The sequence below is a fragment of the Triturus cristatus genome, chromosome 3_2, assembly GCF_964204655.1.
Source record: "Triturus cristatus chromosome 3_2, aTriCri1.1, whole genome shotgun sequence".
NCBI lineage: Eukaryota > Metazoa > Chordata > Amphibia > Caudata > Salamandridae > Triturus > Triturus cristatus.
In genome coordinates this window covers 330460950-330605128 of record NC_140584.1, presented here as the reverse complement: position 1 = coordinate 330605128, position 144179 = coordinate 330460950, and the positions used below count along the sequence as shown (strand labels likewise).

Sequence of the window (144179 nt, the reverse complement as noted above, 5' to 3'; positions counted from 1 at the left end):
CGCCGCTGCGGAGGGAAGGCCGGCTTGGGCTGGGCTGGGCTGGGCTGGACTTGGTCGCTGGTCGCGCGGACTGCGGGCGGATGCCCACTGCGCAACAATTAGTCATGGGTCGGCTGCGCAATGCCCAGAGGGATGGCCAGCCGCCGGCAGCCGGCCCAGGCCGGGTCACGGCGCCTGGGGACCCTGGCCCGCCTCCACAAACTGAGCTACTGGCAGCTAAGCTGGACTCTGTGCTGGCCGCGGTGGAGCGGATCGGATCCTCGCTCGAGCAAACCAGATCTTCCTTGGAGACCCGCATTGATAAGGTCACGGTTGACTTCACGTTGCTCCACGCGGATCATCGTAAACTCGCGGACAAGGTGACGCTGCAGGGGCAGGCTCTACAAGACGTGCGGCCGGTCGTGGCCACCCACACGGCCACCCTCCAGGACCTAATTGACCGCGTCCATGCCTTGGAGGATCGCGTGGACGATGCCGAAGGACGTTCACGGCGCAGCAATGTGCGCGTGGTGGGCCTGCCGGAGGGGGAGGAGGGGCGGCAGCCGGAGCACTACGTGGAGGAATGGCTGCGCGGCCTGATCGGCCCGAGAAGCTTTCGCCGCACTTTGTAGCGGAGCGGGCCCACAGGGTTCCAACACAGAGGCCCAGCCCCGGGTCTCGACCTCGGCCCTTCCTGTTTAAGCTCCTTAACTACCGGGACAGAGATGTGGTGCTCCGGGAGACCCGGCGGATTGGTAACATCGCCGTTGGCAGTGGACAGGTACAATTCTTCCCGGACTATACCGCCCTGGTGCAGAAGCGCCGCAGCAACTATCTGGCGGTCAAGTGTCGCCTGCGTGAGCTGGAGATATCATATGCCCTTTTGTTTCCTTCCCGTCTGCGGGTGGTTACCGCCGACGGCACCCGCTTCTTCGATACACCATCTGAGGTCTGGGACTGGCTGGAGGACACTGGGCGCAGTGATGGCCGGCGGCCGCCGGACATGGAAGCGGCTCCGCGGCGCAATAGGAGGTCTCGGCAACGCAGGGGGAGAGGACACCGGCGAGAGGAGGGACGGAGCCTGGGAGTGGCCCCCAGCCCGGAGAGGAGCAGAATGGAACGGCGAGAGGCACTGGAGGCGGTGGCCACTCTCGGGTCCCCGGACAGCAGGAGTGGGGAAGCTGCCCGGGAGCAGTAATATCGGATGACCAGCTGCTGCCGCTGGTCACCCCACAGACATCGGACCACGTAATGTAGGGCATGGGTGGTGAGGAGGTTGGGGTAATCGCCAAAGGTACTCCCCAGAGATGGGCCCTGACTCTAGTGAGCTGACGCTGCTTGGCCCGGGCCTGTGAGGTGGATGGGGTGGTGGGAGGTGGACGGGGGGAGGCCTGTTGTCGGATTTCTGGAGGGGTTGGCGGGGAGGATGGGATGAGGAAGAGGCGGCCGGGCTCGTGCTTCTCTGTAGTGGGGTGCGCGCCTGTGGTGCTCGGCGTTCACGGCCGCGGGAACATGTTGTGGGGGGCGCGCGGTCCTCAGGCTCACACTGCGCCCTGGGCAAGGGAGTCCCTTGCACCGCAAATACACAGGCACCTTTACAGGGGAACACACACACGCAGCGACCGCCACTTGCCCGCCCCATTAGCCACAATTAGTCTCAGTTCAATATTGTGAGCGTTGCCTCATGGTTTGGACGAACACCCGTAGAGGGGTTTGCCCTGATGGTTACTTTGGCCTGTTTGGTCTGGTTTTGTGTTTGATTGTACGTTTATACGATGTTGTTCTGATGGGTTATCAATGCAGCTCCCTACATAGTCTAGTTACGGCCCTCTGCCTCCCGCTCTGTGGCGGTGTCCCTGGCCCCTGCCGCAGATCTACACTTCGGATCTACACATGGCTGTTACCAACGTAGTCACATGGAATGTCCGGGGTATGCACACGCCGGCGCGCAGGTACTCGGTCTATGCATACATGCAGCGACACGCAGTGGCCATAGCTCTCCTGCAGGAAACGCACATGACACCGAGGGAACTGGACAGGCTGTGCATGCGCTGGAGGGGGCAGGTGTATGGCACTACATGCTCGGCGCACGCTAGAGGCACGCTGATATGGGTGAGGGCGGGTACCCCATTTGTTTGCTTGGAGGTGTTGGTGGACCCGGAGGGGAGGTATACCCTGGTGCACGGGAAGATTGATGGGCAACAGGTACTTCTGGGGTCCCTTTATGCGCCAAATGCAGAACAGTCCTCCTATTTGGCCGGTCTGTCGGCGGTACTGGCGCCATACGCTGGCCTTCCCTGGCTCTTGGGAGGAGATTTTAATTCCGTCCTAGATGTGCACTTAGACCGGTCCTTCCCACCCCTGCGGAGCACACAGGTGGGGTCGAACGCTAGGGCCCTGGCCGCCTGGTTATCGCAGTGGACCCTGATTGACCTGTGGCGGAGCATCCACCCCGGCGACCGCGTCTACTCATTCTATTCCGCGGTTCACGGCCTCCATGTTCGGTTGGACAGGGTGGTGGGTACCCATTCAGTGCTTCCGTGGGTGGTTTGGGCGGAATATATGGGCCGGACGCACTCGGACCACAATTCCCTCATCCTGGGACTTCGGTGGCGACCGGATAGACCTCCGGTTCCGACCTGGCGCCTTCAGACGGTGGCCTTGGAGGACTCGGAGTTTCGCGCCTCCCTGGGTACAGCGATCGAACAATACTTTGATCTAAATGAGGGCACCACGGATAGTGAGTTGTTGGAGTGGGACGCCCATAAGGTGTATATTAGGGGGCACTGCTTGGGTGCGACATGGAATATTCGTAGGCAGTTGGCGCGAACTCTCGCCGACCTGGAATCCCGCCTCCTCGCATGTGAATTACTCGGAGAGGGTGGCGGTGCAGACTCAAGTGGCTTAATGGAGCTCAGGGCGCGCCATGCCGAACTTCTAGACCGACTACGCTGCCTTAATTATGCGGCTCACTCGGCTAGGGTGCACGCTACGTCGGATAGGGCCGGGCGGCTCCTGGCCTGGCTGATTCGGCAGGAGACCGCTCGAGCTCCAATAGGCGCCATTGCTGGTCCTGATGGTACGCTTGTCCACACCCAATGGGAAATTCACCAAGCATTCACGGCGTACTATACCTCTCTGTACCGGTCAACTGGAAGGAGAAGAGAGTGTGACTTGGATGAATTTTTGGGCAGTGTAATACTGCCCGTGGTGCCGGAGGAGCATCATGCGTTCCTGGAGGGCCCCCCCACAGTGGAGGAGATAGGGGATGCTGTCTCCTCGCTGGCGACCGGGAGGGCGCCGGGGCCGGATGGGCTCCCGGCGGATTACTATAAGTCCTACCGAGAATCCCTGATACCAAAACTCCACAGCCTCTACTTAACAGCTCTGGAGAAAGGCACGCTACCGGAGTCGATGAAGGAGGCCTATCTGATTTCCCTACTTAAGCCGGGTCGCGATGCCACCCAGCTGGGGTCTTACCGCCCGCTCGCCCTGCTCAATACAGACTATAAAATCCTGGCGAAGATACTGGCGGAGAGGTTGGCGCCGGTGGTGCCTGCGCTGGTACACAGTGATCAAAACGGCTTCGTGCCCAAGCGCAGCACATCTCTCAATTTGCGGCGGTTCTTTCGAGTCATGGCGGAGAGCACCCGCCTCTGGCCCCGGGCAGGCTGTCTGATTGTAGACCTGGAGAAGGCCTTCGATAGCCTGGAATGGGGGTACCTGGTGACTACACTGTCGCGATTCGGGCTGGGTCTCGGCTTTCTCCAGCTGGCGGCTCTTCTGTATAAGGGCCCGACGGTGAGAGTGCGTACTGGCCCGTATGTTTCGGGACCCATTAAGGTCGGACGCGGCACCAGGCAAGGCTGCCCGTTGTCGCCCCTCCTGTTTGCGCTCGCAATGGAGCCGTTGGCGGTGACGCTTCGTAGAGACTTGGCAGACGGCATTCCGCTGGGAGATGCGATACACCAGGTATCCCTTTATGCGGATGACCTCCTAGTATTTGTTAGAGATGTGTCTTCTATCCCTGCGGTCTTGGAGCGAGTCTTGTCTACTTTTGAACAGCTCTCGGGACTCCGGGTGAATGCGGCCAAATCCTGCCTCTATGCATTCAGAGACGACACTCAGGATCACGCTTACCAGCTTGGTGGGGTACGAGTGCAGTGGCAACCGGACACCTTTCGTTACTTGGGAGTCCAGATCTATCGCCGGCCAGAGGACCTGGTGGAGGGCAACCTGGGACGAGCCGTGACGGCGCTTCGGACTCAGATGGCGTTCTGGAGTACGCTTGCCCTGTCTGTCACTGGCCGAATAGCGCTAGTCAAGATGGTAGTGCTGCCTCGGTTGTTGTACTACTTTGCCAATCTGCCGTTGTACTTACCGGCGTCTTTCTTCGCAGGCCTCATGCGCTCCCTCCGGGATTTTGTATGGGGAGCGGCACGCCACAGGGTTGCGCTGCCCAAACTATGCCTTCCCGTTGGCCAGAGCGGGCTCGCAATGCCCTGTCTTGAACACTACTATTTGGCGGCGCAGTTGCAATGGGTGGCCCGGTGGCTGGCGGACAGGTGTCGGGAGGATACTGCAACGGCGGAGGGTCCTCCGATGGCAGTGGCGGAGCTTCTGCGGATCTTTCACCCGACGACAGGTGCTTCACGACCAGCACCGGTGCTGTTAGCGGTGGCGTGCAAATGCTACGTAGAAGTCTCCGGCTCACCAGTACCAGGATCCCTTATGCCCCAGCTATGCCCCTGGAGGGTTCCCCTTGTGGCCGGGACACACTTGGGGCCGCGGAACTGAGGGACTGGCATGCGGTGGATATCCACACTTTAGAGGATCTCTACCGTGAGGGAGAACTGTTGTCGTTCGCGACCCTTGCGGAGGAGACGGGGCTGGCGCAGGGCCAGTTCCTCCGCCATCGGGCCCTGGTGGAGACGCTCACAGGGCACTGGGGAGACATACGGGAGGAGCCGGAACAACACTTGGTGATGCAATATCTCCACGTCTTGGGCCGAGGGGGGCACCTAATCAGGTGGTTTGCCGCGGCCTTACGCACACATGCTGTGCCAAGTCTGGGGGCACTGCGCGAGAAATGGGAGGGAGACCTTGCCCGCCCCATGGCGGACAAAGAATGGGAAAAGGTGTTACAAGGGCCGAGGAGGGTACCCAGAAATATGAGATTCCGCCAAATACAGTTCTTCGTCTTGCATAGGGCCTACCTGACGCCTGCTGCCATTAATAGATATTTCCACCGTGTGGATGCCAGCTCTCCCCGTTGTGCGGAGGTTGATGCTGATCTGCTTCACATGCTGTGGGGCTGCCCGGAACTGAGCACATACTGGCAAGCGATACACGGGATGCTCTGTAGGTGTATGGGACGGGAGATCCCCCCTGAGTGGCCTACTTACCTGTTGCACCTCTTTCATAGGTCGCCCCCGGTCAAGGTAGCATCTCGTTTTATAGATCTGGGGATCATAGTGGCAAAGCGACTCATCACTAAACGCTGGAAGGCAGACACTGCACCACACGTGCGGGCGTGGCGCGGCTCTTTACTAGTCTGGGCCAAGGCGGAGGAGGTGGCACTTCGGAGGGAGGAAACACTGGGCCTCCGGATAACACCGATCGCATCCCAATGGGGAGAGATGCTGCAGGTCCTGCTACAGTCTGATGGGGTGACTCTGGCTGGAGACGAGGGCGAGCTGCAGGAACCGCGTTAGCTGCAGGGAGGTAGTCTGATCTGACGGGGTGCCGCAGTGCTGGGGTTGGTTTGCTTGGATTCTGGCGTCCCTGCATGTCGCAGCCCGGATGATTGTACACATGACATTCCTGGGGGTGGGGGCCGGGGGAGGGACTCGACAGGAGGGGGGTTTGAGGGGGAAGGACGCCTAGAATTAAAACAGGGGAGCTGCTGTTGGATGTTGTTTTCGTTGTTCTGTGGCCGGAAGGACAGTTCCCAGTTGCAGTATGGAAGTACAGAGATGTTTGATTATTGATCAGGGGTACACTGGGCAGCATACGTCTATGGCGAACGAGACTGCGACTTGCTACTTTCAGCTAGCACAGAGACTGCAACATCACGCGTGATGATAGTTATCCTTACAGACTCACGGGTTACAACTTTAGTCAATACTGACCGCCCCTCAACTGGTGTAAAGTGTTATGATTATATGTGATATGCTCTGAGACCTTACTGTGCATTAGTTGTAATTATGCTCTTTGCCATTCTGAACTACTTTGTATTATTTTTTGCTGCAAAACTTAATAAACAGATTTCTAAATAAAAATAAGGGTGGGCATACATTCTAGTGGTGGGAAAAGCACTTGCCTCCTTTATCTTTGATAAAATCAGAAGTCTCCTTCAAAACTGGCTTGGAGAATATGCAATTTTATTACTAGAGAGAAGGCTCATAATTTGGGGCCCCCAGTCTACCCTCAGCCAACGGGACATATAATTTGGGGATGGCCACTCTACTTCATACTGTGCTCCATATCAGATTTATCAATTGAGATTGCAGCTCCTTCTAGAAACCCCTTCCCAGTGTCACAGGGATCGCTGAGAAGAAGTATAGCAAGCAAAGGAGTATCAACGTTTTATAAATTGCAACTCGCCCCATGATAGACAGCAGCAGTGCACACCAGAAGGGAATTGGGGCCCTTGTGACAGACAGAGACTGTCCCAAATTTACAGCTATCAAATCACTTTTGGAGTGATAGAAGCGGATGATATTCAAGGGAAGAGGGTATTTGGAAACGCCATGCCTTGTGCATCATTCAGTGGGGTAAGGGAGAAGAGGCACCACTTCATCCAACTGATCTTGAAGCCGGAATCCATGTTGAAGACCTCCAACATGGCGATCGTTGAGCTAAAGTGTCTCCATCCTCATGGTGGTAAATCAAAGAATCATGAGCATAGAGGGAGGCTATGTGCCACTTCCTGTCCACCCATATTCCCCAGTCAGGTTCTTTGGCTCGCAACCCACACACTAGGGGCTCCATAGTGAGTGCAAATATAATAGCCTCTCTGAACTTTTCCCGTTTTTACTTTGACCGTTGGGGCAGAGCAAAGAAGCTTAATCCAGGGCAAAAACTCTGCACCCAGACCCAGCCTGCGGAGCACTGCGAAAAGATATGGGCCCCCTAAGGTGTGGAAGGCCTTTTCAATGTTGAAGGATGCCACCCATGGGAAGGTCCCAGAGGATATCGCCCAGTCCATGACCATAAAACAGATGGCAGGTATTTGAGAAGGTGTTCCTCCCTAGGATGAAACTGTTCTGGTCAGTGTTCACCAATGTCTGTGCTATAGCAATAAGTCGATTAGACAAGATTTTACCTAGTATCTTGTAGTCTGAATTCCCGAGGAATAACAGACGATATGACACCATCAGCAGCAGGTGCCTGTCTGGTTTGGAAGGACCGTGTGTATCACCGCTTTCATGGTGTCCGGGAGTCGTACTGTCTTGTACAACTGAAGCAGTCTCTGGGCTGATTGTTGGGCAAAAGTAACTTAAAATTCCACAGGAAGCCCATCCATGCTGGGGGTCTTTACCCTCTCCATTTGTTTGATAGCTCAGTGGACCTCCTCCACTGTTAGTGGCGCGTCCAGCTCTGTGCGCTGGAGGGGGACACCGTCTGCAACTTCAGAGCATCTACTTGTCCCTCGATGCAAGAGACCTCCACCTCTGCCGAGGCAGCATATAACCTAGTGTAGTATGAGTAAAAAGTCTTGTTGATTTTAGTTTGAGTGTTCACTGTCTCTCCACGCAGTGCAACTATAGCTGCTATTGGGTTTCTGGGGGTCACCTTATCGCCGTTTAAGTGTTCCCGGGTCAACTATTCTCTAAAGTCAAGGGTGCATAGCCGATTCAAGGCAGTCTTATGGTCTAGCTTTGCCTGTGCTAATTGGGTAAAGGTGCTAGCATCTTGCACAGGAGTGATCTCTGTTGCACGTATGTCAGCTTCCAGCTGCGTTAGCTCCCTGCAGAGCACCACTGTTCCTGCAGATAGTTTTGATACACAGTCCCTTTAGGACCAATTTGAAGGCCTTCCATTGTAGGAGGTCATCTGAAGCGGTGCCTACGTTGTCATGAAAGTAATAGGTCACCTCCTCAGCCAGTGAAGCTCAAAATGCTTCATCGCAGTGTCTCCATAGGAAGGCGCCATCAGGGTAACACCGCGGTAACGCTATACATATGGATTCATCCAGGGACCTTACCTGCATACCTCGAATCTTGGATATTATCATGTTTCCTTGAAGATACATGATATGTATACAACTTTCTCCAGGCTGTATGACCCTTGAACATAATGACTAGCCTTGAGAAAGCCCTGGCTCAATTAGCCACTTAGGGCAAAACACTTGTCGGCTGTTCCCTTCTCTCAAAAACCTTTTCAGAAAATAAGCCAAAAAAAGAGTGAAATATATTCATAAAGCGGTGTATGAAAATAAAAATTACTATCTTCACTCAAACCAACTTGGACTACTGTGCTGTGTCAAAAAAAAAAAGGAATCATCCTTTTGGCTAAAACAGATTGACTGAAGGGGAGGAACATATGCTTACACCCTTATCTCCACTTGTTAATACGAGGCTGGAATAGTCCAGAGCCTCAAGCTTAGTTCTTCCAGAAGTTTAAGAATTCATATCCAGAACCAGGATCTCTGGCCCGTCCGTTTTCCCTAGTACCAGGGTATGGCCTTGTCGCTGCTCCCCCGATCTAGGGTCAACTTAAGGTGATTGTGGTCAGATAACATGCGACCTAAATATTTGTCTGACCCCACCATGGTGGAAGCTTCCGGGCTACAATAAAATAGGTCAATTTTTGTGTGCAGGTTGTGCACCTGAGTAGTAATAGTACGCAAGCGCCTCGAAGGTATAAAAGGTGTCAAACATCCACTACCTGTGTTTGTGTTGCCCATTTTAGAAAACACGTCACTCTCGCAAGCTTGGGCACCCAAAACAAGGGGGAGGTGTAGATTTATCTCGGTTTGTGTCCAGAACAATATTGAAGTCCCCTTCCCCAATACATGGGGCAAATGTGTTTGTGAGGAGAGAGGGTGTAAGATTGTCCACAAAGGAGGCTTGGTTTGCATTAAGAGCATATGGCACAACCAGCGATAGAAGTGCCCTACCTAGGAAGACCTCAAGCACCACATATCTATCCTCTGGGTTAGTTCAGGATCATTGCACCATGGAGGGTACTCCCGAGGCGACCTATATCAGCACTCCCCTTGTGTACCTCAAGTAAGTGGTGCCCACCACTGTGCTCCTCCAGTATTTATGAAGTTTCGATAGCTCACCTATAGTGTGGTGAGTTTCTTGCAAGCAGGCACTGTGTATGTAGCGGCACTGTAAGTCTAAGTGGACCCTGCACTGTTTGATGTAACTGGCCATGCCCCTAGCATGCCACGTTGGGATGTTATAGCGAGGTATAGTAAAGGCAATGGTGTCTCCCATGAGTTGTTTCATGCAGAAGGACCGCTACCCAGTAGTTGCCTCACTCTCCCCCTGTGTCCCATGGGACCAATTATAAACAGTGGCAATAAGTGAAAAAACCAATAACTGTGCTTAGCCAAAAGGCACTGTGCTGCTTTGATCTGTGGCTCCCTTAGCCATGAGAGAAATGGTGGGGATGGTGGGGACATGCCTAGTTGAGATCTGCCTCTACATTATTTCAAATCACCCTCCCAGCAACCCGTGGGGATTGACGCTATTCATAGGCACCGATTTAGCAGAGAAGGAACTCTCTCCCCTGGCCACCCCCATGATGTGGGCTGAGGGAGTGTTAATCGGTGGAGAACACTCCATCTGCAGTCATTGGTGTGAGGTTCGGCCCGCCACTGAGGATTGAGTCTGCCCCTGCTATATCAGTCAGTCTGTGACCCCCATGGGGTCACTGAGGTGAGTTCCCCTTTCATGTGAAAGTATTATCACTGATCATTAGCAAGTACTATTATGTTGTGACTTTACGATGCATGGATGGATGTATGGATAGTGACAATATTGGGTAGGGATCCAGGTCCTGATGAATACCAAAGACCATATGTATGGGACACTTGGCAGAAACATGTTGAATACTGTGGTACAGGAGTACTGGTTCTCGTGAAGCACCGTTCATTTCCTTTTAATCAGTCCCCTGGTACTCCAAGAACAAATGAATTTCAGAAATATTCTGGCGATTTGTAATCATACTCTCTAGGATTCCTGTTTCTCGCTTATTCATTGGAGAATTAAAAAAGGCTTTATTTACTTAATCATAATAACCATTTTTGGCAAGCGAGGAAGCCCAAGGCTAAATCATGGCACTGGGTGGGTGTGTGAGAGCTTACCTGACATTTTATTAAATGCTCACTATGAACTAACAGAAAGGGCAAACAAGTACAATTCCCCAAACTAATTGATAAGTGGTCCAACTTTGGGCACAACGATGACTGGTCGGGTTTCACTTTTTGTATTTCTGGTTGTATGTTGGAGGGCGAGAAACCTGATGCCCAGAACCACTAGTTTCTCCCCTCTTATTAAGAAGGGCTTTGGTTTCTGGTGTACCATATGAGATTAGAAGGCCTACGTTTCTCTTATTCAGTTTCTAAATACAGGCATCTCTGCTCCCTCTCACTATGCAAACAAAACAACTTTCCTTCTTGTCATAACTAGCATTTTCTTCTTAATCTATCTCCCACTCTTTTGTCCCTCTTGTTTGTCCACATCTTTCCGCTCAAAGCTTGGTGCCAAGTTATGCTGCTGGGTATTTGGGCGCTGTATAACACCTCTTCTTCCTTCTCCTCCGCCTCTTCATCGATGCTTGCTATTGTTGGCAGATTGATCATTTGAATACTTTCCTCTTATTTAATAGCGTTTATAAATGAAATATTATCAAAAAATCTCTATTCAGTCGTCCTTGATGGAAAATAAAATAACGATTTTGGGATTCAAGCTAAAGTATTCAGATATTTCGAGGATGGTTGCCTGTGTTCGAGAGGTAATCGTGTACTGTGTGGTGTCTGTCTCTCTCCATGGTGCTGTCAGTGTGTCTTCCATTTGTACATGGTATCACTATAACAGGATTCATACAGTCTGAATTTCAGCCCAGCTTCTCCAGCGTTCCTTCTGCAGCTGTTTCAGACGCTACAATCTATCTTTGATTAACACACTTCACACCACATTTCGGGAATTAGACTTTAGCCTCCCACAAGAAATTAACAGAACACGACACACACAATTGCAGCTTTAACAAGCATTTGCAATGCAACAGGTCTCGCATTTGCGAGAGTTTAAGCTATTGGCATTGTAAATGACAATGCCTTTTATTAAGCCGTTTTGAAAAACAACACATAAATAAATGGCATTGTCATTTACAATGCCAATATCTCAAACTCTCGCAAATGCGAGACCTGTTGTCTGTTAACAAATATAACTCCATTATCCTGCGCTGTACGGCTAGTCGGCGGATGTAAAAGGCCCATTACCATGAAGTCAGAAGAACAAATAGACAGTTATATCTGAATCTGCACGGCAAGTAAACAATGCAGCGCAATCAGAAAAATGAAATTTTAAAATTAAAAAATAACACTACAACTGTAGAAACGAGGAGGTGAAGTTTAATTTTCTCGCCACTTAAATAAGTTAATTAGATTTCATATTTGGTAAGACAGATCTACAAAGGTAACTTAATTCTGCTGTAATTCTGCAGCATTTTCTTTCACGCTGTGCTCACTGTCAACACAGGAGGCCAATTACAGACACTTTAAATATGGTGGACGAAGAGCCAAAAAGAAGTGAAGGGAACAGGTCTTAGAATCCTTTACTCATACCCTGGTAGTACTGCAACAACAAACGGGACTTCATTTTGAATAAATCATACTAAGCACTGTAGAGGTTTATGCCAAGTGTTTCAAAGATTCGTAAACAGCGCAGAGGAGATTCTGTACAGAGCGCATGCACTTCCTGCCTCCTAGGCAACAACTCATCTCAGACGTCATCCGGTGCATATATCTAGTTTTCCTGTATAGAAGTGCTTGAACACGTCATCGTGCTTTCAGAGGCGTGATATACTGAGGGCACTCATGATAACAAAAACACTGATTGATTGGACCTTACAAAAGTATCTATTTTAAAAGCTGGCTGATAATTGCGTTCTACCTCTGTTTTTAGGTGAACACCCGCCTGTGGGTTGCAGTGGTCTTCCTGTATTAAAGGTGAAGAATATCAGACTGGTGGCACCGCTGCTTCTGAGTAGCGGGGGTGGGGACAGGGGGCGTCATGTAAGTCTGTGGACACAGCAGTATCAAAGGGCACAAGGCGCGTCTGATACAATGAAAGCAAAAGCGCTGTATGCCGCACAGAGCCCGTCCGATACAATGAAAGTAAAAGCGCTGTATGCCGCGCTGTTAAACAGCATTAAATCAATCTTTGTAAAGTTCAAAACAAAAGCTCGGCCACCACTTTAAATATTTAGCGCGGTGTGCACGCTATTGTGAAAACAATGAACAAAAGAAAAGCACGCCGCGCTCAACATAAATGTCCATTTTAAAAAATCAGTGTCAATTTTAAACAAGCTGTCGCCATTAGGCGAACAGCCACTTGTTTATATTTGCATCGCAACTTCACTTTAAGTAAAAGCTCGATGCAAATATAAACAAGTGGCCTCCCTTGCCAAAGGTGACTGAAACAAGCTGTCGCCATTACGCGAATGATAAAAAAACAGTGCTTACCCATTAGTTAAAGGAGAATGTATAACGCCACAAGTAAAACATCCAGTCCGGATGGGTCATCCGAGAAGGAGACAGGGTGGTAACAGAAAAGCTTCATTCTGAATCACGAGCCAGCGTTTACCATTAACGGTGACGCTAGCCAATCAAAATGATGGGCGGGGCTTCAACTCCACCTCTGAAATATCCAGATTACAAGAAGCCTCGCAGAGCGAGCAGCGTATGCGCGCTGCAACGCAGGTCTGCGAGACCTAAAAAGGGCTGTGGAAGACTTACAAGTGAGACTGTTCATTGCACACTGATGTGTTTAGCACCAAAGTCGCACACTGCTCACTGACCTATTTGCCTACATCTTTCTCGGTATGGACAGGAACATGCTCATCAGCAACTACTGCAAACTTGACGGTGATTCCTTACCATAGCTGTTGCCAAATAATTTAAAGGAATATTAAACTAAACGCAGACTGTATCTGAGGTCCATCTAATGGTTCAAAAAAGAATCTTAATGGTCACGAATTCCTAAGTAAAGATGGAAACAAATTTGGTTGTTTTGAAATTTATTTTATAGGCCAACACGTGTTTTATGTCACTTCTTCAGGGCCAAAATCTTGATATTACAAATCTGCTGTAGTTTTTATACAGCAACACAAGAAACATGTTTTACAATAATGTGATATTATAAAAAGTACTATATCATAGGGAAAAGAGAAAATAACCAAAGACAAAAATATGAATAAAGATAAATTATTACAAATGCTGTATATGACATAATCATAATTATAAATCAGAATAACAATTTCATTAACTAATTCTAACCCAAAAGGAGAAGAACAGCCTGAAACTTGGAAAATGTATATATTGGCATTAATCTATTGGCAGTATGGTGCAAGGCTGCCTGTGTTGCCGCTAGACAGCTAATTTTAGCGCCAGTGGTAGGGAAAACACCGGGGTGCACCATATTGTTGTAAATACGGCGCGTCCCAGCGTTTTGGAAATGTCGGAGTGCACTGATGTCAAAATTGGCGCAGTTCTGCGCTCCGACATTTCCTTGTTGATATGGTTTGTGAAGCAGGCGTCTATAGCTACTCGCCCCAGATATTTGACAACTTGTCTTAGACAGCGGGGTGGAGACCAAGCATAGGCCTACAGGGCCTGACGGAGTGTCCAGCCAGCTTGCTCCATCCAGTTCTGGTGCTGCTCTCACAGCGTGAAAGCAGAGCCAGGATTGGGTAAGGGAGTTGGCTGGGCCCATGCTGGAGTGGAGAAAAAGATGGGGAGGATCGAGGACGTGCAAGCCAGGAAAGTGATTTCTTTTTCTTTTTTCCTCCTGCCCTCTACTTCTACCCCTACCCCTCTCCACCCAGATGCCATGACACTGGCAGCAGCGGTTTGCCCGCTCCCCCAGTTCCTGTAGCTGGCAGCTACCACTGGTGGAAAGTTACAAAATGAGCCCACCCAGAGAGACGTCTGTGATAGAAACCCACAACTAGAACAACGGGTCAGGGAAACACATAGCATGTGATGAATAAGAGTGAGAGTAATGGACCACCAGCATAGCCTCAAACTATATGAGCAAGAAATACATGAGTCTTGTGCGAAATATGCCCTCAGGGTCAGAGAGTCTATTAAATGAAGGGTTTAGACATGAAATGTGTTGAGATTGAGGGTTGCGAGACTTTGCAACCCTCAGTCGTGAGTGCATCCAATCATCAGGCTGAACTGCAAGCAGTGCCAAAGAGCTGTTGAAAAAAAAAGATATTACATTACATAAAAACACGTATTTTAAGTAAACATAACAGCAGCGCCTTAAGACCCTCACGGGTGAATAGCCGCGCTTTACAAATCCTTGATTGAGCAACATATTATTAAAGTGCAGGGTGGAAAGAGCATTTGAGACTCTTCTTGCAGCCGTTGGAATGCTCTGAGCACCCAGGAAGTCTGTTCCAGAGGCACACAAGCTTACTTTCCAGCAGACACTCTGCAGCACTTGACATCATTTCCTGCTGCTTAACTGGCAAATCAGAAGTGAGATTTTCGTTTGTGTACCAATCCATTAGCAAGGTGCCTCACGTACTTAATGTAACAACCGGTTTTGGGGGGGGGAGACAGGACATTACACACAACAAAACACAAACATAAATTGCTTATCTGCCGCATCGCCGCTCTTCTGCTCCTCTCTGGCTCCAGTCTACTCCAGGCGCAGGCTCGCAGACTCCTCTGTGGCCAATCCAAATGCTGCTCCCATGCTGCTGGCAGCATGAAAGCAGCGTCATGATTGGCATGAGCGCCCTCGATTTGCGCTGCCAGAGAGACTGGGACACTGTGCCTGCTGTCTCCAACCCGGCAACGTAGCTCGGATTGGAGACAGCTCAGTGCGCATGTCGGTTTGGCCATCCTAAGATTAATAGCAGTGCCCACCACTCCCCCTCTGAGAAAGCCATCGTGATGGCCCCGCCCCCAAGACTCAGCCCTGAGAGGAATAATAAAACGATAAGAAACATGTTTTCTTTTTAATGTTTTGAAGCTGCTGAAGGGGGACAGGGCGACGCTCCTCTGCCATAGAGGTGCTGCTGCTGACTTTGAGAGACCAGGGCCATAGAGAGCAAGTGATCAGAGATGGAGAAGAGAGAGAGAAGGAGAGAATATGGATGGGAGTAAAGGAAGAGATTGTGTGAGAAGGGACCGGAGCCGGTTTGAGCATGTTTGCCAGGGTAGGTTTTGGTTTCCCAGTCTGACCTGATGGACTCACTCCTCCTACAAACACGTGCCTCAACACTTCACTGGCCTTTGGGCAGCCTTTTACTGACATTGCGGCTATACGCTGGACCCCTCTTTCACTGTCTGTCAGGAAACAACTGAGTCTTCTCAACTTCAGGAAGCTTCTGATAATGTACCAATTCCAACTCTACCTTAACTGACAGTGTCATATAATCCCTCATGGTTGCTACACCCTTTCTTTCCGTTGTTCTCCTTTTTGTTGGTGTCTCTCTTTCATGAAATCTTTCTTCTTTTGCACCACAGCTTTTTATATCCTGTGATAGTTGTAAAGCACAGTTACATACCCTTAAGTATAACAGCGCTATAGAAAATCGAAATACAATAAACAGATAAAAATTAGTTAGCATCGACCGAAGCGGTCTGATGCAGGGGCACTTGAGTTGAAACATGAAATCATGGTATTGTTACATCAGAAATTACATGTTGTAAGAAATGGGGTTGCTGGTTAAGGGGGTAAACCCCTTCTCAAGCAGCAACCACAATTTTTCTCAGGGTGAAGTCACAAGCAAAACCTAAATTAACCTGTGCTCAACCTTTGGGTAGCTTTGCGCAGAGCAGTCAGGCTTAACTCAGTGGCCATGTGTAAAATATTTGTGCAACACTTGAAGCAGTAACCCAGTGAAAACACACCACAAAAGAAGCCCACAAAAGTATTAGAAACAGAGTGATTTAAAGAAATAAAACAAGACCAAAACTACAAACATCCAATTAGTAGAACAGGAGATATTGAATTTTATATTTTTTAGAGAAAATAGAGGCAAAAGGCTATCAATCAATCAGGTGTTTGTTAAGCGCGACTACTCACCCGTAAGGGCCTCAAGGCGCTGGGGGCGCGGGGTGCAGGTTCCAGTCCATCAAGGAAGGGGTCTGTCGAAGAGCCAGGTTTTGAGGTTTCTCGCGAAGATGGGGAGCGATGTTGTCTGTCTGAGGTGGAGTGGTGCTATAAAGCACCAACTGTGGATATCTCGTTGTGCCTGACTGGGAAAATGTCACAAGTTCAGGCTGACAGGGATGGAGTGTTGGCTGGTTACAGGGGCCAGTTAGGCTCGCTCAACACAAAGTACCTTAAATCCTGGTTTAAGGGGTGTTGCGTGGATCCACTGCGAAGATGCATCGGTTCTGAGATGCTGCGAGTCTGCGAGTCTGCGGTGGGAGGTCCTATTGCATAGTTGTCAAGTATTCCACCAACGAGGGCTTGCGTTCCGAAGTATGGAGTCGGGATGCGTTGCGCAGTCGAGGTAATGCGTCAGTTCCGAGGAGCTGTGAGGCAGAGATGTGGAGTCCGGCGTCGTCACTGAGGCTGCTGCTGATGTGGAGGCCTGCACAGAGGATGCGTCGCGCTGCGGTGTTTCCAAAGGTGATGCGAGTTTTGGCAGCAATGGGAGTCTTGGCGACAAGTCCAATCCACACAGCAGTGGATGCTTCATTTCTGGTCAGAATTTATGGTGCAGCAGAGAAGATGAGTTAGTTCTGATGGATCCACAGAGGCTGGCAAAGCACCTTAAGCCCACTTTCAAGGGTCCAGGACTGCAGCACTCAACTTGGCTGTGTAGACTCACAGAGGGCAGAGTACAGGTCCATATGCAAGGTTGTTTCAAGCCTGTTATATCCCTAAGGTTTCAGATCAGGATGCCGGCCAACTAGCCATTGGAGTCACCTTGTGTTCTGGGCTCAAGAGGTGCAGGTTCAGTCCTTCTCAGCCAGGCAGGAGAGCAGCATGTAGCAGGTCAGCACAGCAAAGCAGGAGTTCAGTGGACTGTAATCCAGCAGGGTGGCAGTCCTTCAGCAGCACAGCAGCCCTTCTTCCTGGCAGACTATCCACAGGTCCAGAAGTGTAATGAAGAGTTGGTGTCTGAGGTCCAGTATTTATACCCAGTTGTGTATTTGAAGTGGGGGAGAAGCTTCTAGAAGTTTCCCTTTGAAGTCCCCCAGCATCCTGCCTTACATGTCCTGGCTCCAGACTAAATCCAGGGGACATGAAGCCCTTTTTTGTGGTGGCAGGATACCGCCTATTCAGGTGCAAGTGGGGCTGTGCCCAGCACCTCCTCCTATCCTGACGGTGATGGCCCATCCAGGCACATCTAATCTACCTTGTGTGTGCTGCTGTCTAGGAGGAATACGCAAAGCCCACCTGTCAGCTATACCCAGTCATGTGGCCAGAGACAGGCTCCAGGCACTAAATGGACGTGACATTTTCAGAAAGTAATATACAATCTGACTTCACTGTAGGTTGGGATTTTAAATTGTGATTCCAGAGACACCAAATATGAACTGGCTATCTCTTCCCATTTGGACATTATGCTTATAAAATGTAATGAGGCAACTCCAATGCTATCCCATGGGAGAGATGGGCCTTGCAGTTTTGAAAAACGAATATGAGAGTTTTTTTACTACAAGGACATGTGCACCGTAAAAAGTACATGCCCTACTCTTTAAATACATGGCACCCTGCCCTCTAGGGTGTCCAGGGCCTACCCTAGGCGTGACATATGCATTAAAAAGGAAGTTTTGGGCCTGACAAAAGGTTTATTTTGCCAGGTAAAAATGGCAGTTTAAAACTGCACACACTGACTGCAATGGCAGGCCTGAGGCATGTTTAAAGTGCTACTTAAGTGGGTGGCACAACCAGTGTTGAAGACCCGATAGTAGCATTTAATTTAAAGGCCCTAGGTACATGTAGTACACCTTTACTAGAGACTTATAAGTGAATTAAATATACCAATTGGGGATAGTGAGTATTACCCTGTTTAGAGGAGAGAGCACAAGCCCTTTAGCACCCGTTAGCAGAGGTAAAGTGCACAGAGTCCTATTGCCAGCAAAAACTAGATCAGGAAAAATGGAGAAGGAAGTCAAAAAGTTTGGGGGAAGACCACCCTAAGGCTGACAGGTCGAACACATATATTGACAGCATGCAAATGTATTTTTAGTGACATTTTCATGATTAGTTCTGGAAATTTCGGCCTATGCGAAGATCGCTAAATGTGTGGTTTACCATATACAAAGTTTATGCAAGCAGTATTTGATTTAAATTATGCAACAGTGGCAGAAAGTTGCTGTACTTTAATTACCGACATAATTTTCACACTTACAGACACGCTCCAAATAGCAGTGATTTTGTTTTTTCAGAACATTGGAAGTGTTTACCACATACCTTTTGGGTACTGGTATTTTCATGTGATATTTGCATTAGTTGAACAACTTAAATCTGATGGATGTATAATGTAAGAAATATGATTGATGTACACCATAAACCATCATTGTCTATGGGGTTTAAACACATCTAGAGATACTTAGCATATGGGGTTATACTGCCAATTATCAAATATGCAGATGTCTTCATTTCTGAGGTAGTTCAAATTCTGCAGAACTGTGAAATCACTGGCATACATGAGACTAAGGACTGGGCCTGAAAGTGTGAAGTAAAATGGAAACTGTATTCGCTCACTCGAGCCCACGGAGTATAAGCCTGGGGACTATGTTTGCCCCTCTATATGTTGCAATGAGTGCTACAGCCGCTCTTCAGGCACTTTCCAGTAAAAGTGGTCGAATTAGCACTGGTTTGGAACCAGTGAGCAGTAACGCCACGTCAAGGCTTCGACCTTGTTACTGTCCACTCATACTTCAGTCATACCTCCAGGCGGGCAGGCATTCACGCACAGCTCACTCACCGCTCTTGCAATCAACGTCACTGTCATACCTCATACCGACTCATGTCATGGGTGTTGTGTATGTACACGTGTTTGTGCTTGTTTGTATGTGTGTCTTTTGTTCACTGTCTACATGACACACATCCACTCTTGTGCAGCTGATCAACGTCACTGTATTACCTCATACCAACTCATGCCATGGGTGTTGTATATGTACACGTGTTTGTGCTTGTATTTGTTGTTTAGTTCACTGTCTACATGACACACATCCACTCTTGTGCAGCCACAAAAACACACACATATTTATTGTATATGTGGATTTCAGAAATGGAAAAATCACTTATGTACATACACATTTTGGCTTGACACACACACACACACACACACACACACATGCAAACACGGATATGCACACATAGGCATAACACAGACAAACACACTCACACTTCGCAGGCACACACACAGATACTTTTGCACAACAGTGAAGCGTTCAAACGTGTGCAGTGCTTTGTTTTTGATGTGCATGCTTGCGGGAATGTGGAGTTGCACTCTCCACTTGCACACATGAGCAATTGTGTGCATTTGTGTGAACTTCTGAAACATACGCAGTGCTTCACTTTTCATGTTCCTGCTTGGAGAAATGTAATGTTCCCTTCAGGGCACATGCTTACACACATGCCACACGTATGCGATTATTGTGAACTACAGAAATGTACGCAGTGCTTCACATTTCATGTGTATATTTGTTGGAACACGGGGTTAAGTCTACACACTAGCACCATCACACAAGCATGCACCTGTGTACCTTAGTGTGTACTTCAGATGTAATGCAGTGCATTTCATAAGTATGCTTTGAGGAACATCATGGGCCACTATGCACACTCACAAGCACATAGGAGCCGGTGCATTAAGTGTGAGCTTCGGATATATATGAATGCTTCTCATTTCATGAGTATGCTTGAAAAACACAATGTTCTACTCAAGATGCAGACAACGCATGCGCCTGTGCTTGTGCACACTAGTGTGGACTTCGGATATTCATGCAGTGGTTTGCTTTCATGTGTATTCTTCTATAAATATAGTGATTACCGCTACATAAGCATACAAAAATATAACCATGAGCTTCCGCGCTTTAGTGTTAAAATGTGTGTAACACAAGGGTGCGTGAGTATGAACTTAGGAAACGTACTCCATGCTTCATATTTTACGTGTATATCAGGTGAAATTTAGGGGAGTGTTCCCAAAGGTAAACTTACATGTGAGTACATATACATGTGTAAGTTTACTCTTACACTTTGTAGTAAATTTATTACTTTAGGCTATTCAATTTTTACGAGTGTAAATTTACTCAGGGTCGGACGGGCCTATAGGGCAACCAGGCAGTGCCTGATGGGCTGGTCTGACAGGTCAGTGTGGGGGAAATTTTTTGGGCTGTTTGTGGGCCTGTTTTATGGTCTCCTGGGATGGTATGTACTGTTGATTGCCTCGATATTAAAACACACATTGCTTGCAGTAAGCCCAAATGCATGCAGTCTTCCATACCTTGTAAAACACTTACACAGCGTGTCTTTCAAAACTGCCGCCCTGATTTCCAAATATGAGCCCCTTTTTTAGCTTTCCAATACTCTAACGGGGACCACTTTTATTTTGGTGCATGGGTCTACGTTCTGTCCCAATCCGACCCTGAAATTACTACACAGTGTAGGCTTACATCTTTCCACTTCCTGAAATGAGGGTGGAGCCTTTTTTACAGGTGTAAGTTACTGCTTGTAACGTTTCACAATTAGAGGAGATCTACACGGTCATGGCAGAGATCTCGGTATGGTAAAGTATAGGGAAAAGTTTAGAAGTGTATTAAAGTTTTTAAAAAATAAAAAAAAATTAAGATAACTAGTAATATAAATTAATTTAAAATATTTATTTTAAATATAGCACAATATACAAAAATGTTACAGCTTATTTAACCTTAATTTTGATTAAAATATACAATTATTTTGAATATGGTAAATTAAATTAAACTATATTATTAAGATTTAAATAAAACATTTCCACTTAAAGTATAACATTTATATTTATTTATTATAGTAAAATTAATAAAAGTTATGTACAGAATCAATTAAAATTAATTAATTTTATTAAAAAATAAAAGTTATAATATTTTTTACTTTAAAAAAGGTTAATATATTTACATATATGTATATATGTATGTATGTATCTATCTATGTATATATATATATATATATATAAACATTAAATAAGATTTATTTATATTTTTTAAAAGTTGTTTTGGATCCTTTTTGGCCGTATAACTATAGAAATGGAGTCTGTGAACATCAATAGGGTTACTCTTTTGTGGGTGGGTGCATGTTGTTTCATAAACCACTCCTTAACCCTCGCTAATCCCCTCCTTACTCCTCCCTTAACTCCTCCCATTTAGTAGCAAGCATTCCGCATTTTCCAGCCACGCCACCGTTCCTCCCACATTTATTACTAAACGCAGGCATATGTGTGCCGAGATCTCCACAGTCAGAGTGGATATCTCCACATAAAAAAATAGGAGAGACGGAGGCATTGACATCCGTATGCAGGTTACCGAATAGCATTTTGTAGCAGTACTATTTGGTACTACTAATGTACAGCTGCGGCCCGCCCATATGGGCGAAGGGGCCACGCCCCCTCAACTACATCCAGAGAGGAAGAGTTTCTGTCAGGCTGAGAAAAGGTCAGCCTGACAGACACTCTTCTAGTTCAAGTCAGGCAGCCAGTAGCTAGATATGCGCTAAATATGCAGGACCGGACTGGCCATAGCAGACACAGGCATTTTCCCCGGTAAGCCGCCAGGGTGGGGGTTGGTTTTGGACCAATGGGGGCCGTTCTTGTTACCCGGTGCCGGTTTTATCGGCCCCCTGTAACAAAAGCAGCTGCAGTGTTTTTCACGCGCAGCCCCCCAGCGGCCTGTCTGACTCAATTGCCAGGGCCGGTTGGCGTTTCCAGTCCAGCCCTGTAAATATATCGGCTCCTGGCTCCCTGGGCTGAACTTTCTATGGCTGAGCATTTCACTGCCCTGTGTGTGTGACCTCCTCAGCCTGGCATAAGTACCTCAAGGCCCTGCCCTCGTGACGAGGGGGAGCGTCACTGATTGCCTCGGACCTGGGCGCCTCAGTTTTAAGCCCGGACAGCCCTGGGCTGAATTTCAATCAGTGACACCTCGTCCTCATAGTGGGGTCGGGTCAGCAACTCTCACTGAACCCATCCCACACTGTGACGAGTGGGGGACTGCTGCCATCCCTCACTGGCCAATGAAGGAAAGCAGCAGTCCCAACCCTCCTAGGACCTCTGAGGCTTACCTTTCTCTGAGCTGCAGGAGAGGTAAGTTTCGTGTTTTTGAATGTTAACGGGGTGCGTGTATGTATAAACGTATGAATTTGTTGTGAGTATGTGCTATGAATGGGTGTGTGTGTGTGTGCGTGTTTGTGAATGAATAGGTGTGAGAGTGTGTGTATTTGTGGCCCGCCCGCCCACTCCCTGTCAAAAGTACCGGTCACCACTGCTAATGTACAGCAAAAGGCAGTTTGCACATACACTCCGTTGTGTTCATCTCCAGACACACATAGAACATGTGCGTAGACTTCAAAAAAATGCGCAATGCTTTGGGTTTTACGTACATGGTTGGATATCGGTGGTATTATTGTGAACTTCATAAATGAATGTGAAGTTTCGCCGGTTTGGTAGTAATATATTTTAATTTTGTTGAACACGTGAATTGCTTGCCCTGTTGCGCTGATTTGCTGTGTTTAACTTTGCACTTGCATGTGAATAGCATGTTTTACCTTCCAGCACCACAGAATTCTTTGTCCACAGCTGGTCAATTACTCGTTAGTAGTCACATTTGCCCTATTGCTGGAAAACCAAGATCTATATATATAAATGATGACGTATAAAAGATGCACACGCAGCAGAGTAACAGATTCCTTGACTATGGTCCAAACTCCTCGTTGGTTTCCCTTTAGTTTGTCTGCCTCTAACGTCCCTGAATCTCGGCACAGCGCCAAGTAACCCTGACATGGTGATCGAGTGCTTAGCAAACCCCCATAGCATACAAATACTGCGAGAGAAAACGTGCATATTACAACATTGACATAAAATGGACAATGACAGGACTGCACCTGTTTCACATAACACATGTTGTCATTCCAGTTTGTTTCAAAGAGGACTGAGCTCTAGAGAAAGCAGAAGATTTCCCAACAGGTCGGCTGGCTTGTGACTGACTCTGTCCAGTCCTAACCCTTCACGGGTCACGTGACATGGGATTTGACGTTGGCGTCGTCGCCACTTCTCTTTCGCACGCCGACTGACAGGATTTCCGCTAGGTTCCCTAGAGCTCAGGCCTCTTTCGGCTTTTCTCATCCAGTCTTCAATGACAGCTGTTACCATGAGCAGTTGGATTGCCTGGCAATGCTGAAATAACTCCTGACTTACCTCAGAGGCCGGCAACTTACCCCACCCGGTGTCCACGACACCTGACCCGAGTGCGTGAGCAGCGATGGGCGCCGAGCCAGAGCCAGAGGAACGACTGACAAACCGCGCCAGTCGACAACTGCAAAACTGAACAGAGAGAAGCTTAGACCTTGACGTTCAGGTATTCCCGCCACAGTGGCGCCATGGAAACGCCTCAGGCTCAGTGAAATAACAATTAGACTGGGAACAGTTACCACAAATAATCTTATCCTGGGGAGCATAAAAAGGGTTTGATATTTGAGAAAGCCTGGGGGGCACATGTGTGTTTTGGGGCATTAGAACACTTGCTGTAGATAGGTTTTATTTTCAGAGACGCCTGAGGTAGAAAGACAGCTCTATGCCTATAACCTCGTAGAAAGAACCGGTGATGGAGAACCGGCGTTTGAAACACAACTCGACCTGGTGAAGAAGAAGGGACTTCTCCAGTCAACCATGCCCACTGCACCCACCCAGGTCCAGGTTCACCTCATCGCTGGGACTCCCTCTGCATGGTGCCCAGACATTCCGCAAGCATCAGTGCTCTGCAGCAGGCCTGGTACCCATGTTCTGCTGGTACCTTCTGTCTCATACAGGATAGGACTGTATAGGTTAATAGAGTGAATCTGTGCACAGAGAGAAAGATACTGTACACAGACAGCATGCAGTAGAAAGATTTATACTTGCAGGAAGTAGGCCTCAGTGTGTTCCACTCCAGGAAGGTTTGTCAAACAATATACCCAATACTGCGAAAGAAGAGAGAAGAGGTTACTGCAGCCTTTCTACATCCAGACAGAGCCATTTTGTTTCAACATACAGCATCAGGCTAAAGGAACTGGTACAGATGCTTCCCGTGACCTCTTGAACTCACTCTCGTATACGAACATCCCCGAGGTCTCTGAGCTTCTGATTATTGACAAAACGGCCTTAACATGACTTTCTTCCGCTCAAACTTTCATTAGATCAGATTTTAAGGTGAGATCAGTTTGTGGAAGGGTATGGGGACATTCTTCGAAGGGTAATAATATAACTGTATCTTTGCTACCCATATTCCATGTTTTCAAGCCATCGTGTTTAGTTCTGCGATCACCCGCTTCCATGGACCGCATGCAGGTGAGCATCGAAGGGAGGTGGTAGTGAGCTGGGAGGTGGAGTGGCTGCTAAGGGTACTTTGGCTTTAGCTGTTAAGTGAAGAGTTAAGGGGAGGTAAAGGACTACAATGCTCAGCTAGGCAGGTGTCCGTTCATTAATCCATAATAGGGAATGGGCCTTGTTAGGTGGGCCATATACAACTGGGTGGTTCACAGGGTCGCCTACATGTCTTCTTGGGGAGCTTGCTAAGAGTTTTATTTGACAAGAAAGATTGCAGGCTTCAAATAAGATATTCAAATTAACAACTGCAGAGAGTATACAGAGAAATAATTTCAATTTATTAACATGCTGTAAAATCATATATATATAACAAAATGTGTGACAAATGTAATAGCATGCCATAAATTGATATGCATAAAGGGTCATGGGACTGGCAGGTAGACCACACAGGGGACTGATGCATACCCATCCAAAGGCTTCTGTTCCACTCTCTGTTGTTTTGCAAATGCGTTCACAGGCTGGCTTCTTTGTGCCTCTAATCCAGGGCCTGCTTTAGCATTGGCGGGGCCCAATGTGACAGACTTTGTTGCCGCCCCCAGTGATCTCCTTTTTCACAGATTCCCTCACTACCTCTCTCTAAAAGAGCCCTTCATCCCTCTACAGCACCTCTCTCACATTTATTTGAAGTCTCTTATAGCTCCGCTCACGTCAATGTAGGATGTCAGAGGGCTTTATGCCAAACACTCATATTATATAGCGAGTAGCCATACAAGTGTGTAAATGTTATATACTTGTGTTTGCTCTGTTCCTGTATGTATTCCTAGGTCGCATCTTTCAGCACTACTGGTTGCCTAGCACACTGGATCGTTGGTCTCTTGGAAGCTCCAGTTCAGCAGTTTGTTACTGGTGGCTGATGATGGGAGTTGCTTTGTGAGGGTCCTGGGTGCTGATCTCCTAATTCTGGAATAAACCTACCTTTCCACCCCTCAACCTGCGTGGACTCCATCATTTAAGGATACAACAGTAAATCAATGTGTTTCATCCAGAGTGTCACAAATAACCATTCCTCGGGCCTTCTCAGTGAGGCAGCTGTAGTGATGAGCTTGAAATATGTACCCGATGACATGTGTGGGAATGTTCATATGAAGAGCCATTATATAACATTTGTACATTCTATGGGTTTGAATAAGGCAGCTCGATTGGTGACTGTGCCTGCCGCTGGATGTGTCTTGGGTTATCTCTGATTAAATAAACGTCTCATCAGGAATTCGTGGGAGCAATCTTTATTTATATCACAACAGTTTTGGCGACAGTACGCCAGGGACTGGCTTTTCATCAGAGGAATCCAAGCTGCCCACAGCGTTCCATTCCTTCACATCAAGCGGCAAAAAGTTGTTATCAGCCCCACTGGCCAAGTCTAAACGCGGTCTCCCACCTTACTCTGATCACCGATCAATAGCGCCTCCTACTGCCACTAGTAACTGGGGCTTCCTGTCGCACCCTGACATGGGTCAGCCTCCAGCCTCATCAACATTAAGGTCAGGGCTTTAAGTGGGCCGGGTCTAAAAGGGTCTGAGCACCGGCAGTTTTTTTAAAGGGCCACGAAACGGGTCTCTATCGGGCTGTTTTTTGCCCAGGCACAAGAGGTCAGTTTTTTTCCTGACTGCACTGACAGCAGGCACATCATGTGCGCGTGCTCACACTCAGGGGTTTAAGTGGGATGAAAAAACTCTGGGGTCTCAAAGGGGCGTGGACAATGTAATTAAGGGCGTGGCTTACAAACACATAAGCTAGAAATCTGTGCTTAGCATAGTGTGTTGCCCGACTTGTATTTTACTGTTTCTGGCATTGCATCCAGATATATGATAAAACAAGTAACATCATACCTACAACAAGGCAGGACTATTGGCTTTGTCAATGGTTGTTAGTTGCATAAAATAGACAGCAACTATGGCTTGTTGTATATAATATTTAAAAAGCTTCCACTTAAAGCCCTGCTGACACCAGGACGATGTCTCTGCTCCCGAGTTTCAAATAGAGAAGGGAAATCCAGAGAGAAAATGACTCTCTTTAAAGGATTTCCCTTCTCCTACAACGTTCATCTGGCATGCCATCATGTCATAACTTCACCACTAGTGAGAAGAGCATTGTGAGCAGCGCACATCGATGTGCCTGCTGTCACTGCAGTCTGGAAAAAACACGGACCGCCTGTGCCAGGGCACAAAACAGCCCGATAGAGACCCGTTTCGAGGCCCCCTTAAAAAAAATGCCGGTGCTCAGACCCGGTGAGACCAGGCCCACTTGAAGCCCTGCCACACTGCTCTTCTCACTAGTGGAAAAGTTATGGTATGACGTCATGCCAGGAGGGTGTTATTAGAGAAGGGAAATCCTTTAAAGAAAGTCATTTTCTCTCTGGATTTCCCTTCTCTTTTTGAAACGCAGGAGCAGCAACATCATCATGGTGTCACCAGGTCTTTAAGTGGAAGCTTTTTCAATATTATATACAACAAGCCATAGTTGCTGCTTATTTATCTCATGCAACTAACAACCATTGACAAAGCCAATAGTCCTGCCTTGTTGTAGGTATGATGTTACCTGTTGTATCATATATCTGAATGCTATGACAGAAACAGCAAAATACAAGTTGGGCAGCACACTATGCTAAACACAGATTTTGACCTTATGTGTTTAAGCCACAACCTTAATTACAGTGGCCACGCCCCTTTGAGAGACCCCCCAGTTTTTCATCCCACTTAAAGCCCTGATTAAGGTAATGGTCGTATGGTCGAAGCGCAGGGTTCGGCACGCCTACACCACTGCTCCTGTAGTGTTCAACCCTGCCTAGATTAGTGCTGCCATAGCGTTTGCAGCAGGCCTGGACCGCTGCTCCCATAACAGTGGAAGGCTTGACAGGGCCGGCTTTAGGGCAGTGCGACCGGTGCCACCGCACCGGGTGCTGGCTTCCTGGGGGGTGCCATATTTGAAAGTTTATTATGCTTTTGAAGCACCTGCTGCAGCGTTTCTTTCCCCCCGGCAATTACCAGGCCTCACATAAATGCGATGATAACTCGTGTGATTAATTATCTTCCTGGAGAGAGATCAGCATTTTGTATAGTTGAGGTTTTGACTTAGGTGAAGTTAGTGCAGAGGGTTAATATGCCTGCTGCAAAGAACTTGTATCATGTAGATTACAGAGTGCATATGATGTAAACAGATCAGCAGATTACTGCTTTCAAAAGAGACATCCTTTTGTTACTTGCAATTTATAACAGTGAGCTATTAACTTTCATCCTAGAACTGCATAAACACTGCAAAGTATACATTATTAGAACATTGATTAATGTTGCAAAAAGGGTTAATTTGTCTAGAAATCAATTCTTCTTATTAAAGAAAACTCCCAACTATGCTGTTTCTTTTTCGACTCTGCGTTTGTGCTTCTCCACACCAAGCACTCCTAAACTATACTGCCTTCCAGTATGGATGACTTGTGACTCCTACACTTTCAGTCCTTTGGCTTATGTAACATTTCCTATACACTGATTTACACACGTATGATTGATTGTCTCTGTGTAATGTGTGTGTGATGCAAAGTGCTCGGACACCCTACACTGGTATGAGTGGCGCTATATAACTAATTCAATGCCTCTGAGAGAGTGTAGTTATGGTGACTTGGTCACTGTTAAAGGGTGCTAGTGAGAGAATCCGTGGTGGAGGTGGTCATTGGGGGGGGGCGCCAACAAACATTGTCGCACAGGGCGTCACCAGCACTAAAGCCGGTCCTGAGCCTTGAACTTCATGCGCAGGCCTAAACCAGTGTTCGCCAGACCTAAATCAGTCTTCCTGCGACATCAGAAGAATGCCCTCGCGCTGAAGCGCTAAGATCTTAAAAAGAGCCTACCTCGTGGCTCCCTTGAGACCTGTATTTCACGCACTCCCCTTGTATTTCTTGCTGTCATAGTGAGTCACAGTTTCTGATTGCTGTGTTTTCCCCGGCTACATCATTCGCTTCAGCTCATCCTGCATTGCCATCTAGTGGCCACATGTATGTATTTACGTAATTTCTTTCTAAACAGTTTTCAGTTCAGTTCACACTGCATTGCCACTTAGTGGACATTAGGTACAGAATTGTTATATAGTTAAAAAGAAAATAATTTTGTGTGTTTTCTTTAAATGAAGCTTTGGGGTGCAACATTGAAGCATGAATATTAATACTCATACTGTAACACCCCCCTCCTTCCTGATGTTACCAGGTGATCCACCAATTGGATGGGAGGACTGGATTGACAGTTTTGATTACTATATTTGGCGGTTCATGATACAGATTTCTCTGCAGTCAGGGCTCCTTAGGCAAAGAGGGCCAACATTTATTTAAATACCCTCCTACAGTGCGTGATGACCAGGGAAATGAAATAGAAGGTCTGTATAGAGACACTAGACTGCGCCTTCAAACCAGATTTGCAACGCAAGTGAATGTGGTAATGCGTAGACACAAGTTTTATACCCAGTCGCATTGACCATCTGAATCAGTTGATGATTTTGTAGCCAGATTAAGGGAATCGGCAGCCAAATGTCAAATTGGTCAGATGAGTGAACAATTAATAAGAGATCAATAAATAGTGCAGTAGCAAGAAAATGCAGAAACTGTTGTGGGCAGCCAGCAGTCGTACGCCAAAAGATGCCATCACCATAGCCAACGTGGCGGAAGAATTCGATAGGTGATTGCGACAAATGCCTAAGAATGGAACGGAAGGGAAACACACCTCTGAGGTGTTTTGTTGAAGATTCATGCGTGGTAAATGCAGTTAAAAGGAAACTTTCGACCACCAGTGGAAATACTAACAGCAGTAGTATGTCAAGAGATCCAAGAGCATCTAGCTTATTCGGGAAAGTAGCATCTTGAATGTGTCACAGGTGTGGGAGCAACTTCCATTTAGCAGATTCAAAGAACCGTTTTGCAATTGGAAACTACTATTGCAAATGTGGAAAAAAGGGACATTTTGCACACATGTGCAAGCCTCCGGCCAAAAACTATCCTCAGTAGATGATGAACAAGAACAAAGAGTACTGATGGTTGATGGTGAGGCTGGAAAGAGAGATGAAAAAAGGAAAATAGGCCTGAGAGTAAACTTTCAAGCGAATGAAAAAGTGATATCTCTGATGGTGGATTCAGGCTCTTTCTATACTATTAAACCAAAGCACTTCTTTGATACTGTTTGGCCTGCTGAAAAGATACCAAGGTGCAGATTTAGGGGTGATAGAATATATTTCTGCAGTAATCAAGTTTAAAGGTCGGGAGACCAAAGGAAAGGTATTGTGGCAATGGTGGGTTCGCCGGTCTTAGGATGGTCTTAATAGTACGGGCCACACATCGTGGTGAACCCTAGAGCTGACAACCAGATTATGGTGGTCGAAGACCAGCATGTGGAAAACATTTTGAGCTGATTTGAGAGTGTTTTTCAAAACAGAAGACAGAAGCCAAACAACACGTGCATGTGATAAAGCTCAAGAAGGGTGCCCTGCCTGTGAGACGTGGTGAGGGGTGGGGCGGGGGGTGTATCGATAGCTGTCAAATAAAAAGTGAAGGAAATTCCGCTGTAGATTATGTAGGATGGAGTTATTGATCTGGCAGAGGCCACGAAATGGCTGTTGCTGGTCGTGATCACCAATATGTTGGATGGACCTCTCAGATTCTGTGTTGACTTACATGAGAATGTTGTCATCGATAACTTAGACTTAAGAAGTGCTTATCTCCAGGTTAAGCTTCACCCCGACTCCAAGCATCTCACTTCATTCATTACCATTATTATTATTATTATTACAGTTGCTTATAAAGCGCAGCTGACACCCTGCGGGTAACCTGGCGCTATGTTAAGATGTTAACTGAGTGTAAAAAAGACTAGGCCCCTGCCAGGCGGAATTAGCAGGGGGCTAGATGGCAGGCCCAGGGAAAGAGACAGGTTCTTATCCTTTTTCGGAACTGCAGCAAATTATCTATCTGTCGAATGTCCAATGGGAGTGTATTCCAGAGACGGGGAGCTGCTGTGCAGAAAGCCCGGCCTCTTGATTTAACTTTCCTAACTCTATGCACCCTCACCAGATTTGATGAGGATGAGCGAAGCAACCGAGGGGGGGCATACCAACTAAATTTTTCCTGCAGGGATTTGGGTCCATGTAGGGCCTTAAATAACATGCACAAGGCCTTAAATTGTATTCTCTTTAGGAGTGGCAGCCAATGTAAGTCAGAGAATGCCAGAGAGGCAGAGGACCGACGTGGTCGTCCCAGTGCTATCTTTGCAGCCATGGTCTGTGTTCTCTGCAATCTCTCGATCAGATGCCGGGGGAGTCCAGGAGCAAAGCATTGCAGTAATCCAACCTGCCGAGGATAGTACTCCGGACTATCAATGTCCTAGCCTCTAATGAAAACATCGGAAAGATTTTTCAAAAGGCCCTAATCAAACTGAAACAGTCCCAACTGTCTTGTTGACGTGTTTCTCTAATGTAAACTTGTTATCAAACATGACTCCCAGATTACGCACAGCGTTACCATGGAGGGACCCTTTCAATTTAACAGGCTTCCTTTCGGTCTCTGCTCAGCAGCAAGTGTTTTTCAATGAGTAATATCCAATGTGTTGTCAGGGGTCAAAATTGTCATCTTCCTTCAGTATGACATACTTATTTTTGGAAAAGATATTGCAGGGCATTACAAGACCTTGAGTGAAGTTTAGTCTCGTATTGATATGGCTGGGTTAACAGTATGAAAGGAAAAGGGTGTTTTTCCTGTTGCAAGAGGTGGATTACTTAGGGTACCTTATTACTAGGGACAGACTTAAACCAAAAGTTAATCTAGTCAGTACAATTGTTAATAAAGAAGTACAATCTGACAGGGATAAGATCTGATTCTTTATGGGATTAGTGGAATATTATTCCAAGTTTGTGCAGGATTTTGCTTATAAAACTGAAGCTCTGAGGGTTATGTTATGAAAGGGAAGGACATTTGTCTGGTAAGAACAACAAACCGCATTCTCCCTCATTAAGAACGTTATTGCCACTGTGGGTGTCGTAGTGCCCTTTCAAACAGGTTTGATGACCATTGTTACAGTGGATGCCAGTGCGGTAGGCATTGAGGCATTACTTTCGCAGAAGCATAGGAGAGTGGAGAGGACTGTTGCCTTTGCATCTCGCTCTTTGATTAGTGCGGAAATGAATTACTCCGTCATTGAGTCAGAGGCCCTAGCTGCTGCTTGGACAGCTTGTTATTTTACAACTTTCATTTGGGGAAGTATGGTCCTGCTACGGAAAGATCATAAGCTGTTGATGAGAGTTTTGGGACCAGGAGGCACAACAAATTGTTCAGGGAGGTTGGCAAGGCTAGCAGCTAAGTTACAAGAATATGATTGCAGATTGGAGTATGTCCCAGGATAGAAGAACAAAGTTACGGACTGTTTGTCAAGGCTTCCAGACAAAACAGATGAAGTGTCTGATTTGGCCACAGAAGATGTGGTTGCTAATGTGAATAATGCTACGGACGGATTGGAGAATTGTTTCTCCAAGGAGGAGTCGGCAGGGCTATGGAGTAGGATGACACCCTTAAAAGGGTGGTGAAGTTGATGAAAGGTAAAGTGAGGGGAGAGAGTATGTTGCTGGATATGGTAAAGCCTTTTCATCAAGTACTGGATGAGCTAGCTGCCTGTTCAAGATAAATATCTGGTGATGTGAGCTGAAAAATTGTGCCACCTAGTGTGATAGGATCAAAGTTGGTGCACTTAGAGCATGAGGGTCACTTTGGTCAGACATTAACCCTCAAAAGAGTCAGTGAAAGATTTTGGTGGCCACTCCTGGATGCAAACGTGAAAAGTTGGGTGAAGCAGTGTGATATTTGCAAGGACTCTGAGAAGCAGTTGAGAGTGGGCCTGGGAGGTGTGGATGTGGCTAAAATTGTGTCAGAGGCAGGTGTAGTGTGGGAGAGAGTTTGTTTGGACTTTATTGGCTCTTTTACTCATAATCTGTAGCAGAAGAAAGGTGTGGCCATGATGGTGGATGTTAAATCTAAATACGTGGAGGTGGTCTTCATGAGGAATGTCAGCACTAGGTCTACAATAACCGTTCTGGGAGATGTTTTCAGAAGGGAAGGTATTCTGCCTGTTTTAATAGCAGATAATGGCATTCAACCTACTTCTGAAGAAATGAGGGTTTCCATGGGCAATATTGGCATAACGCATGTGTGTACTTCTTTGTACAATCCCTAGGTGAATGGTTTGGTGGAAAGTATAAACAGGTTGATGAAGGGAGCAATGCAGATGGCCTGTAGTGCAGGGTTGTCTTTTCGTGACTCCGTTAAAGGCATGCTGTGGGCATGCCGCACTATGGTCAATACCAGCACGGGAAAGTCCCCATTCGAGATGATGCATGGTAGGTAGCCAGGCACCAAGTTAGGGCCTTGATAGATGCGTCAGGATTGAGTGTGGGGAACCAGCAAAGACGTTTCATTGATATTGAGGACTGGTTCAAGGTTAAACCTGGTTGCATTGGAAAATCTCTTGTCCAAATTTAGGGGACCTTATAAAGTGAGTGCAGTTGGATGAAACTTGGTCAAGTTAGAAAATGAACAAATATGCAATCTGGCGAGAGTTGCCTTATAGCAACAACAGGGTGAGGTGGAAGTGAAAACTGATGGTGAAGAAAATTGCACAGCATGGCTTCTTATGGGAGATAAGGAGTTTGAGAACATACAAAGGAGAGGGTGTGATTTAGTTCTTGAGAGGGGTGATGGTGATACTGGTGGGGTTCAGGTCCAAAGGGACATCCTGCCTATTTTGCAGATTATGTTTTGGGATAGTGTGGGTGGAATTGATCCTTAGTTGGAATTTTTAAGTGTTGTAGTAAGTTATCTTGGGGTTTGTGTCTGGAGGGTTGTTGTTATCACTAGTGTGCAGTTATGTGGTCTTTTTGTTTATGTATTCACTTGTTTTACATTCATTCAAGGGTCTTGTATTTTGTTGGGAAGGGAGGGGGGTGTCTTGTGATGAGCTTGAAATATGTAGCCTATGAAATGTGGAGGAATGTTCATGTGTAGCACCATTATGACATATGCACATTCTATGAGGTTAACTAATGCAGTTTGGTTGATGACTGTGCCTGGCAGTGCCTTGGGTTACTTCTGATTAAATAAATGTCTCATCAGGAATTTGTGGGTGCAACCTTTATTTACATTAAAACCACAGCGTATCTTATACTGCATGCAGCCTATCTTATATTGTGTGTAATGCATTGTTTAAACTAATGATCTACATATTCACTGTGCTGTCTTTCACAGAATGGGCCCTTTTAGCACTGTAAATATGTTTATAATCCCCAGATCACCAGCCAGAAGTCAATTCAGTGGCCCTCGGACTACACACTTCGACATCTGAAGTGATGACATTAACCAACTATGATTTCATAGTAGAAGAATGCATTTCCCACTGCTGAGTTTAAGTTGTATTTATTGATATATTTTTGAGTTTTTGAATATCACGCAAACTCGACCCAAAGGCATTGGAGCTCTTTACATGAGCACCAGCTACATTTCTCACGGTCTTATATCATTTTTTTAGGCATGGGTAAATTAAGTGATTTGCTTGGAATCACCGGATGTTGAGCCAACGTTGAGGCTCAAACCTGGTTCCCCTGTTCCATAGTTGGCAACTCTAACCGTAGTGCCACATCCGCTCAATTCTCTCATTTTTCACCTGTGGGCGAAAGGCCAACAACATATTTACAGAATATGTTGTTCTTTTTGTTCTTGCTCTAAGAAAATGTGACTTAATTTTTTTTATCTGTGCAGCACTTTCCAGCGAGTCACCAAGCTGTGCTGATCACATACAACCAGACAGGCCCTGAATCCTCGTGCTCTCCCCACTGATACATTAGCCATGGTTCTGGCAATTATGGGGGTGAACCCAGACGTAACCAATTTATCGATGTTGCTGCTTTTTGCCGTAATAATCTTTTTTATATCCCCACGTCCGGTGTGAGATAAGACACAGTGAATTGCAAAGGAAACGAGGCCTTATCTGTGTCCATTAATATTTTGAGACAATATGCATTGCTTTAGTAAATGTCACATCACTTTTCTCTATTGCTCGAATATGCTCTGCGGTGCGTAATTTGAGAGAGCGCATGGTACTACCCATATATCTATTCTAGCAGTATGTTATGGTAAACAGTGTCAAAGGCAGAAGATATGTCAATCAACTGCATGTTGGTAAGAGGGTAGGTTTTGATGCTAATCCCAATCTACTGTCCCTGGTAGAAAAGGACCTGCATCTAAAAATTACACCTCCACGAAGCAGGGATAACTGTTCAGCACACATACAAATTGGTGAAGTATCAAAGCGTAGACTTTTTTTTTACGGGAAGGGCACCTTTCCAGTGACTAACCAAAGGACACCCTTCCAGTAAAGAACCCATGCTTGGCATCACATACACACTCTTGCAAAATAGTGCAAGAGTGTGTGCGTTGGCGCAAGGCAGCCTAAGGTAAGCCAGCGTTAGGGGAAAGATCAAAGGCACCATTTCTTAGTAGAGCTGGTGCTGTAGTGCTGTCTCCTTTTCACACAACACAAACAAATGTAAATGTAAAAACAAACACAGCATAGCAACTGAGCTGTAGTAAGTGAAACCGTAGTAAATCAGTCCCGTTTCTTTAGATGAAGAACTCTTAATATACAATGCCTACCAGTAGGGGTGAAATATGACTCCTAAACCTTGTTGCCCTCATTGTCTATGTAACATTTCCTATACATTGATTTACGCTTCCATTAATTGTCTCTGTTTGATAAGTGCATGTGAGACCTAAAGACATCCTTCACTGGTTTGAGGAGTGTTATAAAATAAATTAAATAAATGTGAGAGAGTGACTAAGGAGAGTAGAGGGGCACTATTGGAGGGTGGTAGTGAGGAAATCCTTGGAGAAGGATGTCATGTGGGCCTGGGGACACCAACCGAGACTGTCCTTCTTGGCGCCACCAACACTAAAGCCAGCCCTGTACACAACATATCATCAGAGGATGACACAGTCTCAGTCTGTGATGGACACCCTAAAATCGCATGCAGAGGCACCCGCAAACCACCAACAGCACTCGTGACCATATTAAAAGCAGACTGTCACCGATACAAATGCCAACAACATACCATCCTATGACCGACAAAGGAAAGGAAGGGGAGATGTTTCTCCTCTTATTAAAGTCCCACACAAAGGAAAGAAATGAGTGAGAGGGTACAGGATTTGTTCCCTTTAATCATGGTTACTAAATGATTTCAGTCCTGGAATTTTATTTAACAGCTCAATGCATTCTGGAAGTTGTAGTCCTGACTCACCTCAATTGGAACGATTAGACTAAATTTTCAGATTATGGTTTGTAGCAGAAGAAACTTGACAGGAATAAAGTGTACTTGGTGACATAGAGCCATCAGGTAACCCTACATTCAACTGGCACATGCAGAGGCAATGGCTTGGAGGTCTGGAGGCGCTCACCTTACTGTTGCAGTTTTCTGCCAGAGGGTCACAGAGTCTGGAGTTGCAGAAGATGAACAGTTGACTCTGATTCACAAATCTGAACATCCCGAGTTCAAACTTCACGAGGCTCGAATTTCCATTTTCTATCACCCTGGTGCTAACTCCCTGGTCTGCTGCATGTCTGGAAGGAATACAGCCAGGGGTCAAAATATGCCAAAGACATTGAAGGCTGAACTACAGGCACAGCATGGGAATGTGTGAGAAATGTTTCATCAGCGGCATACAGTGATCATGTGATCATGCTGGCTCTAGAATACTGTTCTTGCACATGTGAAATTCAGAGTACTTCCTGGAATTTTGCAGATGGTGAAATACCAACCTGTTTCAAAAAGCCTATTATCAAGGGGGCCACTAGTTCTTGCTTTGACCCTTTTCCCCATCTACTTTCAAAGGTACACCTTAATCCTGCTCCATCGCTCCTCGCAGGTCAGGTCAGACACGTAAATGTGGCCCCTCACCCACTAACTTTCACAAATGACTCTCTCCTATCAAACCTTTATCAATATGACCACACTACTACCATGCCTACAAAAGCAGTGGGTTTACATTGGTAAAGAAGCAAGCTAGTCTGTAAGAGGAGTTGTTCTAGCCCCCCTCTCTTCACACTCTTTTCAGAGCTTTTGGGATCTGGGCAGGGGCTAGCCAAGGTGAGCAGTTCTTCACCAGTAGGAATGCACCGGGGGAGGGGAGTGGGGGGGAAATTTGGCTATTTGAGCAATGGGACCCAGGAGATGAACTTTGTGGCTTCTAGAAGCCACCATCTTTGGGTTGCATGTCAAAATATTGAGGTCAAGAATATGGTCCTCGCACAAATACCGACTCTAGAATATCAACTACCAACGTGGTTGTCTTTAACTGTGTTATTGTAAAGAAACTGTTTTTACCTATGGAGGCGGGGGGGGATGGGTAGGATGGGAAAGTTTGGGGGCAAGGTTGCTCCTCATGCATCCAGCTGTAGACTGTGCTATCAGTTTACTCACTGTGATGAAGGTTGGTCGGGAGAAGATGATCAGTGGCAAGGGTGGGCAGCTTTCGCACCCTCCCAGATGTTTCGATATTACAGTGCAAAGCAGAACACACCTTTAAATGTTAACCTGTATTAATCATTGTTTAATGTAAATTGTGATGTTCTGAATATACTTATGTGTCAATCAAGGACAAGCTCTAACAGCCGGCAGCTGCTTGATAACTGAAGGCCATTTGGGTCCACAGCCACGGTGGACCATCACAATAAAGAAAGTCCATCATCACTACCCTAACCTACCCTCTGCCATGCACACACCTAATCCGTCACTCCCTATTCCCTCTCTGCAAAAGACACAAGGACTGGGATCAGCTTCCTGCTGCTGTTGACAAACATCCAAGATATCAGCATAGACTCCATTTTATTCAGAATTGAGTGTATTGCCCATATTTGCAGCTTTTCAATAAAATGCCATTTACCTAGGATGTACTTTAATGGATTATCTTCTGCACAGTTAACTACTCTTGTAAAGTTGATCGAGTTTATGCTATGTGATTTATACTTTTTAACTTTTTGCTTTTATGCTGCTGTTATCTTTTGGAGATATATATTGTTTTACTATGTGTGTGATTTTAATTTGTTTATTAGGTCAAAGTGTTTTTATAATGTATTTTTTTTGAACGCCGTCTTCTGCGAGGGAATTTTAGCTAGTGTTTGTCATGTTATTTATTTATTTTTCATTTTTAGACCTGGCGAAACTCAGATCTTTCTATTTCAATAAAATTATATAAATACATATAATATACTTATCGGGGCTTTCAGCCAGTCTTCTTCGTCCTTTGGTCTGCTATATTGTTATTCACATTTTTCTTCCACCCACTTCAGGATACATTGCCGGACAATGGGTCAGCCTATTTCAGCCATTGCCTAACTACACTGTAACTGATGGCATTTTGCCCTTTTACAGGGAGCACCTCCCCACACAAAACAGTCCCTTTCAGTTCCAGGGACTACTGTGGCTAAAGCCCTTATTACGAGTTTGGCAGTCCAATGGATGGTCGAACCCGTGGTGGTGGTCTGCGGACCGCCAGACTGGCAGTCTGCCCGCTGCATTAGGACTGTGGCGGTTGGACTGCTAAGGCACCACTGCTGCCCCCTGGCGGTTGTGCAGCACTCTCAGGCCCTTAATATGCTTGCAGTCCCCTTTGGTTTTGCTTTGGCAGTCTCGCTGCAGCACCGCTAAGCATATTAGAAGTTTCCTCACCGCCGCACTTTTCGTGGAGGTGCGACGGCCATGAAAGTGGGTAAACAAAGGGGGCCCTACAGGGCCCCCTTGTGCCTTGACACCATGGTGTGCATGCAGGTGGGCACATGGTGTGCGCGCCTGTCTGCATGCACTCCTATGTTCCTGCATGGAATAAAATGCACAACATTTTGCATTCCTGTTTGGGCATGAACATGCTTTCATGTTCCCATTGCAGTGCCTATTTCAAAGGAACTGCAGTCGGAACGTCAAAGAACTGCCTGCTAGCGACTTAAGTAGTCATAATCTGGCGGGCGGTCTGTTTTGGCTTTAGCGGTGTGGGAGTGGGGAGGCAGCATAGCGGCCCGCTCCCATACCGCCTAAGTTATAATAAGGCCCTAAATATGCTTTTTGAGACCAAATAAATTTTTGCTTTCAGTCAATGATTTTAAATTTTTTTTATTTGATGAGGGCCAGGCAGATATCCTAATAATAAAGTTTAGCAAAAATCATGACAAAACTGAACAGCCAACACCAGACCTTTTGGCTTTGCCAGTGCTTGTTTTCTATAGTGCTACTCTACCAGAATGGTTTCAGTGCACTTTACTGTGGAAAAAACTGTGGAGCTGGGACAATACAAACAAATAAACATACTGTCTTTTTTCGCTGTCAGCATGTAACTGACTCTGCCCAAACTCCAGTTCTTCTGGTCTTTTAAAGGCACAGAGCTGTCAGGATATGGGAAGATTTCCACTAAGACCTGGACCCTGTGTGGGTCTAAATGAGGTTTGTTGAAGTACTTTCTTCCCTGCCTTGCCAAAGTTCCGTCAGACATGCTCCTTTGCCACACGGGCTGGAATTTAGAAGTGGGTTTTTGTATTATTGGATTAATATTAATAACATGTTTTGCATATAGCGTTTTACAGCCCAGTTCGGTCGTTTCTAAACTTTATTAGTTAATAAAATTGCTTGGTAAAGCGCTGGCTTGTGCCAGAAGCTACTTTGTAAAGCCAATAACTAAGGACTGGTAGTTCAAGCTTTCGCCGAGGTTGCTTGATGGCTCAAAATGTCTCAGCAGCAAGTTCCACTTGGTCATTCAGCGATGGCTCAGTCCTTCCCTCCTGCTGACCAGTGGCACCATGGAGGTCTCACCACTGCCTGCCACCTCGCAAGTCTTAGGCCCTGTGAGCCCACCGCCTCCATTTGAAACATTTCTGTGTTAGCTATAACTTATTGACAAACCTGATTTTAAGGGATGACTACCTAACAGACTTGTCCCGGTCTACGGGCTTGAAAAACCCTGCATATGACCAACCTACGTAGAGCCATGAAGCCGCAGACCCAATACCGCAGTAAAGATTAGAGAATACTGCAGTTATTGAGCAGTGCACTGACTAAGCCAGCACTGAGAGCTCTCCTTACCATTCAAACCTTTGGACTACTCTATTCCCAGCAAACTACCCCCTTACCCATCGGTGATGAGCGGCACACTGTTGACAATGCTGGAGTCTCCGAATGGGTTAGAGAAGCACTGCTCTGTCCGTAAGGCGATTCTGCTTGTGTCGCTGTTGGTCACCTTGAGCCCCACATAGAGAGGTGGCGCATTCAGAAGCACAATTGAAGGCAGTGAGACGTCTCTGGCGAAGCGGGCACCGGGCGTCGACGAGCTGGAGGGAAAAACAGTGTGTTAGGAAGGGGAGAACACATGACTCCTCATACACTGAGCGTTCGAAAGGAACTATGCACCAGAACATCACGAGAAACAGGTGTGAGGAGATGAGATTAGATTTAAAGAGCAGAAGTAGGACTAGGACAAAGCGCAGTCAAGACCCAGTGGGGGCCGGACGTGGGGCAGCATAGACTGAACTCTGTTTATGAGTGATTGGAGGGGATGCAAGCTTGGAGGAAGACAAACCAAACTCTGAGGAGCTGAGGAGAGAATCACCCACGATAGCCAGACGAGCCCAGACAGAGATGAACAAGAATGACAGCACTTTGTGCCACGTCAGGGTAGACCAGACTACACAGACCTAGGGGACTGTAAGTCTGTGGGCCCTAGGCCCACATGCCAAAGCATATGATAACACGGAACTGATTATATGGTAATTCAACTGACCCTGGGCACGTGAGCCAGCCCCTTTTATTAGCAGGATCACCTGACTGGTGGCACCTGTGATGGATGGGTGCGGGGTGGGGGTAGACACTGCCCCTAGGGAAGGGTTGCTATATGACGTGTGCAGCAGGACACTAAAGGGACTATAAACCATACTCAGGGTAGACCAGACTGTACAGAATGTAAACCAGACTTAAGGGAGCCCACCCTAGAGGGGATAACCCAGACCAGCGATTGGCCACCTGGGTTCCCTCTAGGCTGAGCTCTGCGCGCGCACTCCATGCCGCTCACTCCTATGCCCTGAGAGCGCCCATTCAGACAAACGCGACGCTGCTCTGCCGTGACCCTGGTCAAAGACGCTCTTCCATATTGTCATCTGCATCCGGCCTGGGTTCTGCATTGTGAGAGGGCCTCTCCCTTCCCGTTCGTATTTCGGAGAAGAAAACCTGAGGAAGCAGGAAATAACGTCCAGGGCTCCGCTCACATTTACAAATTAATTGGTGGGTTCTCACACAAAAATGCCCAAGAAGCTTGGCACATACATTTCAGAACACAAACCACAAAGACTGATTCTGTGCTAAAATTCAGTTTCACAAACTGTTTTGCAATAACTGAGCAAAAAGGAACAAAAACTGTGTAACTTGTGTTTTTGCGAGTTAGAAGAGCATACCTATTTTGTATCCATGTATCTTTTTGTTTGTGGCCACATGGCGTCCTTTGAAACAAACCGCAGGAAAACTGAAATGTTTGTCATTCTCAATCCCTAAAGAAAACCCTATAATAGCGCTCTGTGCTGCGTGCCTGCCACGGAGCTACGCTTCTGTCTTTGAATCCCTGAAAGTCGGACTACAGGGCCTGAGGAATAGAAACAAACGATTCACATCAAGCGTAGGGAGTAAGTTCTACCTCCAACCTCCCCTACTAATAGGAGATCAAACTGTGTACAACGCATAAGTAAAACTCTCCCTCACAGGGGATGTTGGAGCCATGCAAAGCAAAACGGGGGGATTTGTGTTGCAAACATTGTTTTTCTTCCTCCATGTTAATACAGAGCCCCTAAAGCTCACACATGATGATAAAACTGCCACAACCAATAACAGTATTGAATGAATCCAGGCCAGTAAAAAGTAATTTGCTTGCAAAACTGTTTTGCATTTTCTTTATTTTGATGAAGCTTTGTATAATTTTGTCCATAGATTTAGCCCCTTTTATTCTGAAGCCACCTGACTTTCTCATTTTAGGAGGTTGGATCCTCCATTTAAAGCTCCCAAATAACTGACTCCTTCGCACTGATAGAAGCTCCTGACTCGCCAGGGCTCCCCGAGTTCACAGCACTCTACCCACACATCCAGTCAGACGCCTGATGCCATTTTTATTGATACTGGTTTTTCTGTCACTTTCGCCCCTCTTCCTCTTATATGCTCCGATCTTTCTATCTGCCTTTGAGTAAACCTAGAACCAGTCGGTCTCCCCGCTTTTCCAGACCTTGGCCCACACTTCCCTTCGCAATAGCCCTCACCCCACTCCGCCCTGTAGCTCCACCTCTTCTGAACCTCTTCACGGGCCCACTTGATGTGGGAGACCCTCTCAAATGCATTATTTATCACCTCTCACATCCTTCCTTTCCCTGTACTCTGACTATCTTAGAGCCACCGAGTCCTATTGCAAACTCTTAGAGCCGCGATGTCGCACATACGGTAGTCCTATGGACAAATTGACTTTTAAATCCGAAATAAAAAATACCAACGTCCGATCTGGACTGCTAGGTCTACTTACTGATAGAACAAAATCAAGTCTGCTTCTTTTTCCCATGAGCTGTATTGCATCATAAAAATCAAAAATCTAATTTTTCCTCAGGTCTGTTGCAACTCTCTATACCAGTGGTTCCCAAACTTTTTCAACCCACGGCTTCCTTGACCTATTGGCCGCTGGCCACGGCTCCACATTATGTTACTTTTTTTGGGCGGCTGGAGGGATGCAAGAGCTGCCTCAGGCCGATGAAGGTATTATAATAATGGATGTATGTCGTTACAACACATACTTTTACAACGCATGCACTTACAACGCATTTTTTACAACGCAAAATCCACTACAACGCATTCCATTACATCGCATGACACTACAACGCATTTTTAAAAACTACCTTTACAACGCATTCCATTACATTGCATACTACCTTTACAACGCATACCATTACAACGCATAATATTACATTGCATTTAAGGTAAGTATTGGATAGTATAGGGGTAAAAATTACTATTCTAACTCCAGGGGGTGCAACAGTAGGGTAAGTGTTGGATAGTATAGGGGTAAAAATTACTATTCTAACTCCAGGGGGTGCAACAGTAGGGTAAGTGTTGGATAGTATAGGGGTAAAAATTACTATTCTAACTCCAGGGGGTGCAACAGTAGGGTAAGTGTTGGATAGTATAGGGGTAAAAATTACTATTCTAACTCCAGGGGGTGCAACAGTAGGGTAAGTGTTGGATAGTATGGGGTAAAAATTACTATTGTAACTCCAGGGGGTGCAACAGTAGGGTAAGTGTTGGATAGTGTAGGGGTTTTAATGTAATATTATGCGTTGTAATGGTATGCGTTGTAAAGGTAGTATGCGATGTAATGGAATGCGTTGTAAAGGTAGTTTTTTAAAATGCGTTGTAGTGTCATGCGATGTAATGGAATGCGCTGTAGTGGATGTTGCGTTGTAAAAATTGCGTTGTAAGTGTAGTGCGTTGTAATAGTTGCGTTGTAAAGGTTGTTCCCCTCCTTAGTATGTTTGGACCTGGAAAAACAATGACCAGGATAGACTCTGCTGAGATGATTTAATCTGAGATACAGGCAGCTAGAATTTAAAATTCATGGATGGAGAAACGCTAGATAAGGATCCGGGTGGGAGTTTACACCAGGACATGACAAACTTGGCAAAGGCTAGATGTGGAACGGAAATTCCAGGGAGTGGGGATACACCACAAGGGCTCACAGTGGGAGAGTTTCTCTCACACATTTGTAACTAAGTGTATAAAATCCTTTAGCAGTTGAACAACAAAATGTCATTCTTCCATTTTAGGTGAAGGCGGGGCCTCCAGTATCCCCACAGACACAGGCTCAGTGTGGTCAGACTCAATCTCTGCAGCACAAGTCAAGGCTGAGCACAGCTTGGCAAGCCTTCAGCGTAAGAAAGAAGTGGGTTTGGATTACTGCGTGGAAAGTCAACAACGAACAATGGGGATTAGGTCAGACCACTCATCAAAGCATATACCCGAAAACCTCAGGGCGTCGCTCACTCATTTACCACTAATGCCACATTTAGCCGGCACTTTGGATAACTCTTTCCCGATCACTGCCATTGATAAACCATATTGCCCTCCAGTTGGCCAGCCCTTTCTTTGTTACTTTCAGAGTCACTGTCCCTTGGAGCACTTGTTGCTGTGCAGATGGGAAGCTCTTTCTCGATTGCTATCACTTATAACCGAGGTAGCCTGGCCTTCGGACAGCTCTTTCGAGAGCACTGTCAATGATTTTCCATACTGCCCACGAGAAGGGAAGTGTTTTCACAAACACTGTCCCTTATAAAAAATGTTGTGTGGTGTTTGGACAGCTTTTTCTGGATCATGGCCATTGATGCTCGGACAGATGAGCAAAACACGTTTTGTTGTAATGCGTGAAAATTATAACACTTTTATAGAAACCATTTCTCACCTAATCTATCCTGAACTTGCCCATGATCGTCTCTGCTCACAATTCCTAGTTGACCCTTGGGCTCAAGTTCTACTTAAATTGTATAACCCTTTCGTATTGGAGTGCAGCAAAGGCCAGCTGATCATGAGCCTGCGGTACCGCTCTATTCCTCTTGTTTGTACTGCTGCATGCATGATGAGAAGGGGTGACCCAGCTGACATGATTGTCCTCTGACCTTGTGACGCCGGACATTTGTTGAAGGCATACCCAATGATCGTACTCAAATGCTGTGATTGGAAACAGGTCTACTGATCGAGAGCAGGCTCACTGGCCAGAAGCAAGCATTGATTTGAAGCAGGTCCACTCACCAGAATTAGCCCTAATGCTCAGAAGTGGGTTCACCGAATGATTTAGGGGCACTGACTGGATGCAGGCCTACTGATTGTAAAGGGAACGCTGATCAATAGCGGGAACACTGATGGCAACCTGCATACTGATTGGGAACAGGCACATTGATTGTTACCAGGCACACTGTATGGTAGCAGGCACACTGATTGGAAGCCCACTGTTGGAAGCAGTTCCACTCATGGAAAGCAGGCACACTAATCGGCTGGTCGATACAGGGAACACGGATCGTTAGTGGACACCCTGGCAAGTAATAGGTTTGCAGGTCCACTCAATTCAGGGCAGGCATACTCAGGGCCACTGGAATTATGTGGCAGAGGAGGGTCAAATTATGCAGCAAGGTTGACTAAATTATGCGGCAAGAAAAGACAAATTATGTGGCATAATGTAGCACATTTTGTGATAGTATTCCTTCATTATTTCCTCATTTTGACACATGTTAACTTTATCAGGATATAGGTTGTATGTCATTAGCACCAGTTTAACACACAAATATAGTAAGAAATAATAGAAAGGGGGCCAGTTAACCTTTGCAAAGGGCTCTCCACAGCACAGCACAACGACACAGGACGCTACATTTTTAGTAACTTTTGAACCGTTTGAGCTTGAAACAATAATCAAAAAAAGTCTGTAAATTATGCTGCAGTTGGTGGATTATGTAGCAAATCTATAATTATGCGAAAAATGCAGCAGTCTCACAGTCGCATAATTCCTATGGCCCTCGGTAAACCGATCAAACTAGGGACACTCACTGGAACACACCGACTGATTGGACGTGGGCACATTGAAAAGGGCTGGCTGATCAGAAGCATGCCCACTCCCTTGTGGCAGGCCCACTGATTGTAAGAAGGCAAACTTGCCGACTCAGGCCCTTTTACCAGCTGCAGACACACTGATCAGCTCTGCCCACTGACCAGAAGACAGGCCCAACAATCACAAGGCGGCACCATGATGCTACCTCTGACCCCACACGCACCTGCTCAGAACCAGCTGCAGCTGGGCGGACACAGCCCGGGTGATGCTGCAGGAGAAGCTCAGGAACAGGGGGTTCACCTTTACAATCGCAGTGGACGCTGGGCGCACGTGGAGGGCGTTGGAATACCTCATGCGAGAAGCGTTCACCTACAATGGAAGGAGAGTGAAAGTAAGGCTCGAACTCCCCTGCTGTGGATCCCCTCTATGTGCACCATTCAGGGAGCAGTGTGACTTTAAGTAGGCCACTATTGAAGGGCTAACATCGGACTAAGTTTCCCAGCCAATAGGGCCAGATCGATGCTACATTTTCATGATATTTACATAAGATATATTTAAGTTCATTTCATCTAATTTAAATTAACCTGTATAATCAGTGGTAATCCTAAAAATCTGGCACATAAAAGGCTGTTTGGGACCTACGTTAGAAACCCATGGACCAACCTTAAGGTCAAATATGTGACTTGTCTTACAGATAATGCGCTGCAGTCTCCATAGAACGAGTGTTTCTTTCCTGTTTCTTCCTCTCTGCTCTCATCACCACCATTTCCTTTCCTAATCCCCTGTCCTCGCATTTTCTCTCACCACCCCCCTCAGACACGGCCCTGCTACACAAGCACATGCCACCTCAGGCACCCCAGGCTTTCTCTAATCCTGTTGCCTCTCCATGCTGCTCCTGTTGTTTGTATGTCAGACTGTCCCTTTTCTCTGCCCTATTTCTGTGGTAGGGAGTTGAAGTCACAGAGAATGAATAGCCCTCCCTCTGTCTCTTGATATTCTACCTGGAGACGTTCAGTTTAGGAGCCTAGGAGACTAGTAAGGGCTGGTCCTTACCGAAATTTCATTCCCACACCATCCCGCCTGGAGCAGAACTGGGACTGTGACCACAGACTTGTTGTCCAGGATGCCTTGGTTCAGTATGGTGCATCCGCTGGTGTCGTTCCTCAAGGAAATTGTGGAGCTGTCGAAGCCGAGGCTCTCAAGCAGGCACCTGCTGATGGAGATGTTCATCCACAAACCCCGGCACTGGACCACGGGCTGGAGGTCGTAGCGATCTAGAGCAGACAGGGGCATTAGGTCAGAAGTTCTCAAAGTAACTTTTCCCACCTTGCACTCTCTTGTCCCCAACTGTATGTAATTGCCTGTACTGGCAGTGACGACGCAAGACAGCTTCTTTAAAATGGTCAGTGTCACTTTAAAAAATGTATATATATTGAGACTTTCTTGCAAACAATATACGATACTGAACAATGCATGAAGAACCTTAAATACATAGTAGAGGGAGCACATTCGATCCATCAGCGGCACTTTAAAATAATTCTGTCGCTTTCAAAGACCTAGGGTCCCCGTGCTTGCAAGCTCACTCACTCACACATGCAACCACAACACAAAGTTCCTGTCAGGGAGAACATAGGGTTTGTCCATTTTGTTGCCCCACTTTTTGATGGCACATATTGGCATTTCACTGTCTCCACATCCTGCAAAGGGCTTGCTTTAGATTGCATTTTTAATTCGATTGGCTGGCAAAAAGTTGTCTCTGCCATGACACTTTGTCGTTGACCATCACTTTTCCGCTCACCATCACAAGGCTTGCACTTTGTGTCTGGATATGTGACTGCTTTTGACCGTCACAAGACTTGCATCTAGTGTCACAGATAAGTTCTTATGTTTTCTTCACTAAAACTCATCAAAAGTCGCTCAAAAGCCATCCTCGCTAATGCCAAAGATGATGCAAAATCCAGAAGAAAACTAGAATTATGTGGTGATGCAGAAGCGGTTACACAGAGATAGGAAGAATTTAGTACAAGGCAAAGTATTGGAATCAGCAATCCTTTGTTGGTACCTGCCTGAAAGTTTGCATCACCTTTCGAAGGGCCTTCTATTGCCTGTGATCAGTGGAACCCTTGGGTGCGAGCACTAATGAGTAACTGTTGGAGGCACCAGGTCAAAAGACTTTATACCACACTCAAAGATACATTAGAGACCTCTTTCTATCTGCTTGGCTATTTATTCAAGGTTCTTTCCTGCCTGGGTATCTTAGGGCCCTCCTTAACCTCACCTTTTCTGAGAGTCATAGGATCTTGCAAAACCCTCATCTTGGTGGGTGCCCCATGGCCCCTGGATCTGTTTTACGTTTCTTTGCTGAACCTCACCTAACTTGCCTTACCTGCCTTGTGGTCTTCTTCCTGAACCTTTAATTAGCTTGCACTGAAGTCTGCTCCCATCGTGTTCACAAAGGTCCTCTCAGTAGCCCATCTTCATGTTCAGGGTGTTCAAGAACAACCTTTTATGATGCTGTCTGGCCAAAGCACCCCTCCCACTGTTTGAAAAGAGAACCTTTGGATAGTTTGAAACATCCTCTAAGATCTAGGGGATTCAATCATACAGGGCCCGATTCACAGAACTAACTTAAGACAAAATCCTAAACTTACTACCATTTTGGTATTCACAGAAGACACTTACTCATTTGGTATTCACAGAAGGCACTTACTAATTTTGGTATTCACAGTAGGCACTTACTCATTGATGAGTAAGTACCTTCTGTGAATACCAAAATGAGTAAGTTACTCAAAATGAGTAAATTACTCAAAAAGAGTAAGTTACTCATTTTGGTATTCACAGAATGCACTTACTCAACAATGATTAAGTGCCTTCTGTGAATACCAAAATAAGTAAGTGTCTTCTATGAATACCAAAATGGTAGTAAGTTTAGGATTTTGTCTTAAATTAGTTCTGTGAATCGGGCCCATAAAAAGTGCATATTTTCTTGGCTGACAGACTGTGAAGACTCCCATGTAGTCCTTCTAATTCCACCTCATTAGGGGATAGTAAAATTGAAACAATCAGTAGAACATTTTCCCAGCAATCCTGTGGCTTCAGTGTGGTGGTTCCAGTCCCTTATCACCAATCGCATCCTCTATGCATGTGGCTCCCTTAGCTCAGCTTCACACACAGGTTTTTCAACACCATCTGGCCCAGAACTGTGCTTGCATTTCAAGTAGATTTCATTTCACAGTCAGGTACTGGAGACTCTTAAATGTTGGACTCTGCACTCCAACCTCCTACAGTATACTCCATTTCAGCATCCCACTCATAAAGATACACAGAGCACAGACTACCATTTTTATGGCTATGGACTCACTGCAGGGATCACTGGACTATCGAAGACAACATCTGCACATTAACCGTCTAAGGCCATATTCTTGGACTAAAGTCTTCTATTTAACTGCTACAGGAATTACAATTGATTCCTGTGGACATTACATGTTGGACACTGCATCATACTTAACTATGCCTTCAAAAGTATTTTCCCTGAGGTGCCATTTCATTGGTCTTCTTCACCTCTGTCCTCATATTAAGAGCACTGCCCAGTAGTGAGATCTGAATTTGACTTTGGTCTTGCTCAATTATAACCCGCAGACTTGCAACTTAGAACATAGCTTTCTTGCTAGCGATCAACTAATCTGGGAGGACCCACCATCCTTGCACTCTTTACTCTGAAAAGCCTTAAAATATATTTAACAAGAATACATTGTCAATTCATCAGCCCTTCTTTCACTCTGAAGGTACTAACCAAGTTGGTTTGAATAAAAAAATGCCTTCATGGCTGACAAAATTTGAGATGTTTTCAGAACTGTGAAGTTTTACCTGGAAAGGACAAGGCTCTTAAAACCGCCTGACCATCTGTTCCTCCCATATGATGGCATTGCTAAAGGACATGTTCAGGATCCCAAAAGAAGTGCTGCTAGTTTCATCACAGCAAAGACAGCATCTGTGGTCTTTCAAAGACACGTCCTTATTGCAAATATTTGCAAGGCAGCAGCATGAGCCATTTTGGGTGTTTTTGCATGCATTACTCTCTGAATCCATTTATCAAAAAGATGTAACTGCTAATGTTTGGTTGACACATGTTGCATTCTTCCTTCTCAGTAATAACAGATGTGAGATCAGGTTCCCAACCAATTGGCAAGGAGGACATCATAGTATGGTTACTTGCGACCGTGGTGGCTCCACTAGTCATGTTCCTTGACCTCCCTTGCTCACAACACTCTGCCAGCCATCCATTCTATCACTATATGTTGTGCTCAACCGTTGCACATCAGAAAAAACATGTAGGTGGTGGGGGTGGTGGTTGGTGATGCAGAAGTAAGGGATGGAGATAACTAGTATTCCGTGTGCCCATACAGGATGGGATCTAAAATGATTTTAAAGTCATAAGGAAACAGATAGGTTGCAAGTTGTAATGCACAGATGCTGGTTGTACCCCTCCCCGGCCTGGTTAGTTACTGTGAATTGCACTGATTCCTCTTCTTAATGTTTTAGAAAAAGTTTTAAAACAAAATCTGGCTTTTTAAATTAAATTATAATGTATGTTTTTTAAAGTTGTAAAAAGCAGAATTTAAATGTGATTAATTGTGGATTGTCCTCCGTATGTATTATCTTGAAGATTTGGCTTGTGTAATTGTATTGCATGTTGGAAATGTTTTATGTACTCTTGCTTTTATGGCTATAAAAGCCGAAATAAAGCTTAAAGAAAGAAAGAAAGATTTTAAAGTCAGACTTTTGCAAACCCTGTAACATCATACTGGCAAAGAGTACCTCATAGCAGATTATTACATGTTAACTTCACAGCAGACTCTCAGAAACTCACTTAGCATCAGCCTCAGCTAACAATTTAACATCAAATATTCACCTAATGTCAGATTGTCTCAGAATAATCCAACGTCAGAGTTTCACAGTCTGGGATTAGGTCAGAATGGCACAGGCTCATTGAAGTTAAACTTCTTTTCACATTAGTGATATCAGTTCCGGGACCAAAGACAGCTCCTCATCGCGCCCAGCACCCTTAGGTATCGTTAGGACTAGAGAGGGTTTGCGAGCCACCATCCTCAGTAGAGGAACAAGAGATCACTTCACCACCAAACCTTGTTTTTGCAATTGTGATTTCTAAGATCTGACCCCAAATGCCAGGTTTTTATTGGGTGACTCCGGAGGGGGCCCGTGCACCAACACACCAGATATTAGCAGCAGCTGACATCACAAGGTATGGGTCCGCCATCTATCAGCAGGTATTAATAGTGGATACAAAAATGGGCCTGAATCCCAACATTCCTTGCATGGATGCAGACTTACTTAAGAGTTGATATCTGGTCCGGTTGCAGCTGCACTTCGCTGTGCCGTTGAAGTCTGTACATATCTCATCATCCAAACATTCCGGGGAGCAGACTGGCTCCACTGCAAGATAGAAGAGACAGCAGATTCAATAGAAAACTTTATCCAAAGACACAAGAAACTGCAGAATCAAAAGATGGTTTTACAAAGAGAAAAGGAACAGCAGACTTAAGCGATGGCTGTACTCAGAGAAAAGAAAGCAGGAAAAACGTGTCAACATATATCTCCCCCAGAAGATTGAAAGGATGAAGCACAATGGAACAGGAACTGTATCACTGGTGAAAATAAGAAACAAAAGGTTCAGAAGACAGTTACACTCAGAAGTTGAACCCCTGGAAGGAGAAATTATGTCCACCAGAAGGAAGGAGAGACCTCAGGTTAGGATAGATACAGCTCTACTGGAAGAGAGCAGAAACAGAGGATGGAAAAACGAGGTGGCAAATACTTCTTTACGGGGCTGAAAGCAGATGTAGCACCAAGAAACAGTGGGGTTATGGCAGATGAAAGCAGGACAGATTACTGAAAAAGAACAGAGACTGTAAGCTGAAGTCCTAGGGATGCGCCACTAGATACAAAAAGCAACACCAGGAGGAAAGCCATGGAAGGCAACGTACAGTGGGCTTTGCAGATGAGGTTCAGTGACTGAGGTCTGTATAAGTAAAAGGAATGGAGCTCACAACGTTTAAATGAGAACATCCTCCAGTCAACATAAATAAGGGGTGAATGAAACTGCCATGAGTGTCTGAGAGTGTTTATACCTGTGGCCACTGAATTGGCCTCAGCTGCTTCACTACAGCTTCTGCCCGAAGAAAACAATCTGAAGATCCATAGCAGAAACTCCCTGAGATCCCATAGACACGCGGAGCTGAAAAGAAGCCTTGAGATGCAAGGTGGTCTCCTCTTCTCACTCGGTGACCAGAGGGGGATTTCTCCTGGCTATCCTGGTCTATGCATCCATATGGCAACACAACCCCAGGACTAAGTGACCAGATATTAACTTGCTTAGCGAGTTCAAAAAGTCATATGTTCACATCGTAAGAGAACAAAGATAGAGTTGGAGACAAAGCATGGGATACTGTGTGGCAGCAGGCCCGCTTTATCTGCTTTCATTAGCTATGTATCTCAAGAGTGCCTAAAACAAGAATACAAAACTGAATATCTGGCCTGGATAGGGAACACAAGCTGTTGGCATGGGAATGCCCCCTGCATGGTTTTACAGAAGTACAACTCTCCCCTGAGTAACCCAACTATAGGTTTACACAGGTAACCTGAATTTGTTGTGCCTGGCACACATAACAGACATTTGCTATGGTTAGATTCTGTGAAAAGATTCTGAGGCCAAGAGCATGTCTCTGTGGTCTGGAGAGAAGTAAGGAGCATGTCTTTAGAGAACATGGGTCTACTGTCCATGTCCAAGGACATAATGATGGAGCATTGGTGGCAGACTACCATTTTCTGATCTGTAGTACAGGACTGACTTTTTCCTTCTTGTGAAAAGTGAGATGCCTACCAACCTCATTCAGGTACATTTCTGTACCATGATAGGCCCTGACATCCCTCTGACTCTCAAGTTCAATTTTGATAATGTTTTGACACCTGTCTTTAAAACATACATTTTAAAACAAAATAAACATTGAATTAAAACCCCCGGCTCTCTCCCCACACTCCATGCCTCTGAGCCAAGCTCTAAGCCAAATACACCAACCTTTAATACATAAAATCTCCATTCCCCAACCTTTAATGCATAAACAATCCATACCCCAACACCATAATTCCAGAGTAACTAAATAATACTCTTGGCCGAGCCTCTTACATCATTAATCCAAACATATTTTTAAATATTTTTACAGAGCGCATGCAACTTCTAAAAACTCAATGTTCAACACAAGTGCAATTGTTTCATTTCGATGGTTTATGTTGTATTTTATAAAAAAAAATGCAGATATATGGTTCCTGGTTGTGCAACTTGATGTTAAATAACAGTGTGTGGCTCTGAGGCCAGTGGGATCCATTTTGGGTTGTGTCTGGTAAAATATAACTCAAGATGGAGGCTGAGGGACAGCCTTTCCACACTTGCAAATTGTATTTCGGGTTTTCCTGAGCTTGAGGTTAAGTATCAGACATTAATATGTAGGTGATGGAGACAGGACCCTTTTTAGCAGGTCTGATGATGGTCCTTCCTGAGCACTATCATTTGGCTTGATTGAAATGTATGTGGAGTTGGAAAATAAATATTTTTTGTTGTGCTGAAGGAATCATCCAGGTAGGGCCTGCCCGTCGTCCCACCCAGATGTGCTACTCTAAAAGAGCTAATGTTTGCCATGTGGAAGGTTCTCATGTGTGAGTGTGTGTGTGTTTTCATCACGCCAGTTTAAGAAGCCCTTGTCTCAACCTGCTGTGAAAACCATCCCCTGAAACAAAGCCTGCATCTGTTTTGCAGGGGAGAGATACAATAAGAGAGGAAATTACTTTGGACTGATTCTAGGATCCTGACTGTAAATCAACCTTCCCTGCCTGCAACATGACTATAAGAGTGGGACTAAAACTTCACAACTTGATTCTAGATTTTTCACTGACTGAAGAGTTGGTACTCCACAGAGAATGAGAGGAACTGCTGAGACCAAAATCTGGTGTCTAACAGCTAGTCTTTAAGAGGAGGAAGGACATCACCTGGAAGTCTACAATGCACTACTGGAGAAGCTGTGGGACTGCTTTAGTACCGGAGCCTGTCGGCCTGCTGAAAAAAGAGAGCAGAAGATACCCCTGCAGCAAGAGATTGTCCACATAGGCACAGCCACTGTGTTTGAGTGGAGGGACAGCCTGGGAGACTACTATGGGAACAATGAAGGGGCCAACCTGAGTGCTGTAGTGGATCTCCCTGTCTCTCCGACTGTTGTTGAATCACCGGTGGCACACTGAGCCTAAGAAGAAAGTGTGGAAGCAATGCGCAAGCTGACCTAAGTCCCTGCCTCCCTGATTGCTGTTTACTCCACAACCAGTGTACTGTGCCTACTATGGAAAAAGAGAGAGCGAGAGAACATGCCGCATCTGTGGCCTCCAAAGACTGTGCCGAACATCCCAATATACACATATATCTCATTCGGGAACAAAGATCGGAGTTAAGTATAGTAAATCTGTACTTATAGGGTTGGAGTGGGACAGAAATTAGGCCTGGGCACCAAAATAAAAAATGACTCCTCTAGTGATTCAGATAGTTACAAAAGTGGCACATGTTTAGAAATTGGGGCAGTTCTAAACTTGTAAAGACATGTTGAGTAAGTGTTTTGCTGGGTATGGAAGACTGCATGCATTTGTGCTTGCTGCAGACAATGTTTGTTTTAAGATCAGGGAATGCATCAGTAAAACCTGGCCCACCATACCATTAAACAGGCCCACAAACAGCCAGAAAACTGGCCCACACACTAACCTGTGAGACCAGCCCATCGGGCACTGCTTGATTGCCCTATAGGCCCGTCCAAGACTGTATATCTATATATACTTACCTTCACAATATTTTGGTAGTCGACATTCTAGCTACAATATTTAAAACTTGATATTCTGATACACTACTACATAGGCTAGATATTAAGACTTGGTTGCATATAGGGTTAGGCCAATGTTTGAGTTAACCTTGTGGTCAGTAATCATGCCAATGAAATGTATTTTGAAACTGTATCCTTTTATCTCTGCAACTTTTTGTCTGCCACAATAATGAAGTGTGCTTTTCTCTTTGTAATCAAATGGCAGGCATCCTGTTCAACGTGACATGACTTACCTGAACAGCAGGCTTGGGCTGGGTGCCAGAAGAGCCCAGTGGGACAGCAGGCACTGGAGTTAAGGACACATGCAGTGGTATTATCTGGGATGCATATAATACTGCTGTTACTACAAAAGCAACCATTGCTCAGGGTGCAGCTTCCAGCGCACCAATCATCACCACACCAGGGATACAATGCATTGCCGCCTGAGGAAAGAGAAGAATCCATGGTCAGTTGTTCTCATACCACTCGCAACAAGTTAAAAGACTTTGAGCGATCCAGTGTCAATGATGGCCGCCACAAACAAAGGGTGGTAGGGGGGTGTAGGGAACCCGGGAGGGCAGGGGAGAAGGCATGTGGGCGGGTGTTAAAAAATATATTTAAAAATAACTACTTACCTTAAGGTGCCGGCCACCTCTGTGTCACGCTTCCTCTTCTCTTCCTTGTCCCAGCAGGCACTGGGACCACATCACAGAGTTCTATCCAATCTGCGCGCTGCTTTCTTGGGATTGGCTTGAGCTGGCTGAAAAGACGCTCTGCTCAGGCCAGGGAGTCTGTGGGTGTTTCTCCAGCTCAGCTGTGCAATGCAGCCAGGCTGGAGAAACCTAAGTGCGCATGTGTGTTTTGGTCAGCCTGAGACGGAAGACCAGACACATATGTGCACTTAGGGAGAGCACATAGCACTCCTCCTCCCGTGCCCGGCCCCACCCTGCACAAGGCAAATGAAAAATAAAATGATGCTAGACCATCGATTTATTTTTCATTTGCTGGATCTGAACCAGGCAGTGGGGAGACGCTCCTCTGCCAGTGCAGAGGAGCCGCCTCTGTGACCAGTGTTTCCATGTGCTACCTTTTCTTTACATGGTCTCAAGTTTTTTAAATTTGTCCAGTAAGTATTGTGTGGGGGAATTTCGAAGAGTTGGCTTTTCGGTTGGGAGGAAGGTAGGTACTAGAATATCATGAACTAAGTATAGTCTGACAAAAATATGGTGTCCTAAATAACATTAACAAAAATACCGCCCTGTTGGAGTTAAAAATAGACAATGTACACCCAATGGGATAATAATTTGCTAAACGCTATTCAGACCACAATAGTTATGTCAGATAATATTTTTGTCAAATATATGCTTACATACAACATGGGTGAGGCATTTTTCATCTTTTATTGAAGGAAGATTGCTTCATTAATCTTGTTTTTTTTAAGTGGCTGTGTTTGTTGTATTTTTTACTAGTTATGATGATGGGGGCAGGAATGGGTTTGAAAGCATGCCACCCCTTTACAGAGGATTAGAAATGAGTATGTAATAATGGTCCAAGGGGAGCTGCCACTCAATGGCCCTGAATCATTTACACTTATAGCTCCCTGTGTCCAGGGAGGGTGAAGTTACTGATTCTATAAGGGTTTTTCTTGTTGTTAGTCATGGTTTGGGGATGTTTAGTTTTAGAGTAGTGCCCCCCTAAGGTCACTGGGTGGTAAGTACTGCCTTGGTACTACAAGTGAAGTGACCCTAGGAGAGAAAATGGCAAACTGAATCCCACATCTTGGCATTTGCTATAGTTAGTTTTACAATAGTGCACTCGTGGTGTACTGATCCTGTTTTTATATATATTGATATTGTTTTAAATGGAACATTTTGCTCCTTCATTCTTACAATGTAAACAAATGTGCTGAAATACGTCTTTAAAGCAAATTGCATTTGCGAATGTAAAATCAGAAAACATACATACAAAATCAGAAAGAGCTACTTACATTTTATTAGCCAAGCCACTGAGATGAAAGACGGGCAAAATTTGTGATAAAAGTTGAAATTTGTTACACCAGTGACAGAAGGTCAAAGTCTATGGGCTTAATTCATGGAAGGTAACTTAGACTAATGAGTACGTTTACACTTTTGAGTAAGTTGACTACTTTTCGGTATTCAAACTCCAAGTATAAGTTACTGCTAAAAAACAGTAGTAAGTCCAGCACTACACATGGCCAACCACAAGTAATGCAACACCCTCCCATAGAAAACAATGGAGGTAGGAACTTAAAATAATAACCCATAGGAAATAATGTTAAATTAAATTACATTATTTAAAGTATTTTAAAAAATAAACAAACTTAAATGAATGTTAAAAATCTATAAAGTAGCACATATATATCATTCAACTATAAAATATTTTAAGAACTATTTTAAATGTACTAATTAAAGTAAGCATACATTTTATTAAAAAATGGTTACAATATTTTTAATTAATTCTGTACATCACGTTTTAATAATTGTTAATGCACATAAAAATTATTTTTACCTTTAAACTTCAGAAAAATAATTGTAATTTACTTTAATGTATTTTATCAATTACATTTTTAATTCAAAGTTATTTAATAGTGTTGTACCATTTAAAAAAAATATTGTTCATATATATAAAATGAATTTACATTATTATTTAACAATATATATATTTTTTAATTCCAGTTTAATAATCTTTGTTATTGTTCCCTAAAGTTTACCATGCGAGGATCTCTGCCCCAATTGAGTCGCCTCTCTATGGTAAAGTACAGCATGAAGCAATGATGTGTTCTTGCTCCATTATTTCATTTATATATTGGTGATTTCGATTTTATTTTGAGATCTGTGAATAATAGTCTGTCTGGATTGGGATGGGAGTGACTGTCCAGTCTCTTCTACACCAAGGACTTCATTCGAACATTAGTCTACAGCACTCTTTGGCAGAAGTGGAGACAAGTTTTGAAAATAATGATTTAAAACTAATCAAACAGAACTAAGTATGGCTTTTGGAAAGCAATTTCTCAAGAGGAAGCTCTAGATTGAAGGAGTAAAACTAGAGCGGTTTGTTGACTATTGTTACCTTGGCTTACTGATCAATGATAAACTGAGATGGTCGCCTTTCCGGAGAGCAATATACTAGCCTTGTTAAAAGTTCCTTTGATTGTAACTGCATTTAATGCAATGGTTACTGCATAGCTGGAGCATGGTGCATCTATATGGTGACTTCAGACAAAAATAAACCTATATCCTTTGTGAAGAACTGTTCCAGAGAGATGCCCTTCTGTCAGGAAATCAGTTCCTGTTTATTCCCTGAGGCTGGACTAGTATTTGTTTCTGCCAACGTTTCCATTCGCCATGCGGTTCTGGTGTGGCTTTATGATGCGACTAATGCTGACGTTGACAGATTACTGACCTTGTTCTGTTATGAGCTTGTTTTTGACTTATCAAAAATATTTATAAGTACCTAACATGGCTCTATTGCTGTTAGCAGCAAACAAGCATTTGCATAGCCAATTTGATTAGGCCTTGACACGCCTATGTTTATTTATTTGAGCAACCATATGTAATAAACATTAAAAGTATACATATGTTTGAGGAAAAAAGTAAATGAAAAATAAACCATTGCAAAAATGAATAAAATAGCATGAAATTAAAATAGAACCGAAAGCAACAATTGGCCTACGAGCCCCAGCGTTGAAGTGCACTTCTTTTCAGGCGGTGTGCACATATGCAAGAGAAAAATGCCATGACTCACACTAAAGATCCAGTGGCGGAAGTGGGCTTCCCTACTGCCAGAAGCTTTAGGATGACATGCGCAGAATATAATTTTAAATTAAAGTTTAACAGACCAATGAACGGATGACGGGAGCGAAAGCCCCTCTACGAATTTATATATTATGTCTTTTTATTTTATGAATTCTCTGGAAAACGACGTTGACGAAACAGCAAAAGATGTGTCTAGGCTAGACCTAAAAATGTTATGAGAAATGTTTGAGAAAAGTGATTGTGATTCCCCGAGGACGATCTTCTATGTGTGTATATTATGGTTGCCCTGAGCAGTGTTGACTGTTGCCCTCGGTTCATATGAAGTTCTCTCGCTTGCTAACAGCTGATTATTTATTTTACTATTATTAGTTTCATATAGGCAAACTTCCACTAATATACATAATGGGTAACTGATCAGGACTGCCTACAGAGTCTCAGCTATTTATCTGGCTTAAGAAGAGACCATGCTCCTCTACAGTTGAGTGATGCCACATTGCATGTTACAAGAGGCAATGTTTGAGTTGTTTTAGCAGTGTTACTCACTATGTAGACGGATATATGAAAACTGAATCTAAAATGCTGCAGTAGTAAGAAAAGGTTTCTTTCGCCCCTATCATTTCTTACAAGGGTTATTTTTTTATTTTTAGTTGCACGTTTATATAGCGCGAACTCGAGCCGAAGGTATTGGAGCGCTTTACATAGCACCGTATTTACATTACACATTCAGGCTCGGGGAGGTTAAGTGATTTGCCCAGAACCACAGGATGTGGACGCGACCTCGAGGTTCGAACCCTGGAGGCCAGCACCAGAGGCGGAAGCGCAGCCGACGGACCACATCCTCTTGTGTCATATTGTCTTGGTGATGATTGTCTTAACGTAACGTGATGACGTGGTCGAATCGCCTCATTAATCGTTTTATTGTAAGGTTATGATCCATTCTACTTTACTTTGAGATGGTTAATGTTTTACTTTTCAAAATCAAATAGGAATAAGAATTGGCAAACCAGTGTGTTTGACATTGCTATGCTGGAGAAAAGATTTTTTTTTCACATTTCTTATCGCAAGCAGATGCCAAAACAGCAAAAAGAAGAAAAATGAAAATAGGCCACCACCTAAATGTGGCCATCATATGATTGCAATAAACATTTTGAATATTAAAAACATTCACTGATTCTGCTGTTTTACTCATGATTTTTTTTAACAACATGCTTTTTTGTTGTGTCTTGAATTTTACTATTATTTTTTGAAGGTGACAAGTAAAAATCCTCACCGAACCAGGCACAAAAACTACAGACAGCTATATTAATATAATGTCACTTTAACACTTTATAACAGCAACTTTATTAAGTTCATAAATAAGAGGAAAAAATCACCATCTAACTTGGCTCCTGAAGTGTAGGTAAACAGAACAGTCGTTTTTTTTCTTAAATATCATGGAGAAAATAAAATTCAGAAGCACACTTTGAAAGAGCTTTGTCACTGGAGAGACAGGAACTATTTTTAAACAGATGTAAACAATGTGCAGGAACTTTGTGCAGTCACTCAAAGTGAGACAATCAGCAGCCACAAGGATCTTGCAAGTCCACTTGCCAGAACTGACCCAAGGACATCAATCTCATCAAGTGCGTCTAGGACCAGTGGAGAATGTGGAGAGTCCGCCTCCCCCTGTCTCACTCCACCATCTCTGACTGTAAGGGAGCCCAAGCATAACTATTTCCAGCATAAGAATGAGCGAGCATTCCTTCTCAGCCCTAAGGTGAAGGCAAGCATGCTGTTCATTGCCATCACTCTGATGCCAGCACCGCTTGAACCATCCTTCGAACACTTACTGTGATATTGCCGAAAGACGTCAAACTCTAATGTTCAGTTTGAATTGATAAACTTGGGATCCTGTCTTACGGATATACCCACCAACCGAAAAATGCTGAATGTCGCTGAGCAGTGTCGAGATATAGGAGAATGTGAAGGTTGGTAGATCCTGTAGCAAGAAGTTTGTTTAGCCTTTTTTGTTGGCACTGGTGCAATAGTTTTGGCTACTTTAAAACCATTTGTCGGAATGACTGGTTTCCCTTTGAACACCATCCAGTGACCCAACCATTGAATCCTCTGTGCTCCATTAAACGGGACATTTAGGTGCCGATTCCGATCCGTTAAAAAGATTCCCCGTACGAATTGTATCTGGATTTGTTTTACGTACGAATCGTACAAGTCCTGTACAAACTGGCAAGTACGATCCGTATGTTAAAAAATCCATACGAATCGCATTGGGAAAATTCCCCGACACGTCCTCAGGTCGGAAAAAGTGTCCGACACGTCCCCGGACATTTTTACGTACGAATCGGGAAACTGAAGTCCGAGCACGCAAGTACGATCCGTCCCGTCCGTCCGAATGCACAACTGTATGTAAAAAACACCGTCCGGTGGCAAGCATGGAGACGTCCAAACATGTGCCCGCATACGCGCCGAACACCCCCCCAGCCCACCCCCACAAGTACGCGCCGTACCCCCGGCCCCCCCATGTACGCGCCGTACCCCCACCCCCCCATAGGGTAGGTACGGAGCATACCCCCACCCCCATATGTACGGTGCGTACCACCACCCCCCTGTATGTACGGTGCGTACCACCACCCCCCGTATGAACGGGGCGTAACCCGTATGTACGGGGGGTACCTCCAGTGCGTACCTCCGCCCTGTACATACGGGGGGTATGCCCCGTACATACGGGGGGTGGTGGTACGCACCGTACATACGGGGGGTGGTGGTACCTCCCGTACATACGGGGGGTGGTGGTATGCCCCGTACATACGGGGGTGGGGGTACGCTCCGTACCTACGGGGGTGGGGGTACGCTCCGTACCTACACTACGGGGGCTGGGGGTATGGCGCGTACATGGGGGGGGCTGGGGGTACGGTGCGGACATGGGGGGGATGCTGGGGTACGGTGCGGACGTGTAGGGATGGGGGTACGGTGCGTACCGGGCCCCCTTTTCATCGTGCGTTGCGGCGTACTTAGCTTTTCCGGCACTTTTTGGGTCCCGTAAAAATTTTGCCATGCAAGGTGCTTTGGGTATGAATCGTACTTGCTGATCAGTAAAGCGCTGCCTGACTCCGTGCGAATGTCGCGTACGCGGTGTCCCGGATCCGATTTGTATGTGTTTTTTGGCGGTCGGTGTTTTTTACGATTCGTACGGAAATGGTGTTTCTGTACGAATCGTACTTGCAGGTTTGTAAGGTGTTTTTCCCGGGTACGAGTCGGACGGAGAAAACGCTCCATCCGACGGTTCGTACCCGTTTTTTCCAGGATCGGAATCGGCACCTGAATTTTTAGCGCACTCATTCCCTGAGCACCCCAAACACCCAAATGAGATCTTCTGTTCATCTTAGGGTGACTGGAATTTTGTACATCTTTGCAGGTTACCAATGACTTGATTCTAACCCCTCGACAAAGATCTAAAGACAAAGTTCTGATGTATCATAGCCAACGTGATATATTGTAGCATTCTGTCCAGCAATGTTCTCCAGTTGACTGGAACTTGTCAACAAAGCCCTAAGTAAACTACTCGGAGAGCCCGAACTCAGGACGCTCAATCCTTTCTCTGTAGTTCATATGCATAGGGCCCACGGATCCTTGTATAATAACACCATACTAAGTACACCAGCGGTCTTTAAGGTATGTATCTCAGCTGAAAATCTGGCATGGATCTGGACCTCCTGGACCTGTGTTGAGCACTCCTGGGGGTACATGTGTGTTTTATTTTTACAGGCGTGCATGTTTCCCAGTACTTCATTTGTAAAAAAAAAAAACTAAGCGCCAGGGCTTTTGTCAGAAGGCCACTGCAGCTTGCACCACCAATTGTCCCAGTGCTGCCAATGACAATAACATCACACTCATACAAGTGTGACAATTCAGAATTTAAATATACAATAAAAATGACTAATGCATGCGGCCCACGCTATTCTTATAGCTTTGGGTGGCAGGTATATGTGATTTTAACGTATATTCATTTATTAAACAATTGTAGTGTTCCTCAGAAAATTATACAAACAGCGCCACCAAGTGGCAGACAGTTATAAGAGCCGGTGTTGACAATAAAGTGGGGGTGCTAAGCACCGGAAACCACCTGCTCAAATTAATCACTGATGGTTGCATATATGTGTGCACAGTAGTACTGTCCCTGTTCATTTGTGTGTGTAGCTGTGTGCGCCGGCACATATATTTGTCTGTACTCATGTGCATTTGACTGTATCTTTTAAATGTTCATTAGAATGTAAATGGTGATGCTTACTTTCTTGGCTTTTTTGAGCATATGAACATCATACAGTTCATCAAGCTGAAAATTCACTTTTGGAACTTCAACATTTATTTTTAGATAACCAAATGTCAGACTTTATTCTAATGTCACAAGACATACTCCTTATTTGCCCCATCTTCCCTAGTTTCAACTTTCTCGAAATTTATAGTGGAGGAAATTAACACAAGGTGCAGAACTTACCAAAGCAGTAGGCCGCACCTGGAGAGAAGAGAGAGAGAGAGAGAGAGAGAGGTCAGAAGTCAGAGTTCAAAGCCCAGACCACAAAACATTTTTGACTGTTGCTGGTTACTCATGTCTTTGGTGATAAGTTAAAGCATTGCTTGCTCCAGAGACCTTTCACCAATGTAGCATGGAAACAAGATTCTGGAGATAGTAATATGTGATGAGAATGTGCACATTTGTTGTTGTGATGTGTTCTGTTGTTTTGTGCATTAATGTGTTTTTGTGGGGCATTTTTGCAATGCAATTTTGTTGTGTTGGAATGCTGTTGTTGTGCCGTCTTTAGTCTTTATTATTTTCTTGTGATATGCCATGATATAATTTAATTTGTGTTCCTGACTTTATTAATATCAACAAACACTTCTATATTTCCAGTACAAGCAGCACATTCATTGAAAGATTATTTTACAAGCAACCACTTACTAATCGCTACTTTCTGAGGTGGTAAAATAGCACTGTTACAGCTCTTCAACTACTTAAGACACCAGTCAGACCATAGGTGCAGCAGACACTGTCTTAATTTAGCACTCACATTGCTTGCATTATGTGATACAGACTCAAGCCTTGTAGCTAGGTTCTCCACCGTTGGCACAACCACGGTTTGTGACAGACACACTGTGACCAGAGGGCGGGGGTGGTGCATGATAGCTTCCACTGCTCATTCCTGGGTGGGGCAGATTGTAAAGACTGACACTTTTCTCTTCCTGGAGAGTTCTCTAACAGCTCCTTTTCACAGACATGTGCAGGGTTGAAATACTTAGATCAATCTCAAAAGCCTTAATGCATGGAAAGACAGTGCAAGGAGCATGCCACACAAGGACAATGGGCAAGAGTGGGGAGCTTGAGACACATTGACAGGGTGAGGAGTTTGGAACTTTAGACACATGGACAGGGTGAGGAGCTTCTGACACATGTACAAGGTGAGGCGCTTCAGCCACATGTACAGGGTGATGAGTTGCAGACACATGGACAGGGCGAGGAGCTTCAGATGCATGGACAGACTGGGGAGCTTCACTCACATGGACAGAGTGAGGAGCTTCGAACTTTAGACTCATGGACAGGGTGAGGGACTTCTGACAAATGGACAGCGCGAGGAGCTTCTGACACATGGACAGGGTGAGGAACTTCAGACACATAGACAGAGTGAGGACCTTTAGTCACATGGACAGGGTAAGGAGCTTGGAACTTTAGACACATGGACAGGGTGAGGCGCTTCAGACTCATAGACAGAGTGAGGTCCTTCAGTCACATCGACAGGATGAGGAGCTTCAGACACATGGACAGAGTGAGGAGCATGGGACTTTAGACACATTGGCAGGGTGAGGAGATTCTCACACATTTACAGGGTTATGAGCTTCAGACACATGGACAGGGTGAGGAGCTTCAGACACATGGACAGGGTGAGGAGCTTCAGAAACATGGACAGAGCGTGGAACTTGGTACTTTAGATACATGGACAGGGTAAGGAGCTTCGAATACATGGACAGGGTGAGGAGCTTTGGTCACATGGACAGGATGAGGAGCTTCAGACACATGGACAGGGTGGGGAGCTTCGGACGCATGAACAGAGTGAGGAGCTTCAATCACATGGACAGAGTGAGGAGCTTCGAACGTTAGACACATGGACAGGGTGAGGGACTTCTGACACATGGACAGGATGAGGGACTTCTGACACATGGAACGGGTGATGAGCTTCAGACACATGGACAGGGTGAGGAGCTTCAGATGCATGGACAGAGTGGGGAGCTTCACTCACATGGACAGAGTGAGGAGCTTTGAACTTTATACTCATGGACAGGGTGAGGGACTTCTGACACATGGACAGCGTGAGGAGCTTCTGAGACATTTACAGGGTGAGGAACTTCAGACACATGGACAGAGTGAGGACCTTTGGTCACATGGACAGGGTAAGGAGCTTGGAACTTTAGACACATGGACAGGGTGAGGCGCTTCAGACTCATAGACAGAGTGAGGACCTTCAGTCACATCGACAGGATGAGGAGCTTCAGACACATGGACAGAGTGAGGAGCATGGGACGTTAGACACATTGGCAGGGTGAGGAGATTCTCACACATGTACAGGGTTATGAGCTTCAGACACATGGACAGGGTGAGGAGCTTCAGACACATGGACAGGGTGAGGAGCTTCAGAAACATGGACAGAGCGAGGAGCTTGGAACTTTAGACACATGGACAGGGTAAGGAGCTTCGGATACATGGACAGGGTGAGGAGCTTTGGTCACATGGACAGGATGAGGAGCTTCAGACACATGGACAGGATGAAGAGCTTCAGACACATGGACAGGGTGAGGAGCGCCTGACACATGGACAGAGTGAGGAGATTAAAACTTTAGACACATGGACAGGGTGAGGTGCTTCAGTCAAATGGACAGAGTGAGGGGCTTGGAACTTTAGGCACATGGACGGGTGAGAAGCGTCTGCCACAGGAACAGAGTGAGAGGCTTGGATCTTTAGACACATGGCCAGGGTGTGGAGCATCTGACACACGGTGAGGAGCTTCAGACACATGGACAGGGTGCTTCAGACACAGGGACAGGGTGAGGAGGTTTCAGACAGATGGACAGGGTGAGGAGCTAGGAACTTTAGACACATGGACAGGATGTGGAGCGTCTGTCACATGGACAGGGTGAGGAGCTTCAGACACATGGACAGGGTGAGGAGCTTGGATCTTTAGACACTTGGCCAGGGTGTGGAGCGTCTGACACAGGAGGGGGGGGACTTCAGACACCTGGACAGGGTAAGGAGCTTCAGACACATGAACAGTGTGAGGACCTTCAGACACATGGACTTGGGACCTTCAGACACATGGGCAGGGTGAGGATCTTCAGACACATGGACAGGGTGAGGAGCTTGGAACTTTAGACACATGGACAGGGTGAGGAGCTTCTAACACATGTATAAGGTGAGGCGCTTCAGCCACATGTACAGGGTGATGAGCTTCAGACACATGGACAGAGTGAGGAGCTTCAGATGCATGGACAGAGTGAGGAGCTTCACTCAGATGGACAGAGTGAGGAGATTCGAACTTTAGACACATGGAAAGGGTGAGGGACTTCTGACACATCTACAGGGTGAGGCGGTTCTGACACATGGACAGGGCGATGAGCTTCAGACACATGGACAGGGTGAGGAGCTTCAGATGTATGGACAGAGTGGGGAGCTTCACTCACATGGACAGAGTGAGGGGCTTCAAACTTTAGACATATGGACAGGATGAGGGACTTCTGACACATGGACAGTGTGAGGAGCTTCTGACACATGGACAGGGTGAGGAACTTCAGACACATGGACAGAGTAAGGACCTTTGATCACATGGACAGGGTACGGAGCTTGGAACTTTAGACACATGGACAGGGTGATGCGCTTCAGACACATAGACAGAGTGAGGACCTTCAGTCACGTCGACAGGATGAGGAGCTTCAGACACATGGACAGAGTGAGGAGCATGGGACTTTAGGCACATTGGCAGGGTGAGGAGATTCTCACACATGTACAGGGTTATGAGCTTCAGACACATGGACAGGGTGAGGAGCTTCAGACACAAGGACAGAGCAAGGAGCTTGGAACCTTAGACACATGGACTGGGTGAGGAGCTTCCGATACATGGACAGGGTGAGGAGCTTTGGTTCCATGGACAGGATGAGGAGCTTTAGACACATGGACAGGGTGAGGAGCTCCAGACGCATGGACAGAGTGAGGAGCTTGGAACTTTAGACACATGGACAGAGTGGAAGCGTCTGACACATGGACAGAGTGAGGAGCTTGAAACTTTAGACACATGGACAGGGTGAAGTGCTTCAGTCACGTGGACAGAGTGAGGGGCTTGGAACTTTAGGCACATGGACGGGGTGAGGAGCACCTGCCACAGGGACAAAGTGAGGAGCTTGGAACTTTAGACTCATGGACAGGATGAGGAGCATCTGACACATGGACAGAGTGAGGGGCTTGGAACTTTAGACACATGGACAGGGTGACAAGCTTCAGATACATAGACAGGGTGAGGAGCTTCAGACACATGGACAGAGTGAGCAGCTTGGAACTAAAGATACATGGGCAGGGTGAGGAGCGTATGGCACATGGGCAGGATGAGGAGCTTCAACACATAGACAGAGTGAGGGTCTTGAAACTTTAGACACATGGACAGGGTGAGGAGCTTCAGGTACATGGACAGGGTGAGGAGCTTCTGGCACATGCACAGAGTGAGGAGCTTGGAACTTTAGACACATGGGCAGGGTGAGGAGCTTCTGACACATGGACAGGGTGCGGACCTTCAGACTCATGGACAGGGTGAGGATCTTCAGACGCATGGAAAGGGTGAGGAGCTTAGAACTTAAGACACATGGACAGGGTGAGGAGCGTCTGACACATGGATAGGGTGAGGAACTTCAGACACATGGACAGAGTGAGGGGCTTGAAACTTTAGACACAGGGACAGGGTAAGGAGCTTCGGATACATGGACAGGGTGAGGGGCTTCAAACTTTAGACACATGGACAGGATGAGGGACTTCTGACACATGGACAGTGTGAGGAGCTTCTGACACATGGACAGGGTGAGGAACTTCAGACACATGGACAGAGTAAGGACCTTTGATCACATGGACAGGGTACACATGGACAGGGTGATGCGCTTCAGACACATAGACAGAGTGAGGACCTTCAGTCACATCGACAGGATGAGGAGCTTCAGACACATGGACAGAGTGAGGAGCATAGGGACTTTAGGCACATTGACAGGGTGAGGAGATTCTCACACATGTACAGGGTTATGAGCTTCAGACACATGGACAGGGTGAGGAGCTTCAGACACAAGGACAGAGAAAGGAGCTTGGAACCTTAGACACATGGACAGGGTGAGGAGCTTCCGATACATGGACAGGGTGAGGAGCTTTGGTTACATGGACAGGATGAGGAGCTTTAGACACATGGACAGGGTGAGGAGCTCCAGACGCATGGACAGAGTGAGGAGCTTAGAACTTTAGACACATGGACAGAGTGGAAGCGTCTGACACATGGACAGAGTGAGGAGCTTGAAACTTTAGACACATGGACAGGGTGAGGTGCTTCAGTCACGTGGACAGAGTGAGGGGCTTGGAACTTTAGGCACATGGACGGGGTGAGGAGCGTCTGCCACAGGGACAAAGTGAGGAGCTTGGAACTTTAGACTCATGGACAGGATGAGGAGCATCTGACACATGGACAGAGTGAGGGGCTTGGAACTTTAGACACATGGACAGGGTGACAAGCTTCAGATACATAGACAGGGTGAGGAGCTTCAGACTCATGGACAGAGTGAGCAGCTTGGAACTAAAGATACATAGGCAGGGTGAGGAGCGTCTGGCACATGGGCAGGATGAGGAGCTTCAACACATAGACAGAGTGAGGGTCTTGAAACTTTAGACACATGGACAGGGTGAGGAGCTTCAGGTACATGGACAGGGTGAGGAGCTTCTGGCACATGGACAGAGTGAGGAGCTTGGAACTTTAGACACATGGGCAGGGTGAGGAGCTTCTGACACATGGACAGGGTGCGGACCTTCAGACTCATGGACAGGGTGAGGATCTTCAGACGCATGGAAAGGGTGAGGAGCTTAGAACTTAAGACACATGGACAGGGTGAGGAGCGTCTGACACATGGATAGGTTGAGGAGCTTCAGACACATGGACAGAGTGAGGGGCTTGAAACTTTAGACACAGGGACAGGGTAAGGAGCTTCGGATACATGGACAGGGTGAGGAGCTTTGGTCACATGGACAGAGTGAGGAGCTTCACACACATGGACAGAGTGAGGAGCTTCGAACTTTAGACACATGGACAGGGTGAGGGACTTCTGACACATGTACAGTGTGAGGCACTTCTGACACATAGACAGGGTGATGAGCTTCAGACACATGGACAGAGTGAGGACCTTTGGTCACATGGACAGGGTAAGGAGCTTGGAACTTTAGACACATGGACAGGGTGAGGCGCTTCAGACACATAGACAGAGTGAGGACCTTCAGTCACATCGACAGGATGAGGAGCTTCAGACACATGGACAGAGTGAGGAGCATGGGACTTTAGACACATTGGCAGGTTGAGGAGATTCTCACAGATGTACAGGGTTATGAGCTTCAGACACATGGACAGGGTGAGGAGCTTCAGACACATGGACAGGGTGAGGAGCTTCAGAAACATGGACAGAGCGAGGAGCTTGGAACTTTAGACACATGGACAGGCTAAGGAGCTTCGGATACATGGACAGGGTGAGGAGCTTTGGTCACATGGAGAGGATGAGGAGCTTCAGACACATGGACAGGGTGAGGAGCTCCAGACGCATGGACAGAGTGAGGAGCTTGAAACTTTAGACACATGGACAGGGTGAGGTGCTTCAGTCAAATGGACAGAGTGAGGGGCTTGGAACTTTAGGCACATGGACAGGGTGAGAAGCATCTGCCACAGGGACAGAGTGAGGGTCTTGAAACTTTAGACACATGGACAGGGTGAGGAGCTTCAGGCACATGGACAGGGTGAGGAGCTTCTGGCACATGGACAGAGTGAGGAGCTTGGAACTTTAGACACATGGGCAGGGTGAGGAGCTTCTGACACATGGACAGGGTGCGGACCTTCAGACTCATGGACAGGGTGAGGAGCTTCAGATGCATGGAAAGGGTGAGGAGCTTAGAACTTTAGACACATGGACAGGGTGAGGAGCGTCTGACACATGGATAGGGTGAGGAGCTTCAGACACATGGACAGAGTGAGGGGTTTGAAACTTTAGACACAGGGACAGGGTAAGGAGCTTCGGATACATGGACAGGGTGAGAAGCTTTGGTCACATGGACAGGATGAGGAGCTTCAAACACATGGACAGGGTGAGGAGCTTCAGACGCATGAACAGAGTGAAGAGCTTCACTCACATGGACAGAGTGAGGAGCTTCGAACTTTAGACACATGGACAGGGTGAGGGACTTCTGACACATGTACAGGGTGAGGCACTTCTGACACATGGACAGGGTGATGAGCTTCAGACACATGGACAGGGTGCGGAGCTTCAGATGCATGGACAGGGTAAGGAGCTTCGGATACATGGACAGGGTGAGGAGCTTTGGTCACATGGACAGGATGAGGAGCTTCAGACACATTGACAGGGTGAGGAGCTTTGGACGCATGGACAGAGTGGGGAGCTTCACTCACATGGACAGAGTGAGGAGCTTCGAACTTTAGACTCATGGACAGGGTGAGGGACTTCTGACACATGGACAGTGTGAGGAGCTTCTGAGACATGGACAGGGTGAGGAACTTCAGACACATGGACAGAGTGATGACCTTTGGTCACATGGACAGGGTAAGGAGCTTGGAACTTTAGACACATGGACAGGGTGAGGCTCTTCAGACACATAGACATAGTGAGGACCTTCAGTCACATCGACAGGATGAGGAGCTTCAGACACATGGACAGAGTGAGGAGCATGGGACTTTAGACACATTGGCAGGGTGAGGAGATTCTCACACATGTACAGGGTTATGAGCTTCAGACACATGGACAGGGTGAGGAGCTTCAGACACATGGACAGGGTGAGGAGCTTCAGAAACATGGACAGAGCGAGGAGCTTGGAACTTTAGACACATGGACAGGGTAAGGAGCTTCGGATACATGGACAGGGTGAGGAGCTTTGGTCACATGGACAGGATGAGGAGCTTCAGCCACATGGACAGGGTGAGGAGCTCCAGACGTATGGACAGAGTGAGGAGCTTGGAACTTTAGACACATGGACAGAGTGGAAGCGCCTGACACATGGACAGAGTGAGGAGCTTGAAACTTTAGACACATGGACAGGGTGAGGTGCTTCAGTCAAATGGACAGAGTGAGGGGCATGGAACTTTAGGCACATGGACAGGGTGAGAAGCATCTGCCACAGGGACAGAGTGAGGGGCTTGGACACATGGCCAGGGTGTGGAGCGTATGACACACGGTGAGGAGCTTCAGACACATGGACAGGGTGAGGAGCTTCAGACACATGGACAGGGTGCTTCAGACACATGGACAGGTTTAGGAGGTTTCAGACAGATGGACAGGGTGAGGAGCTAGGAACTTTAGACACATGGACAGGGTGTGGAGCGTCTGTCACATGGACAGGGTGAGGAGCTTCAGACACATGGACAGGGTGCGGAGCTTGGAACTTTAGACACTTGGCCAGGGTGTGGAGCGTCTGACACAGGGGGGGGGGGGAACTTCAGACACATGGACAGAGTAAGGAGCTTCAGACACATGGACAGGGTGAGGACCTTCAGACACATGGACAGTCTGAGGTGCTTGGAACTTTAGACACATGGACAGGGTGAGGAGCTTCTAACACATGTATAAGGTGAGGCGCTTCAGCCACATGTACATGGTGATGAGCTTCAGACACATGGACAGAGTGAGGAGCTTCAGATGCATGGACAGAGTGAGGAGCTTCACTCAGATGGACAGAGCGAGGCGATTCGAACTGTAGACACATGGAAAGGGTGAGGGACTTCTGACACATGTACAGGGTGAGGCGCTTCTGACACAAGGACAGGGTGATGAGCTTCACTCACATGGACAGAGTGAGGGGCTTCAAACTTTAGACACATGGACAGGGTGAGGGACTTCTGACACATGGACAGTGTGAGGAGCTTCTGACACATGGACAGGGTGAGGAACTTCAGACACATGGACAGAGTAAGGACCTTTGGTCACATGGACAGGGTAAGGAGCTTGGAACTTTAGACACATGGACAGGGTGATGCGCTTCAGACACATAGACAGAGTGAGGACCTTCAGTCACATCGACAGGATGAGGAGCTTCCGACACATGGACAGAGTGAGGAGCATGGGAATTTAGGCACATTGGCAGGGTGAGGAGATTCTCACACATGTACAGGGTTACGAGCTTCAGACACATGGACAGGGTGGGGAGCTTCAGACACATGGACAGAGCAAGGAGCTTGGAACTTTAGACACGTGGACAGGATGAGGAGCTGCCGATACATGGACAGGGTGAGGAGCTTTGGTTACATGGACAGGATGAGGAGCTTCAGACACATGGACAGGGTGAGGAGCTCCAGACGCATGGACAGAGTGAGGAGCTTGGAACTTTAGACACATGGACAGAGTGGAAGCGTCTGATACATGGACAGAGTGAGGAGCTTGAAACTTTAGACACATGGACAGGGTGAGGTGCTTCAGTCACGTGGACAGAGTGAGGGGCTTGGAACTTTAGGCACATGGACAGGGTGAGAAGCTTCAGATACATATACAGGGTGAGGAGCTTCAGACCCATGGACAGAGTGAGCAGCTTGGAACTAAAGATACATGGGCAGGGTGAGGACCTTCTGGCACATGGACAGGATGAGGAGCTTCAACACATGGACAGAGTGAGGGTCTTGAAACTTTAGACACATGGACAGGGTGAGGAGCTTCAGGCACATGGACAGGGTGAGGAGCTTCTGGCACATGGACAGAGTGAGGGGATTAGAACTTTAGACACATGGGCAGGGTGAGGAGCTTCTGACACATGGACAGGGTGCGGACCTTCAGACTCATGGACAGGGTGAGAAGCTTCAGACGCATGGAAAGGGTGAGGAGCTTAGAACTTTAGACACATGGACAGGCTGAGGAGCGTCTGACACATGAATAGGGTGAGGAGCTTCAGACCCATGGACAGAGTGAGGGGCTTGAAACTTTAGACACAGGGACAGAGTGAGGAGCTTCAGGCACATGGAGAGTGAGGGGCTTGGAACTTTAGACACATGGACAGGGTGAGGAGCTTCTGACACATGGACAGGGTGAGGAGCTTCAGTCACATGGACAGGATGAGGAGCTTGGAACTTTAGACACATGGCCAGGTTGTGGAGTGTATGACACAAGGACAAAGTGAGGAGCTTCAGACACATGGACAGAGTGAGGGGCTTGGAACATTAGACACATGGCCAGGGTATGGAGCGTCTGACACAGGGTGAGGAGCTTCAGACACATGGACAGGGTGAGGAGCTAGGAACTTTAGACACATGGACAGGGTGTGGAGCGTCTGACAGATGGACAGGGTGAGGAGCTTAAGACACATGGACAGGGTGAGGAGCTTGGTACTTTGGACACTTGGCCAAGGTGTGGAGTGTCTGACACAAGGACAGAGAGAGGAGCTTCAGACACATTGACAGAGTGAGGCGCTTGGAACTTTAGACACATGGCCATGGTGTGGAGCGTCTGACACGGGACGAGCTTCAGACACATGGATAGGGTAAGGAGCTTCAGACACATGGACAAGGTGAGGACCTTCAGACACATGGACTTGGGACCTTCAGACACATGGACAGGGCGAGGACCTTCAGACGCATGGACAGGGTGAGGAGCTTGGAACTTTAGACACATAGCCGCGGTGTGGAGCGTCTGTCACATGGACAGGGTGAGGAGCTTCAGAAACATGGACAGGGTAAGGAGCTTCTACACATGGACAGGGTGAGGACCTTCAGACACATGGACAGGGTGAGGACCTTATGACACATGACCTGGTGGAGTTTTGGATTTGGGGCATATGGATAGACAGTGTTAGAATCTCAGTTAGGTACATAGTACGAGGAGCTTATTACTCAGCTTGAGGAACATGCAACACATGGAGAGAGCGTGAGGTGCTGGGGTTCATGGATACTGTGCGTGTCTTGGGCCACACGACACGAAAGGGTGAGGAGCTTAGCGCACAGAGACAGAGTGAGGAGCTTATGACACATGAAAGAGTGAGGCTCTTTGAACGTATGGACGCAGGGGCGGACTGGGATACAAAAGGAGCCCGGGCACCAAAATAACAATGTGCCCCATTAGCGAATTAGAAAGCTAAAAAAGGTCCAAGTGTGCAAATTTGGGCAGATTTGAAGACACGCTGTATAAGTGTATTAAAAGGTATGGGAGATTGCATGGATCTGAGATTGCTGCAGGCAATGTTTAGAGTGGTGGTAGCTGAGACCACATGGATAGCCAGCGTGAGGGCTTGTGACAAATTGGCAGATAGAAAGTTGGACTTGGTTGGTGTACAGGGATAATATGTGCGGAGCTTGTTGCTGCCCCAGGAAGTTTAGGTCACGTGGACTGATAGCATGAAGGTCATTGGAGGGCATGGATTAATAGCGTGCAGTGAGTTTGTTTGGGAAACATGGCTAGATGGCGCGAGACGCTGCGGGTATGTTGACAGTGCACTGTTGCTAGGAGCAGACGGAGAGAAGGTGTGAAGTATCTTTCAGAGCCATTGTAGACTTCAACCTCCAGATTTACCTATAAATAAATCCAGGATTTATAAAGCGCAGCAATTCACCCGGGAGGGACTCAATGCGCTCCATTTTGGGCCTGGGTAGATTAAGTGATGCCCAGAATCACAGGATGTTGGCGCCGAGATTCGAACCTGGTTCCTGCCGGCTCCGACGTCAGCTTCTCAGCCCGTTACTCCACATCCTGATCTCTATCTTGTAACACAGGAGCCTAGAAATATTGCTATGTCTGTGTGCAACTCCCAACTCGCCCTTCGTTGCTACTCACCCCACCTGCCTTCTCAGCTTCCTACCACACCACACCATACATGCCCCTCGCGCGCTTAAACACAATGACGCCGCTTCAGTTCTGTTGGCTTAATGTCAAAATTGATGTCAGCGCTTTGAAGCCGCCCCGGCATACATAAACACTATTCCAACAATTTATGTGAAAAACACAGTACAGCATCTCACCTGCTCCTCCGAGGAGGGCCGCCAGCAGTATTCCCAGCAGAGGAGTCATCGAGGTCTGCTCGCATCCCAAGTTCTGGAAGAGTCGCAGACACTGTCAGGAAAGAGCTGGGGTTCACCCCCGCGCGCCGCTGCCTAGAGTCCTCTCAGGCTGGCCATGGACCTCCCTGACTGAGCGTCTCCTGGTGACTGACGCCTTTAGCAGAGCGCGCACCTGTTTAGCGAGATTCCTGCACTTCACCAGTGACAGCTCCACCCACCGGTTCTACAGCTCCAGTGGCCCCCGGGGCCCTCTCATACCTGGCCCTTCCTTCCCTACAACCTGTTTTTATTACATTTAAACCTGCTCCTAATCATTCGTTTTTGCTCTCTGTATCTGTATTTGATCCTGTCTATGTTTTTTTTGTTCTTTACGAAATTGACAACGCGGCCTTTATTTTTATTCTTTTTAATAGAAAGGTAACAAATGCATCGATGTATTCCCACATAACGCTGAAAGTTGTCACAGCAGGAGGGCATTCCTCACACATTTGGCGCCCCTTCGCACTCGTTCATGGCGGCGTCACGCCCCTTCCCCAGCAGCACACCTTCTGTGACCGGACCCTCTCCCACGGAGCGCCAGGCCCTTTAGACCTCTACCTTCACATCCTGGACAAACACGTTCTCAAACCTGCCCCGCACGCAGCCACTCGAAACGCGACCTAGTGACCACACCGTCATCCGCTTCAGTCAACACGCATACACAGACATCACCCAAAGATTACACTGACACTTTATTTGTGGGTGAAGAACTGCTGCAGGTTTATTTCATACAACACAGTATGATAATAAAATTGGGTTATCTTACGGGCGATCCAGGGCAGGCAGCCCCTTGCTGCCCGCCCGCCTGGTGAGCCAGCACACACGGTGGGTCGATGCCCTGGCAGTGTGGCACATAACTATTTGCAGATCATCCACTGGGTCACGTGATCTGCCTCCTACTCCCGCCCCTTCTGACAGGGGCGGAGCGTGTTGTGGCCACCCCCGGTTGGTCAGGCCCCCCAACCGCCCGAAGGACTAACGGGGCGCCGTCGCGGTCTTCCCAGAACCCCCTTCGGCTCCTGGACCTTGGCTCGGGCACCCTTACTGTGCCGGACAGGGGTACCCTTACTGTACCGCCTGTCGCAGAGGTACCCTTACTGTACCAGTCTGCATCCAGATCACCCTGTAACTCCGCCTGCAACGCAAAAAAGAAAATTAAAACATTCCAATAACGCGCTGAGCCTGACATGCGGGGTAAGAGGAAAGGGTGGGAGAACGCGTGTCCAGGCTGGGTGCGGCGCGCAGGAGACAGAGGAGGAACTGGGCGAGAGAGCCCACTAAGTAGCGAGTAAGCCGCGCCCCCCGCCCCCCGGTCCGCCTCCAGCTCCACGCGATAGGGTTTTTTTTTTTTTTTTTTCAAGTGGGCGTAGGCCTCGCGCGCGAGGCAGCACGGGGGGAAGGCTCCGACGGGCGGCCACTAGAATGCTGCCCTGCTGATGTCCCATTGCTTGGGACGCGGGCAGCGGCATAGTGACCACACCGTCATCCGCTTCAGTCAACACGCATACACAGACATCACCCAAAGATTACACTGACACTTTATTTGTGGGTGAAGAACTGCTGCAGGTTTATTTCATACAACACAGTATGATAATAAAATTGGGTTATCTTACGGGCGATCCAGGGCAGGCAGCCCCTTGCTGCCCGCCCGCCTGGTGAGCCAGCACACACGGTGGGTCGATGCCCTGGCAGTGTGGCACATAACTATTTGCAGATCATCCACTGGGTCACGTGATCTGCCTCCTACTCCCGCCCCTTCTGACAGGGGCGGAGCGTGTTGTGGCCACCCCCGGTTGGTCAGGCCCCCCAACCGCCCGAAGGACTAACGGGGCGCCGTCGCGGTCTTCCCAGAACCCCCTTCGGCTCCTGGACCTTGGCTCGGGCACCCTTACTGTGCCGGACAGGGGTACCCTTACTGTACCGCCTGTCGCAGAGGTACCCTTACTGTACCAGTCTGCATCCAGATCACCCTGTAACTCCGCCACAGCTCTGGAGAGGCTACCGTCGCTGCCAGAGCCCCCCTCTCCTAACCAGTGCTACTGATGTCCCTTGCCAGCCAATGCCTCTTGTACGTCCAGGAGGAACATGTCCATGCCTACCCTGGACAGGTGCACCCCGTCAGCCTCATAATACCCCTCCACCTTTTCTTGGATCAAAGCATGTCTGATGAAACCCATGCCCCTGCGCTCCAAGAATTTCTGCATGGACCTATTAAGCCTCCTACGGGACCGCTCTACCGCAGCCGTGGACCTAGCCCCTCTCCAAACCCTGCGGGGGACAATTTCAGACCACCAAACCTCGCATGACCCTACGGTTTGGCTGATGGCCTGTAAGTCAGATTGCATTGACAGTAGCAGAGACCTCCTCCCCCTGGCAACCAAGTCATTACCCCCCAAGTGCAAGATGATAACATTGGGCTGGACCCCTGCAACTGCCAGGCGCTGCTCAATCATGCCACGAGCTTCACTCCATTTCATGCCCGGGGAACCCAACCACTCAAGCTGTGTAGTGGCAAAGTTCTGCGACCAGTTCCTGTGGGCTGCCCAGCGTTCCATCCTCGAGATGTAGGAATGGCCTACCAACCATACCCGGGAACCTGCCAATAAAGCGATGAAACGGCCTTTAAGTAAGCTTATCTTTATTGCACACACAAAACGATGCGTTCATGACAATGTACAGAACAAAAACTTGGAGCGGGAACAACGCTCCGGGTTGTGCCGCAGCCTTACGGACGGACATACTTCTTGAAACAGTCCGATACCCAGCGGCCTACCCCTTTTACTCCCTCAGGGCCCAAGCCGGCCTTGGCCGCGGTGGTAGCAGCACCAATCCTAAAGGAGTGCGAGGAAAACCTGCGACCGCTCCCCGCTAGACCGGCTCTCGCCAGTGAAGCTCCCAGTAGGCGCTCAAACTGAAATTTGGTGAGGGGGGACCCGTCTGCGTGAATCAGAAAGGGACCAGGGAATTCAGGACGCAAAGCAAGGTATTCCCTGACCCAGTGAACTGGGCAATACCTGTTATCCCCCAGAGTCTGTAACACCACTGTCTTCCCCTTCCCCATTTGGTCTGTTTTAGATCTGCGGATACGTAGCTCCAGTACTGTGCCGAGGGACACGTCCGCAATCCCCAGGGCGCAATTGGACAGGTCTTCCTTAGATTTGGCAACCAGCTCGCTGATCCTAAAAGCGCCAAAAAATGCCAGGCAGAAAGCTGTGGAAAACAAGCTGGCCTCAAACGGTGAGAAAGTTACCAGGGGCAAAACATCTAAGAGGAGTTGGAGGTCTCTGTACTCAATGGGTGCCCTAGTGTCCGGTTGTCTGACCTCCTCCCTGGCCCAGCCCTTCAAGGCCGCCCTGATCTTGGATGATCCCGCGGGGTCGCCTCTACCATCCAGCTTAGCTTCGTGGCGCACCGCCGCCAGGTGACCGCTGACCCAAGAGTGTGATCTGCCAGTCTCCCTGGCCTATACCACAAAGGCCTCCACCTGATCTTCCGCCCCTAATGCGGATGCACCCAGCGCCTCTCTCACAGCTCTGAAAGTTGCTAGCTGCGAGTGGTATTTTCGCCGTGTCGCCGGCGCCAGGGACCTCTCCCCCATCTTCCTCAGTCTTTCTCCCACTGAAGCAAGCGCCAGAGGTGGTCCGGGAATGGTGTCATCTCCGCCCTCGCCCGCGGCCAGGCCTCCCGGAACCGGAGCCACTGAAAGCGAGAAAGAGCGTCAGCTGCCACATTCCGCACCCCCGCGATGTGCCGTGCCCTACACTCGACATTGCTGCGCAGGCCCTCCCTGACTAATTCCCTCAGTAAGCTAAGGACCAGCGGGCACGAGGCAGTCAGGCCGTTGATGGCGTGGACAACCGCCATGTTGTCCGACCAGAAGACCACCTTCCTATTGCTCAGGGTCGCCCGCCAGAGGTGTAGTGCTACCACAATTGGGAAGAGCTCCAACACTGCCACATTCTGCGTCACCTTCTTCTTACGCCAAGCATTGGGCCATCGCATTGCGCACCATTCGTCCCCCAGAATCACACCAAAACCTTCCCTGCCAGACGCATCCGAAAACAAGCAGAGCTCCTGGCTGGCTATCCAAGGGGCCCTCCAAATCACCGTCCCGTTAAAGTCCCTCAGAAATTCAGCCCACATGGCGAGATCAGCCTTCAAACCTGCGGTCAATCTTACAAAGTGGTGCTTCCGGGTCACCTTAGCCGTGGCCCCTGCCAGTCTCCTTGAAAACACTCTGCCGGCTGGAATCACTCTCGCTGCAAAATTCAACTTGCCAATCAAGCTCTGGGCAGCCCCCAGGGTCGCTTTGTCCTTGCCCAGCAGCGCCTGGATGTCCTGTAACAAGCCCAGTACCTTCTCGGCGGGGAGCCTTGATTCGCCCTTTACCGTGTCCAGCTCCACTCCGAGGAAGGTCAGTACCTGCGCAGGGCCCTCGGTCTTACCTGGGGCAAGGGGAACACCCAGGAATTCTGCCAGCTCCTCAAACCGACTCAGCCCCACTGCACACTCATTCGTCCCACTCGCGCCAAAAAATAGGAAGTCATCCAGGTAGTGGGTAACCTGCGTGATCCCGTGTAGTTCCCCCAAGGCCCACTGCAGGAACGAGCTGAAGGCTTCGAAGTAGGCGCAGGATACGGCACAGCCCATTGGCATGCAGCGATCATAAAAGAACTGCCCTGCCCACTTGAAGCCTAGCAGATGTTGACTAGCTGGATGAACCGGCAGCAAGCGGAACGCGGATTCAATGTCCGCCTTCGCCAGCCACGCCCCCTGTCCCACTCTCCTGACCATGTCAATGGCCATGTCCAAGGAACAGTACACTACAGAACACAGACCCTCGTCCAGCCAGTGGTTCACCGAATTTCCTTCAGGATAGGACAGGTGGTGGATCAAACGGTATGCGCCAGGTTGTTTTTTCGGCACCACCCCAAGGGGGGACACTAGAAAGTTGTCCAGGGGCGGGCTGCTGAAAGGACCCGCTATCCTACCCGCTGACAACTCCTTCCCCACCTTTTGGTCCACCACCCCGGGCAGATCCCTAGCTGATTTAAGGTTCCTAGCGTCCCTGGCCTCCATCGGCCCATTGTAGGGAATCCTGAAACCATCGATGAACCCCCCCGCCAGGAGCGGTCTGTCCCTGAGCAATGGATACCTCCTAATGAGTGGAAGGATATGTCCCAGGATGATGGGTGAAGGACCTTTGACAGGGGCCATGGCGCTCTGTGGTGAGCATTGGAAAGCGGGGTGCATGACTGGTGTGGGAGGGCGGGGTGCTGGCGGTGAGGGGGTGGGTCCGGGTGTGGTCTCAGATACGGGCGTCATTCCTGGGTGCTGCTGTGGGCTGTGGGGCGTTCTGGCTGGAGGAGCAGGAAGAAGCGGGGTGCTGCGCGCCGCACTTGCTGCAGTTGTGTGTGAACTTACATGACCTGCCCCAGGTGCAATTGCCCCCATTGTAAAGGCGGCACGTCCCAGGATTGAATCTCCTGCCCTGCCGCTGGCCCCGCCCCCTGCCACCACGAAAAGGCTGCCTAAAGGAGCGCTTGGGGGAGTGGTCCTTCCTCCCGCCAAATGCCTCACCCTGCCCTTTATATCCCTGGTCCTTCTTCTCCCTGGTGGGGCGGCACATGTGTTCTACCCAAAGCTGAATTTCTTTTTGATCCCACCCCAAGTCTGGGCATATGGCCATTCTTTTCCTGAAATCTTGGTCATAGTAGAACCACCCTAACCCCCCCGAGAGCCTCGCCTCCTCTTGTATGGTGCTGGCGTACTGCATTAGGGCCTCACTCTGCTCGGGGAATTTCTGAACTATAACCGCTGCCAATATATTGAATGCAGATGTCCAGTTTTCGATGGTCTTGTCCGGCCACCGCTGGTACCTGACCCTCTCCTCCTCCTTGCGGCCCATCTTTCTCGTGTCCGCCCCAGCTGACCCATGCATAAGTAATGTCAGTATGTCTACATATTCCCTCCTCCAGATCCCTTCTTTTGCGGCCTGCGGCACCAACCACGCCAGGGAGCAGCGGCCTGATGCCAGCGGTGCCTGTGTAACTAGGGGCTTCGGGACCTGGGTTACACCCTCCCCTCCGGACGCCGCTACACCTGTAGGTGCAACTGGCGCAGGCTCCGCGGCAGCGGGGGTGGAAGGTATGGTACCCGCCTGTGCGGGCGGGGGGGTGGGGGGGGGTGCCGCAGCGGCGGCAGGGGGGGTGCTTGCAGCCATGTTTGTGGAAGGGCCGGCCTCCCCTGGTGTTAACAACCCCAACACTCCCCCACGCTCACCAATGCTTCGTTCAGTGGTTGAGCCCTGGCCAGCCCAAACTTGTGGTACGGGCGCCTGGGCCGGTGGGGGGGCCGGTGCTGGTGGTGCGGCCAGCGCGTCGAGGCGGCTCTGAAAGACAGCCATGAGGCCAAGCATCTGGTCCATGGTTTTACCCATCTGGGCCAAGTCAGTTAGTCCTGTGGCCGAATCGTGTAGTGGTGTCGGTGCGACCACCGGGGGGCCGGAGCGTGGTGCGGTTGCCTGCCGTTTCCTGGCCGGCTGGGCCTCCGGCATGTCTTTTGATGTGGGCTTGCGCACCCGGGTGGACCTCCAGGGCTCAGGCCCGGATAGGCCGGGGGCGCCCTCGGGGGGGGAGGGGGTTACGACAACGCCAGAATCCTCCGCCCTGCGACCCTCCAAAAAACCTTGGGCCCACGCCGTGCCCTTCTCCCGGGCGAAAGCCATAAAGTCCGCCCAGACCCCTTCCTGAGGTGCCCTCGACTGAGTCTCCTCAACCGACGTGTCCTGGGAGAACAGTGGACCCGGTGTCCCGATGTTCTCCATGGCGATGCTCCGACAGTACAGCTACGTGCGTCACTTTAGCGCCTTTGCCTCGATCCTAGCCCTACACGCGCGGGCGTTCCCTCACCGACCTGCAATTGGAAAAGGAACGGTGATTAGTACAATGGCAAGCATCAGGCGTAAACACAGCACGTGGCAGCTACCAGCCTTGGAAGGCGGAGAAGTAATCAACCCTGAACCCCTTTCGCATACACTCAGTGCGCCGGCTTTGCCCTGGCGGGAGCCGCCCTGCATGTGCATCCCGCCGCCCTGTGGCCACCTCTGCCAGCCAACCTGCCTCCCCGGCCTGCACCGCGTGTGACCCTGCTAGCCCGCCCCCCCCGCTAAAAGCCAATCCCCACAATCTGTCAGTTTTGGGCTGGCGGGAGGACTCGAACCCTTGAACTGGAGGGGACTGCCGCACTAAAGACACTTGACTCTGCCTCAGAGCTACAGCTTCTGGCACAACAGTGTCTGACCTTGGAACCCTCGCGTGCGCCGCGTTACCGGAAGCAGGAGACACGAGGGCAACCCTGTTTCTGAAAATAGCCCCGCTGCCCGGAAGTGCTGCTGAGTGGCTGGACGCGGTACCCGGCCCAGCACCATGCCATGTCGCAGCGCGCTTTGCACAGCACTAGTCGCGTTATTTAGACGCTAATGGTCTTAGGCGGTGCTGCGCAGTCGCGTCAGCATTCAAAACAACTAGAGCGTGGACCCCGGAAATGGCGGCCCGTTCTGGCTTGCGGGACCGTCAAGTGACAACACAACTTCAGCCTCAGTGAATATTTCAGGCTTCATTAAACATGCTCGAGTCAGCAGGAAAAAGAAGGCCACGGGAACGACGCAACCCTGAACGGAGTTAAAAGACAGACAGATATTGCAGAAAGCGCACATTTAGCAGTCAAATCGGGCAGCACCGTCGCTTCAGTTTTGAAATCCCACCTCACGGCGCAGACGGGGAAACAAAAAATGCAGACTGGGCAACTGCGTAAAATCAGTCATTTAAAAATTGACGTGAGTTTGTGTTTAGCAGTGAATACAATGCATGAGCCCGGATACTCGAGCGCTTCTCTCCGGCTATGGCCCTCGCGCGCGCATTTCCGCGGGTAGGGGTGCATGAAATCGACCCGGCTCACAGGGCCCAGCCAGCGCCGGGGGTCGCCTCGAACCCTGCCCTCCCCCGTCCAGAAGCCGCATGCAGCTGCAGGCAGGATACGCTAAACGCGCCGAGAAAGCGGCACCGGAGGGCTTCCGAATCGAACCCGTGCCCGCGTGACCCACGAGGAACCCTCTTACCCTCGCCGGCCGCAGCTGGTCATCGCCCCCAAGGCCCTCATCCTGCACCCCCACCGCGACGCTTGACCCCAATACCGCCGCACCTACGCCGTTGCGCCGCCCGCTCCCCACATTCACTCCGCTCGCAATGCTTCCACGTGGGGGGGGAGGGACTACACTTTGGCAGAATTACGGAGTCTGGTCTCATGTACCGCGAACATGCCCGGAGTGGGGTATCAGGGCACCACGGGGCACCAGTAATGCTAAATGAGGGCGCATCCCTCCGTTTTGTGAGGCACGGGGAGGTTACGTGATTTGCTAAGAAGCACAGGATGTTCAGCGCCCTTGCCGCGGCTCGAACCCGGTCCCCCAGTTTTGCGCGACCGCCCTAGCCGTTAGATCAACTACTCTCCCCAGGTGTTCGTAAACAAACCCCGTCCGCCTGCGCCCAGTAACCAACATTGCCTGCACCGCAGCGGCCCCTATTCATAGACCAGAGAAAGAGCGCGGCCCCGCCCCGCGAACCCCCAGCCGAAGGTGAGTTAGTCTGTTCGGGCAGCGCTTGTGCCGCGCGACCACCTTAAACGGCGGTCCATATTACCGCGAACCAACCCATTCGAAGGGGGTGGGGGGGGGGGGGGGCGGCGGGGGGGAGCACTCGGGGGCCTCAATCCCGACAAACCCCAACTTTACGCGCCTACGCTGTGTGCGCCCAATGCTCAGGGGGCCAATCATGCGTTTCCCGCCCAGGTATCCCGCGCATGCAAAAACAAGTCTCGTGGCACTACATGACCCGCATGGGGATCGAACCGGCAACCTTGTTATTCGAAATGCCACACTGTAACCGGTTGAACTACCTCGTACGACGAGGCGGGGAGAGGCGGCACCCGAACCATCGCCGGGCGACGCGACGACACAGGCCCCGTGTTCATCCTGGCGCGACACTCGCAATATTCCCCCCCGCGCTCTGCCATCCCGCCTTAATACACAAATCAGCCCCGTACTGCCCGCAGGGACACGGGCCACTGCTTGCGCCCCCCACACCCATGGCACCCGGGCCACAGGGCCCCGTCAACCTGGTCATGCCCAGGGACAGGGCCGGGGTGGGAGAGGTTAGCAAGACTTACCGGCGTAAAGCTCTTCCCGGAAGGCACGACGACGCGAGGCGGTGGGGGGATATCCCGATCCGAGTATCGACGAGAACGCGTGTCCAGGCTGGGTGCGGCGCGCAGGAGACAGAGGAGGAACTGGGCGAGAGAGCCCACTAAGTAGCGAGTAAGCCGCGCCCCCCGCCCCCCGGTCCGCCTCCAGCTCCACGCGATAGGGGTTTTTTTTTTTTTTTTTTTTTTTTTTTTCAAGTGGGCGTAGGCCTCGCGCGCGAGGCAGCACGGGGGGAAGGCTCCGACGGGCGGCCACTAGAATGCTGCCCTGCTGATGTCCCATTGCTTGGGACGCGGGCAGCGGCATTTCCCGAGGCCCCAGGAGACAGAGACCCAACCGACAAAAACCACAAGTCGCCTGACACCCTACTGCCCCCATCACGCTGTCAAACATGCCAAGTCACCTCCAAGCCAGTCAGCCTTAGACCCTCAGACTGTGAGATGACGCAGCAACTCCACCTGACCCCGTCCACCCACCGCTACGGGAACCCTCACCACGACCAGTACTCTGCAGAGAGTCCATCATTAACCAGAGGAACATTACTGTAACAAATACATACAAAACACAACTGCCATAGGAAATCAGCATAAATATCCACAGACCTGCTTGACCAAAGCCCTCTACATCATAAACGCTGCCTTCTTCTCACACCTAGACCACAACCCCCACCCCAGCTCTGCCCGCCCCCAACAACGAACTAATTCAGAAACAAATGCTCGCCTCACCTATTCTCCAATCAAATGTACCGCCTCTGTAATACCCACAAATCCCCACTAGGTGGGGCGCTGAAGCACATGCCTACATGGTGGGCAGCATGTCACACCGTGTACGGTGTGCGCTTGGCAGGGTCTTGTCTTTGTTTTGATCCTGTGTGGGAAGTGTTTCCATATTGTGCACGTGGACCACAGTGGGGTGGTTTCTGTGATGTGGGATGCAGCACTCAGGAGTGTGACGGATGAAAAAGTGCGAGAGACAGGAGCACTCTTTATTGTTTCCAGTAAGTTGGCAGCTTTGTGCAGCTCTGCAGGTTCCTTTGGGGTGTTTATTATGATCATTGTCCACTTAGCTGGTTCCTGCACTGGGTTGTCCATTCTGAGATAGTTGGTTTAAAGTTTACGATCCCAAGTAGGCATAGGTTAGAGGGAGAGATAGAGGAAAGATATGCTGGCATGGCCTCTGTTACTATCATCCCATATCTGAGTATAATTGCGAGATGTCAAGAAGCGGCCATGGTGAGTAGTCTGTTGGCAACATCAGTCAGAAATAGATACAATGAAACATACTGACTAAAACACCAGCCTCAGTGTCAGAATTAACTTGACACTCACACCATCAGCCACTCAGTGGCATAGCTTCAGGGGCGATGTTTGGGGTTTGACTTCCACAAATACATAAATTATTTGCTTGGTACTTTCGTCTGGGGCCCTGAGTCAGGTCTGATATCTGTGTGAGTTTCTCCAACAAGAATAAAAGACAAAACCATGACTTTTGATGTAACACTGGAGAAATATTAACAGATATGAACATCTGGTGGCTGAATTTCAAGACTGGAAACGAGATAGCTCGGAATCAATGCTAGCTTCCCTGCTTGTCCAAATTGTGTGATTCTAGGCAAACATTTTATTTCACAGTGTCTCCTTTTTCGTTATTATCACATCTGAGAGCGCTTTCAAATAATTGAGTTCAGACTCTGCACTTTACAAGCACCTCTCATGTTTGATTTAACAGACTATAATGTTACCCCATCTATAATAAAAATCTAGTCCATGTTTAGGGTTTACATGACTACTGACTTGCCACTTACGGCATTGTCGTTAGGTGGGCACCCATTTATGTTTTTAGCCCATCTTTAAAAACGATCCCTTTTAGTAAATGTTTGTCAATGCAGTGATATAATCTGTTGTACAAAGGTGAAAGACTTCTACATGTTAAAGAAATACACTTTTTTCTAAATTTGAAGAGATTAGATAACAGTTTTACGGTATGTTTAGTGCACAATATATATGTAAAACGTTTTCATGGCATGGGCCATGCATGGACTCTTAGAGCAAAGCTAGCCCCTTGGCTCGGCTCTGGCTTGGCTCTCCCTTCAAATTTGTTGGTGCGCCCGCCTCTATTTGCAACTCAGGCTTAGTACCTTGGCCATCAGTCACTTGTGTAAAGTGATTTGTAAAAGGTGAGGAGTAGAAACACAGAGCTCTGCCCACATATGCCGATTTGCCAACTCTAACATCAAGGCTTCTCACAGCAGAGACAAATCGCAATGAGTGCATTAAAATATATTTAAAATAAGTGATCCCAGGGCAGGGACTCTAGGCCTTGGTGATCGTAGTCATGAGTTCCCAGGGAGAACTACGAGGCCGAGGCCCAGGGGTGTAGCTTCAGGGGGGGTTTAGGGTGTGACACCTCACAATGCATTTTTGGCTAGGTAGTTTAGTGTGTTTGCCCTGCTACAGGTCTGCTATGTCAGTCTCTGTTTTTCTCGTCGTTCTCATTTCACTAAGAGCTTTTAATTTGTTCATTTTTTTGGAGCGGAACCCTAAATATATGTGACTGGTATACCAAACAAGCATTGGAAATGCAAAAGATCTTGCATTTGTTTAAGTTAGAGCGATTTGATTTGCTAATGGTATTGTATTTTAGCTATGTGTTATTGAGTTTATGTATGTGATATGTTGTGGATGTATGTTGTTTTTATTGTAATTGTTAGCTGTGTTGCAGTTTAAAGAATAGCGTTAGGAGGAGAAGAGCAGTGTTTAAGATTTGGGAAGGAGAGGGACGAGGAGTAGAACAGCATGAGGGACAATGAAGTAAAGTGAGGAGGAGAGTAGCATGAGGCAGAAGAAAGGGAAGTGAGGAGAGCAGTATGAGGGAGAAGGAAGAAAGTGAGGAGGAGATTAGTGTGAGCTAGAAGGAAGGAGAGTGTGGAGAGCTGTATGAGGCATAAGGAAGGAGAGAGGAGGAGAATAGTAGCATGAGGGTCATGAAAGGAGGGTGAGGAGTAGAAGAGTAGTGTGAGGTAGAAGGAAGGAAAGTGAGTAGATCAGCATTAGGCATAAGGAAGTAGATAGGTGTAGAAGCAGTGTGAGGGAGATGGTAGGAGAATGAGAAGGAGAAGAGCAGTGTGATGCAGAAGGACAGAGTTATGAGAAGAAGAGTAGTGTGAGGCACAAGGATGGAGAGTGAGGAGGAGAAGAGCAATGTGTGGCAGAAGGACCGTGAGTGTGGAGGAGAGTAGTATGAGTCATAAGGATGGAGAGTAAGGAGGAAAAGAGCATAATGAGTTATAAAAAAGGAGTGTGAGAAGATCAGCATAAGGCACAAGTATGCTGGTAGTGGGACTGGTGGTGGTAGTTTGTGTTGGTGATTGTGGTGGTGGTAGTGCGCCTGGTTTTGACAATGTTGCTAATGGTGGTTGTTGAGTTGTTGTCAACAACTTTGAAGTGTGTAACCGTCTGTCAATGGCAATCAGAACTCTCACTATAAGCAATAAAAGGCTCAAGGCGCCCAGCACCTACTGCACCACCCTTGGCATGAACATGATTTATCTGCACATTTTCTGCTGGCCTAGCTTACACTGCATACCAGGCCATTTTCGATTACTGTGCCTCCTGGCCTTGTTCTTAGGCGCCGCCTGTGACCTCGTATTTTTTTTTTTACTCAACATCATTATTGTCCCCTGCAACTAAACATCCTTCAGCCTATGACCCATCACTGCCCCCGGCTGTCCTCCCCTGGATACAAATGCAACTCGACTCAGTGACCCTTCTCTACTCACCAGGAATGGCACAATAAACTAACCAGGCCTTGAGTGTAACACTAAAAACACGTAATTACTGTTGTACACCTTCCAATCACGGAACCCAGCTCAGGGAAAGGGGGTGGTTTGACCATCGAAAAATTGCTGCCCGCCATTCCAACCAAGCTTGCAGCAATGATATATACCTCATATTGTGTCGAATAGGGCGGCGAGTGGGGTTCCGGGACTGGCAACAAAATCGCATTTCTGCTGGTATAGCGTTACGACCTTGCACGCCAGGGGACATTGGAATCGTCAGGACAGTGTACAGATGAGTCCCCTGATGTTCCCTGAAGGGTGGGGTCCACAATTGACAGCAAATATAAATGCATCGTTTGTTCCTGGCTCATCCACTAAAGGAGCGCACCACCCTTTCAGAAATGTGCATTTTCCATCCTACCTTGTGCCTTTTGATGCATAGCCAAAACTAGCTGCCTGTCGACATGGTCTGGCTTAATCAGGCCCCCAACCCTTTTTTTTTTTAACTCGGAGGTGCAGGGTGGACACTTCTCCACATCAACTGCGCAATGGATCCCTCAATATTAACCATTCAACAACAAATTGCTGCCAAGTGGCCAAAACCACATGTGGCCACTGCTCTATTAAATGCGCATGACCAAACCAGCAGCCGTCCGTCTGAGCCTGGGAGCTCTCTGTGCCGTGTGGGGAGGAGACAAAGGACCGACACCTATAGCTTGGGACAGTGCCGCCATGGCATTTGCATCTGGTGGTGAAACCAATACTTAGACCATTTACGGGCCAGCGCCAAGCCAAGCCTTTATGGGCTAGTCCATCTACCCTGGGCTCGCCCCGTAAGCTACTGAAGAGAGCCCTGCTTATGCCTTCCCAGTCTGGCCAACTAGCTGCACGACTTCGAAAGACCAAACTACTTTGCTGACCCACTATATCCCATCGTGCCAGGGCCCGCTTTTTCCGTGCATGCGCTGTAGGGTCTAGGACAGTGTTATGCACGGCCTTTAGGATGCCTTTAAAGCTAGATTTGAGGCTGCAACTCTAGGGTTACACACACACACACAACTTCTGCTGTTTACCCTATTTCGGGTGCCTTGTGCTACATACAGGAAGTCAGATATAAGCAGCAAAGTCTACAACACTATAGGCAGGCCAAAGGTATTTAATAAAGTGTGATTTCCTGTTCCTTGCACTGCCCGGTTAACCCGGTCCTCCCGCTTGTAGTTCCCTCATGTATCGCGCCAAGAACTATAACCCAGTGCTGAAGTGAAGGAATGACCCAGTAGCTGGGGAGTTAATATATGTGTCTGAGTCAGTTTGGACTGAGGGGGCATAATAAAATTATTTTAGTAACTGGCGAACCCAGTTTACTGCAATTGTAGACGAAATGTATCTGAATAAACTCCCGTATTTATAAGTATCAGTGACAAATTCTGAATTGCATGGCCCCTACAGTTATCAGCATAACTCGTGTTGGACCCGCTGATAACGGATACAAAATGCCAGTGACGCATCACCTGGTTGAAAGAGTGCGCTCCTAGAAATCTTCCTCCTGAGCAGCGAGAAGAACCTGCCTTTAAACAGCACTTTTGCCCTGGTGTTCCCCCAGTTATCCAAGAGGGCCTGTCTTCTAACACATAGTTACAACAACCTGATATAACATCGTCTGCCAAAAGACGTTTGGTGTCCTCTCTCCAAATGTTCCTATTTGCAATTAAAATAGAGCGCTCGACAGTGAGGACTGCGAGGCTGCTTTAGTAGCAAAGATTAAATCGGAAGCAGTAATATCTTTCGCTCTCATTTATATTTGACCTTTTAACTTTGTTGGTATTTTTGTAAACCATCAATTGTATGTAGCACTCCCACCATGACAAGAAGTATATAGTGCCTACCTGAAAAAGACAACAGACCATATGGCACCCCTAAGCATTAAACTGACACTAACAAATGCACGGTTTCAAGGCCCATACGGGCCTGTGTTTTTTTTTGTTTTTTTTCTTTCGCATTTTTTTTGTCTTCACGCTAGCAACTGCAAAATGAATTAACACCCGATGGCATCTCATAACTCCCAACAAAACTGCTTTTTACCTCATTGTAGTATCGAACCTGCAACTTCTACAGCCATGTGTTCCAGGCACTGCCATTCAGCTGCCCCTCTCTTCTACCCCTGACGTCGCTGCTCCACCCCGCGAAACTTGCATGCAGCGCTCCTTCTCCTCACCGTGTCTCGGGGACCGACCAAAACTGGCTAACCAGGAAAGGAGAACGTGAAGGCAGCTGATCACGTTGCGATGCCCGGGCTCTCTCACACCAGTCGCATTGTCTCTCGAACAACGGGCAGCCGCACAAGTGGGGAAATGCCCGCTGTTTACTTTACGCTTTATCTCTGAGGAGTCTGGGGAGAGTTGTGCCGCACCGAAACCGGTAAGTGCCTGTCCTACTACGATCGCATTCACTAGAACTGTACGTTCTTTTAACTTCCCGTCTGCCACAGTGCCCCCAAACAGAGCACGGTGTCCCTAAAGTGGACGCCGTGAAATTATAACTAAATAAAGTGAGCGCGGTGTCACTAGCGGGTGCCACGCTCGTTAAAGTAATAACAAGGTAGAAGAGACACGAGACGCCGTGCGCGTGCACATTGCCTGTCCAGGCGCGCACATGTTTTGTCTCCCTTCGTGCACCAAACTGACAACAATAGTCTCACCAAGGTGAAGCAGTGCATGCGCTGCGTTCGCTAGGTGAGACCTAAAAACTGAAAACCTGCACCTGTGGAAGTACTCCATGAATGGGTGCAAATGTACGACTTTTTTGAAGTTCACAAACAGTTGCAGGCTTGGAAAGTTGTGCCAGTTTCAGGTTTCTAGGCCCCCTACTGTCAATCAAACACCCAAAAGATGATGGGGTGAACGCTTGCAAATAGTCTAACCAGTAGCAATGGCTCAGGGTAGTATTTTCCCCCATTATTTTCCGCCCACTGCCCGCTCTAGACATAGGCCCACCTAATGAAAATCATTGCTGACCGTGTTCCTCATGAAAACAGCCCATCCTGAATCTTGGTCATCTTACCCCTCCACCCCGCAGCCCAATGTTTTTTTAGTTGGAAATTTGAGGTTCACATCACCTGAATCTCACTGAGTAAGATACGCCCTACAACCACTGTACTGAAGTTAAGCAAATGCTACATCCTGACATCAAGAACTAATGACTATAATAATTTGTACGTAAGAACACCTGTTCACACCTCAGCCCCAAATCTCACATCTGCCTGTTCCATATCACCCCCTCACCAACCAGATATACTCCCAAGTACAACCACCCAAAGATGCCTCCCAACAGCTGAACTACACAGACCCCCTTCCTACATACATCACTAAGAACTCCAAAATGCACACACACAGTGGCAAATAGGCAGCACCCAATTCTCTCCTCCCCATTTGCACCACATCAAAGACGCTGATGATCAACGCTCCTGACCCCGATTGCTTCTAAACACTCTCCCTGAAAGCCACAGACAATTTTTGACCTATTCCTAGAAAAAGTGACCTACTCTTACTTATAGAAAGGCGGCTTGTTGAACATTATACCCTCGTCCTACAACACCATCCCAGAAGACTACAAACTGACTTACGTAACTCAAGTCGCTTTAAGATAAGGACATCACACTTGTTCTCAAGCAGCACATTCTGACCCGAAGTCTACCAAACTGCAGCCCAGATTGTGATTCCCTACTCCTCCAATGCTCTATATTTTCAAGCACCATTCCTTTGTTCCACCTAATTTATATGCCAACATCATACAATCGCACCTGGTATGGGAAGGTTCCATGCATGATGTTGCAGGCGTGCACCTCTGCTCTGAATTATCCAAATGCAAGTCTGCTGTATTTTGGATGTTTTGTCCCCAGCACACATGACCATCATGCTTGTATGCTGAAGACCCCTGTAGCTTAATTGAGTATGCAACTCGGAGAACAGCTCTGTGATCTGCAGGTGCAACTTCAAGGGGGTGGGGGGGGGGATTTGTGTTGTAACACTCTGAAAATAAATGCATTCTTTGGTAGTAGGGTCTGGGGTTCCTGAGTTGGGTCTGCTATGTCTGTGATGTTTTTTCGCGTTGTGAGCCAAGAATAAAAAACAAAGGGTAACCATTGATGTGAAATGAGAGTGAGAGAGACATAGATCCACATCTGTGGCCATAGTATATATTCAGTGCATTTTCTTTGATTGCGCTGTGTGCACCTTTTAAAACGTGCCCTCGACGCAATCAAGGGAAATGCGCAGCATTAGAATGAATGCGCTGCCCCCAACACAGCCACTGTCTGGTAGGTCTATGGGCCTGTCCAGATGCACCGATTTGACAACTCTACCATCAAGGCTTCTTGTAGCAGAGGCGAAGAAGAGTGTGTGCAGAGAAAATACATTTGAAATAAGTGATCCCAAGGCAGGGCTCCACAGAGTTGTGTTGTATATGACGGTAGACATGATTTCCCAGGGAGAACTACCAGGCCCAGGTGGGATGGGCAGGGGTGTAGTTTCAGCGGGGGTGTTTGGGATGTGATACCCCTCAAATGGATACTGGGTTTGGTAGATGAGTCTGAGGCCTTGAGTCGGGTCTGCTATGCCTGTGTCAGATTTTTTCAGCATTCTCATTTCACTGAGATGTTTTAAAAATGTTTTTGGATCAGGATCTTAAATATATATTGTGACCTGATTACCAAAAAAGTAGTAAATCTGCACCCATAGAAGTAGTTTTTAAATGAGTGCAAATGTACTTCTTTTGGGAATTCACAGACATTGGTAGTAGTACGCTTGGTACATTCACCAAAAATCTCAGCTTTCCAGGCAATACTACTGGCTATCAAACACCAAAAGATGTTGGGATGAATGCTTGAAAATAGTATGGCCAGTGGCAATTACTCAAGGTAGCATTCCTACCCATCTTTTTTCACCCACTCTAGACAGGGGCCCACCTAATGCAAACCAGTACAGATTCTGTCCTCATGGAAACAGCCCATCCCAAACCTTTGTCATCTCACCCCTCCACCATGCAGCCCTCTGTTTTTCATTTGGAAAATTTGAAATTCACCCTCCCCTGATCCCCCTGAATCTTACTGAGTAAACCAGGCCCTGCGTGCAATGTGTGCCTTCCATTGCAAGTGGACTACAGTTACCTTGCTCTTTCACCTTGGCAGTAGTGGCAGCAAGCACATTTGAATCAGACAGTAAGTAGGCCTTTTCCTGATCTCTGCATCTTGATGAGTAGCCTACTGGCTTCATGTCACCAGTTCGATTGCTACAGTCCATGTGTTTGCACAGTGCATGGGTGCAGTATAGGTGTGTGGATTGCCATTACCACATGTTGTACATGATGTGGGCTGGAGGTAGGTAGCATTCCAGAAGACTTTCTGTGGGATCAGATTTTAAAATGTGTTGAGGTTGACAAAATGGGTCCCTTTAGAAGCGTAAAAGTGACTTTTTGCTATGCACTGCCTCATGTGCCTTCCTGGTGTACTCCCATTAGTTTAGATTATGGTTGTGGCGAGAGTGTGGAGACACTGGTTTTGCTCTGAAGACAGGGTCTACCCCTTTTGCTCTGCCAGAGGTACCAAAAGGCTGATGGATGTCAGGAGTAAAGGCCTCACCCCTCAGTGCCTGTCATCTCCTGAAAAAAGTGTGTCTGTTCTGAAAGAAGGATGCCCAAAGGGAAGGAACCACCTCAAACCAGAACAAGGGTAGTACCTGTGAAATACATAATCCATGTCAGAGAAAGAGTATAAAAGGCGTGAAACTGCCACTTAGAGTTCTAGATCTTCTCACAGGCCAGTGTAGGCTACACTCACAGGGAGTTGGGGAAATATTCTGAGATGGGGGTCTGTTGTCCTTGACAGCACAGTTCCTGGAGATGAGGGGACATCACCGGGAGAAGTGTGTACAGTCTGCTGGAGAAGCTGTAGATCTGGTTGTTAGAATTTTCTGCCTCACTTATTGAGAGAGGGTTGGTGGACACATTCTCGCAGGAAATAGTTGTGCCTTGGGGAGAGGCCCAGTCATAGCTGCTCAGAGAGGAGCCTCACAGATGAAGCAGACTAAGCGCATCATCTGTGCGATAATGCATGACAGTGACACTGTCCAGTGCCTGTGGAGGCCTCTGTGACCCTATTATGCCACCAATTGCCCATATCAAGCCTTGTGGATGACCTCCCCAGCCTGGGAGTGATCAACGGGATTGCTGGAAAAAGAACATAAGGGCACCAACAAGAGCGACACAGAAGCTGTTCCTGCATGTCCTGGTGCACCTACCCACACAGAACGTACTTCCTCTTTAGAGTCCGCCCAGATTCACGAGGGTCCTAGTGCGCATAACATCAATATGCTATGCACTGCACCCTTCAAGACTGCATGTCAAGAATACAACTGAGCTCATGATTCTGTGTCCAACTTTACAGAGTTGAGAAGTATTGACTTCAATGTGCCATGCTGGCCTTGTTCTCCAGAGACAACTGCTGCGGTGTCATGAGCCTTGTGACACAACAGCTCCTGTCACACTGTCAGAAGATTCTTAGCACAGGCTCTGAACTCGGTTGTAGTTCCCATGGGTAGCCGTGCTCTGTATTAGGATGTGGAACTTGCTTTTTGGGCCTGAGAAGCACCTCAACCGCTCCCCTGCTCAGCCACAATGCGTATGGGTCAAGAGTTTCCTGCAGCAGATGGGGCTAGGGGTGGGCAGAGGAAACTGCAAACTGAATACATCACTGGCTGCCTCGCTTGTGAGGTCCCAACTGCATGCAAACCTGGGTCCCTCACAATGCCACCATATGGTATATGGGATCGATAACTGCAATTGGCTAGCAACATGGCACAGACCAACCCTTGGGTAACTGCAATTTCAGAAAGTCGTTCGAATACAGTAAGCAACACCTGCCAATTTTTTTTCTTTTGTTACAGCATATTTGAGCCCCTCATTATTGCATATTAGTAGCATCCTTGCATTCTGATGTCCTATATCTTTGTGTAGTGTTAAGTGATGGTATATTAAAGCACTTTTTCTTATCAAGTTAAAGCAACAGCTGGATATTTATGTTATTGAGCATTATTGTTCGCATTGTTGAGTTTTAAGCCTCTAAAGCCACACTACCCACCCATAACTCAGCCTTGGTCGGCTTGCCTCACTACTCTGAGAGTCAGCCGCTAAATGGGCGCACTTGGTACACACTTTCAGAGTCCATAATAGGCCAGGCTCTGGGACATCAGTGGTAAACAAACTCAATCATCTCACTTGCACCCTTTGTGCCCCAGGTGAACATACCTGGGTATGGCAATCACAAATTCACAGAAACACTGAGTAAGTGAGCAGCAAGCATCATATTTGATCCCCCTTCTACCACTTTAACTGGTTTGAGTTCTCTAAAAACATACTCCTAGCAGACACTAATCTCCAACTTTGAATCTCTCCACCCATTCAGTAGGATGTACCATTACACAAAAAACAGGCAAAAATTGCGAAATTGACCTGTTACTTTTGCATATTTCCTTGCAATCCCACGCATAAGCCTGGCAAGGTTTATGACTACTTGGGCCAAACAGGTCAACAACTCAGAATTATTAAGGGGATACTACACCAATGTTATGTTATGTTATGCTAATTTGTAAAGCACATGGCTACCCGAACGCTTCCCAGCACTAAGTGAGGCATGATGTTATGTTAAAATATTTATAAAGCACATGGCTGCCCCAGCAATGGCGCGTCCCAGCGCTGAATGTGTAGTCAGCTGTCTAGTAAAGGGGAAGCAAAGGTAGTTTAGCAATTGGTAAAAAGCCAAGTCTTCACAGTCCTTCTAAAAATCCAATGATCAGGGATGCTATGGATAGAAGGAGGCAGGGAGTTCCAACGGGCAGATGCTAATACCTTGAACGAGTGGCCACCTGCTCTGGCCCTACGTACCGGAGGCGCTCGGGCCAGATGCAGACCCGCTGAGCACATGGCGTGGGTGGGTACTTAAGGGGAGCACATATCCCTCAAAATCACAGGGCAAAGGCCCTGAAAAGATCTTTTGGGTGATGCAGAGAGCTTTGAAGTGAATTCTCTGTTCCCTAGGCAGCCAGTGTAGCCGACAGAGGAGACAGGAGACGTGCCAATGTTTAGGGAATGTGAACAGAGCGTGGGCTGCAGCATTCTGGGCATGCTGGAGCCTTTTGATCACTGATTTGTTGGATCCTAAGAGTAACGCGTTGCAGTAGTACAGTCTAGCCGTGATAGTGGATTGGATGATCAACTGCCGGGTGTGAGAATCGAAAAGTCCTGGAATAGGCTTTAGGCCATGCAGCAGTCCAAAGCAGGTACCTGCTACTGATTTAGCGTGTGCCTCAAAAGAGAGAGCACTGCCCACCCATACTTCCAGGTTCTTGACAACAGATTTAGGCAGGGGGGGGTGCACCAAGTGCAGGGGGACATCACTGGCTGCCCCAGATATGGGAGTCCCTGCCCACCAAAGAGGATTTCAGATTTGGTGGAGTTCAATTGCAGGCAGTTGTTAGCCATCCAATCAGAGACAGCAGTTAAATCTTCCTGAAATTTCGCCAACTCCTGGCTGGGGTTGTTGGAGAAAGTAAGCACCAGCTGAGTGTCATCCACGTATGACACCAGAGAGATGTTCCGGGCTTTAGCCATCAAAGCCAGCGGTCTGATGTAGACATTAAATAACGTATGGCTCAAGGATGAACCCTGGGGGACACCAGAGCATAGCGGGTGGGTAAGGGAGGAAAAAGGGGGGGGCAATGACTTGAAAGGTCCGATCGGCCAGAAAAGATGAGAACCAGGAGAGGGCCTTGCCATCGATACTGATATCCCTCAGCCGGTGTAGCAGGATCTTATGGGAGACCGTGTCGAAGGCCGCACTCAGATCAAGCAGAATCAGTGTGCGGGTTTTGCCCTCGTTCAAAGAAGCGTGTAGTTGTTCTGTAACCGCCAGCAAAGAAGACCCGGTACTGTGTCAAGGCAGGAAAGCATTTTGAGATGGACTCAGTATTGAATTGGCTTCTAGGTGCTGGGTTTAAATAGTGTTGACATATGATTCCGTGATTTTTAGAGAAGAACGGAAGCAGAGAAATAGGTCGAACATTTTCAGGCTTGGACACCTCCAGTGTGGGTTTTTTCAATAGAGGAACAACTTTAGCTTGTTTCCAGGACGCCGAGGATAAAGACAGATTTGTCAGTTCCAGGCACTCAGGTAGGAGACATTGTTGGAATTTTATTTAAAAAGTCAGGTTTCAGAGGATCATCTGGAGACCCTGACTTTACCTTGAAAAATAGAGCTTCCAGGACTTTGGGGGAGATAGGAGAAGAGGAAGACAGGGAGTGGGTCTCAAGGCCAAAGGGCGGACTCATCCCAGGGCAGGGAGAAGTATTGCCAGTGCAGAAACTGCTGTAGATGCGCTCAACCTTATTAACGAAAAATTTAGCCAATACTTCACATTGCAAATTGGAGGATATGGTGCTGTCAGGGGCAGAAGGGGATAACCTGTGGGGATATAGCCATGTCTTAAGCATTTTCCTGAAGCAGCTCTCATTCGTTTAGTTTCTAAGGTTGACCAGCATAGAATTCCAAGGTTTTGGGGTCAAGTATAAAAAAGACCTGCCGCCCCATCCAGTCCTTTGAATCCGTCGCACCTTTAACAATTGAACCTTAGAATATCATAGAGTCCTAGACGGGGTATAAGGTACTAGAAGGTTAATGATCAAAGAGAGGCCCCTCTGATGTATTGCTCTATGCGCCATGAAGAGTGTCTTGAAGTTGATTCTTTCTTTTACTGGGAGCCAGTGCAATGTGGCTAATGCACATTTTGCTGAAGCATATATGGGCAAATTGAGAATCAGCGTAGCAGCGTCATTCTGGATCAGTTGCAGTCTCTTGATGATGTATTGAGAGGCACCCAGATACAAGGAGTTTGTTCCCTTAATCAAGATGAGACAAAATCGGAGCTTACACTACTATTTTCCTGGAGAGTGTGTAAGAGGTCAGAATTTTCATTGTGTTCTGATCATCCTAAAACAGGAAGCTGAACGTTTTTTTTTACCTGGGATTCCATAGTTAAGACACGGTCAAGCCACATTCCTACGCTCTTTATGGGGGAGAAGTGGGTTGGGGTAGCCCTAAACTCCCTAGCCATTCTGTGTTCATTTGAGGGTTTGGTTTATTTCCTAACACCATCACTTCCATTTTATCTCTGCTTAGTTTAAGTGAATGGTTCGCCATCCACCATACAACTTTCTCTAGGCAAGCGGCTAGATGTTGTTCGATTAGGCCTGTCTCCGGGGAGAGTGAGACGACACATTGACTGGCATCCGCGTATGACATGATCGACACTTCAAATTCCTTGACAATGTCTGCCAAAGGGATTAGATAAATGTTAAACAGTGTTGGACTCAGCGAGGAACCCTGTGGCACACCATTTTTGAGTGCAGACATCCGAGTAACAAGGGGGCTCCAATATGTGAAAGGTCCTATCTCTCAGAAATGATGAGAGCCAGTTGAGGGTAGTATTTATTTATCCCTTAGTCTCTCATCGCGTCTACCAATGTTGCATGGTAGACAGTGTCAAAGGCGGCAATCAGGTTGAGGAGAATGATTGCTGCTGAGCCTCCTTTGTCAAGCAGCAGTTTCAGCTCCTCCGTGAATGTTAACAGCGCAGTCTCTGTGCTGAGGCCTAAAACCAGTTTGAGTTGCATTGAGGAGCTAATTGTCCTCCACAAACCGGGAAAGTTTTTGATTCACATGTCGTTCAAGTATCTTCCTCATGACTGGGAGCAGGGAGATAGGTCTGTAGTTCCCCGGGCACGATGGGTCAAAATTAGGCTTGACCAATGCATGCTTCTACATTTGGGAAACTATTTCCCATTGAAAGTCAGAGGTTGAAGAGCTCCAACATTGTGGGGAGGATTGCTTGTGCTCCTTGAACAAGAATGTGAGGTGGGGCGGGATCCAGTAGCAAGCCAGATTTGACTTTGTCAACTAAGTCAGAAAGCGACTTTATTATGACAGGGGTGAAGTTTAAGAGAAAAGTGCTCCTTTTCTGTAGAGCCTGAATATAGGGTGAGATTGCCAAAGAGCTTCTTGTCTGTTGCAAGTTGTTATAATAGCTGACACTCTATCTTGAATATAGGTTGCGAGATAATTGCAGCATTCTGTAGTGGAGATGGGCAGCGAGGTTTCATAGTGGTGATCGAATTGACAATGCGGAAAAGCTCCCTTGGGGCATTGGCTGCTTTCATAATTGTAATTTCATAATATGCTGCCTGTGCTCTTTTAATTTCCTGGTGGTAGTGTCTGATAGCTATCCTGTAGGAGTGTTTTAGGTTGTCATCATAGTTTTTCCTTCAATTCCTTTAAAGAACTTTGCAGTCTTTTTTTTAAGGAAACTAGATGGTTCCTTATGTCCCTTCTTTATTGTTGTAATGTGGGCCACTTCGTCTAATAATTTTTTAGGTATTCATCTACTAAGGAGTTAGCAGCATCCGGGTGAATTCCAATAAAGGGTTTGGTTAAGGCTAAAAGATTCTTCCAGTTTTCCTTGTTCAGTTTTGTTCATCTACGACCTAAACTAACAGTTGCCGTCTTGGCTAATGGAGGAGGAATACCCTCCAGTGTGAATGAAATTAAGATATGGTACGTCCAGACTAGCACGTGTGGTTTCCAAATGTTATAATAGGGTCGTTACTGAAAACAGGGACCAGAAGGTACTCTTTAACATGAGTACCGCTTTAAAATAAAAAGATATGTATTTTATTGTTTTTACAAAGAAGAACTGAGGTCTGCACAATAGGCGCTCAAAAATGTATATAAGCATAGTCGTTCAACAATAAATGGGTTGTTGTCAGTCTCATTGCATTCAATCTTTACATTGTAGCAAATCTTACATGTCATGTGGAAACAATAGGCTATGCTGTTCTTAAACTGTATGATCCCCTGTTTCTGTAGGCCTTGTAGAAAAAGCCACTTCATCCTCCTCATGTTCCATGCCATAATAAGTCCATCATTGCCCCCAGATCCTTCTAAATTTCTATGGACATCCCCTGCTGTGATATACCACCTTTTCTGAAGCCATATATAGATCCATACCATGGCGCCATTCCCGCAAGGTATCTCAGAAGTGCCCCAGTGTTTTGCTATGTCTCGTTTGACCACCACTAGGCCCAATACACTATGGTAAGTTTGACTCGGGGGAGGTCTATATAGCTTACGAAGAAAGGAGTATTGATTTGGGATCTATTGGAAGTTGTTCCGCTAGTACTGGGAGAGCTCCGATTCTGTCTCAGTCCAATATGTCTGTATGAGAGGGCAACCTCATAATGTGTGAATAAAAGTACCCATTTCTTCATGACATCTGAGACATGTGGGAGTCGGGGCCTTACCCATGATATGTAGTTTGTGCCGATCATAGTAGGTCCTTTGCAGCACCTTGAATTGTATGAGTCTTAGGCGTGTCTTAATATCAACTTTCCTGGGATGCATCAGAGCTGCCACCAAGTCTATGTCCTCCTAATTACCCACATCCCTTGACCATCTCTCTCTCAGGCCCACTAGTGTATCTGGCATGTTGTTGTTAAATGTCCGGTATGTGTGTGAAACAGCCTTTCTTTTTAATGTTGTCCAGCGGGGCATTTTCCGGGAGTGATACACTCTGCCTGCCAACCATGGCGCAAATACTTGAATTTCGGCAATTGGGCAGGTTGTATTTGGTATTCGAATTGTAATGTTGGGAAGGAAATTAATGTCCCTTTCTTCAATATGTCTCCTACTGTGGATATACCAATTATATCTCGTGTCTCGAAACCTTGAAACTTGGGGACTTCACCCAACCACCTACCTTTGCACAGAGGGATCTCTTGTGTAATCCTACCAGCCCATCTCATCTTTTTTGTGACTATATGCCATGCCAATAAAGATACTTGAGTTGCCGGGGCTAAGGCATGGGCGCCCCCACCACTGTATAAATAGTGCAGGTGTGTGTGTTTCTCCAACTCTGTTCTTTCATGGCAATATGCAGGGTGGTCTTGTGGAGAATAGATCCAGTCATTTATGCAAATTAAATGAGATGCCCAATAGTAGCCTTCAATATCTGGCAGTGCTAGGCCACCATTATAGTGAGACATTTGCAAAGTACAGAGCGATATACGTGGATGGCCACCATCCAAGAGGAGCATCAACAGCCCTTTATTAATTGCTGCAAAGACATATGTATCCACTAGGTAGTAAGTGTTCTGGAAAGCATGGAGCTATTTGGGTAAAGTGATCATTTTGAAGAGGGTGGCATTGCCCATCAGCTTTAGGTGGAGTCCTCTCCAGCATTCTACGTCCGTTAGGAAGTCAGCAAGTACTCGCCCAATATTTTGTGTGTTGCAGAGCTCCCTTGGGGTGGTCATAAAGACACCCAGATATTGGAAACAATCAGTAGACATTCGAAGACCCTGAGGAAGTGGCAACACAGGCACTGGAGTTTGCTGGGTGTATGCCATCGATTTAGCCCAGTTGATGGTATATCCAGAATGAGCCCCTGATTTGTCTATTACCTCGAAGAGTGTCAGGATGGTAACTTTGGGTTTCAATACATAGAGAAGCATATCGTCAGTGTAGCTAGACAGTTTCTCTTCTACTTCATCCTCTGGAGTTACACTGAATCTGTGGTTGCGGGGTTGTTGTCTGATCGTGAAGGCCATTGATTCTTTTGTTAGAGCAAATAAAAGCGGGGAAAGGGGACAGCTCTGTCTGGTCCTTGCAGATTGAGAACTCGTAGGATGTCACCATATTTACTCTGCTATCGGATTTTTATAGAGAAGAGCCTCCCACCTCCTGAAGTGTGGACCGAAGCCATATTTGAAAAGCCTTTGTTCTAAGAAGGGCCAGTGGACAGCATCAAATGCCTTCTTCGCATCCAAGGGCAAAAAGGCGTGCGGGTATTGGCGATTCTGTATGGTGGTCATCCAAATGTGTGTTTTGCACAGATTATGATTGGTCACTCTGCTGGGCATGAATCCTGACTGATCACGATGTATTCATGGAATAATGACCGAAATGGAGTCTGGCCCCCAGGATAGTAGCCAGGAGTTTGGTATCCACGTTTAACAGGGAGATCAGGCGGCATGACTCGCACTCATCAGCGAGTTTGCCCTCTTTGAGGATCACCCCTATTGTGGCCTTTTGGAGGTCCAACGGCAGTTCTCCCTTCTTCCCTACCTCTCTGAGCAGGTTAAAAATATGGGGACCTAGCAAGTTAGAATTGTTTTGATAGAACTCTATCGGGATACCATTGGGACCCGGTGCTTTCCCAGTATGAATACTGGCAAAGGCCTCTTTTACCTCTTAGAGGGTCTGCTCTGTCTCGAGGAGTTCCCTTTCTTCCTCTCGAAGGGAGGGCATTTCCATTGGGGCCAACTAGATGAAAATTGCTGGAGGATCTGGGAGTGGATCTGCTGCATAGAACTGTTTATAGTATTTTTCAAATTCTGATGCGTTAGCAATGTCTATGTTAATGGCTACCCCCGATTGGCTATTGACAGACTTGACCCATCTTGCAGCCCTTTCCCTGTGGCCTAGCCATGTTAGAGGTCTTCCGGCGTTGTCTTCTGTTTCATATAAACGATGTAGGGATTCCAGCATTTGCTTTTTTGCTTTTTCCTTTGCCAAATCCCTAAATTCTGCTTGATATGCCGCCAATCGCCTCAGCTTAGATGGGTCGGGAGCCCGTGTCCGGCAATCTTCAAGCTTAGGGATCTTTTCCTCGAATGCCTCCAGCCACGCCTTTTCCTTCCTTTTCTTTTGGGTTACCAGATTTTGGGCTCTGTCTCTCAGTACTGTTTTATAGGCCACCATATCACTATTATGAGTACCGCTTTTTACTCTCTGTAGGCTCACTAGATCATGTCGAATATTAGAGACCGTGAGGTTATTTGACTCTTCAAAATGAATATTTAAATTACCAAGAAATGTGAAATTGTTTTTTTCATAGCCAGGCTGGCTACTGACTCTGGTAGGGCTTCAATAAAAGTTGTGCAAGGGCCTGGTGGTCTATAGATTAATAGACCTGAGAAAGAGGTTGTAGGAGACACATATATGGTGAAGGAGAGGTTTTCACAGTCTGGGATGGGCAGGGCATTGTATGTGCACATAAATGTGTCTTTTAAGATAATATCAATTCCCCCTTCCCTCTTGTGCTCTCTGTCCTTCCTGCATATACAATATACTGGGGGATGAATGACACCTGGCAGGGAGCTATCATGTAACCATGTTTCAGTTAAAAACAAGATATCAACCTGTTCCTCTACAATCAGTGAGAATAGTTTGTGCTTGTGAAAGGCAAGGGATCTACAGTTAATAAGTGCAAGGTTTATTTTTTATAACCAGACCTTTTGTCTCTTACTTCTTCAGGTCTGGAAAGTGAGTATCCAAAAACAGGGCAGCATACAGCTTCATTGTTTGGCCATATTGGTGGACTGTTGGGGTTGTGCAGTTTTGGGCCTAAGTGCATATAAGTATTGGGCAGAGTAACTTACTAAAGCTAAGGAGGATCTGGCAGGGTCCCAGGCCCCTGGTCGCGTTCCGGTGCGAACGGGCACAGGTGGGCTTGTGTCCTTTGGCACACCAGCGGCACGCCCACTGCATGCGTCTGCTGCTCGCCCACATCACGTCTGCCATTTAAGGCTGTGCTACTGACCACTAGAGCCCTAACCTCCGTAGCAACTCTATGGTCAAAGGTAACTAACATGCAGCTTTATTGCCCTGCGGCCGATCAACGGTACAGATTCCTTCAACAATTGTCTCTACCTTCTCAAATCTTTCCACACCCAGTTTTTGGATTCCCACTAACTAAAATCAGTAATTTAAAGTTTTAAAATTAGAAAGGTAAAAACTTTGCAAAATGCAAAGGTTTGATGCGCGAGCACGGATCAACGCTTCCCTCACCAGCGCGCTCAACTCGCATCTGCCATTTAAGACTGTTCTACTGACCACTAGAGCACTAACCTCCTTAGCAAGTCTATGGTCAAAGCTAACTATCTTGCAGCTCTATTGCCCTGTGGCCAAACAACGGTTCGGATTCCTTGCAACAATTCCCTCTGCCCAGTTCAACTATTTCCACCACCTGCTTCTGAATTCCCAGTAACTAAAATCAGGAATTTAAAGTTTAAATATTAGAAGTTTAAAAGGTAAAAAATTTGCAAAATGCAAAGTTTTGAAGTGGGATCACAGAGCAACGCCAATAAGGTGGCTCCCACAATTCACCCTCAAGAAGATTAATACATTTTGAAAGTCAAAGGCCTTGACCAACACAGTTCCCCACCCCATGAGCTTTGCAACAAATTGAGTAAAAACTTCAGATTTGAAGTCCTAGAGGAGCATCAACATATATCTGCTAACTATCCACCAGCTTCCAGACAAATTGTCTCAGCCCAACCAAAGCAAATGTCCCAGCCAAACTGTGATACATGAAACCAGAGCCTCCTACAACCCTATGTCAGGTGCTCAACTTCACTAAGTAATAAAAACCAGCAGATCAGCTAGATCAGTCCCAGACACTTGGCCTCCATTGATATTTGAGGATACTCTGACTATCCCATGCTTTCCCATCAAGTACCTCAGAGGTCCTCTGACACTATTCAAGCCTTCCTTTAATCAAAAGAAGGTCGCTGATCAAGTCAAACAAGCACAAGTCAAACTAATCCTCAAGAATCTCCATATGACCCCGTTAAACTACTTGAACACCTGTTTAATCAACTCACTTTACAGATGTGCATGCAATTCAGTATACTAACGGTAAATTAAACATGCTAAGGTCTGCCAAATGTTATAGAGGACAATGATACAGCACCAAAGAGTTTAGCAAATCAAAGATTTTTGCAGCCACTGTAACGTTGCTCACTTTGCCAAGCTTAGATTTCTGCACTGGGCTTGACTTACTAAAAGCCCATCAAATATTATGCTGATGCATTAACCAGCATGAAGCTTAGATTTGTGCACTGGGCTTGACTTACTAAAAGCCCATCAAATATTATGCTAATGTTTTAACCAGCATCAAACTTGTTGACCCACCACATTTAACTCTGCCCCGATGGATTTCACCCGAATTTAAATGTGCCTCCCTTGAATCATTTGCATAAAACTTGATATACCCACAGAAAACTTAACATGCTAATGGTTTGCCAAATATCATGTGTGCTTGTGAAACTGAATCACTGTAAATGGCCCCCATTTTAAACCACCCGTTGACCGTGCCTCCTTGCACAAGTTTAAAATAATATTATCAGTGACCAACATAAAACTGCACTAACGTTTGAATAATACACACACACACAAATATATATGGGTGTATGTGTGTGTGTGTGTGTATGTGTGTGTGTGTATATATATTACCTACTGGCGGTCGCCAGTAGGTAGTTATAGTTAGGACCTATTTTCCATAGGAAATCTGCTACATTCTATTCCCAAAATCTTTGGCGCCGGTTGAAGAATCTTCACGAAATTTTTAAAACTTTTGGACAGCTTCGGTACGCTCCTATCCTGAAAGTCTCGGGGTGATTCGTCAAGCGGGGGCCAAGAAAAAAGGGGGGTCCCAACACGTGTTTTCCCCATACAATTTTCCGTAGGAACCTTTAGTCGCAGCTACAATCCCGAACTGCTGAACGGAATTACACCAAATTTGGCAAAAAGGTAGCCCTTGGTTCAGTGTCGTGCCTTTTGGTTAAATGGTGTAAATCCGTTCAGTAGTTCCTTAGAAAATCAAAAGTAAAATCACATATATATCTGGGCAGAGGCTAACCACACATCTCATCGTGAGATCTGATAGGCTGTCAGCACTTCATCCAGGAAGTGTTGGCAGCCATCTTGGGACCAATATACATGATAGCACCTCATTAAAAAGCAATACAGTTAATAGAAGGTTTTAAGACTTTAGTTACATTATAAATCATTTGTTGATGGTACCATACTCATTTTAGGAATTGTGGTGTGTTCTAAGGTGATTTTACCATGTGAAAAAGCCCTCTGCTGGGATATCATGAATCATGTTTGAGAGAAAGCTATTTTCTCATGCTTTTCCCACAGAGATTGGAAGGTGATCTATAAGCTAAACTCAGAGCATATTTTCTGTAAATTAACATTATCTTTCTCAGTCATGTGAGAATGAAGTCTGACATTCTCAGTAAAACATGTACATCCAACAAGGGCAGAGACTGTCAGTTGATTCCTTTGTGTTCTACTGCAGCTTCCCAGAGTGTTCTAAAGAACAACTAGAGCGCTAACAGTCCTACTTATGACAAACGTATTGCACACCTGAAGCCATCTTGATTGGAATAAAGTGGTAACTCTTAAAACATTTAATTTAAAAAGGAACAAAATGAGGGGGTTCATTTTGCCATAGAAAGTATGATTAGTGCTGCAGAAAGAAAAATTAGGGCACATTTTGAGTGACTTCTCAAATCCTCTTCTATTTCATAAAAAAATTCTGACATGCAGACTGAAACATGGACTTTAAATACCAGCAGCAGACTTCCCTGGTGAGCAGTAGCTTTACTACAGTGATCTAATAAGCAATTAGAGTGCTAACATTCTGAATTTATGGCAAATGTGTGACACATCTGAATGCCTTCTTGATGGAATCAAAGTAAAAAACTGAAAGTATTTCCTACTGAGGAGACTGTAGTAAATGAGGAAATTAGGAAACTTCATAACATATAAGTCTCCCAAAATGGCCACCAGAGACAAAAGAGCCCAAATGTAGCCCAAATATCACCCAGATGTAGCCCAAGTATAGCCCAATGACAGAATGTCCCAGAGTGTTCTAAAGAACAACTAGAGCGCTAACTGTCTTACTTATGACAAAAGTATGGCACACCTGAAGCCATCTTGATTGGGATAAAGTGGTAACACTTAAAACATTTAATTTGCAAAGGAACAAAATGAGGGGGTTCATGCCATAGAAATTATGATCAGTGCTGCAGAAAAAAAAATTAGGGCACATTTTGACTTCTCAAATCCTCTTCTATGTCATTAAAAAATTCTGACATGCAGACTGAAACATACACTTTGAATTCCAGCAGCAGACTTACCTGGTGAGCAGTAGCTTTACTACAGTGATCTAATGAGCAACTAGAGTGCTAACATTCAGAATATATAGCAAATGTGTGACACATCTGAATGCCTTCTTGATGGAACCAACGTAAAAAACTGAAAGTATTTCCTACTGCGGAGACTGCAGTAAATGAGGTAATTAGGAAACTTCATAACAAATAAGTCTCCCAAGATGGCCACCAGAGACAAAAGAGTCCAAATGTAGCACAAATATCACCCAGATGTAGCCAAAGGATTGCCCAATGACAGAATGTCCCAGAGTGTTCTTAAGAACAACTAGAGCGCTTACTGTCTTACTTATGACAAAAGTATGGCACACCTGAAGCCATCTTGATTGGAATAAACTGGTAACACTTAAAACATTTATTTTAAAAAGGAACACAATGAGGGGGTTCATTTTGCCATAGAAAGTATGATTAGTGCTGAAGAAAGAAAAATTAGGACACATTTTGAGTGACTTCTCAAATCCTCTTCTATTTCATTAAAAAAGTCTGACATGCAGACTGAAACATGCACTTTTAATACCAGCAGCAGACTTCCCTGGTGAGCAGTAGCTTTACTACAGTGATCTAATCAGCAACTAGAGAGCTAACATTCAGAATTCATGGCAAATGTGTGACATATCTGAATACCTTCTTGATGGAATCAAAGTAAAAAACTGAAAGCATTTCCTACTGAGGAGACTGCAGTAAATGAGGAAATTAGGAAACTTCATAACAAATAAATCTCCCAAGATGGCCACCAGAGACAAAAGAGACCAAATGCAGCACAAATATCGCCCAGATGTAGCCCACATGTAGCCCAATGACAGAAGTGTGCAAAACACTTTTTATTTTTTGTGTTTTTGCAGTTTTATATAGTGCAGACTTGTTAGATATTGGAGTGCTTTACATGAGCATTGGTAATATAACACAAGAACAAATTCATTTTGGTTGTAGACATGGGGAGATTAAGTGATTTGACCAGAATCACAGAATGTCGAGCTGAAGCAGAAACTCTAACCTGGTTCCCCAGTTGCAAAGTCTGCAGCTCTGAAAGTAACACCACATGCTCTCCCCTAAGTGCAACATTTAATCAAGTGGTCAACTGGATAAAAAAACATAAAGATAAAAAATAATTTAAAAGTGCTTTGTCGCTATTTGAAAACTCAGAAAATATGTCCTCATTTTAGTTTTTTAGAGCAATAACCATAATTTGATATATGTAATTTCTAAAGGAAATGCTCTTGGTATTATAGTTTTGATTACATCAAGATGACGTCAGGCGTTCCACACTTTTGTAATAAATATAGAATGTTAGCAATCTAGTTGTTCATTAGGATACTGTTGAGAGGCAAAGGCCAGGGGCATGGACTCTGAAAATTGAAGGCAGGTAGGAGGTGCAGAGGCAACAATTTGACCACACTGAGCAGTCAGGAAGGGCAGTGGCAGCACAACAGACTATGGAGGGCAGTGGAAAGGGGGGCAGGGGCAACAAACCAACAATACAGGACTGGCAAGAGAGGCTATGGCAATATAATAGACCATTGTTGGCAGAAGGAAGAGGCAGTGGTAGTACAACCATACATGCCAACAGACCCGATTCAGCCAGGAAACGTCCAATGTTTTTAAGCTCAAATGGGCTTTATTTGATCTGTCTCCTGTCTACAATCTCCTCTTTTTCAATGTAACTCAAAGGGGAAAATCAATACCCCAGTTTTTTTTCAAAATCTCCCTCTTACCAAGTTGAAAATTTTCGCAATTATGGTACATTGGATCATGCAAGGCAGGAGGAATTGGGGTAGGGACATGGACTCGGATAGCAGAGGACAGGAGGGACATGGAGAGGTGCACCAAACAGACCCTACAGGGATGGCATCAGGGTTTGCAGCAGCACAATTCATTCATTTTGGTTGTAGACATGGGGAGATTAAGTGATTTGACCAGAATCACAGAATGTCGAGCTGAAGCAGAAACTCCAACCTGGTTCCCCAGTTGCAAAGTCTGCAGCCCTGAAAGTAACACCACATGATCTCCCCTAAGTGCAACATTTAATCAAGTGGTCAACTGGATAAAAAAACATAAAGATAACAAATAATTTAAAAGTGCTTTGTCGCTATTTGAAAACTCAGAAAATATGTCCTCATTTTAGTTTTTCAGAGCACTAACCATAATTTTGATGCAAATAAGACCCTCTCATATATGTAATTTCTAAAGGAAATGCTCTAGGTATTTTAGTTTTGATTACATCAAGATGACGTCAGGCGTTCCACACTTTTGTAATAAATATAGAATGTTAGCAATCTAGTTGTTCATTAGGATACTGTTGAGAGGCAGAGGCCAGGGGCACGGACTCTGAAAATTGAAGGCAGGTAGGAGGGTGCAGAGGCAACACAGGGCATGCGGGATGGGAGTGCAGCACATCAATCCAGAGAAAGCAATAGGGAGGGGACAGAACCATGCACATGGACAACAGAGCACAGAGAGGAAAGAGGCAATGGTAGCTAGCTGACCATAATGGACAGACAGGAGAGAAAGCTGCAGCATAACAGGCCATAAAGGGCAGGAGGGACGGATCAGTGGCAATACAATGGAACAGACAAGCCAGGAGGGAGGGAATAGGGGTCTGCACATGGAAATAGAGGGCTGGGGGCAAGGGGGTAGGGCAGGAGCAGCAAGATGACCATGGAGGTCAGGCAGAATGGGCACTAGAAGCAAGACACACCATGGAGAGCAACAGTGAGACTATGATGGCATACACACACACCATGGAGGGTAGGTGGGAGGGGGTCAGGAGCAGCTAGCTGACCACACAGGGAAGGTGGGAGGGGCCGTGGCAGCACAGAAGACCATGCATGGCAAGCGGGAGGGTTAGTGGCAGCACAATGTCTATGATGGGCAGAAGGAGGTTGTAGGGGCATGCACAAAGGACCATGGAGGGTAGAAGGGAGGGTCAGGACCTGGGCACAGACAAGAGAGTTCAGGGGAAGGGGCCTCACAACAGACCACGCGGGCCAGGCAGTAGGAGCAGTTGCAGCACAACAGACCAGGGAGGGCAGAAGGGTGTGGCAGTAAAATGGACCATGGAGGACAGGAGGAAGGGGATAGGGGCATGGAATGTGGACAGGCAGGGTGGAGGTGGCAGGGACAGGTTACAGTTATCTGACAATGCTAGGCAGGTGGGAGGGGAGTGGCTGCTCAACAGAACACTCAGAGTAGATAGGAGTGGCAGGTCCATGGAACATGGTGGGCAAAAAGGATGGAGCAGGGGCATGCACAAAGACATCGGAGGGCAGGGGGAAGGAGAATAGGGGCAGCAAGCTAAGCACAGAGGCAAAGCAGGAGGTCAATGATGGGGCATAGAATTGGGAAATGGAGGGCAGGAGGAGTAGACTGGTACATCATGCTAAATGGAGGGCAGTGGCAGCACATCAGACCATGCATGGCAGGAGGGAGGAGGCTAGTCCATGGATTCAGACAACAGAGGATAGGGAGGAGGTGGATGGGGCAGCAAGCTAACTGTTCAGAGAAGGCGGGAAGGCCAGTGGCAGAACAACAGCGACACTGGGCTGTAATAAGGGAGCAGGGACATGGACTTGGACAATGGATGGCTAGTAGGAGGGAAGGCAGGAGCAGCAAGCTTGGGTGGGGGCAGCACAATGCCAGGCCCCCCACCATCTATTGTGATATGCATCTTACTTAACGTAAAAAAAAAACTAGAAATTTGCTGAAAAAAACAAAGATTACAGGGCCGGTATAGATAGACTCAGATTTCACTCATACACAACCAGTGAAATTCAGCAGTTATAGTTACCTGAGCTAACTATAACTTACACCCCCGCAATGTACTGCTAATGACCTCAGACATTACATCATTCATGACATGGTCAGTTACATCACTCATGACATCACCCATGAGAACTCTAATGAGCTGTGAATGGAATGGAACTATAATCGCTAGAACTTTATTTAGGGATAGTGTGTGTATATTAACACCCCTTTTTTTCCTTTTCTTTCGTGTAAGAACCATTATAATACGCAACGTGCCCAGATTAATATGGCCGATAGCCTTTCACTTTAAAGTAATGTGTAGTCCATTGTTTATGTTGATGTTTGCAATTCTAAGTATGTTTATTATGAATAAGTCACGTTGACGAACATACAGGTAGGGCGGTCACGGGGCAAGATATGCTGAAATGACATTGTGTGCATATTAACACTTGTTTTCTTTTCTTTATTGCATCAATTCCTGAATTTTCACATCGTGACCAGGCCAACATGGCCACCAGCTTTTTGGATTAAAGTAATGCACTGCTGATGACGTCACATATTACATCAATCATTACATGGTCAGTGACATCACTGATGACATCACTGATGACATCTCAAATGACATCACTGATGACATCATCAACGTGATCATCTGATGCACCTTCTCACACCCTAAAATACAGGCTACCATTCTCGAAACCATAGACACACCAATACTAGTACAGCTACAATATTCTGTGCACTATGCATGCAGGCCTCTAACCAGCTACATACTATTGGTACGCTCTTCTAAATACCCAGTTAGTACCTATGCAGTCTAAGAATCCATCTGTCTGTCCCATGCACTTCTCCATTCACCCATCCAGCACTATCTACGTATCCTATCACTCCACCAATACCTAAGCACTTATAAATTCAGCACACACTTTCTTTGCAACACTGAAATTACTCCAGTCATTAGTTGTATACTTAAGGAATGGCGTAGTCAAAAACACAAGTGCAGGTACAATATTTTTTACACTATGCATGCACACCTCTAAAAAGCTACAAACTATTGATACGCTCTTCTAAATACCCAGTTAGTACCTATGCAGTGTAGGAATCCTCCTGTCTGTCCCATTCATTTCTCCAATCACCCATCCAGTACTATCTACTTATCCTATTACTCCACCAATACCTAAGCACTTATAAATTCACTATACACTCTGCTTGTAATACTGTAATTATTCTAGTTACTAGTCATGAACTTATGGAATGGCCTAGCTACTAACACAAGTACTTCTATAATATTTTGTGCACTATCCAAGCAGACCTCTAACTAGCTACATATTTCTAAGCAGATGCATACCATTGGTCCACTCTATTAAATACTGAAGTAGTACCCATGCAGCGTAGGATACCTCCTGTCAGTCCCATGCAATTCATCATCATCATAAATACTTTATTTCGGTTCTTTTATAGACCATAAAAGTACATATACAATACAAGATACATAACACAAATATAAACACATTTCAGATAAAGTGCCAGATAGTGAATACTTGCACGTGTTGCCACAAAATACAACATTACCAGGGATAAAGGCATAAAATAGTGCAAATACACGAAGAGTCATTACTGGTCCATACAGATTCTTAGTTTAACTGTTAGTTTTAAAAATTCCTTCATTTGAAGGATACAGTCACTGTGCAAAAGTTATAGATACATTAGTGCCGGTCTGATTTGAGTAAAATCAAGTTTTTTTAAAAGGGTCACCAGATAGCGCTTACGGGGGAAGTCATACAACTTACATAAAAATATAAAATGCAGCATATCCTGCGGAGAATTTCCGTCGCAGCCGCAGGGTGCTGCCACTTTTTTAAAAATGTCTATTTTTGGTCGGATCAGCAGGTGATGAAAGAGGTTTAGCCTAAACCTTGTCAGTAAAAAATTTTCATGGGTAGTCAGTGAGCCAGACAGGTACGGTTCAATTGTTTCACAAGTTTTCAGCATGGCAAATTTCCTCACCCTTTGTTTCTGGAGCTCCACGCATTCCCTCCGGGACCTCCTATCCATAAGGAAGGCCCATTTCATGAGCTCCAGATCCCCTTGTACAATTTTGTTCGGGTGTTCAAACAGTTCTAGTCGGCCTTACCTAGAAAAGTTCGATTTCAAATATTTGATCCAAGGAGTACACAGTATCTTGTCCCGGCCCAGAAAATCCCTCAAGATCAGGTGCGTTAATGGTATATCCTGGTTTAGCCATAATTTAAGCCAACAGGTCAGGGGACGTAAGGAAAACAAGTCACTTAAGTATTGCACCCCTAACTCTTCATGCACAACAAAGTTAGATGTGCCTGTGGGGACACATAAGAGACGCTTCAAAAAAGAATTGTCAGCAATCTGCAGCTGCTCACCAGCAACATATCCCCAAATTTCGCTGCCATAGATTACAGTTGCCACTGACTTTGCGTTATACAGTTTAAGCATGGCACAAATGGGTTTTTTCCCGATTTTGGCAGCAAAGTTAAATATCGAGGCATTAACTCTTGCGAATTCTCCTTTCTTTTTTAAAAGTTGCGGGGCCCAGTTAAGTTTAGTCGAAGAGAACCCCAAGATAGGAGAATGTTTTCGTTGACGGAATTATTGCTTCATTAATTTTAAATGTAAAAGTCCTCCTTGATTGCTGCCCTACTTGCATGACAAAAGATTTAGAGTTATTGACCATCAGATCTCTATCTGTCATAAATGAGTTAAAAGCATCTAGAAGAGATTGCAGGCCCTTTTCCGTTCTTGAAATTAGAACCGCGTCATCTGCGTACAATAAAATGGGAATTCCCCGCCTGCCTACTCTAGGATAGTCGGCCTGGACATTCTGTAACACGCTATCTAGCTTATTAATGTAAAAATTAAAAATAAAGGGGGCCAGGATACATCCCTGACGTACACCTTTACTGATATTAAAATTATTTGATACACACAATTCTTGAGAATATCTCACATTAGCTCTGGTATTATTGTGTAATTCAGCCAGAAAATCGACCACACCACTATTCACCCCCTTCTCCCTCATGGACTGCCACAGCTTTCCCCTGTTAACACAGTCGAAAGCTGAGGACAGATCCATGAAGGCGAGGTGGATGGTGCCCTTCTGCGCTACAGTGTACTTACTTAAAATTAGGAAGAGATTAAGACACTGGGTGATTGTAGAACGACCTCTACAGAATCCATACTGTGAATTGGACATAATATTATTCTCCTCTGCCCAATCAGAAAGTCACTGCAATAAGATTCTGCCTACAATTTTGACCGTAGAGTCTATTAAAGAATTAGGTCTATAACAATGTGGGCTGCCTTTGTCCCCTTTCTTAAAAACCGGGACAATTGTAGAAACACCCCATGATTGTGGACACCCAGCTTTCACAGCGGCATTAAAAACAGATTCAAGCATTGGAGCCCAAAAGTTAGGCTCAGACTTATACAGGTCCGGAGGGATCCCATCTGGACCTGGTGCCTTACCGGCTGTTAGCCCCACAATTCCATTAATAACTTCACCACGATTGAAGGTAATTATTTCACCCCCAACAGAGGTGACCGGACTGGGAGGTTCAGCTACCGAGCTACAGTACAGTTTCCCATAGTGTGCCTCCCAGGCCTCCTTAGAAATGTGACATTCCAGGCCATCACCCGGCTCCTGAGCCAAAAAAGGCTTCCTCATTACTGCCCAGAATCTAGAGCTACATTGCAGGGTAAAAGGGTCAAGTAACTCTCTCCATGCCTCTTCCCTAAGAAAGTCCTTATGTCGAGTAATAGCAGTTTTATATATCTTTCGACAAACCTGGACTTCTGCCTTTATCCTAGGTTTAGCTGCCAGCGCTATTTTTAAATTTCTAGAGGCTTTAGAACAGTCATGGTTAACCTCTTCTGTGCCCATGACGAGATAGTCTCGTCATGGAGCACAGTCGCGCTGTGCCCATGACGATACTATCTCGTCATGAAACCCACCCACTATGGGAAGCTCCAGGCACAGGAGGGGGAAAAGGCCTGGCACCCAAGGGGTTAAACCATTTGGGTCCCCTAGACTCCAGCTTCTTTGCTGGAGCTGACAACAACTTTGAGACCTTATCCGCTGAGCTTTGAAAGGCATTGAGGACGTTATGTGGCTGAGCACCATCTTGTATACAAGCCAAGATGTCATCTGCACCTGCAGCTTTAATCTCATTGGACAGTAAGACTGGGGTGATTTGAGACCATTTTAGGCGACGTCTTCCATCTGTCAGACTCACCCTACCTGAAGAGGTATTCGTACCTTCCTTTGCTAACCACGGACCCGTCATATGTATAGTGAGGGGGTTGTGATCACTGAACTCACTGGCTTCAATGGTAAAGGAATCCACAAATGACTGCATTAAAGATGATATTAGTACGAAATCGATAAAAGTACCCCTCCCGTGCCCCTTAAAGGTTGGTATCTCAAAACACACAGTGGGGTCAGTCATAGCCATAGCCACCATTAAGTCCAGGTCGTTAAGCATATCATTTAAATGTTCCCTCTCATTGGTGTGTTCAAAGTGAAAATCAGTGATTCTGGGACAATTTGAATCTGTAATACTATTAAAAAAAGGATCCTTGCAAGGATGAACATTAAAATCCCCCATGATCATAAGGTTATGTACACAATCCTTCATGGAGTTACTTACAAAAACATTCAGTGCAGCTATCTGACTATGAGCTAAACAAGGATTAAAAGCATTATAAAAATTAACCAGACCGGCCAGACAGTTTTCACCCTTTAAAGCTAAACCAATGAGACCAGTACTACTTGTTGAAATTCTGCGTACTTTACAGGATAGGGCAACCGAGATGAATATGACCATGCCCCCTTTAGGCCTGCCCCTTGCTGTTGCTGTAGCGGGGACATAATAAGCCTTAAATCCTTCTAAGAAATGGTTACAATCAGTGGACCAGGTCTCCTGCAAGCAAATCATTTGATACTACTAAATAAACCTAATCCAATTGCTATCCTCCATCTTAGCACCCAACCCTGCAATGTTCCACGAAATAACATTATTTTGACTACTATTTGGCAAAATTGGCTCAGCACAGCCCATACTCCCCTTTTCCTGACCCGCAAGTTCCTCACGTCAATCACAGGATTCTAAACCTAAGAGGGTGTCAAATCTGTTGTGTGTTACAATATTGAACCCTGACCCACACTGCTTGCCAGCATTGAACAAGTATGCGATGTTAGTAAACGATGACTGAATAGGAGTAGGGGGTCGAAAAAACCCAGAAAACGGCGGGGCTTTAATCAAATGGGTATAAAAATAACCAAGGGGACGTACACTTATGCCGTTCGCATTGTGGATTAAGGAAGCTGCTCTCAATAAAACTGTGGCAACATGCTGAGGATGCTTAAAATTGACTATGATACAGTCACCAGCTATTGATTTCCTGGATGTACCAATCCAGCTCACCCTCCTGGTCGACAGTATTTGGTCTGCAAATATAACTGGAAACCCACAATTTTTGTTCAACCATGATACAGTTCTATTTTTCAAAGTATCATGGGATTCCTCAGTTTACTGTTGAGAGAGGCGCTCAATGGGAGGAACATTTATAAGAACAGCCACATAAGGTGCGCAGACTGGGGGAAGATTAGCGTGGCAATTTTTCTTAACATGCATGAAAGCTGACGGGCCCTCAGAGGCTACTATGGCCTTTTGTTGCTGGGTGGGTACAGAGGTAGACGCTAGAGGGGCTAATTCAAGTACAGGTATTGGTTGAGTAAATTGCTGAGAATTTATTTTACCCGAACCCTGTCCCTCAGCGTCCAAACGCTTATCCACCATCTTAGGTCCTTCTCCCACTAAAGCCTGGTATGTTACTAGAAGGCCACCCAGTCTCTCCACTTCTGATGCCACCGTATCTAGTTTAAAAATAAGGGGTTTCATCAGCTCTAAGAATTTAGCCTCTATCTTAGCTTCTATGGTGCGAGTTAGCAGAGCAAACTGCTCCATTAAGTTAAACTTTGTGCCTGCCATATTTAAACATTCCTGGCAAACTGTAGTAGCCCCAGTGCTATTTGGGGCAGGGTGACTTTTATCTGCTCTTTTTTTGCTGATCTTCCCCCGCGTTTGGTTTGTGCCTTTCTACATAGGCGCACTGGCCTGGGGGAAGTTGGTATCTCTTCTACGACTGAATCAAGGCTTGTATCAGGTGCAGCATCATTTAAAACAGCGTGCACTTGTACTGCTGCCGAAAAAGTTCCCCCGGCACCCGCCCCCAAAGTATCAGATGCAGGCTGGGCCGGCAAAGGGAAATACACCTCCTCATGTGTGGTGAAGCCCTGCGCTCATTATTAATTTGATTCACCTTTTTCACCAGGAAGTTATCCATGGAACCTAGGCCAGATGCAGTTTTATCGATTTTAGATTTGGCCATGATCTCGCTTGCCTATGGATCACAGAGCACAGCTAATAACTAATGACCAGCATGCATAAACTCTACAATCAAATATTAGCAACTCACTACAGCACATCGATTTGTTCAACAGGTCCAGAGTCCGTGGCCCAGCCCAGCCTCCTCTGGCCTCTGAGGGCCACAGAGGGCCCGCCCCAGAGGACCCGCCCTTTGCCCAGGCTTCGCCCGGCGCCGCCCGCGCGCGTCCCGCGACGCGGAGGGAGCCTCTGCTTTTTAAGCGCCTCCGGGCGCGCTGGTGGGCGGAAGTGACCTGATGCCGCTAGGTATCCTGGGAGCTATAGTCTCCCCCAGCTGCGGCCGGTGATGTCGTTCTTCTTTGATTTGTTCAGCGACGTCTGTCGAATTTTTTCCAGATCTCATGAACTTTGGTTGGTGGGGCTCAACCCAATTGAATGTCACTCACTGAGCCTCACCAAGCCTCTTATGTGGGCTATGCACTCAGGAGATCTTCTAAGTGGCAAATAAACTTCCTATAAGTACAATGTGTGCCAGCGAGACTGTGATCTGGAAACCCTTAGCGAACCACTGCCCCCACTCCACAAACACACTCTCAAAAGGTGCAGCTCCGATGCACCCTATACGACGTTGGTGGGGGTTGGGGATTAGACGCAATAAGTACAACCGGCAGCCAAAAGTCAAAGGTTAAAGGGGGTTTAGACACAATGAGTACCAACGGCTATCAAAAATCAAAGGTAGTCTGAGTGGCTATGATACTATTAGTTAATGCTGAATGAAGCTACACAAGGCTTTTAATCTTGCAGCAGCCGCGCTGTACTGCTAACTGCAGACCTGGCTGATGCAGCCACAGCCGAACCCCACAGTTTTTCCACGGGCCTCTACTCTCTGCCCTCACTCCTCAATCCTCGTACGGGTGCAGCTTCCTCCTTTGAATTGGCTCAGGTTACTACTCGTGGCTCTGCACCGCCAAACCGCTCCATCCTTGATCTCTCCTAGGACCCACTCAATTCACTTATGAAGACTCCAGGGAGTTTTATTTGGTGCTCTGCAATTTTGGTGATGAATGAGCGCCAACCGCACTTACCGCACCGAATGTAGTGCCACTCGGCAACCTGGCGGTGTCAGGGATCCGGGCTGGGCTGGGCTTGGGCTGGGAGGGCAACAACAACGGCGGTAGTGATGGCGACCTCTGCTACCCCTTGCTGCTCCCGGCTACTCCCAGAAATGGGTCCTTGTGTGTGAGTGCCTTCAGCGAGAATTCAGTGAATTTAGGCGATGAATACGATGAGCAGCGGTGAGCGGCGATAAGCTGTTACAACCGCGGCTCCACGACTCAATCCTCGGTAGCTCGCTCGATCCTCGCGCAACACCTGTGCCTGCGCCTGCGTCAGCGTCAGCAATTCTTCAATCACCCATCCAGCACTATGTTCTTATCAGTCTGCCAATACCTAAGCACTTATGGGGCAGATTTAAAAGCACCCTGCGCCACCAGTTTGTCACTTTTTGTAATGTAGTGATGGCGGCAGTCACTCCTTCATATTTACAAGGAGAGGAAAAGCCAGCCTGCCTGGTTTTTCCTCTCCTTGTAAATCCGACCCATTCATACACAGAACTTTGCGTTGAAGGGGCGTCCCATAGGTGTTGCTGTGGGTGTTCCCACGCAACACCCATAGAACAAGACACATCTCCAGATTTATGAGAAAACGTAAATCTGGAGATGTGTGTCAATGCTGTGCCATCCTAGAGTTGGTGTAGCAAGGTGCAACAAAGAGAATTGTTTTCATTTCTCCCTCTTTCAATGCATGCTGCATTCCACAGCATACATTGAAAGAGGAAAATGCCTTTACTGATTGTTTTTGTGCAGGGAGGTGTCCCCTCCTACAAAAAAAACAATCTCCACACAATCAATCAATCAATCAATCAATCTCCACACGACACAGACATCCTTGCACCATGGTGCAAGGGTGCCTGTGTCACCGCATGGCTGCAGTTTGTGCAGCAGTGCAGAGGGAAGCACAGAGTTGCAACATATTCATGTACATATGTCACATCCCTGTGCTTCGGAAGTGCTACAGTGCAGCGCAGCTAAAGAGCTTGCAGTGTCATGCTGCAGTACTTCCTCATAAATCTTCACCTATAAATTCACCATACATTACTAATGCATTCTTTCAGTTAATCATGCTGTATACATATATTCAACCAAACTTTCACACATTACCTTGCAATTATAGTTCTTTCTTTAACCAGATAAGGTAGTTCTGATAAGAACTTTTTTTTTCTTTTGTATTTTATTTTTTTTAACAATTTTGTATTTTTTGGGGTTTTTTCAAAAAATTAACAAAAAAAGAACAAATAAAACAGGAAACATTTGGAATTCCAAAAACAAAAAAAACAAAAAATTAACAATGGCTGCGTTGTGCAGCACAAACTGCATCCACCGACTGCTCCCCGAAGCATATAAGTTTCTTACACTTCACGCAGTGTTGCTCGAGAAAGGCAAATTCTGGCCTAATGTCCATTGCAGGTGTTCCTGAGGACGATCCAGATGTACTTGCCACAGCAGGTGAGGGGTTTAAAGCAGTTAGCCTCATTTCCTCCCGAGCAAGATTGAGAGGATGTGTAGTCCGGAGATGCTTGTACATATAAGCAGTGCCACAAGAGTATTTTTTTTCACTGCCTCTTGAGAGGACTCGGTCACAAATTTTGCACGTCTCCTTTCTCGCATTTACTTTCTTCTCTCCAGGTGGAAAAGTGAAGAATTTCAACATGACAGATTCCGGCCTCTGTGGACGTGGTGACTCCTGCAAGAATTCTTCTTCAGAAGATACTTCCTCCTGCTGCTGTCCAGATGCCATTTTGTTTGAAATTTTTTTTAAAACACCTAAAAAAACAAGCAAAAAGGGTTCTTGTAGGAAAAGAGATGTCTCTCTAAAGATGCTCCAACAAGAATGATTAAAATATTACATCATTCATGACATGGTCAGTGACATCACTGATGTCATCACTGATGACATCTCAAATGACATCACTGATGACATCATCCACGTGACAATCTGATACACCTCATCATACACTAGTATAACCTTTCATCACTCACTGTAAAATACAGAGTACCTTATTTGAAACCATTGACACACCAATACCAGTTACTACGTACCCACTCACTGATTCCTAAGTCTACACACACAACTACCCATTCAACCACAGAATCACTTATACATGCAGTCACTAATTAATAGAACACTATCAAATGCACTTATACACATATATAGACATTCACAGAGCAGCAGTCATCTTAGTCGGTCATGCAGTCATCCTACTCACTCATGAAAAAAATTAATCACACTTACATTTACTCACTTACACAATTATACACACAACACCTCATTTATTCAAACACATAGTAACTCATAGTTAATATGTTAAAAAATCAGCATTACAATTATACACTCATCCATATAGTTACTCTCAAAATCACTGACTCTTATATGTACTTATATATACATACCAACTCTCACATGCAATGCCTTTTATTTTTTTACTTTGTTGAAGATGTACAACTAATACATATATTCGCTCACCAACACACAAATAAATACACTGTCACCAAACAACTGTTTCCACATGCACTCTTAAACCTATACACCTAGTCAATCAACCATTCACACATCTATGCATAGAGTTACACACCCCATCCAACTACACACAAACTCAGTGTCCCATACAAATACTCACCCAACTAATAAATAACTAATATACACGCTCATGTAGTTAGTGTCCAACTGATGCAGCATGTTATACAACAACAGAGACAGTGATGCACACATTCACATAGTTTAGTTACTAATCCATTTATTAAGTGAGACACTTTTAATTACTCACTTAAACAGACAGCTACTAAATCCTCCATCCAGACAGTTATATATCCACTCAATCTTCAATACAGATTGGTATATATATATAATACACATTTAAATTTCAAACTAAACCACATTCACTGGATGATGTCATCAGTGATGTCATCAGTGATGTAATTTGAGATGTCATCAGTGATGTCATCAGTGATGTCACTGACCATGTCATGAATGATGTAATATGTGACATCATCAGCAGTGCATTGCGGGCGCGCGAGTTATAGTTAGCAGAACTAACTATAACAGAGGAATTTCTATGGTTTTGTACAAATGAGATGTCCAGCTAACTATAACACCCCTGAAACCTATAGTTTTTTCTGTGAATATATATATATATTGTAGTGTTCAGTCTATTCACGTCCTCGCTCTGGTTTAGAGTGTTATTGCTCTAAGAGCGTTCTAGGTTCCATGGTGGGTTGTGGTGCAGAGGCAGTTGGGGGATTGACCTGAATGGATGTACAAGCTGTTCTCTCTCACAGAATAAACTACTTCTGGAAACCTTCACGAGTCTCCTTCTCGGTTACTTCACACTGGCGACGACTGGGAGTCAGAAGAGGACAGCGCTCACTTGTTAAGAAAACCCCGTAAAGGTATTGAGTATCAGTGCGTGTATGCACCAGCGGCCGTTTTATGAATGTTGTGCTCATGATTGCACCAGCGGCTGTGGGATTTATCTGTTTCGCATGTTTAGCAGTCTAAAAAAAAAAGAGATGGGTAATACTTTAAAGTATGGAGAAATGCCCTCTGCGCTCTGATTGTGCCAGCGGCTGTGTTGCAAGTTTATGTACGCGTTTTGATTGCGCCCGCGGCAGATTCTGATGATAAAAGTTGTGTCCCATTGATATTGTTGCACCGCTAACGCTAACGCTTTAAAGGCGGCCATAACGGGCGAAATAATTTATTTGGAAAAAAACACTTACCAACATTCGTTTAGAGCTCCTGCTCCAGCGCGTTCCATCTTGCGGGGAATAATCGAAAGTCCAACGCGTTCAAAGCTTACGCGTTACGTTCAAGGCGCAAAGCATGTTAGGAGCGGGATGATGTCACGCGGTGAGAGGTGTGACTACACGGAAAACGCTCTCACATTGGTTTAAAAGACTCGTTTTTTTTTTACAAATAGCTGCATTCAAAGGAGACATCTTGGTTTGGGATCGTGTCACTGCAAGGAAAATATTTTTTTTTTTAGTTTATAATCCCAAGTGAAGTATCTTTATTGACATTTTCAGCTGTGCTATATTTAAGAAGGCCTCACATTTTTCTACCAGATATATATTTTTTTTTACTGTTTGGTCGGATAGTGTCAAAATGTCAAATATTTCAGCCCCACCACATTTAAATATATATATTAAACAAAGGTTACGGAAAGGAGGAACATGGCGGCGGGCTGACGCCGGCTGCGGGAGCTCCGTTCCTGACTGAGTGATGCCCTGATGTCGGAGTTTGCCTTTAAGGCGCGCAATCGCCATGAAGCGGTGAGAATGCAGTGAATCTGTGCTGGAAAACAAAAAAGTATAAGAAAATTTACCCCATATTTCCTTTTTCATTCCACTCTCCTTCTCGTCAATCCCTGCCTGCGAGACCCGGGGAAGATTGAAGGGAGAGCAGCTGATGGGCGTGGAGACGCTGACGCCGACGTTGGTAAAGGATGAGGAGGAGGACGGGCTTGGAGCGGGTCGAGGAGCTGGCGTCCACTGTGGACGAAGAGCAAGGCTCTGGTGCAGAATTCGTACAGCCGTGGCAAGGGTCAATGTTCGACCTCCGCATTGCGACACAAGACAGTCTGGAACGCTGGCTACAGATACGAGGTTGGTGCCAGCAGCTTGGGGGAGAGACGTGTGTTGCCTAGCAGGCGCCACAGGTGTCAGCGGTGGTAACGTCTTTGAAATTAGAGGGCCCCGTGGAGGGTCACCCTTAGGGGGGTTCGAGGTTACTGTAAGGCTTGGATGTGAGGGGAGCGAGAGTGGCAGAGGGATGGACTTTGCGATAGAGCAGTCCCAAATAACCCTCTCCGAAGAGAGCCCCGCGGAACAGGAAACACATCAGGGAAGAAAAATAGAAGAGACTGGGGAGAGAGAAGGTAGGGTAGGTAGGAGACAGACATCTCAAGCCCGAAACGCTCCTCCAGTAGCGAGGAACAGATACCTCCTCCGCTCTCAGCCTGAGAAGGAGCAGTTCTTTCCTCTATCCGGCGAGGTAGGGGGGCCCACCCCCCTAACTTCGCGACAGAAAAAGAGAGAGAGGAGAGAGAGAAGCAAGATTGTGGAGGTGAAGCAATCTAAAACCTGCTTAAACACAGCTAAGCCCATTCCCTCATTGAAGTCTTATTTCAAAATAATGGACAAAATGACTGCCCAAAAGATCCCCCCCAATATCACTCCTACCTCTGTTACCAGTGTAAATAAGGTGGCCAAGGTGGGCAAGCAGGTCCTCCCTCCTACAACCTCTCAGGCTCCGGTTATACTTGACAATAGGTATTCCCCACTGCTTTCTGAGCCAGAAACAGACTTATGTGCAGAGGAACCTGAGTCTACGTTAGTGGAAGATGAGGGCTCAATACGACGGATATCACTGGAGCATAGCTCAACGCCAGAAGCCGGTTCCATCTCTGATAATTCTCCATCTCCATCGGTCTCTCGGGAGACTCAAGACATGGAAAAGGGAACTAACCAGTCCCAGCTTGAGTTACTCCTGCAATCTCTACGTGAAGATCTTCGTTCGAAATTACTGCCCAAATTTGAAATCTCGGAGGAAAACCAGAAGGAGATCAATGAGAAGTGTACCAGTTTGGAAAATAAACTAGACAATATATGTTCACGAACAGAGGTTTTGGAAGGGGAAGTTGCGGCCCTTGCCCAAGTTTCCCAGGTTCAATCAAAAGATACATTGGAGCTAAAAGCACAGAACAGGTCACTTCAAATGGACATGGTAAGATTAGAGATCCATGCTAGGAGGAATAATTTAAAATTCTTAAAAATACCTGAAGGGGCTGAAAATGGAGACGTAAAATCCCTGGTCCGTAGATTACTGAGAGAGGGAGTGCTAAAAGACAAACCGGATATAGATATAGAGAGTGAAATACAGCGGGCACATAGGGACCCTTTTAGACAGCACCCTGATAGAAAAGCTCCTAGAAAGATATTGGTCAATTTCCATACCTATGCTATAAAAGAGCTGATACTGGGTGGGGCCCTTGTAGATCCCTCTCTGCAGATAGATTCTACTAAATACCTCATACGCTCTGATGTAGGCAGAGTTACAGCACAAAGGCAGTGGGAGCTGGGGTCTCGAATGGCAGATTTAAGAAGTCAAGGGGCTCAGGTGTTAATGAAATTCCCTGCATCATTGAGGGTGGTTTGGAGAAACAGAACATATAATTTTATTTCGCCTCAGGAGGTTGACACTCTCTTAATCAGTATGAAGGAGACCCAACGCTAGAATTTTTCTTTGTTTTCTTTGTTTTTTATTTTTTTTATTTGGGGCTTCATATGTTGGTTATCTTGAGCCCTTTCTGTCCCTACTTCATTACTGGCCATTGTCTCTTCAAAAAGAGAAAGAGGAGGAAATCATAGATTAACCATGGATATAGAATACACATAGAATACATAGGGTAGTTAGAGGTTAGGAAAAGGGAAGAGGTGAAAAATAAAGGGGCAAGAAAGGATGGAAAGGAGAGAGGGAAGGGGAAAGAGAGGAGGAAGTAAAAGACAAGAAAGGGAGAAGGGAGAAGAGAGAAGAGAGAAAGAAAGAAAGAGGGGAAAAAAAAGAAATATAATAGTTAAACAAATAAAATAAAATAAAAAACAAGGGGGGTAGTAGGTGGTTCAATTATCACTACGCTTCTTTATATTCACTTATGACAAAGAGGTAGATCCCAAGTCGGGGGTAAGGGCTCCCAAGAGGCGACATGATCGCCAAGGCTTGTAAGGGAGGGTTCCTCAAGGGTGGGGGGTGGGTGCAGGGGGGGTGGGGATAATAAAGAAAAAAAACATTCCTCATGTAACCATAAAGGCTGGGAAAAATAAGTTGCAACTCTTTTGTAGAAATAAGATCTGGGGCATTTCCGAGCTTCCTATTTTAGAATATCCTCCTTTATGACAGGTACAGTTAACAAAATAAAAATAGTAAGCTGGAATGTCAATGGATTAAGGGAAAGTAGGAAACTCTTTAGAATGTGCGAATTTCTAAATAAATCAAAGGCCGACAACTGTCTCCTCGAAGAAACTCATTTGGAGTCACAAGAATGTAAGAGAGCATTCAGGAATCAAAGGTGGATCCAGGACCTTCTCTGTTCTAACCAGAGAGGAAACACCAGGGGAGTGGCAATCATAGTCCGGGCAAACAGCAGGATTAGGGTAGAGAAGTTTGAGACCGATTGTTCAGGTAGATGGCTGACCGCATCCCTAGTGGCAGACAGCTCACGATTTACATGCACAGTTTACTACGGGCCCAATTTAGACGCTCCAGGCGCTTTATTTAGTCTAAAAACGAGTCTCCTGAACTATGAAACACCTATTATTATAGGAGGGGACTTCAACTTGATCTTTAATGAAACTTTGGACCGTACTTCCAGGGCCAAATTTACACCTCCACGTAAAACACAAATTGAGCTAAAAAATATCATGAAAGATTTTAACTTGCTTGACATCTGGAGGGTCAGAAACGACAGTGGCAGGGATAATTCTTTTTACAGTCGCAGATATAGACATCATTCCAGAATAGACTTTTTTCTTTTAGACCAAACACTACTTCCTGGGGTGGATACCGTATCCTATATCCCAGCCACACTTTCGGACCATTCTATAGTGGAATAAAAGATCAAGTTTAAGCAAGGAGAGCAATCAAGAAGGTGGACTCTGGATAGATCAAGACTCTTAAAAGAGGAAGTGAAAGCGGACCTAGAGGTTGAGGTAGCTGAGTACTTCAGGATAAATAGTGGTACTGCGACGTGTCAAATGGTATGGGAGGCCTTTAAGGCCTGTCTGAGAGGGCATTTAACCACTTTAATGACCAGGAGAAATAAAGTGAGAAGAAGAGAAGAAGAAGACCGCCTCACTAAAATAAAACAGAAAGAACAACAGTTGCAGAAGGCCTCGTTAGATCAGCAGGCTAATCTAGCCACCATACAGAATGAGCTGGACTCCTTGAGAGTCGAATATCAGGTCCATATTGATAAAATAGTCAAAGATAGATGGGATGCAAGTAAACTGCAAAACTTTTTCTACGGGGAGAAATGTGGTCGACAACTTGCCTGGAAGGTTAGGTCTGATAGGGTTAAAAATCTGATCAAGGGTTTATTTATACGTGACACAGGGGCCATTTCCCACGACAATGTTCTGATCTCTGGGGAGGCAAAACGATTTATGCAGGATCTCTATGCAGAAGAAACAGGTCCTCCAATTCAAGGTGCAGAAGAATGGTTAAATCAGCTCGAATTACCACAGTTATCAGAGGCAGATAGAGATTACCTGAGCTCAGAAATACAAGAGGGTGAAGTCCATAACCAGATAAAAAAAATGGCAAAAGGGAAGGCAGCTGGACCAGATGGACTCCCTGCAGAGATCTACCAAATTAGCCTACATAAAGTTGCCGCTGCTCTCACGACCTTGTTTAATAAGATACACATGTTAGGTGAGACAACTCCACAAACTTGGTCAGAAGCCACAATCACCCTGATTTTGAAACTGGATAAGGACCCCGTAATAATTGAGTCTTATAGGCCAATCTCACTGCTGAACACAGACTATAAGATCTTTGCTGGAGTTCTGGCGGCGAGATTGGCAAAAGTTATAAAATCTATAGTACACAGAGGCTTTATTCCAGGCAGGCAGTTAAATGAATTAACTTTTCAGGTTATTGCTGCCATAGATGTTGCTATCGATAAAAAACTTCCTTTGACTATTGTAGCCATCGATGCAGCTAAGGCTTTCGACCAAGTCAATTGGACATATCTATGGTCGGCACTGTCTGGTTTTGGAATTCCAGAAAATTTTATAACATCAATTAGATTACTCTATTCCACTCCTAGGGCAAAAATTCTGATAAATGGTCTCCTCACAGACTGGGTTTATATTTCGCGTGGAACAAGGCAGGGGTGTCCTCTTTCCCCGCTATTGTTCAATCTATACATTGAACCTTTTGTTTGCCAGTTAAGATTAGACCCTGTCATTAAATCCTTCAACATTGCAGATCTCACTTTAAAATTCGCTTTATATGCTGATGATCTCTTTATGTTCACCTCTAATCCGGAGGAAGCTATTCCCAGGTTATTCGAGCAGGCAGAGTCCTTTGGGAAAATATCAGGCTACAAGATTAATAAGGAAAAAACCGAGATCATGCAATGGAATCCGGAGGTGGCAGCTCTGGGGGTAAAATTACGCATGAGGTACCTTGGAATACATCTGGCTCAGGATATCTCAGAGATACCCAAAGTAAACTTAAATAGAGTCTATAAGGATGTGTGTAGCCTCCTGCAACGCTGGTCAGGCCTCCCGTTGAACATCTTTGGGAGAGTAAATCTAATTAAGATGATTATTTTACCCAAGATCACTTTCTTATTTAATTCCATTCCACTAATGTTCAGTCCATCTGACAAAGCCAAAGTTCAGGAGAAAATTGGTTCGTTTATATGGAATACAAAGACATCGAGAATCTCCTGGAAGAAGATGAGGAGAAATCTGAAAACTGGAGGGTTAGCTTTACCGGACTTATTTATATATTGCCACTCCTTCCATTTCAAAAACTTTAGACTCTTGGCAGATAAGACGGACGCATCCTCCTTAGGTTTATTGTTCCAGGCACTTCTCCATGGTATTCCACAAGGGCAGGAATACTTTCTGTTTAAATACGGTGATTCTAAGTACTATAAAAGGGTGAGATTAAAAGTTTTAGGCACGGCCCTGAAAAATTGGATGTATATCAGGAAAAGGCTGGGAATTCCCTACTACGCCCCCAAGGCCCCTATATGGGACTCCCCGGGGACACCAGATTGCTTTAAAGATCAGCTTTCACGCCCCCTTAAATTAAGTTAGCAGGATGAACACATTGGAGCGACTTGCAAAGGGATTCAGCACTTTTAGATTGGGAATCCCTTTCTAGTCTGACTGGGGGAACTCTTACTAGATTTAAGTATTACCAGCTTTCAGGATGGTGGACTACCATATCATGGGATGCTAATGTTTCTAATCCGAAGTTTGATCTAGTAAGTAGAAAGGGCAGATGGAAAAAAGAGCTATCATTTTGATATTTGGCTTTGACTGAGGTAGAGGGAGTGACAGAATTTGAACTTCAAAGGCTGTGGGGTGATGTTATAGATCCAGACTCTAACAATTTAAAGGAACTGTGGGTGGACTCCTTTACCATGCTCCATACAGTGGTTAAGTCTGCCCCTCTCAAAAGAAATCACCTATTTACTATGTACAGAGTGTATATATCACCAAAAAAACTAGTTAAAATCACAAGTATAGCACATCATTGCCCGAGATGCAATCTGTTGGCCGCCGACGATCTGCACATGTTTGTAGAATGTCCAAAGTAAAAAAATTATTGGTCTAAAATACAAGATTTTCTGGCTGAGGTACTAGACACACAATTAGTAGTCACTACCGGGATGATTTTGTTTGGATTAACTGTAGATCTCCATCTCAACGACATGGCGTCCAAATTTATTTTCTATGTTATCATCCTGGCAAGGCGAGAAATATGTAGGGCCTGGAAGAATGAGAATGCCCCCAATTTCTCAGAGTGTCTGAAACATCTCATATACATAACTGAATCTGATATGGCCTGTGATAGTACTAGCTATGATAAGATCTGGGCGGCCCTTGTGGCATGGCGGAACAGATGAGAGTATTCCAATGATTTCACCTGGGCACTGTTGGTTCTTTGTCTCCAAACCATCGAAGGGTCATGAAGATTGAATGGATTGGAGTGGAGCAAGAAAACAGTTGCTACTAGAGGGTTTTTTCCCTCCAATCTCGCCTCAGGTCTTAAACAACAGAGCCGGAACATCATGGGTAGAGGAGAGAGGGCGGGATTCTCCATCTAGAATGCTCATATTGGTATATGAGGAATACAAAAAAAAAAAAAGGTTACAAGGAAATTATAGTTAGGCTAAGATTTCACATGTACAAAATCATTGAAATTCAGCAGTTATAGTCACTATAACGTACACCTCTGCAATGCACTGCGTGTGACCTCACATATTACATCACTCATGATATGGTCAGTGAAATCACTGATGACATCACTGACGGCATCATCCAGTGAGTGTAAGTTTCTGTAAACATTTTGAGACTTAAAGATATATACTAAGCTACTTCACAAGTTAAATTACTATTCTTTCTGCTCTACTAATCAGTGATACTATTTCTAACATATGTGGCCTAAGTGGTGGTATGGCTGTCTGTATCCATGTGTGAGTGAGTGTCTGTATGGGTGGGTGTTTTAGTCATTGTGTGGGTGAGTGAGTGGCTGTACTGGTGAGTGAGTGGGTGTGTCAGTGGCTGTATGGGTTAGTGAGTGGCTGTGTGAGTGGCTGTATGGGTGGGTGAATGGGTGTGTGAGTCACTGTATGGGTGAGTGAGTGGGTATGTGAATGGCTTTATGGGTGAGTGAGCAGACGTGGGAGTGCTTGCATGGATGTGTGAATGGGTATGTAAGTGGTTGTGTGAGTGAGCGTGTGAGTACTTATATGGGTGAGCAAGTGGCTGTGTTGAGAGAATGTATGGGTAAATGAGTGGGTGTGTGAATGGCTGTATACAAGAAAAAGTGTGTGTGTAAGTAGCTGTATGGGTGAGTGTGTGGCTGTGTGAGTAGCTGTATGGGTGAGTAAGTGGTTGTTTGAGTGGCTGTCTGAGTGAGAAAGTGGGTGTGTTAGGGACTCAATTGATGAATGAGTAGTTGTGTGAGTACTTGTATTTGTCTGTAAATGGGTATATAAGTGGTTGTGTGCATGTGTAAGTGGGTATATCAGAGATTGCATATGGGTGTGAGTGGGTGTGTAAGTAGTTCTGTGAATGATGTCATCAGTGATATCATTTGAGATGTAATCAGTGACTGAGGGGCAACTCCCCTTTGTCCAGGTGTATACCAACAACAGAGGGATTAAAACAGGGATGTGTGTTGGCCCGACTCTCTTGAATCTGTTCACTTTCGGATCTCCCGCCCTTGCTAAATAAAATTAACAGCCACGTGCCAACATTGGGAGGACTCACAGTATAAAACATGCTGTACGTGGATGACTTAGTTCTGCTTAGCAGGACAAAAGTGGGGCTGCAACAGCTCCAGCATGCATCCTTGAAATATTCCAACAATAACAGGTTGATTATTAATATGAAAAAGACCCAAACACTTACCTTCCGAAGGAAAAAGATGAAAAACCACGAATGGTACCTGGGCACTGAAAAGGTGGAACAAACTAATGTGTACAATTATCTCGGAGTTCTCTTTGATCCTAATGGGAGGTTTGCAGCCCAAATGGAGGAAATCAAAAGGAAAGGCAAAGCATTTGGAGCTGGCCTGGGCTTGCTTCATAGGAAAACAAAGGGCTCTTCATTCTGTCCATTCCTGCCTGTAGCTCAAGCCAGAATACTCCCCATGTTAGTCTACAGGAGTGAGGCCTTGAGGGGCCGTGACAGCGTTGTGCTTGAATCCACAGTTTCAAAAATCTTCAAAGCTGTTTTCAACCTATACGTATACGTCCCCTTTAAAAATCAGGTTGGAGTTCGGCCTGGTAAAACAAACCTTGGGCAGACAAGTGGCTTTTGTGAGCTGCTGCCAAAGCCTCAAACTTGCTAAAGAGGGCTCCTTGGGTCATCATCTCTGGTTGGAAATACAAGAGAGGGATAGCTCAGCCATGAGAGCTTTCCTACAAAGGTAACGTGTCACCCTGGAACTTTCATCTGCTTAGGCCCTAAACCTGAGCTGCAGCGAGCTGAAAAAATTATAAAATCAAATACGAAAGTATTGTCCCTATTGGAGGACAAGCAGTCACACATAAGGCGGAGCCATGGGTGTCTAACTTTCTGTAATTACATGAAGCTATGGCCTTACGGTTATCTAGCGACACCTTACAGCATCTACACAAAGATTTCATCAAGAGAGGGATAAGATCATGTAGAGAGGCTGCTGTGGTGTGTTTCAATCCTACGGACCTAAGACTTAACCGTGCGCTGGTAAAATTTCTCAGGATTGTGGAGAAAAGGGTAATGGCCGTAGAACGCAAAGGAGCAGACGAGATCTAACTAGCAAGATGCAGCATAGCTATTGGGGCCCTACTGGCACAGCTTACAGAGGAGACAAGTGGGGTTGCTGTAGAGCTCTGGCACATCTTGCACTTTCGCACTGTGGTGGTAAAACTTGTGATGAAGTAAGGAGGCCTAGCAAGTGAGACGACATGTAGTAACCGGGGTTGACTAGCATAATTAAAAGGGACACTCACAGAGACATTGCAACAGCTTTGCACATTTCAGTACTTCTTCCTAATGATCTCAAGGAGATATGACACTCTTTGGGAGATGGTCAGCGGCACTAATGCACTTCAGTCATTCCTTCCCCCTTAGCATGCCCCCACAAAGATAGAGTCTGTTAGGTCCCTCGCCATCACTACAAGAAGTAACTCACGCAGTTTTGGCAGCAACTCGCCACCCACTCTCTTAAATTTCAGCATTTAGGCTTTGGTGAATGGTCAGGAAGGTTTATTATTAGTTGGTTCTATTTGGCTCTTATTTTGTGTATATTGGTAGGTAAACATTCTGAAATGAGTATTAGAAGAAATGATTTTTTTTATTGAAAACTCATAGACTGTATTTATGCTAGTTTTAATAATGAGTACGAAAGATGGCAGAAGTTTTAACGATGAACAAGATTAATTTTACCGAATCATGAATTATTTGTATTGTAATGGTTTTATCTAACTGCGCAAATAAATTAAACTTGAAATTTGAAAACTTGAAACTCAGTGATGTCACTGATGATGTCATGCATGATGTAATATGTGAGGTCATAATCAGTGCATTGCTAGGGCGTACGTTATAGTTAGCTCAGGTAACTATAACTGCTGAATTTCAATGGTTTTGTACGAGTGAAATCTGAGCCTAACTATAACGTACCTGTAACCTTTGTTTTTTTCAGTGAATTTCTAAGATGTTTTTAATTCTTTTTTAAACCTATAACGTCCTTGTAACCTTTGATATTTTCAGTAAATTTTTTATTTTTTTTATTTTTATTTCCTAACCATAACGTCCCTGTAATGTATAGTTTTTTAAGTGAATTTCAAAGGTTTTTTCAAATTGCATTTCTAAAAGATTATGTCCTTCTAATGTTTACAGTTTTAGTTAATTTGTAGGAATTATTTTGAATACTTAGGGCCAGATGTACGACCATTTTTGCATGCGCAAACGGGTTTGAGAACCCGTTTGCGCATGCAAAAATAGCATAGGGAATGAACAAACCGTTTTTTGCGAGTGTCAATTATTTGCGACTCGCAAAATAGGCATTTGCGGGTTGCTATTAGGAAGGGGCGTTCCCTTCCTAATAGCGAGTGCAACCCTATGTAAGAATGTTTTGTGTCCGCAATTGCGGGCGCAAAACACTTGAAAATTACCACCCTTTTCAAGAGGGTGGTAATGGGGTCGCAAAAGGAAAAGGGGTCAGCAGGGGACCCCTTCCCCTTTGCAAACGCAGGGAAAATATTTTTTAAGGGCAGGTAGTGGTCCCAGGGACTACTGCCTGTCCCTAAAAAATGAAATGAAAACGTTCCATTTATTTTTAAAATGCATCCGTTTTCCTTTAAGGAAAACGGGCTACATTTTAAAAAAAACCTGCTTTGTTTAAAAGAAGTCCCAGACATGGTGGTCTGCTGAGCCCAGCAGGCCACCATACCTGGGAGGGCCTGCCATTCCCAATGGGGTCGCAAATTGCGAGAGGCCCATTAACATTCATAAGCCTCTCTATTTGCGACCTGATTGGGAATCGCTAACAGTGTGAAATACACTGTTGTACATTGGTAATAGAGCCTCACAAATTGCGAGTCGCAAAAGACTCGCTATTTGCGAGGTGCTATTTCCAGGGTCGTACATCTGGCCCCAAGTGTATTACAAATGATGTATCATTTTTTTAATCAATTCTTTTTGTTATACTGTAGATATTCTTTTTTTTAATAAACCTTTAATATGTTTTACAATATAAAAGTCAAATATGCACTTTATGCAAAGTAAAAGAAGTTTTCTTAATGTAATTAAATAATTTGATAAAAAAAAAAAAAATTGAAGTACCTTCGCGGGTCAGGAAATATAGATGGGCTGGTTTTTACTCCCAATCATGTGATCGGAATGAATCCGTTAGTCCGAATAAGCGGACTTGACAAATATTTTATAGGTTACTGTGCATACATACACCCCTCCATTGTCATTATTAACATCAGTGTGAACAAATTTACAAATGTATATAAACCCCTTATTATCCTTATATCTGTTTTTCAAAATATTTACTCATTTGACCAGTTTTGCGAATCTGCAAATTTACGTACCGTATTCATGAATTCATATGAAAACACATCCAAACCTTGCCTCCTGATTGGATACATTAGGACTCCACCCTTCCACATGGAAAACCACACCCAAAGGCAGTTACTTCTCGAGTGAAGTCTCTAGAAGGAGGATTGAGAAGTAGCAGTGCTGTGCTTTTAGACAATGGCTGAAGCTACATCATCCGTTCAAAATGAGGATCCACAACCTCTTGAGGAGGAAAAAGAAGACACACCATCTTGCAGAAAAGAAAGTGATGTGTGGAAGCACTTTACTATTCCTTCTTGGAAAAAGAAGGTATCAGCAAAATATGTCAAGTGCAAAATTTGTGGCAAGCAGTTATCTAGAAGCAAAGCAAAGAAATATTTGCATGGAACAAGTTCTATGTGGAAGCACCTAAGAACAGTTCATGAGAGGGTGTCCAACCAGAGGATGCAATAGAAAGCAGGTGCAACAGGACAGGCGACCCCTACTGCAGACTTGGGAGAACCAGCTTCAGCTGCACTCCTTTCAATACCAGCTGCCTGTGAGGAATTAACTGACATGGTTACTCACTACACGAAATTCCACATACTTGTCACTGTAAAAATGTCTTCTGTGGGTGCATTTTTGTTTACAGTGAAGAAGCATCACGGTTAGTTTTGTTTTCACATTCAAAGACTACAAAATGTTTGATGGAAACTGAAGCAAGTTGCTTCTTTGCATTTCCCCATCCTTACGTTTTTCCACTGCCATTGTTTACTTTTTGATTAAAAATTATAAGATAATGTGTAAACGGTTAAAAAACACTTCTATAAAAAAAGGTTCTGGGGTTGACGACTCTGAGATTGAGGTGAACACAGGATTAAGGAATAAATCTTCTTTTAATCCGTTATCTAATCAGGTACCCCCCCAGGTGTTAACCTTTGAAAAAGCCATAATTTCTCAAATTGACAGTCTTTGTACCAGGAATTCAAGACAATTTCAGAATTTATCCAAAAGAGAACGCTTTGCTATACGCTCTCTAGCCTCTGATGACTCTATTACCATTAAATCGGCTGATAAGGGGGGAGCAATTGTCGTAATGGACACCTCCGCTTACCGTAATGAATAATTGAGACAACTAGACGACCAACGGAACTATCAGGTGCTTAGTACAGATCCCACCAAGAGATTGGAACAGGAGATTAAGATCATATTTGAAGAAGCTCTTGCGAATGGTTGGATCACTGCCAGTGAAGCTAGTTTTTTGGTCAAAATTCATCCAGTTGTCCCCTACGTTTATACACTTCCTAAAGTGCATAAAATTCAGAGGCCCCCTCCTGGGCGCCCTATTGTTTCTGGTCTGGGTTCATTACTAGAACCCCTTTCCACTTTTGTGGACCACTTTTTGAGACCCTTGGTGCTGAGCATGCCCACCTATTTGAAAGACACGAAGGATGTCTTACGTTTGGTCGATGAGCTTTCTTTCGAACCAGAGGTAGATTTCCTAGTCACTTTTGATGTGGAATCTTTATATAGATGTATTCCACAAGATGAGACTCTGGCTACCATAGAAACTCTTCTACTAGCCAGTGATTTTGATTCTATCACCCCAGTCCCTTTTATTGTGAATTGCGCTAGGATTGCTCTAAAAGAGAAATTTTTCAAATTTGAGGACCGTCTCTTTCTCCAGGTGTCAGGTACATCTATGGGGAGCATTTTTGCCCCCAGCCTGGCGAATTTGTATGTTCACTGTTTTGAACAACAATGTATCTTTAACATCAACAATCCATACAGAGACAACATACGATTATGGAAAAGATTCATTGATGACGTGTTTGTCCTTTGGAGGGGGTCATCTACATCTATTACAGATTTTCAGGCCTGGTTGAATAGCCAAAATCATTTTCTAAAATTCACATGTGAATACAGTAAGACTCAGTTACCATTTCTGGACATCTTGATCAGCCCCATGGAAGGAGGGCTGAGTACTGAATTGTTCAAGAAACCCATGGCTAAAAACTCTCTTTTAATGTTTGACAGTTTCCATCCCCAGGCTTTGCGGGAAAATTTACCATTTGGCCAATTCTTACGCATTAAAAGGAATTGCTTCTCTGTCAGCAAATATCAGGAGCATGCTAAGAATTTGGCGGTGCAGTTACAAACACGTAAATACCCCAAAAAGCTGGTTAAGAGGTCACTGAAAAGAGCTGCCAATAACAACCGAGCGGCCCTTTTAGAACCTGGTATTCCTAAAGCCTCTCAAGATAGACTTACATGTGTACACACCTTCTGCAGCTTTTCCAATCAAATTAAAAAAAGCATCTTGATCAATTGGAAGATTCTGAACATTGGAGGGGCAGCATTACCGCGTCCTCTGTTTGCTTTCAAACGGAGTAGCAATATAAAAGATCGCTTGGTACACACACACCCCCGTCTGTCCTACACAAACCAACAGAACACTCTTTGGGGTTCATCCCCCGTACAGGGTCATTTTCCCTGCGGGGGCTGTGCAGCTTGTCCCCATACTACCCACACGACAGAGATTGATATTGGCTCACCAAGGCCTTGGTCTTTAAAGAGTCATACCAATTGCAATAGCAACAACTTGATTTACCTGATTACCTGTCCTTGTCCTTTTCGCTATGTAGGCATGACAACGCGAAAAGTTAAAACAAGAATATTAAAACATAAGAGTACTATCAGGTGCAGAAAATCCTCCACTAAATTGACCACTCATTTTTTGAATGCCGCACATAATCCAGGTGATCTTAAATTGACAGTATTAGAGAAACCGTTTATTCCAGCACATGTCACAGATGTGGCATCATTTCTATTCAGACGTGAACAATGGTGGGTTCATAAGCTGAGTAGTGACAGTGGAGGTTTAAATGATGAGATCCCGTGGGCGTCACTTTGAACATCATGTTTTCTGTTCTTTCATGATTGACATTTCATGGCTTCTTTGGTGTGCCTTTCCCAGCGACTTTGGCTTTTCGTGGGGGACCCCTGATACAAGTCTGGTGTCTCTCTCTCTTTTTCCTTCTTAGATGTCGACTCTTGGGCCACTTAGGCATTAAACCTGCCTTGTTTGTTGTTGTAGCACACATATAGCTGTGTGTGTACGTATTATTCTGTCATTATTCAAAATCCTGGGCAGAAAGCATTTCACGCTGTTAGGTTTGGTGGAATTGCCTTTATTAAGACTCGGAACTGAAATTACAGGTCATTGTTTGTGTGCTTCGCACATTGAATTCAGTTCGCTTTCTCCATCTGACTTCATGAGAGTGGGATCCTTCTTAGCGCATGCGCTAGGGTGTAGTGTCTCCGACCTACGTGTTTGCCCAAACCCGTCCTGCTGTAATGAGACAGCATTTCTGGAGGCTCACTTATATATATTAAACCACTTCTTTTTGAGCCTTCTAGCTTTCTTAGCATTTTTCACCTTTTTTCCTTGTATTGGATGAAGGACTTGGTGCGCAAGCTCAGGCAATTAGTGTTCTGGGTGCCACGGTTGCGTAGCAATGCCTGTTTTCACACTAAGCGTCTCACGTGATGTTTTGTGCTTAATTGATTCGGGCCACCTCCGAGCAATAAAAAGACAGCATAACTTCAAGCCTCCACCTCCGCGCCGCCGGCTCTACACAACGCGGAGTACCGACGGAGAGGTGAGAGGGGTGGCGACTTTATCTAGCTCTGACTCGTGTTGTTGGTTGTATGGGTTTTCCTATCCCAGCAGTCCGTGAAACTTGTGGCATTACTTGTTGATGAGGTTGTCAGTGGGAATCGGGCCCCGATGTTTCTTTTCTTTTGAGCCTGCTACGTTGGACATAGCAATGGCGATTGGCCACTGTTGAGAGCGTTTTATTCTGGGACGCCCAACGGTCTCCTCAAAGGGCTCTAGTTATGTATATCAGCTGGAATAGCACAATGTCAGCTCTACATTCACAATGCAGCGTAACTAGAGCTCTGCCTAGGACACTGTCTGTGTTCTTTTATTGTGTCAAAATTACGGCCTTTCATCCCTATAGGTCGTTGTTATCATTGACCATGTTGGTTTAAGTGTGTGTCATCATAATTTTGTTTACATGTGCAGTTCTCGTGTAGCTTTCCTGATTTTTAGTCAGATACTTTTTTGCCAGCATATATCTTTATAGGAGTTAATGTTTGCCCATAGATATGTGTAGGACATTTTCTGTGAATTATCATGTACACCGTTCTTTTTTAGAGCGGTGCCCCCTTCCTGAGCGGCTGCCAGGCAGAGGTGGGATTGAATACCCAGCTTGAGCGGGTAAGAAATTCAATTAATTTTTATTCAGTGAGTCACTTGAGACACCTTACGATTGGAGACCTTTGTTCTTTATTAATGAGTTGTTTTTGTATTATAGGTACTTGACTCTTCAATCCACATTACAGATTGAAGAGTGGTTGGATACACTGTGGAATTTTTTTTTTGTCCGGTATCCTTTTATGTTGCACTGTTTTTCACATATATCACAGTAGCACCTGTTTGAGGTCCTGAAGAAAGCCTGACCTAAGTTCTAGGTATTATGGCTGAAACATGTTGACCATTTTTCCATTCACTGTCACCAGAGCGGTTTTAAATCCATACCGCTGGGGCTCTGTTTTTAATCCTGACAAAGGGTGTATACAAATAAATGTCTGATTGTACAACCCTAATTCAGTTTTAATTCACATTGTAACACTTACATATCATTTGCGCTGCGCCTTTACTCACACCTTTTTTCTTCACATGAGGATTTAGGATATCCTATTTAGATATTCAAAACATCCCTGCGCTCCTCTCTCTAGTCGAGAGGGTTGTAGCCCTCCAAGGAACTAGGTTTTCCTTGGAGAGGAGAATCCCCATGATGAAGCATGTCACCTTCGCGGTGAGTGAGGGATTTGGTCCTAAAATGGGAAATGCCCCGTGGCGTATCTAGGTGTGCTTTTCGTGACTTTCTGAACATTTGTTAACCGGTTGACTGTAGCTTCTTAGCACATTTTTTCAAATTTATGCTGTAGACCTTTGGATTTTGTACTGTTTATAGCTTATGATTGGGGAATAAATCCATTGTGGTCTTTAAATTTCCCTTAGACCCTCCTGTTTGTATCTGTTTTGGTTTTGTAGTACACATAAAATGATGGCCACAACTCTTTTCTCTGGTTGCGGCCAGGAAATCAGGGCCCTGCTGTGGCATGTAGGGCCAAGGAGGGTCCGAGACCCTAGAGATACACATTTGGATTGGATTTCAGTTAATATTGCTAAAGCCACTGAACGGATTACATCAAATCACAAAAAGACCTCTTTCTGGAATTAGCTTTCTGCCAAATTTGGTGTAATTCTGTCCATTGGTTTGGGGTGTAGTCGTGTTCAAAATCCCTATGGGAATTAACATGGGGAAAACACGTTTTCTGACCTCCCCCTTTCTCTCAGCACCACTTAATGAATCACCCCCAAACTTTCAATAAATTCAGCAGTTATAGTTATAGGTATAGTTATCTCAAGCAACTATAACTCATTCTCTAAGGTACCTATAACGTGCGGCCTCATCATGCACTCCTAATTACCCCACATATTACATCTCTCATTACATCTTCTATGACATAATTGATAATACCACTGCAACATTTGCAGTTACATTATTGATGAGAAAACTGTGCATGGTGGGGGCACAAGTCATAGTTACTTGAGATGACTAACTGCTGAATATATATATATGCATATATAGGCAATGTGTAGTTGTACACAGGTCAGACTTTTCTTCGGAAGAGCATTTTTTGCTTTGCCTATAACGTTAGCACCGAATCTTCACAAAACGTTCCCAAAAAAAAGTTAATCCACCTCAGCTCCTTCATGGAAACCTTCAGGATGATTCAAGTGGGGGCAGAAAAAAGGGGGACATTTTGCATCAAGCTAGTTCTTTATTTAGAACGTGTGCTTCTTCTAAATTGGTGCCTCGGGGAGGGAGGCTGATAGTATTTAATAGTAATTTAAAAACTAACAGTTTTGTCAAGTCATAGGGAAGGGGGTCCCTGGGGCCAAATCTTAGCTAGGAGAGGGTGCTAATGCACACTCCCCTCCCCCACAACAACAAAAAAGAAAATGCGATGACCCCAAGGGCCCTGGCCCACAACAGTGGGAGTTTAATAAAAAAGGCACACACCCTTTTTAAAAAAAAGTTTTGAGTTGGTCCCTTGGTACTCCAGCGGGACCAGGAAACTCCCTACCCAGTCCCCCTATATGTTATTTTGTTTTTTCTTCAGGACACAGGGACTGAGTCCTAAAATGGCTGACGTACATCTATGTGGATGTTGATGGCAGCCAAACAGATCTTTTGATCTCTCAATCACACTGAAGTCCCTTAGCAATAGATATCTATGCATTTTGAACCTTGATTTCTCAAAAAGAGATGAATAGAATTACACCAAATGACAAAAAAGAATACTTTCTGCATAAAGATCTAGATTTCTGCCACATTTGGTATAATTCTGCTTAGCCACTTTTGCTATGGCATGGTGTAATATTCCTATGGCACAATTCATGGGGAAAACACATTTTGGGTCCCCGCTTTTTCACACCCCTGCTTGATGGATCACACAGAAATGTTTCAGTCAGAAGTTGAGGTGGGGGAACATATTTGTGGAAATGTTTCTAAAGATTGATCAAGTGGTACCAAAGTTATTGGAAAAACAAAAAAATGCTCCTCCTATGGAAACTCTGCCCTAACTATACCTACACTGTGGCAGCAACCACTGTGATATATATATATATATATATATATATATATATATATATATATATATATATATATATATATATATATATATATATATATATATATATATATATATATATATATATATATATATATATATATACATATATATTCACTGAAAAAAACATAAGTTTCAGGGACGCTATAGTTAGTTGGACAATTGACTCATATAAAACCAGAGAAATTCGCCCGTTATAGTTAGTTGAGCTAACTATAACTTGTGCACCCGCAATGCACTGGTGATGACGTCACTCATGATATGGTCAGTGACATCACTGATGACATCACTGATGACATCTCAAATGACATCACTGATGACATCACTGATGACATCGTCCAGTGAATGTATGTTTCTGTAAAGTTTAAATATTTTTCATATATATCTATGCCAAGGTGTATTGAGGAAAGAGTGAATTTACAAGTCCCTGAATGGATTATTTAGTAGGTGCGTGCCTGACTGTCTAACTGAGTGATTGAACATGTGTCACTGAATGTATGGGTTAGTGACTAAACTGTGTGAAAGTCTGTATTAGTGTCTCAGTTGGTGTATAAGCGGCTGCATGGATTGGTGAGTAGCTACATGAGTGTCTATATGGGTTATTGATTTGTTGTCTGAGTATCTGTATGAGTGCCTGAGTGTCTGTGTGGGTGGGTGGGGGTGTGTGACTCTGTGCATACATGTCTGGGTGATTCACTGGTTGTATGGATTCAAAAGTACATCTGGGAAGGGCTGTATGGGTGAGTTAGTATGTGTATGGGTGTGTTGGTGAGTGAATGAATGTCTCACTGGTATATGTGTGAGTAACTACATATGTTTTAAGGCAGTATATGTGGGTGTTGGAGTATATAAATGACTATACGTGACAGTAAGTTATTTGAAGGCGTGGGTGTATAAATGTGTCTGCTTGTATCAGTGGTTGTATAAGACAGTAAGTATGTGTTAGTATCTGCATAAATAAGTGATGTGGTGTGTGTATAAATAACGCAGTTTGTGTGTATAACTGTATACATGAGAAAATGGGTATGTGATTGATTCGTTGCATGACTGACTAGGTGTGTGAGTAACTCTATGGATGAGTGGCGGACTGTGACTGTATGTATAGGTGTATGAGTGCATATTATAGTACTGTATTGATGAGTAACTGCATGTATAAGTGAGTGGATGTGAATGTAGACCTAGGAAATAGTGGGTGGTATGTAGTATCTGGCATTGTTGTGTGTATGGTTTCAAAAATAGTAGTCTGTATTTTAGAGTGCATGTATCCAAGTTTATATGAGGCCATCAGTATGTGCATCAGATTATCAGGTGGATGATGTCATCAGTGATGTCATCAGTGATGTCATTTGAGATGTCATCAGTGATGTCACTGAGCATGTCATGAGTGATGTAATATGTGACGTCATCACCAGTGCATTGCGGGCGCGTGAGTTATAGTTAGCTCAACTAACTATAATGGGCAAATTTCTCTGGTTTTATATGAGTCAAATGTCCAACTAACTATAACGTCCCTGAAACCTATGTTTTTTTTCAGTGAATTTCTAAGGTTTTTTAAATGCTAATCCCTGACTATAACGTCTGTAAAACCTATGGTTTTTTCAGTGAATTTCAAAGTTTTTTTAAATTCTAATTCCTAACTATAACGTCTGTAAAACCTATGGTTTTTTCAGTGAATTTCGAAGGTTTTTTAAATGTTAATTTCATATTTTAATATTTATTAAACCTATATTTTTTCTTTTTTTAAAAAATATTTTGGAACTCTATTATCCTTTTTTGTTTTTAATTTAAATATATGTAATGTTTTATTTCTTCAAAAAAAGTATGTATATATATTTTTTGTTGTTGAGAAAACTGAAGTCCCGTACCAGTAGTGTACCAAGCTCCATCAGCACGCCAATCCTATCCGCCATATTGCTAAACTCATAAAGGATGCACATTTCGTATCCGACGGGTTCGTTGCACCGCGTCCCGCATAACATCATATACGTATGTGGTCGCCCCAGCTGCTACTTTGGTATGCGACTGGTACGCAGTACCAAGCCGCGCCTTACGTCATGTACGTATAGGGTCACGCCCGCTGCGCGTTGCGTATGCCACGAGTGCACGCTGCCTGGCCCTGTGTTACGTCATAGACGTATGGTGTCGCGCCGGGAACGCAATTCCCTCATTTTTATTGTCTTAAAACTATATCTAAATAAGTTTAAAGTGTATACGACAACAAGCGATAATCTAAAATATTTTAAACATTTATATATTTCAAACTGTAATAAACTTATATTATGGTAATATTTTCTCTAAATCGCATCGGGTGCGGCCTCCTTGCGTGCCCGCTGCGTGATTGCCATGTGACCTTAAAGAAAAGCATTTGATTGGTTCATAACATTTCCCATTGTAACAGTTGGAGGACCCCACCCATTTTCTCTACAGCGTTTAATGAGAGACTCCTCTTCTGCTGACAGAGCTTTTTTGAAAACGTTTTGCTATGTACACATATCTGACAGTACACACAACATGCAACCATCATCTTCATCAATATTCATGCTCTGAAAAGCAGCCTTCCACCTGTGATAGCCATGCATCTAAAAACTACATAACTCAACTTTTCCCCACTGCTAGAGGTAACATGGTTGCATATGCAGTCCACAGCACAATGTAATGTGGTACGGCCCAGGGGCAGTATCATGCATACATAATGAACACACGGACACAGATAGATAGTGGAAGTGGGTACGGGCACGTGCGCTCGACTCCTTTTTATTACCAGGGTTACATATTCAGTGACGTCTGTGCTGGATGCGTGTGGGGTGAGTGTAAAGCAGCCCTCAGGGAATGGTTGCTGCTAGCATCAACTACAACAGTAATCATTGGATCACACACAGAGATTCAATAATAAAAGGGTCAATAGTTTGTGCTGCAGTAAGGTAGGGACACTAGATGTGAATCAATACAGAAAAGATTCTATTGTAAAACAACGATAACTTGTGGTATACTAAGATACAGGCAATAGATCAGAAATAATACACAACAAGATTGTATCATAAAGGGTCCATCAGGTCTTGTGCACTTAGATAGCCACATCAAAAGGATTCAGCATGTGCACAGCCAGCAATGATGCGTGCTGCGGGTGGGCCGTACTAGGAGCAATGTCTGTTGCCTACAACACTACATCAGCTGCAATAGCGACTCAATCTAAATTATAAACACTGCTGTCTGCAGTGTAGGCAATAGAGCAGTCAGCAAGGGCCCACAGCCACGTGGCATTGACTTGAGCTGCCCAGTTTGGCGTACGGGTAGCAACAAAAACCGTGAGCGGACCCTGTGATGATGCGTATGCGTGGTGCGGACAGAGTGCACTGGAGCAATGTCTTTTGCCTACAGGACTGCGTCATCTACAATAGTGACTCGATATGAATTGTGAACACTGCTGTCTGCAGTGTAAATTGAAGGCAGTAGTGAGCACAGTCTTCCATGAATACTTTTTCTCACGTCCTCTTCACAAAATACATAAAACATAAATTACACAAAACTCTGCAATAAATAAATCAAAACAATTTGAATTGCGATCTCTGTTGTCCACTGTGTACACTGTTATTCTGTGTTATTTACCACTACCAAGAAGAATTGGTCATTGTACTAGACCTTTAAGTCATCTTAAAAAACTTCTTCAAGCAAGTATACTAAAAGGCTATTGTGTATATTTCAATAGACGTTGTAGTTAGTTGCCTACTGGATTCTGTAATTAAACAATCACCATTCCATCTGAATTGTGAGCCCTGCTGACCGCACTGTAGGCCAGAGGCAGTTGTCATTAACGCCTCACAGCCATGTGCGGTTGGATTCGGAAGCACGCAGTTGGTTGCACCTGATCGGAGTGGGTACACAGAAATCATCACAAACTTTAGCTTCTGACATCCTCAATCACAGAATCAAGACCCCGTTTCACTGTTCCGACCTGCTGTACCACGGTGTACTCCACCGACTGCAGTCAACCAAGCCCAATAATCATGTGCAGCAGTTAGCTACGGAAGCACAGAGTCTGATGCACCTTAACGGAGGGAGTTCTGTCAAAACCAAGCAGCAAGTAATATCTGACATCGTCCATTTTGGGATCAAGACACCGTTCCACTGTTCGGACCTGCTGTACCGCGGTGTACTCCACCGACTGCAGTCAACCAAGCCCAATAATCATGTGCAGCAGTTAGCTATGGAAGCACAGAGTCTGATGCACCTCAACGGAGGGAGTTCTGTCAAA

At 45.9% G+C, this 144179-nt stretch overlaps 1 protein-coding gene across 1 annotated transcript; it reads right to left on the bottom strand.

Annotated features, from left to right (window-relative positions):
- Positions 1-22657: 22657 nt before the first annotated feature.
- LOC146857297 (uromodulin-like) lies at positions 22658-74531 on the bottom strand. Its single transcript, XM_085646817.1, has 9 exons — positions 74357-74531; positions 62584-62601; positions 54570-54758; positions 50756-50857; positions 46457-46677; positions 45627-45772; positions 39924-40121; positions 36206-36368; positions 22658-24344 (listed from the first exon to the last, which is right to left on the bottom strand). The coding sequence occupies exons 1-9, from the start codon at positions 74403-74405 to the stop codon at positions 24276-24278; spliced, it is 1155 nt and encodes a 384-aa protein (XP_085502943.1). The 5' UTR covers positions 74406-74531; the 3' UTR covers positions 22658-24275.
- Between the last annotated feature and the right edge of the window lie 69648 nt (positions 74532-144179).

Coding starts and splice junctions, on each gene's coding strand:
- LOC146857297 (XM_085646817.1), bottom strand. CDS start 74,405: ATGACTCCTCTGCTGGGAATACTGCTGGCGGCCCTCCTCGGAGGAGCA. Junction 46,678..50,755: donor GACCAGATATCAACTCTTAA/GTAAGTCTGCAT, acceptor TGTCTGCTCTAG/ATCGCTACGACCTCCAGCCC. Junction 45,773..46,456: donor GGTGTGGGAATGAAATTTCG/GTAAGGACCAGC, acceptor CTTCCATTGTAG/GTGAACGCTTCTCGCATGAG.